We start from the raw sequence: 135,306 nt of genomic DNA, 5'->3' as shown, positions 1-135,306 counted from the left end.
AAAACAGCATGGGAAAAAAAAGCAGCGTGCTCTATCTATGCTCTTGGTGCAGAATCTGTGTTGATTCTCCCATTGAAATGAATGGGAAGCAGAAAAAAACGCGTCAAAAACCGCACAAAAAAATAAGTGCAGATTTTGCACTTATTTTTTTCAGTGTGTTTTCTAAATCCATCATGTGAACATCCCCTAAGGAACAAAATACGCACTAAGACGTCCCCCATGTTAGTCTATGGGGAGGAAAAGTCTCCAATATCTGCGTTGTGTTCCGCTGCAGTGTGTTAGAGGACGCAAAAAAAAGTTTTTGTTGCAGATTTCCTGTAGCTAAATGTCTCCATTTATTTAAATGGAGATGTGATTCGCACAGACATCCGCAACATTATTCACACACATAATCCGCAACCAAGAATGCAACTTGGCAAAATTCGCACCTTCGGATTCTGTTGTAAAAAATTCTGCGCCCATGAGGGGCTGTTTACACTGTGGGTTTTACAGCTCAATTCTGGCGTGGACAGCCACGCCGTACTCAACTATGTCTGGAATTCCCATAGAAATGAATGGTGTGGCCACACGACTGCTCTATTCATTTCAAGGGGTACAGTGGGAGTCCCTCAGATTAAAGAGTTATCCTGTGGATAGGAGATAACGTAAAGGGAGTCTGTCACCTACTTTGAGCGTTATAGTACAGTCGCCCACCATAGAAATAGAACCTTCAGGCCCCCTTCACATGGACCTCGCGGGTGCGTTCAGGGAAAATCGTGCGAGTAGGCACGCAATTTCAGTCAGTTTTGACTGCGATTGCACTCTGTTCAGTTTTTTCCACACGAGTGCAATGCGTTTTGCACGCACGTGAGAAAAAACTTAATGTGGTACCTGAACCCGAACCTGGACTTCTTCACTGAAGTTTGGGTTTGGTGTTCTGTATAGAAACATAGAATGTGTCGGCAGATAAGAACCATTTGGCCCATCTAGTCTGCCCAATATACTGAATACTATGAATAGCCCCTGGCCCTATCTTATATATTTTTATTATTTTCCATTATAACATGCTTATAAATATAATAGAAAATAATAGCATTCTTTAATACAGAAGGACCTTCTATCTTCATTCAGCAGGACCTGCGCTGATGTCACCGCGCTCACCACATGGTGAGCACGATGACGTCAGCCAAGTTCCTTTTGCAGGTCCTTCAAGAAGAACAAAGAAGAGGATCCCGACTGCGCAATCAAGTGGATGGGGTGAGTAATGTTTTTATTATTTTTTAACCCTCAATTGACATTATACTTAGCATTCTGTATTAAAGAATGCTATTATTTTCCATTATAACCATGTTATAATGGAAACTAATAAAGTAAATGGGGTCCCGGGTCATACATCCCTCGTCTCCTTAGCAACCTTGCGTAAAAAAAATCGCACTTGCTTGCGGACGCTATGCGATTTTCACGCAGCCCCATTCATTTCTACGGGGGCCTGCGTTGCGTGAAAAATGCAGAATATAGAACATGCTGGGATTTTCACGCAACACACAAGTGATGCGTGAAAAACATCGCTCATGTACACAGCCCCATAGAAATTAAGGGGTCAGGATTCAGTGCGGGTGCAATGCGTTCACCTCACACATTGCACCCGCGCGGAATACTCTCCCGTGTGAAAGGGGCCTTATTGTGTCTGTCCCATGTCCAAAAGCTGAAAAAAACACTTTCTAAAGATATGCAAATTAGGTCCTGCAAGTGCCCAGGCCCCTTTCCGATATGTCCACATAACCGCTCCCCTTGCAGTCCTCTAGTCTGTACTAGTCTCATAGAAACATAGAATGTGTCGGCAGATAAGAACCATTTAGCCCATCTAGTCTGCCCAATATACTGAATACTATGGATAGCCCCTGGCCCTATCTTATATGAAGGATGGCCTTATGCCTATCCCATGCATGCTTAAACTCCTTCACTGTATTTGCAGCTACCACTTCTGCAGGAAGGCTATTCCATGCATCCACTACTCTCTCAGTAAAGTAATACTTCCTGATATTACTTTTAAACCTTTGCCCCTCTAATTTAAAACTATGTCCTCTTGTAGCAGTTTTTCTTCTTTTAAATATTCTCTCCTCTTTTACCTTGTTGATTCCCTTTATGTATTTAAAAGTTTCTATCATATCCCCTCTGTCTCGTCTTTCTTCCAAGCTATACAGGGAGTGCAGAATTATTAGGCAAGTTGTATTTTTGAGGATTAATTTTATTATTGAACAACAACCATGTTCTCAATGAACCCAAAAAACTCATTAATATCAAAGCTGAATATTTTTGGAAGTAGTTTTTAGTTTGTTTTTAGTTTTAGCTATTTTAGGGGGATATCTGTGTGTGCAGGTGACTATTACTGTGCATAATTATTAGGCAACTTAACAAAAAACAAATATATACCCATTTCAATTATTTATTTTTACCAGTGAAACCAATATAACATCTCAACATTCACAAATATACATTTCTGACATTCAAAAACAAAACAAAAACAAATCAGTGACCAATATAGCCACCTTTCTTTGCAAGGACACTCAAAAGCCTGCCATCCATGGATTCTGTCAGTGTTTTGATCTGTTCACCATCAACATTGCGTGCAGCAGCAACCACAGCCTCCCAGACACTGTTCAGAGAGGTGTACTGTTTTCCCTACTTGTAAATCTCACATTTGATGATGGACCACAGGTTCTCAATGGGGTTCAGATCAGGTGAACAAGGAGGCCATGTCATTAGATTTTCTTCTTTTATACCCTTTCTTGCCAGCCACGCTGTGGAGTACTTGGACGCGTGTGATGGAGCATTGTCCTGCATGAAAATCATGTTTTTCTTGAAGGATGCAGACTTCTTCCTGTACCACTGCTTGAAGAAGGTGTCTTCCAGAAACTGGCAGTAGGACTGGGAGTTGAGCTTGACTCCATCCTCAACCCGAAAAGGCCCCACAAGCTCATCTTTGATGATACCAGTACTCCACCTCCACCTTGCTGGCGTCTGAGTCGGACTGGAGCTCTCTGCCCTTTACCAATCCAGCTACGGGCCCATCCATCTGGCCCATCAAGACTCACTCTCATTTCATCAGTCCATAAAACCTTAGAAAAATCAGTCTTGAGATATTTCTTGGCCCAGTCTTGACGTTTCAGCTTGTGTGTCTTGTTCAGTGGTGGTCGTCTTTCAGCCTTTCTTACCTTGGCCATGTCTCTGAGTATTGCACACCTTGTGCTTTTGGGCACTCCAGTGATGTTGCAGCTCTGAAATATGGCCAAACTGGTGGCAGCTTGGCAGCTGCACGCTTGACTTTTCTCAGTTCATGGGCAGTTATTTTGCGCCTTGGTTTTTCCACACGCTTCTTGCGACCCTGTTGACTATTTTGAATGAAACGCTTGATTGTTCGATGATCACGCTTCAGAAGCTTTGCAATTTTAAGAGTGGTGCATCCCTCTGCAAGATATCTCACTATTTTTGACTTTTCTGAGCCTGTCAAGTCCTTCTTTTGACCCATTTTGCCAAAGGAAAGGAAGTTGCCTAATAATTATGCACACCTGATATAGGGTGTTGATGTCATTAGACCACACCCCTTCTCATTACAGAGATGCACATCACCTAATATGCTTAATTGGTAGTAGGGTTTCGAGCCTATACAGCTTGGAGTAAGACAACATGCATAAAGAGGATGATGTGGTCAAAATACTCATTTGCCTAATAATTCTGTACAGGGTGTACATGTTAAGGTCCTTTAACCGCCTCCGGACCGCCTAACGCAGGATTGCGTTCCGGACGCGGTCGATTCATTCCTCCTGGACGCGCCGGCGCGTCATCTCGCGAGAGGCGAGATTTCCTGTGAACGCTCGCACACAGGAGCGCGCGTTCACAAGAACCGAAGGTAAACGAGTGGATCTGCAGCCTGCCAGCAGCGATCGTTCGCTGGCAGGCTGTAAATGCGATTTTTTTAACCCCTTAAAGGTATATTAGACGCTGTTTTGATAACAGCGTCTAATATACCTGCTACCTGGTCCTCTGGTGGTCCCTTTTGCTTGGATCGACCACCAGAGGACACAGGCAGCTCTGTAAGTAGCACCAATCACCACTACACTACACCCCCCCCGTCACTTATTAACCCCCTGATCACCCCATATTAGACTCCCTGATCACCCCGTGTCATTGAACACCCCCCTGTAAGGCTCCATTCAGACGTCAGTATGTGTTTTGCGGACCCACGGATCCGCAAAACACATACGGACGTCTGAATGGAGCCTTACAGGGGGGGTGATCACCCCATATAGACTCCCTGATCACCCCCCTGTCATTGATCACCCCCCTGTAAGGCTCCATTCAGACGTCCGTATGTGTTTTGCGAATCCGCAAAACACGGACACCGCGGATCCACAAAACACGGACACCGGCAATATGCTTTCCGCATTTTGCGGATCCGCACATTGCCAGAACTATATAGAAAATGCCTTTTCTTGTCCGGAATTGCGGACAAGAATAGGACATGTTCTATAGGCTCTACAAAAAATGCAGTGTTCGCCTGATCTTGTGCGCACACTTGCGTTCAGTCCGCCCCACCGCAGTGACAGAATTATTTTTTTTTCTGATCACTGCAAAAACACCGTAAAATCACTGTGGCGCTATAAAAAGATCACTTTTGAGGGGCATGGCGAGTTCATAGAAGAATTTTTTTTTTTTTGTCACATGTTAGCGGAAATAGAATTTTTTATATTTTTTTCTTACAAAGTCTCATATTCCACTAACTTGTGACAAAAAATAAAATCTCACATGAACTCACCATACCCCTCACGGAATCCAAATGCGTAAAAATTTTTAGACATTTATATTCCAGACTTCTTCTCACGCTTTAGGGCCCCTAAAATGCCAGGGCAGTATAAATACCCCACAAGTGACCCCATTTCGGAAAGAAGGCACCCCAAGGTATTTCGTGAGGGGCATGGCGAGTTCATGTAAAATTTTATTTTTTTGTCACAAGTTAGTGGAATATGAGACTTTGTAAGAGAAAAAAATATATATATATAAATAAAAAATCATTTCGCCATGCCCCTCACGAAATACCTTGGGGTGTCTTCTTTCCAAAATGGGGTCACTTGTGGAGTATTTATACTGCCCTGGCACTTTAGGGGACCTAAAGTGTCAGAAGTAGTTTGGAATCCAAATGCGTAAAAAATGCCCTGTGAAATCGTAAAGATTCTCATTGGAATTTGGGCCCCTTTGCGCACTTAGGCTGCAAAAAAGTGTCACACATGTGGTATCGCCGTACTCAGGAGAAGTAGGGCAATGTGTTTTGGGGTGTATTTTTACATATACCCATGCTGGGTGAGAGGAATATCTCTGTAAATTGACAACTTTGTATAATTTTTTTTAAAAAGTTGTCATTTACAGAGATATTTCTCTCACCCAGCATGGGTATATGTAAAAATACACCCCAAAACACATTGCCCTACTTCTCCTGAGTACGGCGATACCACATGTGTGACACTTTTTTGCAGCCTAGGTATGTAAAGGGGCCGAAAGTCCAACGAGTACCTTTAGGCTTTACAGGGTTGCTCACAATTTAGCCTTGCCCAAAATGCCAGAACAGTAAACACACCCCACAAATGACCCCATTTCGGAAAGAAGACACCCCAAGGTATTCACTGAGGGGCATATTGAGTCCATGAAAGATTGAACTTTTTGTCACAAGTTAGCAGAAAGGGAGACTTTGTGAGAAAAAACAAAAAAAAATCTCTGCTAACTTGTGCCAAAAAAAAAAACTTCTATGAACTCGCCATTCCCCTCACGGAATACCTTGGGGTGTCTTCTTTACAAAATGGGGTCACATGTGGGGTATTTATACTGCCCTGGCATTTTAGCGGCCCTAAAGCGTGAGAAGAAGTCTGGAATCCAAATGTCTAAAAATGCCCTCCTAAAAGGAATTTGGGCCCCTTTGCGCACCTAGGCTGCAAAAAAGTGTCACACGTGGTATCGCCGTACTCAGGAGAAGTAGGGCAATGCGTTTTGGGGTGTCTTTTTACATATACCTATGCTGGGTGAGAGAAATATCTCTCTATAATGACAACTTAGTATAAAAAAATGGGAAAAGTTGACTTTTAGAGAGATATTTCTCTCACCCAGCATGGGTATACAGTTGCAAGAAAAAGTATGTGAACCCTTTACTTTTTTTTTTTTTTTTCTTATATAAGCAATAATATTTCCTGACTATACACAAATATTTACTATCCCATTATCATTACTCATCCGGAATCTGTCCGTTATCCTGTTTCCTTTTTCATGTCATACAAATTTAAATACAAATTATAAATTCATTTGGGTGGTAAGTTGTATGACCGAGCAATAAAGTAGTGTAGTGCAGAATTGTAAAAAGTGGTCTGGTCATTAAGGGTGTTTAAGCTAGGGGAGCTGAGGTGGTTAATCTTTCCTGGTAAGTTTTATCCTGCAATCCATATACTAGTTTAGTAGCTCTTCTCTGAACTCTCTCCAAAGTATCAATATCCTTCTGGAGATATGGTCTCCAGTACTGAGCACAATACTCCAAATGAGGTCTCACTAGTGCTCTGTAGAGCGGCATGAGCACCTCCCTCTTTCTACTGGTAATTCCTCTTCCTATACACCCAAGCATTCTGCTAGCATTTCCTGCTGCTTTATGACATTGTCTGCCTACCTTTAAGTCTTCTGAAATAATGACCCCTAAATCCCTTTCCTCAGATACTAAGGTTAGGACTGTATCACTGATTTTATATTCTGCTCTTGGGTTTTTACGCCCCAGGTGCATTATCTTGCACTTAACATTACATTTTAGTTGCCAGATTTTTGACCATTCCTCTAGTTTTCCTAAATCCTTTTCCATTTGGTGTATCCCTCCAGGAACATCAACCCTGTTACAAATCTTTGTGTCATCAGCAAAAAGACACACCTTACCATCGAGGCCTTCTGCAATTTCGCTGATAAAGATATTAAACAATATGGGTCCCAGAACAGATCCCTGAGGTACCCCACTGGTAACAAGACCATGGTCTGAATATACTCCATTGACTACGACCCTCTGTTGTCTGTCCCTCAGCCACTGCCTAATCCATTCAACAATATGGGAGTCCAAGCACAAAGACTGCAATTTATTGATAAGCCTTCTATGTGGGACAGTATCAAAAGCCTTACTAAAGTCTAGATAAGCAATGTCTACTGCACCTCCTGCCATCTATTATTTTAGTCACCCAATCAAAAAAATCAATAAGATTAGTTTGACATAATCTCCCTGAAGTAAACCCATGCTGTTTTTCATCTTTCAATCCATGGGATTTTAGATGTTCCACAATCCTCTCCTTAAGTATGGTTTCCATTAATTTCCCTACTATTGATGTCAGGCTTACTGGCCTATAGTTGCCCTATTCCTCCCTACTACCTTTCTTGTGAATGGCCACAACATTTGCTAATTTCCAATCTTTTGGGACGACTCCTGTTACCAGTGATTGGTTCAATAAATCTGTTAATGGTTTTGCTAGTTCACCGCTAAGCTCTTTTAATAGCTTTGGGTGTATCCCATCAGGCCCCTGTGACTTATTTGTATTATTTTAGACAGACATAAATATATTTATTTTTTATTTATTTTTTTCAGAAGGAGCAAGCGGCGGGCAAAGGGAGGGGGGATGGGATCCTGCATACAATGTAATATAAAACTTACTGTTGACATTTTTGTAATGGTTGTAAAAATGTAATAAAGATTTATTAAAAAAAAATTTTTAGACAGCTGACCTCTTCCTCTGTAAAAACATATGCATCTTTTCCCTTATAACCTTTTCGAGGGTGATTTCAGAGGTCCGAATCGAGATTGCAACAGGGGTGTACAAGTAGGTATTGCGATCGCTATACTCCGTAGTCCACGACCATATAATGTTTTTCTCTCACCCCACTTTTTTTTTCCATTTTTCCTTTCTTTCCCTCCTTGTTACCCTCTATTAACGTGTTATTTCTTCCTCTCTCCAGAGGCACTCCGATGGAACAAACAATTCCCACCTATACGTGGTTTGTTAAAATAAATTTTACTTTCCACAATACTACTCCTTTTATCCTGCTGTCGTTTTTGTACTCCCCTTATCCTTCCTCCTCCCTGCGCCCCCTCTCCTCACAGTTCCTCCTACTGCTTCTCTATCCCCCTAGCCCCCTCTCTTTTTTTTTTTGTTATTTATAGCTTTATTATACAACAAAAAGAGGGGGACATCTCCCTAGGGATAGAGTCCAAGTTATTTCCAGTAAGGGGGGGGGGGGGCGCCGCGGGGCAAGCAACAGTCTCCTCTGTTCCTCCGAACAGACAACTCACCACCCCTGGCCCGACAGTCTGAGTATGAAACCGGTCCTCAGCAAGTCTATGGAATTCGTCCAAGATGCAGGCAATAGTGAGTGCAAGCAGTAGTAAGCGCCAGACCATCCACCTCGTGCAGCGCAGGACACTGAACACAGCGCAGGCAACGCAGGACACCACAGCGGGACACGACAGGCCAGCAGGAATCACCGACACACCGTCTGGGGGGGAGACAGTACCAGCCTAACGATGTCTAGATCCTCATTGGCGCCCCTCGACAGGCACCTCATACCGGAGCAGGCGGGCGGGCATGGCGTCGGGTGGCCAGGTAGGGGGGGCGGAGCCTAGCGTCTTTTGGGGACGTGAGGGGGGGAGGTGGAGGAGATAGGGAGGAAGGCGAGGTTTGAAATTGGAAGGAAGGAAATAACAGTAATAAGGGAGGAAAGAAGAAAGATGTCTCCTAAGAAAAAGGAGGAACAACGTGCCCCTACAGGTGCCAGTAGTAGGAGGTCAGTGACAGGACTAGAGACTGGCCCGAAACAACTGGGACTAAGTAAATTTCTGGTTCCAAGCTCCCCAGGTCCTAGCCCCCTACAGAAAGAAAAAAATATAGTGGTAGAGTCTCAAGTTTTGACACAGGAAAATGGATCTTCTGGTGTGGTAAGCGATCGGGGATCCTCTGTACTATTTACAGAAATAGATACAAAAATGATGAAGGACATATTTTGCACTGTCTCGAGGATGGAAAAATTAATGGGGAATATGGTGATACAGATCGGGGCAGTGCAAACTGATGTCAGTGTAATAAGGGATGAGATGGAGAAAATAAGGCAGAGATTGCATGAGATGGAAAAAAGGATCCCCGCCCTGGAGCTCTCGGTTCAGGACTTAGAAAAGCAGGTTGTATCCCTAAAACAGATGAATAGTAAGATGGAACAAAAACTTATAAATCAAGAAGATAGAACAAGGAGAATGAATATAAGATGTGTCGGGATCCCAGAACAGGTAGAAGGGGACAACTGTACAGAATTTATGGAGAGATGGATAAAGGATAACTCTAGAGAGGGCACCCTTTCCCCCTTGTTCGCTATTGAGAGAGCACATCGGGTTCCCACTAAAAAAGGGCCACCAGGGGGATACCCTAGACACATGTTGATCAAATGTTTACTGGCTAAGGACCGGGAAAGAATTCTGTCGGATGCTCGAACTTCCGAAAAATACCAGATACACGGTGAAAAGATAAGACTGTTCCCGGATTACTCAGTCGAGACGAACGCCCATAGAAAAGAGTATATAAATGTTAAAAAGAGACTAAGGGAGGCAGGCCTGAAGTACAGTTTATTCTTTCCGGCAAAATTAAGGGTCGAATATAAAGGAAGGCTGGAATTTTTTCAGATGCCATTGGAAGCTAGTGAATGGGCGGATGGGTTGGGTCTTCGGGGGTAGGGTGTGAGGGGGGGGACAAGGAGTAATATGCAAAGTAATGGAGTCGCCCCGACCAATGAAGAGCGATCAGGGGGGCTATCTAAGGGAGGGGGGAGGGGGGTTGGAGAGGAGGGAGAGAGAGGACGGGAAAAATTAATTAATTTATTTTTTGCTCTTCCCTCTCTGCTAGATGGTTAGGATCCTTTCATTAAATGTGAGAGGTTTAAGAGATAGAGTAAAGAGATATGCTATCCTTGAGTGGATGAAGAGGTTCTTGCCAGCCATTGTCTGCCTCCAAGAAACACACCTGGATAAAGAATCTCTAAGGTGGTTAGAGAAGAGATGAATAGTGGTAGGGTACCATTCGGTGCATACCGAGGGGTTTCAATATTGGTTCATCATGGGATTATATTTCAGTGTGTCGCACACGAGGCAGACGACTGTGGTAGGTACCTCTTTTTGCAGTGTAATATAGAAGGGGTTAAAACAGTAATCGCAAATATATATATTTCACCACCATATAAGCCAGATGTTTTGTATGAATTACATAGATTTATGGTGAATAGACAAGAATGTATAATGGTAGCGATAGGAGACTATAACGCTGTAATGGACCCACTTAAGGATGTATTCTTCCCCCTCTGCTAGAGAACCTAAAATGTGGATTTGTTTAAATTGGCCTTGGAATTTAACTGGATAGATGTGTGGCGCTATCAGAACCCGGAGGAAACTATGTATTCCTGCTATTCTAAAACCCATCAAACTTGGTCAAGAATATATATGGTTTTGGGGAATAAAAATCTAATGTTTCAAAACAGGATTAAGATAAAGTATGCACCTATGGTCCTATCGGATCATAGTGCAGTGGTAATGGAACTAGATTTGAATAGAAAGAACAACCTCCCACTGTTCAAGTTCAATGCCCATTGGTTGGCATTTATTTCAGATACAGAAAGTATAACGGAGGAAATAAAACTTTTTTTCCAGGAGAACAACAATTCTGCCAATAGACTGATAGTCTGCGACACTGCCAAAGCAGTCCTGAGAGGACTTTTGTTTAAAAAGGTAAATTTCTGGAAAAAAAGTAATAAGGAAAGTGGCAATCTATTGGAAAATAAATTAGAAGAAGTAATAAGGGCATGCATGATTAATCCTACTGAACGTAATAGGAAGGAATGGGAGGAAGAACAGGAAAAACTAAAAAATACATCAGCTTGAGAAAAGTAGGAAAGAATTGCTCTTCCAAGGGTTCCGACTGGCTTCAAGGGGAGAAAAAGTTGGAAACATTTTGGCAGGTATTGTAAAATATCAAAGAGGTAAATCTTGGTTGGGGGTAATCAGAGATAACAGGGATAAAATAATTAGCTCACCGGAAGGAGTTAAAAAGGTTTTCAGGGAGTACTTCCAGGAACTCTATAAAACTAGGGTACGATATACAAGATTAGAGTTGGACTCATATCTAGTTCAGATTGCATGGAGAAAGATATCCCAGGCCCAAAAGGAATATTTGGATAGAGAAATATCAACCGTTGAAATTAATGAAGTTTTGGGTAAAGTAAAACCCGCAAAAACACCAGGTTGTGATGGCCTTCCCTTTGAAATATATAAGGTCTTTGCCCGGGTTTTGATACCTTAATTAACAACAACATTGAAGGAGGCACAAAAGATGGGGGATTTACCAGATTCTATGAAAGAGGCAATTATTACATTAATCCCAAAAAAGGATAAAGAACAACTAGATCCTGGATCATACAGACCAATATCTTTGTTGAACACGGATGTTAAAATTCTGGCAAAGGTTTTGGCAGGGAGGCTCTCCAAAGTGATTAAGGGTATAATCCACAAAGATTAGACCGGTTTTATACCTGGTAGAACTATATACTCAAATATAAGAAGGCTGTACTTAAATATTGAAGCTAACAGAACAGAACCAGGTGATAAAGCAATACTTTCACTGGATGCTCAAAAGGCATTTGACTGTATTGAATGGGAGTATCTATGGGCAGTCTTAAAAAGGGTCGGTATAGGCGAGGGGTTCATAAAATGGATTCAGCTTATATATTCTAACCCAAGGGCTAGAGTGATGGTGGACGGGAGCTTGTCCCTGCCTCTTGCCCTTTACCGGGGCACTAGGCAGGGATTCCCTCTCTCCCCACTATTATTTGCTATAGCAATTGAACCTCTCGCAAGTATAATAAGAAACGACAGGGAGATAAAAGGTTTTCAATATGAGGAAGGAGATGAAAAATTATTAATGTATGCCGATGATATTTTGTTATTTATGCACAACACAGGGGATCAGTTTAGTAGAGTATTAGATAAAATAGATAAGTTTTGTTCTTTTTCTGGACTAAATATTAATTGGGGGAAATCCCATATGATGGTATTGGGCAGTGGTCGGCAAGCCGCGGCTCGCAAGCCACATGCGGCTCTTTACACACTTTAATGCGGCTCTTCTGTGTGCCGGGCACCCGCTCCCCTCCCTCCTCTCGGGCGGCCGCCCCAAAAGTCAGGACTCTGCAGCTAGCCTCTGTCAGTGCGCGCCCTGTGTGCAGCCCCGGCGGCCGGCTCCACACAGCTCCAGTCGGGTCATGTGGTATAGGGGGGGCGTGACTTTCTGTGTAGCGCCGCGGCGGCGAGGCAGCATCCTCTCTCTGTCTGCCGCCCTCAGAAGAAGACTGTGCCTCCCAAATCAGCAGCGTGTCATCCGGTAGGTGTAGCAATGGCCTGGCCTGCCTGCCTCTGGGGACTCAATTTCTGTGACAGAAAAAGGAAGGGTTGGGGGGGAATGGAGGGGAGGAGGGGATGAATATGAACTATATGCCTCTGGAACTTGGAAATGAGAGATGTGGGCAGAGCCAGGGAGAGACAAATGAAAGGGGTGACTGATGGCCATCATGGAGGGGGGGGGGGATGATTATGAATTATGTACTCATATGAGAGATGTGAACTGTGAACAGGGCAAAAAGAAAGGGGTGACTGATGGCCATCATGGGAGGGGGGGTGGTGATTATGAATTAAGTGTGCCTAACTATGGAAATGAGAGATGTGAACAGGGCAGGGTAAAAAGAAAGGCGTGATGGCCATCATGGAGGGGGGGGGGGGGATGTGACATGAGGGGGGAGAAATGTGACATGAGGGGGAGAAATGTGACATGAGGGGAGAAATGTGACATGAGGGGGGAGAAATGTGACATGAGGGGGAGAAATGTGACATGAGGGGAGAAATGTGACATGGAGGGGGAGAAATGTGACATGGAGGGGCAGAAATGTGACATTGTGGGATTGACATAAAAAGGGTTGATGTGAAAAGGGGGGTGTGGACATAAAATTGCGGAATATCGTAATAAGTTAGTGGCCAGGTTCTGAGGTCAATATATAACAGTACCAGTGAGGACTATTTGAGTGTGTTTTCACATACTTTTATATGTACTTTTTTAGTTGTATCTTGATTTTTATTTCATTTTATGTTGTCATTTTTTACTTTTATTCAACTTGACTGCAGAGCCAGTGCAATGTGTGTATGCCTGTTTTGTTACTTTTACTTCTTGCCTACTGTTTGGGTGTATCCATCAAGGTGGAGAACCCTGCTTAAAATATCCATGATGAGCCCCACTAATTTTATAATACTATTTACACACACATAAGATGCCATATATGCGTCATCCACAGATAAATACCAGTGCGTCATCCACAGATCCCTCATAACAGTGCGTCATCCACAGATAAATACCAGTGCGTCATCCAATATTCTCAATAAAAACTTATTGAAACTAAAAACAGAGTACCATCCTATGTATTTTCGGTTTTAAAAATGTGGCTCTCAAAATAAATTTCAATCGTGGTTTTGGCGAGATTAGGCTCAGTTGAAAAAAAAGGTTGCCCACCACTGGTATTGGGTGATGGGCAGTTAGGGCGGGATTTAAGGTTCCATGTACTTGAGAAACACGAGAGTTTTAAATATTTAGGCATACAAATCTCCGGCAATATAGAAGACTATGAAAAATTAAATGTACTTCCCGTAATAAAAGAACATAGAACTAAAATACATATTTGGAAAAGATTACCACTCTCTATTCAAGGTCGGGTAAATCTAATAAAAATGATATTTCTCCCAAAGTTACTTTATGTGTTACAAAATGCCCCAATAAGACTCCCGCAGAAGATATTTAGATTACTTGATCGCCTAATGGGGGAATTCATATGGAAAGGCTCTATCCCTAGGATAAAAAAAGAAGTGCTTCAGCTCCCAGTAAGAGAGGGTGGTTTGGCGGTTCCTAATTGGTTTATGTATTACTTGATAACACAATATAGTCAGATAAGAGATAGTTTGAATAGTTTGGGGGGAAGACAGGAACTAAATAAAATGGGTTGGAGAGGGGAACTCAATCACCTAGAGATAATGGAATCGGGTACACTAGATAAAAATACTACAGGAAATAGAATTATGAACTCAATGGATCACATATGGGTGCAGATTAAAAAATTACTGGGGATAAAAGGTTTTCTCCAATATACACCTATCTGAAAAAAATTTTAACTTGAAGGAACTCCAAACGATTAATTGACTGGGAAAAAAAGGGGCTAAAATATTTAGCTCAAGTATTTGAAGATGATAAACTGAAGGATTTTAATACACTTGCTAGGGAGTTTGGGATCCCCCAAAAGGATATCTATAAATACCTCCAGTTCAGGAACGCCTTGAGGACAGGGGTAAAACTAGACAAATATAGAAAGGAACAATCAGATCGAATATATAAATTCACTGACGGAGGAGAAAAAAGAGGTACAACAAAAAAAAAGATACGGGATATTGATGGAAGGAAAGAAAGAACGATTTACAATACTATCTAAAAAAAAATGGGAAAAAGAACTTCAGCCTCTTTTTTCGAATGAGAAATGGAAAGATGCCCTTAGAAGTTATCCAACGGTGTCGGATAGGGGTTCACATAAAATAACACAGTTCTTTATAGTACATAGATTACATCGATCTCCTAAGATGCTAAAGAAAATGGGTGTTAGAACCCTGGATAATTGCCCAAGATGTAGGGAAGGGGGTTCAGATTTAATACATTGTTTTTGGAGATGTCCCAGACTTTTTAGCTATTGGAAGGAGATAGCAGAGATTGTATTTGTATTCTTGGATGTTCAGGTGTTTGAAGATCCAGTAGTCTGTATATTGGGAGCAACGGAACATTTGAAATTAAAGAAGGAAGTACGACTGGTTTTGGGTAAAATATTGTTTCAAGCTAGACTCCTTATACTTAGGAAATGGATAAAAGAAGATCCGCCCACAGTGGGACAATGGCGTGAAGCAGTAGTTAACCTTATTAAGGGGGTGCGGGCGGGCACCCTGTATAAACGGACCTCCTCTTGGGCACCTTAAGTAAAATCTGATGACAGAATCCCTTTAAGGGCTCATGCACACGCCCGAGCAATTTGCGGTCCCCAATGCATGAGCACCATCAGTGTGCCTGCCGCAGACTGATGCAGACCCATTCAACTTGAATGGGTCCGTAAACCATCCGCACCGCAAATAAAATAGAACATGCTCTATTTTTTTGCAGTGCGGGGGCACGGAGAGGAACCGCATGGATGCACTCCATAGCCTCCGTTTCGCACCGACCTTCTGGATTGCAGACCCATTCAAGTGCATGGGTCCGCATCCGTGATGCGGGGTGCACGCGGCCGGTGCCCGTATATTGCGAGCCGCCATACGGGCATAGCTGAGCGACGGTCTTGTGCATGAGCCATAACTGGGACTTGCTTGCTGAGCTGCGCCCTGGGAATCTCCACTTTTTCGAAGGGCCGATGTAAATCCAGCCTGAATTTTCTCTAAAAATTGGGAACAATCCCTGCAATTTTGGTACCGTTGCCAAAGTATAAACTTTAGTTCTAGAATAGTTTCCTGACAGCAAGTTGTGGCCTGATCGCACACATTTTATGGTCACCCTAGCCTTGCGTGGACAGATATCGTATTAATTTGCTTCACTTTTTCAGTAAATTGCAGGAACATGAAACAACATGCGCACAGCTGACTAATGCAAGCCCACTTATGCATTTAAAACAGTAACTTGGTAGAATCCAGCGCCTTTACATATAAAACATGACTTTTGCAGCGTACTCAAGTTGTGTGTAATAGGTGTTTCTGGGTGATGTAGTGCAATAGACACTGACCTGGTACGGCTGACTCTCTGCAAGGGCAGGTATAGGTAGAAATAGTTCGTGACGCCAGTGCCAAGTAAACGGTGGCACGCCGTTTGCGGATGCAGGAATAAATTGAGGAAACTTAGTCTTAAAACAGAACTCCAACTTTAGTAGTTTTTCAAGCAGAGACAATAATGGAAATGCAGTTCCTTAGCATACAGTCGATTTTGCAATTCGGTCGATGCAGGCAATTCAGTTACAGCAAGGTAATTACAGAGTGTTGAACACAGGACTTGCAACACAGGAGCTTGCACTCTAATTCTGTCTGATCCTGGAATACAGCAATTCTTCACCAAGGCCCATTAACCTAATTCTGGCTTTATATCCTTGGCTATGGCTTTAATCAGTACCTCCTCTGTCTTTCTGAGTACCTCTTGCTTTCCTCATCTTTGCCTCTGTCTCTCTCAGCTTCTGAATGGTTCCTCAGGCTCTTAGTCTAAGGTATTCCTGCTTCTGCATATGGGAATTCAGGAGGGAATCTTCTCCTGAACAACAGGCTTCAGGCCTGGACTTGTCTCGGACATTGTCTAATCTCCAACTGTAGATTACAGATACTAGACTCCGTCTGCCTTGTACTTCCCTGTCTGGCCTTATATAAACTAGGGCTCCCTAGCTCCCTCCAGCGACTAGAAGCTGGAATGACACCCCTGCAGGCCTGTACATGCAAGTTTCACAGTAACAGGGAAACACATAACATTACATTACATTTTATAAAACTGACATATAACCACTTCCCCATAACTAAGGAGGGACGACAGCACACCAAGTGACACTTTGGTAGTGACGGGTATTACAGTTCCCGTACACTACACTTTTAATTCAAAAGATTAAAAACTTCATGCCGTCCTCCGACAACACTTCATCACAGCCTAAAGGAGGACTCAAAGTTATCAACCAGTGAAGTGTGGGTAAAAATAACGTAATAAAAGCGGCTGTTGTCAATCACCTGCATGTGTGACGGCTCACAAGCCTAATGGCTCAGTGCAGACCGTAAACGGCGGGTCCACAATATACAGGCACTGGCCGTGTACACTCATCGACTTGAATGGCTCCGCAATCTGCAAGATATGACCAAAGATAGGACTTCACCCATCTTTTGCAGAGCAGAGGCACGGATCGGAAGCACTACGAAACGTTTCAGTGGGCTTTCAGGTCCTTGCCTTCACACCGCAAAAAGGTAGAACATGTTCTATCTTTGGCCATACGTTGCGGATTGAAAGCCCATTCAGTGTCAATGGGTCCGCATCCGCAAAGGGAGTGCGCACGGCCATTGCCCGTATGTTGCGGACTGCTATTTGTGGTCCGCAGCATGGACACTCGTGTGCATGAGCCCTTAGACCTCAGTAAAAATCTAAATATACTGTATAAATCAATGTTGAATTGTGATTTTGTTACAAAGTTACAAGATATTATTCAGTAAACATCAAAGAAACTGTCGATAAAGGCAGATATGTAGAATAAGTGATTACTCATTCGTATGTGTACGGAGCCCATAAAGGGAAGATTCTTAAAGGGGTTGTCTCACTTTAGTAAGTGGCATTTATCATGTAGAGAAAGTTAATACAAGGCACTTACTAATGTACTGTGATTGTCCATATTGCTTCCTTTGCTCGCTGGATTCATTTTTTTCATCACATTATACACTGCTCGTTTCCATGGTTCCAGTGGTGGTCGTGCTTGCACACTATAGGAAAAAGCATCAGCCTCTCTGGTGGTTGGGACCATGGGAGCGCACATAGGCTACTGTTTTTTCCTATATTGTGCAGTCATGACCACCACTGATAGATTGCAGGGTGGTCTGTAACCATGGAAACGAGCAAAGAAGGCAATATGGACAATCACAATACATTAGTAAGTGTGTTGTATTAACTTTCTCTACATGATAAATGCCATTTACTGAAGTGAGACAACCCCTTTAATATTTATATCCATGAATGTAACTGCGGTTGTAGATGCGTTACCACAGGGAATGTAAATAATATATCAGTTAAAACTCGTCGGTGTAATATAAAAATGTTGTCAACTCATCAAAAATAGATTTTTAGATAAAACTGAATATACAGTATAACAGAAGTATACTTCTGTTATATATTCAGTTTTATCTAACAATCTATTTTTGATGAGTTGACAACATTTTTATATTACACCGACGAGTTTTAACTGATAAATATATTATTTACATTCATACAATACATTGTGAACTACTTTGGACCGAATGACTTACGAATGCCCTTTTTTGCATAATGTTGCTTACTGTTATAGATGAAGGGTAAGTATGATCATCAAACTACAGGTATGTAACCCTAGAGACACCAACAGAAACATAGGTGATAAATGATCCTCATAGACAGTGTTCATGTGTCTGTAACAAAAAAGGCCATGGGTGCATAATATAGCCTCAGAAGTCGGCAGGTGAATATAATCATTAGCTATCATATGTTCTAAACCTTACAGGTATTGGAACAAGTAATGAGACCTAGAACAGGTGGTAGTATTAAAGATCTTCTATTATGTAGTGAGGCATATTGAATACACACCTTAGGTGTAACCGGGTGCCGAAGGCGCACTCAGTCTCCCATCAGCCGCAGACCTGCTGCTTAACTTCTGGAGCGAGGATCTGTGTTTGGCCTCGTTCCCAGGGTGGCTTTGTTAGCTGGGAGGCTCCCTGCTCCTAGGTCTGCCTTGAGCGCCGAGCTGATCACTCGGTGCTCGACTTGTCTGTCTGTCGGTCATGTGACGCTGGCCACGTCACATGACCCTCACTCCCCTTTATAAATACAGATGGCCTGCTGGCTACAGGTTGCCTGTGATTTTTGTCCTATAGGCTGTGTACTTTATTGTTATTAAGCTACCTCTGGAATTGAACCTCGATCCGCCTCTTGACACCTCTTCTGCCTGCTCCCTGTACCTTGATGCTACCTCTCGGATTTTGACCTCGGCTTGTTTACGGATTTGTCTTTGCCTCTTCCCTTGTTCTGACGTGACCTTCTGGACTGACCTCGGCTAGTTGACCCGCCTCGCCTTCCGTTTTTGTTCTACCTCTTGTCCGCTTATTGTAACTTCTCAGTGGCTGTCCTCTTAAATGTTGATGCGGATATTGTCTTAGCTATTACCGCCTCCTTTTCTCGTGGGCGTCTGACGTCACCACACGTGATGTGTAAATTGTGATTTAAGCGTGTGAACTATACATTGAGGTGAGCTGATGAAGGCTGGACGGGCCAAAACGCGTCTATTGCTATATGTTCTGATGTATGGATAAAATAAAGAGCATTTGACATATACAGGTCTAAAAAAGTGGGTGTGGCGCTTCTACATAACTCCGGCGGATCCACCGCCTGCACAGAGCCTTATTAAGACCGACGTCTAAAACACTGATCTTAATAAATCTGCCCCTAAGTGTCTATAATATGTCTGACCAAATAGTCTCAGTACGATGTCAAAGAATATGAAAGTTGTATAGTCAACTCAATGTGTGTCACTAGGGTCTGTCCATGAAAGCATACATGGCATAGATGATGTTGGCATATGTAGGGCCTGCAGAGAGAAAATCCTAGCTAAGCACATAAATAGTTTAGCTGCGGTTGCACATGCGTTTTATGCATATAACGTGAATAATACAGTAAGGGCTCATGCACACGAACGAAATACATAAATATTACTTTATTATAAATATATTCCAAAGTACCTTTAAATAGTTAAAATGGCTCGTTTTTGTCTGGGGAGCAATCATTAGGAGAAATAAAATGGCCGCCGTCCTATTAGTACACACAAAACCTGTCCTAATCACACAGCAGGATAAGTTACTTCAAAACACTGAGGTAAAGAGCTGCCTCATCCTCCTCTCTGGTCTACCTGTCGGGGATTATTATCCTGAATACAGTTTAATATAATATTTAGCTGAATCTTTGTGGGAATGGAGATCACGAGGAGACATGAAGTACAGAGAGGAGGGACAGGAGTGGGACACAAGTGCTGCTGCTCATTATCCAAATCTACTCATGAACTCAATTCCAACAGAGATTCAGCTAAAGTTCTTATCATCTGTATTCAGGATAATAGTCCCTGACAAGCAGAGAAGAGGATGAGGCAGCTCTTTAGTTCAGTGTTGTGAATTAACTTGTCCTTCTGTGTGATTAGTACAGGTTTTGTGTGCACTAATAGGACGGCGGCCATTTTCTTTCTCCTAATGATTGCTCCCCAGACAAAATAAGCCATTATAACTAATGTAAGGTATTTGGGAATATATTTATAATGAAGCAGTATTTAAGTATTTTCATTTTCTTCATTCCCCGAGAACCCCTTTATTAAAAAGCATAAATACACAAGGAATAGCAAAACACTGGATGTATGTAGAAAAATTTGTAACTGCAACTCGACAGCAAAAATCCAAACACTAGGTGCATGAGAATAAATATGCAGATAACCATAATGGAAAAAATAGAATACAAGGAAATCTACATAACGAACCATGTGTAATCATGACATATTTTTTTTAAATAAAAGTAAAGAATAAAGCAACATATCCGATTCATATTAAAAGTAGTGGTACATTAAGTCAGATTTATAATTTAGGCCTAGTGGGAATCTACTATTGAGTTGGAAAATCCAATAGGCCTCAGGATGAAGTAATTTTTTTCGCCAATCCCCTCTCCTTGGTGGTTTAGGCACCTTCTCTATACATTAAAAACACAGATGTTATGTTGCCTTTGTGCTATAAAATAAAATGTTTACTTGCTCCTTACATGCCATTTAGTGATGAAGAAGATGTTTTAGATAAATGTATGTGTTTTTAGCTTCCTGATAGTACATCTCACATACTTCAAGTTGCAAGAAATGCTTTCTATGATATAGATTACATGACGACTGTCAGATGTTATAGCGGAATTAACTGTCACTGGATGAAAAAGATTTTTTACGGTGGGAATATTGGCAAACATTGCATCTCGGAAGTCCACACTGGGCAAATCCTTTGTAGTGTAGCCAGGAATTCTGATTGCCTATTTGGCTTGATGAAAAAAGGCTGGGTGAAAGCCGATCCCCCAATGTTTTGCACCTTCTGGCTACAAAACTACAACCACCGCCAGAATATCGTCCTGATATCATCAGCAGATTTTTCTGCATAATATTGATGACTTGCTTGCATTACTTACTAAAGGTAGTAGAAAAAGTAATAGCATGGTTATTTCTTGTAGTGTGTTTTTTGAGGTTTCAGATATATCATGTTATTTCTGTTTTTTCTTTGAACAAGATTTTGAGCTTTCTGAATAGACCAATCCGGGTAACCCCTCTGTTTGAGTCTATTGTACATTTTCTGTATATATGAGTGGTTGGACAAACAGAATTTTCTGACCCGGGTCAGTTCACCAACAGGAATGGCTTTCAGGGTATGTGCTGGATGATTGCTTGTTGCATGCAAGACTCATTACCAGCAGATTTTTTGAGAACAAGGGAAGTTTGAACTTTGCCCTGTAGACCATCGCTATTTAGTTTGAGATCTAAGAAAGATGTATTTATACTCTCATTTTTGCATGTGAATTGAAGATTAGATTGATTGTTATTAATATAATCCAAGAAAGCTGGCATAAACGCCACATCGCCAGACCAAATGATCAGATTGTTGTCAATGTAGCATCCATACCAGCATATGTCACTACCAAAAGGATTGTTGATTGACTATACTACTCACAAAAAGTTAGGGATATTTGGCATGAACTTAAAATGCACTCTAATCTTTACAGGTGAACTTAATGTGACCTTCTCTAAGCTTTTGAATGCACATGTCCAACTGTTCAATGTTTCAGTACTTTCAGCACAAAAAGGTATAGAAAAGGACATCCTTTGACCACATCCCACACTGATGACCGCCTCATTGTGAACAATGCCCTGCGGAACAGGATGATAAATGCTACACAACTCCAGGCACATTTAAGGGAGGTGAGAGGCGCCCAAGTGTCACGTCAGACAATTCAAAACCGTTTACATCAGCGTGGTCTGCGTACTAGATGATCTGCAAGCGTACCTGACCATACCACCAGGCACAAGCATCATCGTCTTTCATGGGCCAGGGAGCATCTACGCTAGACGAGGGACCAGTGGGCCTCAGTGCTGTTCACAGATGAAAGTCAATTTACGCTGACAAGAAATGATGGCCACCAGCGATGTTGGAGACGTCAAGGAGAGCGCTATGCATCAGCCACTGTTGTCACCAAACGAGCCTTTGGTGGTGGTGGTGTTACAGTGTGGGCAGGTGTGTTTAGTCAATACAGAACTGCCCAAAACTTTGTGAACGGTATAGTAACAAGCCCATACTACTTAACATAATTAATCCACTCATTGTGCCTCTGCATGAACAACACAGGCCTAATTTCATCTTCATGGACAACAATGCGCCAGCTCATTGAGGTCGCATAATTAGGGAACGGCTTCTGGAGACTGGGGAACCTCAAATGAAGTGGCCTGCACTTTCTCCAGACCTGAATCCCATTGAAAACCTATTGGATTAGCTGAGTCGCAGTGTAGACACTCATAACTGTACTCTGAGGGCTGCCCTTCAAGAAGAGTGGGATGCCATGCCTCAGAAGACAATAAGTCGACTTGTGAACAGCATGAGATATCGTTGTCAAGCTGTGATTGATGCTCAAGACCAGATGCCAAGTTTTTGAGACATTGACATTTTTTGTGGGGGTATACCCACCACTGTTGTTGGCATTTGTTTAAATAAATTGTTTGAGATGAAGAAATCACCATTGCATGCTTCTACTTAAATGCCCTACTTTCATGATATAATATTACTGTAGTATGAACTTATACTTTCCATAAATTTCAGCCAAAAGCCAAATATCTCTAATTCTTTGTGAGTAGTGTATATAAAGGTTTCCTCCCACCACAACATAAACAAGTTGGCTAGTGATGGTGAGAATTTCGCCCCCATTGGTGCTCCTTAAATTTGTAAGAAACATATCTGATCAAAAGAAAAATAGTTAGGAGTTAGCAGATAGTTTAACACATCAATGATATGTTCACAGTGATAAGACACTGCTGTGATGGCCAGCTCATGGGGGATACATGAATATAGGGAACAAACATCACACATTATCCATGAATATGAGGAGTCCCAAGCAAAATGATGAAAGATCCTAAATATTTCTTTGCTGTCTCTAATATATCCAGATGTTCTAAGGACCAGGGGTTGTAAGCTCTCGTCTAGCCACTCACATAATCTTTCATTGAAGGTCCCAATGCGAGATATAATAGGTCGAAGTGGAGGTTGATATTTTTGTTTGTGAATCTTAAGTAAGCCATGAAAAATTTACCAACAGGATATTCCACCAACAGGTAAGGCTACTTTCACACTGGCGTTTCTGGGTCCGCTTGTGAGATCCGTTTCAGGGATCTTACAAGCGGCCCAAAACTGATCAGTTCAGCCCCAATGCATTCTGAATGGATAAGGATCCGTTCAGAATGCATCAGTTTGGCTGTGTTTGGTCTCCGTTCCGCTTTTGAGGCGGACACCAAAACGCAGTTTGCAGCGTTTTGGTGTCCGCCTGACGATGCGGAGCCAAACGGATCCGTCCTGACTTACAATACAAGTCAATGGGGACGGGTCCGTTTTCACTGACACAATATGTTCTGAACGGATACAAGCGTTTGCATTATCGGTGCGGATCCGTCTGTGCAGACACAAGACGGATCCGCACCGAACGCAGGTGTGAAAGTAGCCTTAGATGTTTGCTTGTCAGATAGGATACCTAAATTTACACATTCCATTATGATGTTTTTAATAACTCCTGAGATGGGGATGTTGGGTATATAGTAAGTCTCCTAAAGGTGCTCTCAAGATTAGGAATAGACATGGCCATTTTTCTGTAAATGTTTTTGTCAAGTATGATGACCCCCTGTCTGCCATGAGCATCACAATGCTGTGGTGCTGTGGTTCTGGTTGAGCTCATTGATGGTTGTGATTTTTTTCCCTCGTGACATTAAAGCCCCCGCTACTCAATCTGGGGGCTTTTCTTGAAATCTCTTTCAACAGTCTGCTTGGACTCTAGGATAGGAAATAGGATAAAATGAAGGTTTGAATCCTTTCATGTCAATCATATGGGTAGTTCTGTGTGGAGTAGAAGAAATATCCTCTTGTAAATCCATTAGATTGAACATAGTGCATTGTTCTTTAAAGTCCAAGTCAGAGAACTCATTACATATGCCTGCCACTTCAGAGAGTAAAAGTGTATGAGATGGATCATTTGGATTGGTGGAGTGTTGGAAAAAGTGGCTCTTTAATGTCTACTAGGTTTGAGCGAATCGACCTTTGGATCATACTTTGATGTTAATGCTGTTTCTGTACAGCATTAAAATGTATTGGCTCTATGGAGCCAAACTGCGTCTCGCCGAAGTCACTTACTGTATTCATATCTGCGCATTTAAAAACAATGTACAGTAAAATAGAAATCCAAAGTGGTCTTTGGTACCGAAGTACCAGCCAGTACCAAAGCGCACTTCGGATTCCTATTTTAAATTGTTTTTAAATACGCAGAAATGCATTGTAACAGCGGCTGCTGTGCGCCACTGTTCCCCTGCTTACCGCGGCAGTCCCGGGTGCGGTGATCTGCTGCCAGTGCTTCTGCAATGGGCTGCCTCCCTTTGGCCCTCTACACCACTCGGCTGGAATGCCGAGTGGTGTAGTGCGGTCTAAATTTCTCTTTATGTGTCACGGTGCTCCTTCCTGGATACTGCTGGACCCCAGGCTTTGGCTCCGAAGCAATAAAAAGGGAGCGTAATTGAGGGATTTGAAGAAATAACTTGAGTTCAGACCTTGAGATGAAGTTCAACAGCAGCTTTACTTTGAACAAATGTTTCTTCCAACCGCTTACAGGCTTTGTCTTGGTTCCAGCAGGCTTTAGCATTAAAACTGGCAGGCAAACTCAACTCTGCTATATCTTTCTCTCACTCTGCTGTACTCACAAGCTGACTGAATAACTTGGTTGATTCTTTATTCAGCACTTCTCTCTTTAATCGGACTTAGCTTCAGCCGAGGAACTAATCTCCTGGCTCCTGAGGCTTCTATGCTTCAGCCTCCCTGGCCAGCAGCGCTTAAGGTGCTCTGTCTGGCATGGGCATGTCCAGCAGAGCTGTGCCCCTGCACACCCTTCCCCTTGCAGGGGGTAAACGACCATCTAACGCTAACTGGTCCCCACCCTTCTTTCAGGAAATAGGGCTACCCCACTTCCCTAGGGCTTCCCCACCTACGTACAGCTCTGCCATGTTTGCTGCCACCTGCTGGTGAACCAGGCACATTACATGAACAGTTACATAACATTAATATAAATGCACACTGTTGAAAGAACTGGAAATAAATACAGTTGCAAGAAAAAGTATGTGAACCATTTGGAATGATATTGATTTCTGCACAAATTGGTCATAAAATGTGATCTGGTCTTCATACTTAGATGAAGATCAGATCACATTTTATGACGAAATTGTGCAGAAATCTATATCATTCCAAAGGGTTCACATACTTTTTCTTGCAACTGTATATAGGTGACATACAGGTTAGACCATAAAAGATAGTAGCAAGGTGCAGAAGTGGTAACACCACTCTGGGGTGTTACACTTCATCATTCACCGCTGAAGTCCTGGGCTCTGTCCATGTAGGTACGGTTTGTTCTGGGATCCGCTCCTCAGCCCCCTTCCCAGATGCCTTGAGTCCTGCAAAGGTTGCTGATATCTCTGCTTGTGTTCCTGTTTACCTAGGCTGTGCTTGTGTTCCTGGACTCTGTTACCTGCTTGCCTTGACTTTCCTGTTGCCGACCCGGATTACCTGACCTGTGCCGTCTGCCCTGACCTATTGCTTGTTTGACTTCGCCACTGCCTCATCGTTCGGTCCTGCACTGTTGCTCCTGGTTGCAACTCAGCCTGCTGACTATGTCGGTACCTCTGGTACCTCCTGGTCCGTCTGGACCAGCTGCCTCGTGTACCAATCGTCCTCAAGAGGTAGCGACCTGGTGTACCCCTCGGGAAAGTCTATCTCCACCATCAGGGATACTGTGAAGACCGTAGGACACGTGGCAAAGTGGGTTCACACCTGTTGGTTTGTGATATGAATACAGTAGTACAGTCGTGGCCAAAAGTTTTGAGAATTACATAAATATTGGAAAAGTTGCTGCTTAAGTTTTTATAATAGCAATTTGCATATACTCCAGAATGTTATGAAGAGTGATCAGATGAATTGCATAGTCCTTCTTTGCCATGAAAATTGACTTAATCCCAAAAAATACTTTCCACTGCATTTCATTGCTGTCATTAAAGGACCTGCTGAGATCATTTCAGTAATCGTCTTGTTAACTCAGGTGAGAATGTTGACGAGCACAAGGCTGGAGATCATTATGTCAGGCTGATTGGGTTAAAATGGCAGACTTGACATGTTAAAAGGAGGGTGATGCTTGAAATCATTGTTCTTCCATTGTTAACCACGGTGACCTGCAAAGAAACGTGTGCAGCCATCATTGCGTTGCATAAAAATGGCTTCACAGGCAAGGATATTGTGGCTACTAAGATTGCACCTCAATCAACAATTTATAGGATCATCAAGAACTTCAAGGAAAGAGGTTCAATTCTTGTTAAGAAGGCTTCAGGGCGTCCAAGAAAGTCCAGCAAGTGCCAGGATCGTCTCCTAAAGGGGATTCAGCTGCGGGATCGGAGTGCCACCAGTGCAGAGCTTGCTTAGGAATGGCAGCAGGCAGGTGTGAGTGCATCTGCATGCACAGTGAGGCGAAGACTTTTGGAAGATGGCCTGGTGTCAAGAAGGCCAGCAAAGAAGCCACTTCTCTCCAAAAAAAACATCAGGGACAGATTGATCTTCTGCAGAAAGTATGGTGAATGGACTGCTGAGGACTGGGGCAAAGTCATATTCTCCAATGAAGCCTCTTTCCGATTGTTTGGGGCATCTGGAAAAAGGCTTGTCCGGAGAAGAAAAGGTGAGCGCTACCATCAGTCCTGTGTCATGCCAACAGTAAAGCATCCTGAGACCATTCATGTGTGGGGTTGCTTCTCATCCAAGGGAGTGGGCTCACTCACAATTTTGCCCAAAAACACAGCCATGAATAAAGAATGGTACCAAAACACCCTCCAACAGTAACTTCTTCCAACAATAGTTTGGTGAAGAACAATGCATTTTCCAGCACGATGGAGCACCGTGCCATAAGGCAAAAGTGATAACTAAGTGGCTCGGGGACCAAAACGTTGACATTTTGGGTCCATGGCCTGGAAACTCCCCAGATCTTAATCCCATTGAGAACTTGTGGTCAATCCTCAAGAGGCGGGTGGACAAACAAAAACCCACTAATTCTGACAAACTCCAAGAAGTGATTATGAAAGAATGGGTTGCTATCAGTCATGAATTGGCCCAGAAGTTGATTGAGAGCATGCCCAGTCAAATTGCAGAGGTCCTGAAAAAGAAGGGCCAACACTGCAAATACTGACTCTTTGCATAAATGTCATGTTATTGTCAATAAAAGCCTTTGAAACGTATGAAGTGCGTGTAATTATATTTCACTACATCACAGAAACAACTGAAACAAAGATCTAAAAGCAGTTTAGCAGCAAACTTTGTGAAAACTAATATTTTGGGCATTCTCAAAACTTTTGGCCACGACTGTACATAAGAAGTCACTTTTCCTTGTAGGTTATGAAGGATACAGAAACATCCAAGTTCACTGTAATAGAGAAAAAGCTTGTGCGACCACCTCTCTGCTGATAACCATGTTCTCAAGATTTGGGGGGCATTCCAGTAATCAAACTACCACCAGTCAAACTTTTTTTGGCAGATCCTTTCAATATGCCAAAATATATGTAAAAGGTAATAACCCCTCCAATAGTAGTGGATTCAGGATTAGCAGAGTGAGTACCATGGCTGCTGGTTGATCACCTTTGTTGTAGATGGTAAACTGACCTCCATAAAAATATTGCAATAGACAGAAATCTGGGTTCATTCTTTTTGCTATCCACCACCCATTGACCTTAAAGAGATTCCAGGAGAATAGTATTGATGGCATATTCTCAGGCTAGGTCAATATCAGATTGTTGGGATTCTGACTCTCGGCACCTTCACTGATCAGCTTTGTTGAGTGCTGTGGTCTCTTCCTAGACCAAGGATATCATGTTTGTTTGTCAACATTACCAAGCACAGCTGCTATGTAATGTAAAGCACCGTGCTTGGTATTCTGTGAGGACGCAGCACTCACCGGAGTGCTGCAGCCTTATTAAATAGGTGATCAATGGCTATGCCTGATGTCAGACCCCCACAAATCAGATATTGATGACCTATCCAATAGGGCTGATGTAAACTGCCAAATTTGTTATGCACAGAAATCTATGTTAGGCTGGGTTCACATTGGCATTTTTATTTTGTTTGTTCTGCTGCAATATATGAACAGAATAATGAACATAATGGAAGCGGTGTTTGCCATCTGACAATCCCATTCACTATAATTGGATCTGGTTTCCATCAGAAGACCTTGTATTTAGAAAAAAAAGGCAACGTGGTATTTTGACCGTATTTTTGACTAAATTTGCAATAGGGACTCCTGATGGATCCTCCAATGCAGATGTAAATGAAAACCTTCTCTGGAACCATGTAGAGATACAAGGAACAGGAGGATCTATCTATAGCTTTAGAATAAGACCAGGTGGTAGCCTCCATACAGCCAGGGCCGGTGCAAGGATTTTTGCACACACAAGCAAAGCTACATTTCGGCGCCCCCCTTCCCCCCCACAACTCGGTGGGGGTGATGTAAAAAGGAGGGTGTGATGTGACATGGAGGGGGTTGAAATGTGACATGGAGGGGGGAGAAATGTGACATAGGGGGGTGATGTGACATGGAGGGGGAGAAATGTGACATTTCTCCCCCTCCATGTCACATCACCCCCTTTGTGTCACATTTCAACCCCCTCCATGTCACATTTCTCCCCCTCCATGGCACATTTATCCCCCCCATGTCACATCACCCCCTTTGTGTCACATTTCCCCCCCATGTCACATTTCAACCCCCTCCATGGCACATTTATCCCCCCCATGTCACATCACCCCCCCCAACATGGCACATTTCCCCCTCTATTAATGTTGTGTAAAAGATTATGCTCCTCACCTGGGCCTGTTCCCGTCTGCAGCAGCTCCCCTTCTCCTCTGTGTCCTGGTATCTTCTCTCTGTGCTCCCGACAAGACTTTGAGGACCTTTCCCACTCAGCCAATCAGTGGCTGCAGCTGTGTCATGTGTCAGAACAGTGATTGGCTCAGCGGGAAATCACTGCCCTGACACGTGACACAGCTGCGGCCACTGATTGGCAGAGTGGGAAAGGTCCTGAAACAACTTGTCAGGATTTGGGAGCCCAGACAGAAGATATGAGGACCACCACACAGAGGCGAACAGCCGCAGAAGGCCGGCGGCATGCAAGTGATTAATGAAAAAAAATTAAAAAAAATTCTTTTTACGCCCTTCCCCTTCTCAGCGCCCTAAGGCGGCCGCTTGGTCTGCCTTATTATAGCACCGGGCCTGCATACAGCCCAAGATATAGACTCATAGAAAATGGTTTAGGACTGATAAGCATTACCTGCAGATCTCAGTCCAGACCTGAGAAGTGGTCCAGGACCAGTGATCGCTCTGATTGGCTAATCTGTACAGACTAGCCAATCAGAAGATCGAATCGCCAGCTAAAGGTTCTGATCCCCACATTTTGTGGGGATCAGAAACCTGTCAAAAGTATGAATGACCCTTGAGGAACCGTCCACCCAAAGTGCTAAATGTGGTACCCCCCTCCCTCTTCGTTCAGGATGGCCAGTGGCAGACACTGCTCCCCCCCTGCCGCAATTATCAGGATGGTCGAGCGGTAGAAGCAGAATGTCAGCTGTAACATACAGCTGACACTCTGCTGCTGGCACCAATGTCGGCCATTTAACCCCTTCCATTCCGTGGTCCGTACAGACCGATGTATGGAAGGGGATAAAAGAGGGAGGTAGCTCCCTCCCTCTCCAGAAGGCTGCTGCGCTGCTGTGGCAGCATCCTGATGGTTGTAATGGTTAACAGAGGGAGGAAGGCCCCTCCCCCATCGGGCCGCTGCTCTGCAGTGGCAGTGTCCCAATGGTTAGCATCGCAACCGAACGCCTTCACAGACATCCAGGCTTGCCATGGTATCTAAGCCTGAAAGGTCCTGCCAGAGGAGTACAGCCATCAGACCCACAGGATCTTCAAGAACCAAGTGGGTCTGGGTACAAAAAGTGTTTAAAACTTTTTCCTATCTCCACACATTTATAATTGGTTAAAAATGGAAAAAGAAAATACACTACACATGTTTGGTAACAATTGCAATTTTGCCTACCCCACTTCTCAAAAAATGGTATAAAAAGTGATCAAAAAGTCATATGTACCCCAAAATAGTACCAATCAAACCTTCCCCTAACCCCACAAAAAATGAGCCCCTACATGAGACATTCGCCCAAAAATAAATAAATATGGATTTCAGAAAATGGAGATGATTTTATTTTTCAAAAATGCTTTTATTGTGTAAAATAAAAAAAAAAATAAAAAAACACATCCGTAACAACCTGCTCTATAAATATATCACCTGTCAGGTGAATATTGTAAAAAACAAAACATAAAAACTGCCAGAACAGCCATTTTTTTGTTACCTTGCTTCACAAAAAGCATAATATCGAGCGTTCAAAAATCATATGTACCCCAAAGTAGCACCAATAAAACCTTCACATTTATCCCGTGGTTTGCAAAATGGGGTTACTTTTTGGGAGTTTATACTGTAGGGGTGCATAAGGGGGACTTCAACCCTCTCCAGAAGGCTGCTGCGCTGCTGTGGCAGCATCCTGATGGTTGTAATGGTTAACAGAGGGAGGAAGGCCCCTCCCCCATCGGGCCGCTGCTCTGCAGTGGCAGTGTCCCAATGGTTAGCATCGCAACCGAACGCCTTCACAGACATCCAGGCTTGCCATGGTATCTAAGCCTGAAAGGTCCTGCCAGAGGAGTACAGCCATCAGACCCACAGGATCTTCAAGAACCAAGTGGGTCTGGGTACAAAAAGTGTTTAAAACTTTTTCCTATCTCCACACATTTATAATTGGTTAAAAATGGAAAAAGAAAATACACTACACATGTTTGGTAACAATTGCAATTTTGCCTACCCCACTTCTCAAAAAATGGTATAAAAAGTGATCAAAAAGTCATATGTACCCCAAAATAGTACCAATCAAACCTTCCCCTAACCCCACAAAAAATGAGCCCCTACATGAGACATTCGCCCAAAAATAAATAAATATGGATTTCAGAAAATGGAGATGATTTTATTTTTCAAAAATGCTTTTATTGTGTAAAATCAAAAAAAAAAAAAAAAAACACATCCGTAACAACCTGCTCTATAAATATATCACCTGTCAGGTGAATATTGTAAAAAACAAAACATAAAAACTGCCAGAACAGCCATTTTTTTGTTACCTTGCTTCACAAAAAGCATAATATCGAGCGTTCAAAAATCATATGTACCCCAAAGTAGCACCAATAAAACCTTCACATTTATCCCGTGGTTTGCAAAATGGGGTTACTTTTTGGGAGTTTATACTGTAGGGGTGCATAAGGGGGACTTCAACCCTCTCCAGAAGGCTGCTGCGCTGCTGTGGCAGCATCCTGATGGTTGTAATGGTTAACAGAGGGAGGAAGGCCCCTCCCCCATCGGGCCGCTGCTCTGCAGTGGCAGTGTCCCAATGGTTAGCATCGCAACCGAACGCCTTCACAGACATCCAGGCTTGCCATGGTATCTAAGCCTGAAAGGTCCTGCCAGAGGAGTACAGCCATCAGACCCACAGGATCTTCAAGAACCAAGTGGGTCTGGGTACAAAAAGTGTTTAAAACTTTTTCCTATCTCCACACATTTATAATTGGTTAAAAATGGAAAAAGAAAATACACTACACATGTTTGGTAACAATTGCAATTTTGCCTACCCCACTTCTCAAAAAATGGTATAAAAAGTGATCAAAAAGTCATATGTACCCCAAAATAGTACCAATCAAACCTTCCCCTAACCCCACAAAAAATGAGCCCCTACATGAGACATTCGCCCAAAAATAAATAAATATGGATTTCAGAAAATGGAGATGATTTTATTTTTCAAAAATGCTTTTATTGTGTAAAATCAAAAAAAAAAAAAAAAACACATCCGTAACAACCTGCTCTATAAATATATCACCTGTCAGGTGAATATTGTAAAAAACAAAACATAAAAAACTGCCAGAACAGCCATTTTTTTGTTACCTTGCTTCACAAAAAGCATAATATCGAGCGTTCAAAAATCATATGTACCCCAAAGTAGCACCAATAAAACCTTCACATTTATCCCGTGGTTTGCAAAATGGGGTTACTTTTTGGGAGTTTATACTGTAGGGGTGCATAAGGGGGACTTCAACCCTCTCCAGAAGGCTGCTGCGCTGCTGTGGCAGCATCCTGATGGTTGTAATGGTTAACAGAGGGAGGAAGGCCCCTCCCCCATCGGGCCGCTGCTCTGCAGTGGCAGTGTCCCAATGGTTAGCATCGCAACCGAACGCCTTCACAGACATCCAGGCTTGCCATGGTATCTAAGCCTGAAAGGTCCTGCCAGAGGAGTACAGCCATCAGACCCACAGGATCTTCAAGAACCAAGTGGGTCTGGGTACAAAAAGTGTTTAAAACTTTTTCCTATCTCCACACATTTATAATTGGTTAAAAATGGAAAAAGAAAATACACTACACATGTTTGGTAACAATTGCAATTTTGCCTACCCCACTTCTCAAAAAATGGTATAAAAAGTGATCAAAAAGTCATATGTACCCCAAAATAGTACCAATCAAACCTTCCCCTAACCCCACAAAAAATGAGCCCCTACATGAGACATTCGCCCAAAAATAAATAAATATGGATTTCAGAAAATGGAGATGATTTTATTTTTCAAAAATGCTTTTATTGTGTAAAATAAAAATAAAAAATAAAAAACACATCCGTAACAACCTGCTCTATAAATATATCACCTGTCAGGTGAATATTGTAAAAAACAAAACATAAAAACTGCCAGAACAGCCATTTTTTTGTTACCTTGCTTCACAAAAAGCATAATATCGAGCGTTCAAAAATCATATGTACCCCAAAGTAGCACCAATAAAACCTTCACATTTATCCCGTGGTTTGCAAAATGGGGTTACTTTTTGGGAGTTTATACTGTAGGGGTGCATAAGGGGGACTTCAAATTGAACATGGTGTCTAAAAACCAGTCCACCAAAATCTGTCCTCCAAAAACCATATGGCACTCCTTTCCTTCTGAGTCCTGCTGTGTACCCATTAAGCAGTTTACATATGGGGTGTTTTTGTAAACTGCAAAATCATGGTAATAGATATTGAGTTTTGTTTGGCTGTTAACCCATGCTGTGTTACAGAAAATAATGGATTAAAATGGAATATCTGCAAAAAAAGGAAAAGGCTCGGTACTGAAGGGGTTAAAAACAGCTCTAAGTGCTATACAGCCTGAGATATAGCTTTTAGTAACAAGGAGGTAGCTCATAACTTTTTTGCCACTGAAAATTACTGGTGCATCTATGAACCCGTAAAAATCAAATACCTGCAATGGCATATGGCATCCTGCTGGTAATACTGGCAAGGCTGGTCGTTTAGTGGCCACATGGCAATCCTAGTGCCCCCAATCAATAACAATTCTGGACCATCTTTTGATAGAGCTCTATGTTGTGCCATTGTTCTTTTATTCCTACTAGAAGTCTGTGGAGGGAGGGGGGTGCACAGTGATACTGGCAACACTGATTGAATATTGTCAGACTGTGCAGAGACACATCCATAACTGGTAACACCCAGTTGGCAATTCAGAGAAATGGCATAGGAATAGATGCTCCAGAATGGTAATTTAATGTGGAATACAATTGCTTACTAAAACAGATATGTTATGAGAGGAGACAGGTCCCCTTTAAGTCATCCAGTGGTCTGCAAGGATTTAAAAACATGACTGCTTTCTTCAAGAACCAGTACCACTCTTGTCCATGTCCTGTGGTGGGTTTTTGCAGATCAGTCCTAATGAAGTGAATGAAGCAGAACTGAAGTACTAGACACAGTCCATGCATAAGAGTGGCACTGTTTATGAAAGGATCCATCTCTTAGAACTCCCAGTTTAATAAGAGAGACTAAGAGGAAGATTTATCAAAAGTGTTGCTAAGAAAAACTAGCTTAAGCAACCATTCAGATAATAAGCTCCGAAAAAAGTGGAAGCTGACTGGTTGCTATGGGCAACTAAGCCAGTTTTCCTTTAAACCGCTTTTGGTAAATCTGTCCCTAAGTTCTGGAATGACATAACTGGACATCTATAGTATCCTTGCTCTATCCTTGCATGGCATCACTGAATGGCACATCGAAAACCAGGCAATTGATAAGAATTGCAATTTCTTAATAAACTCTATAAAGTGGCTTCCATTACAGCAGAAAACTGGTAAACTGACATATACCACCTGGGCAGCGACACTTGCCTATGGGTATATTTAACGTATGTGCCAAGAGCTTTCCTGGCGCATACAGCATGCAGACGTTGCCAAACACAGTGTGAGAAGAGGCTTTCATTCTCATTGATGAAGGTAATTCACGTCCTACTGTAAATGAAAGATATCATTTATACCATTTGCAGGAAAGCCTTTCGGCATCGTGCTTCTATAAATACTACTGGCAGCATGGAATAATACGGATTAAGGGGATCTGATACTGTCCTGTAAGACAGGGTTAAGTTATTACAGTTGGCGCTCAGGAGCCACAGAGTGATTATGGTGAATCTGGAACGCTTCCATTGTGCGAGCAGTGAATTGTTTTCAGATGTTCGAGTGATAAATGCAGGTTCCAAAATAGCCTGCAGTAGGAGTGCTTTCATATCTGGCATTATTAAGAGGCCCGTCACGTGATCCCGGGGGATAATAGACAGCTGCCTAGCCAGAGCTTCACTGGGATAGCAGGCACAGGGGTGTCCAGGACAGAGGCTGATGAGGCTGAGCTCAGCGTGAAGGTTAACAAAGGTCATCGTTCTAACTCCAGCAGCATCGCGGCTTCCTCCAGTAACAGCTGTCCGCCGGAAAAAAGAAGAACTACTCGGGTTCTCCTTAACAAATTCGTTTACCAGGAGTATGACCCAAGTGATGACCAACGACATGTACAGCTATACCTACGAAGAGCAAGAATACATGAACCAAGAAGATGAATGGGACCGAGACATGCTCCTAGACCCAGCATGGGAAAAGCAACAACGAAAGGTCAGGCTATAGAGTGCAAAAGTGTTCTTAAAGGGGTTGTCTCACTTCAGCAAATGGCATTTATCATGTAGAGGAAGTTAATACAAGGCACTTACTAATGTATTGTGATTGTCCATATTGTCTCCTTTATTGGCTTGATTCATTTTTCCATCGCAATTATACACTGTTCATATTCAGGGGTTATGGCCTTCGTTGCAGCACTGATACAAGGTGGCTAGGACGGGAGCTGCTGCGCTCCCACAGTCCCAGCCACCAGAGAGAGCGGTGCTTTTTTCTATAGTGTGCGTGCACCTCTGCTGGTTCGCAGAGTGGTCGTAACACAAGCAGTGTTTAAAGCCCCATGCACACGACCATACACATTTTTTGCAGCCCCATTCAGTCCATGTGCTATCCGCATTTTATTTGTTGACCCATTGAGTTAAATGGGTCAGTGGTCCTCATTTTGTTGACATTGTGCTTTCTGCATCTATATGTCCATTCCGCAAAAAGATTGAACATGTCCTATACTTGTCCACAAAATGTGGACCACGGACTTGTTGAAGCCAATCGGTCCCCAAAAAATGCGATGTAACACGGACCGCATCCATATTTTGCGGATCCACAGTTTGTGGACTGCAAAATGGATACGCTTGTGTGCATGGGGCCTGATGTGATGTAAAAATGAATCAAGACAGCAAAGGATGCAATATGGACAATCACAATACATTAGTAAGTGCCTCGTATTAACTTTCTCTACATGATAAATGCCACTTGCTGAAGTGAGACAACCCCTTTAACAGCCAGATGAGTAAAACCTCTTTTTATGAACCTTATGATATGATATACACATTATTATTTATTTGTTAACCCCACTGCCAATAGTATGTTAGTATAGTTGCAAGGATGGAATATGCAGAACAGGCATTTATTATAAGTCATCACCAAGTAAATTGCCACACAAGACACAACTCTACTAACATGTCCACCGAGGTCAGAGGACTTGTATCGCCCCAGCTCATGTAGAAGAACAAGTCTACTTCTAAGTGTCTTCTGTTACACAGGCAGGTGTACTCGTGAGAGATAATATCAGTGAGATATATTCAGGTCCGACACTGTTCTAGGCTATGGGGCAGATGTATAAATCCTATAGATGGTGTAAGCTTAGACTGTCTGTCTAGATATGCACAAGGTTTATCACAGGGGCTCAGGCTGGATGATAAATCTGGTGCGGGACTAGATACTTTTGTCTATACCAACTATTGGCTGGCTTTAGGTTTTCTTTATGCAGTTTTCAAAGCCAAAACCAGGAGTGGATTGAAAAAGACTAGTATCTGTCCTTAATAATTTCTCTCATTCTATGGTCCTCACCTGATTTTGGCTTCCAAAACGGCATCACAAAACCTGAATGTTTGGCCGTACCCTCACACAGACCGTTAATCAGCCTAAGGGTCCATTCACACGTCCGTTTTTTCTTTCCTGATCTGTTCCGTTTTTTCTGGAACAGATCTGGACCATTCTGGACCCATTCATTTTCAATGGGTCCTGGAAAAAAACGGACAGCACAATGTGTGCTGTCCGTTTCCGTTGTTCCGTTCCGCATGTCCGTTTAAATATAAAACATGTCCTATTCTTTTCCTGAAAAATCGGATCCTGGTACAATACAAAGTCAATGGATCCGCAAAAAACGGAAGACATACGGATGTCATTCCGTATGTCATCCGTTTTATACGGAATCCGTTCCTGGAAATTACATTTAAAATTTTTTTTTTTTTTTTTTTTTTTTTTTAAGAGATCCAAACAACATTATTTGCTTATTGAAATTTATACATGCTTCCGTTTTTTGCGGATCCGCAAAAAACGGATGACATACGGATGACATACGGAAACATTTTCAGGAACAACGGATCCGCAAAAAACGGACAGAAAATCGGATTATAGAAAAATACTGACGTGTGAATGTAGCCTAATTGTTGGGATGAGTGTTTGTGGAAACACTTGTTTCCGATAGGTGCCAGCAATCACCAGAGCAAACAGTTGTTCTTCGGGTGATCATGTCTTTTGGCCAATACCTAAAATTATATGTGTAAACAGGGATCTGTTGCCCAGAAACAATGGTTCTCTATGGGGCCGAGCGATTGCTTGTAGCATTTGCCCATCCCAATACAGTGGAGATGATTGCTGCATGTAAATGCATCTTTTAGCTCCTCTGACAATCAGGTAAGTATTGGGAAGAAAAGGTTCATTCCTGATGATTGCCATATAAAAGGACCTTTAATTTAAGACAGAATTTTACCCCAGAATTGTGCCACAAAATGGTGCATTTTATGTTCCGCCCCCTTGCCATGAACCCATGCCTCTTTTCCATTAAGTCACACCCTTTTTTAGACTAGATGCAGAAACTCTCTGAACCTAGATTCACCGAATTGTGCCACTGCTAAAACGTGGATCCATCGGTGTCATCCTCCAGATGTGGTCTCAGACCCATATATAGCTGGCTTGCTAAAGTGGCAAAGAATTCCTTAGAGAGTTTAGAAGAAATTCAGAGCAAAAAGATGTTATAAAAGAAAATGTACCGTGAGGTCTCAGTGAATTATAGGTACCACTAGTTCCTTTCAGACTTCAAAATTAATTTTTTAAACCCATTTTTAAAAACAGTAATAGGGAATTTATTGTTTATTGGAAGGGTTGTTCCATCCAGATCTCTCATCTGTTATGGCAGTAGCATCTATGAAAAAAAGTTTCTCTTGCCCAGGAGGACCCATTACGTGCATGTGTTACATGAACAGCCCAATGATTTCAGTGGTATAGTAGTGTAATGCTTTGCTTTGCCTGTGGTGACGCTGTAGTGAAATTGAACGCTTTTATTGAGAATTCTCCACATACTACCGCTGATCACATGGAGAAACCTTCTACTAAAAACGTGTTTCCAAAGGTGTTAGGTGGTAGGCTCTCTTACAGATTTTGTAGGTTGCCCCTGTTGGACTCCTGAAGCAGATTCTTGAGACAATTCTTATTGGGAAAGAATTAACATGTTTAGGCCTCGTGCACACAACCGTTGTTCTGGTCCGCATCCGAGCCGCAGTTTTTGCGGCTCGGGTGCGGACCCATTCACTTCAATGGGGCTGCAAAAGATGCGGACAGCACTCCGTGTGTTGTCCACATCCGTTGCTCCTTTACGTAGCACCGAATAGGCATTTCTACAATGGGCCGCCTGTTCCGTTCAGCAAATTGCGTAAGGCACACAGGCGGCTTCCGTGTTTTGCGGATCCGTAATTTACGGACCGCAAAAAACGGAACGGTCGTGTACATGGGGCCTTATTGAGATAAATGACAGGGCAGATTAAAGAGTAAATTGAAAAGTCAGGCAGACTCCAGAAAGTAAGGTACAGAATTTAAGCATTAGAAAATGCCCAAAAATAGTAATGTCTTTCTCAAACTATAGATTTTTATACCTAGGATGAAACAGGCATATCATTAAGATGTAGTACGTAGACATCAATAGCTCTCATACATGAACTCATCGATACATTATTATTCATTTACATGATGACATTAGAACATTGCTATACATTACTAGGGAAATTTACACATTCTCTGCACATTCTTGATTTGCTAAAAGTTTTCTTATAAATATCTATTATAGTCTCTTAGGAGGTGGTGATGGTGAGCACAATAAAGGAATTCAAGAGGGGCCTGGATGTATTTCTGGAGCGTAATAATATTACAGGCTATAGCTACTAGAGAGGGGTCGTTGATCCAGGGAGTTATTCTGATTGCCTGATTGGAGTCGGGAAGGAATTTTTTATTCCCCTAAAGTAGGGAAAATTGGCTTCTACCTCAAAGTTTTTTTTTTGCCTTCCTCTGGATCAACTTGCAGGATGACAGGCCGAACTGGATGGACAAATGTCTTTTTTCGGCCTTGTTACTATGCACACAAACTTATTTTCTTTCCGCTTTTTTTTTCCATTCCGTTTTTTTTTGCAGACCGTATGCTGAACCATTCATTTTAATAGGTCCGCAAAAACAGCGGAAGGCACTCCGTGTGCATTCCGTTTCCGTATTTCCATGTTTCCATTCCGCAAAAAAGTAGTGCATGTCCTATTAATGTCCACAAATCACGGTCCAAGGCTCTATTCAAGTCAATGGGTCCGCAAAAAATATGTAACGCACACAAAACACATCCGTATGTCATCCGTATTTCATCCGTATTTTGCAGATCCATACTGTAGAAATGCAATGCAAGCCCATATTGCTCATGTGTTTGGTGATTAATAAGTTACAGTTTCCGTTTCTGATCCGAAAAAAAAAAAAACGGATTAAATACGGAAACCATACGGATATGTTTTGTGCAATAACGGAACGGAAGAGGACTTAAGTCAGAGAAAAAAAACACTCAGATACGGAACAACGGATCCGTAAAAAACGGACCGCAAAACAACGGTCGTGTGCATGAGCCCTAACACTAACCTTTAGTCTTTCTTTTTTCACTGTCCATATTCGTTAAAAGAATACATTGGCCATAAAGTATCAAAACTCGATACTTGCACCAATTAAGCACACTCATAAATAGTACACTCATAAAGAGTGCATTAATCTGTCACTGAACATCATGACCACATAGTTAGTCCTATTAGAAGACAAATCTTTTAATTAATTACTTGAAGCTCTAACCACAATGCATGACCTTAGAATTTTACACTAATTACCAAGTCATTTCTTCGCTAAACTTTTTGAGGTAGAAATGTAAGATATCTGACTTGAGACAATATGGCCAACTCTACAATAAAACTTTATTCACCTACAGCGCCTCTGGTAAAAATATTTGCAGTTGCAGTGAACCTGAATATGTTTTTGATTGTCAGATATTTCCCTATTTTTCTGCAGGCATAGATTTTTAGGTATCCACTCGAAGCAAAGCAAAGGATTGTCTGTAAAAAAATTTTTTTTAACTATATTTGAATAATGGTCACTAGTTGAAACAGATTTTACATTTTTGTACTATATGAGGCAATTTCAGAAGAGCACAGTTCCTTTATGAAATACATTAAAATATCCCAGCATGCCTCCATGCTATTGCTTTCAGCAGGGCACTGTGAAAAAAAAAGGTATATAACACAAAAGGGCCATCATTGGATGGCTAGATGTGTTTGGGTGTCCCAACCAAAATGTCAATTCTGTGTCTCGCAATGTACAGGGTGGGCCATTTATATGGATACACCTTAAAAAAATGGGAATGGTTGGTGATATTAACTTCCTGTTTGTGGCACATTAGTATATGTGAGGGGGGAAACTTTTCAAGATGGGTGGTGACCATGGCGGCCATTTTGAAGTCGGCCATTTTGAATCCAACTTTTGTTTTTTCAATAGGAAGAGGGTCATTTGACACATCAAACTTATTGGGAATTTCACAAGAAAAACAATGGTGTGCTTGGTTTTAACGTAACTTTATTCTTTCATGAGTTATTTACAAGTTCCTGACCACTTATAAAATGTGTTCAATGTGCTGCCCATTGTGTTGGATTGTCAATGCAACCCTCTTCTCCCACTCTTCACACACTGATAGCAACACCGCAGGAGAAATGCTAGCACAGGCTTCCAGTATCCGTAGTTTCAGGTGCTGCACATCTCGTATCTTCACAGCATAGACGATTGCCTTCAGATGATACGAGATGTGCAGCACCTGAAACTACGGATACTGGAAGCCTGTGCTAGCATTTCTCCTGCGGTGTTGCTATCAGTGTGTGAAGAGTGGGAGAAAAGGGTTGCATTGACAATCCAACACAATGGGCAGCACATTGAACACATTTTATAAGTGGTCAGGAACTTGTAAATAACTCATGAAAGAATAAAGTTATGTTAAAACCAAGCACACCATTGTTTTTCTTGTGAAATTCCCAATAAGTTTGATGTGTCAAATGACCCTCTTCCTATTGAAAAAACAAAAGTTGGATTCAAAATGGCAGACTTCAAAATGGCCGCCATGGTCACCACCCATCTTGAAAAGTTTCCCCCCTCACATATACTAATGTGCCACAAACAGGAAGTTAATATCACCAACCATTCCCATTTTATTAAGGTGTATCCATATAAATGGCCCACCCTGTAGATTGAAACAGAGCATGAGCGTACAACAAGAATGCTGATTTCCCCGCCAATATGCTCAAGTTAGAAGATACAGAAACTTATCACTAGAGATGGCCTTGCGGTTCGCCCGGCGGTCGTTTCGCGGCGAACTTTGCACGTTCGCGATTCGCAGAACATGCAAACATATGGTGATGTCCGCTGGCGCCATATTCTTTTGCATTGCGCCGAACTTTGACTCATGACACATCCATCAGGTGAGACAGAACAGCCAATTGAGATGTTTCAGCACATGGACACACCCCCACCCTATAACAGAACCCGATCTGGCAGCCATTTTACATTCTGTGTTTTGCCACTGTAGGGAGAGGTTGCTTTGTGGAGCAGGGACAGGCTGTTCGGGACGCTAGCTAATAGGGCCATAAAAGTCCTTTTAAGGACTGGTATAGGTGTGCTATCGATAGGTGTGATATACTGAGGGGTGTGATATACTTATAATATACTTTCTAACATAGAAAGTATATTATAGTGCATTTGTATTGTGCAGAAGTTGTGTGCGGTTCTGTTGCGATACCGCAGCTATATAGAGGGACAAGCACTATTGTAACAACTATTTGCAACGAGTGTGATATACCTGTTGCCCCCTAAAAAATGGAGGGGTGTGATATACCTGCTTCCACAAAATACTGATTAAGGGGTTCGATATACCTGTTTCCACCAAATATTGATTGAGGCCTGCGATATACCTGCTTCCACAAAATACTGATTAAGGGGTTTGATATACCTGCTTCCACAAAATACTGATTGAGGCCTGCAATATACCTGCTTCCACAAAATGCTGATTAAGGGGTTCGATATTCCTGTTTTCACCAAATATTGATTGAGGACTGCGATATACAGCCAGGTCCATGGGACATCGACGCAATTCTAAAATTTTTGGCTCTATACACCACCACAATGGATTTGAAATGAAACGAAAAAGATGTGCTTTAACTGCAGACTGTCAGCTATAGTTTTAGGGTATTTACATCCAAATCAGGTGAACGGTGTAGAAATTACAACAGTTTGCATATGTGCCTCCCACTTGTTAAGAGACCAAAAGTAATAGGACAATTGGCTTCTCAGCTGTTCCATGGCCAGGTGTGTGTTATTCCCTCATTATCCCAATTACAATGAGCAGATAAAAGGTCCAGAGTTCATTTCAAGTGTGCTATTTGCATTTGGAATCTGTTGCTGTCAACTCTCAAGATGAGATCCAAAGAGCTTTCACTATCAGTGAAGCAAGCCATCATTAGGCTGAAAAAACAAAACAAACCCATCAGAGAGATAGCAAAAACATGGCCAACTGTTTGGAACATTCCTAAAAAGAAGGAACGCACCGGTGAGCTTAGCAACACCAAAAGACCCGGAAGACCACTGTGGTGGATGACCGAAGAATTCTTTCCCTGGTGAAGAAAACACCCTTCACAACAGTTGGCCAGATCAAGAACACTCTCCAGGAGGTAGGTGTATGTGTGTCAAAGTCAAAAATCAAGAGAATACTTCACCAGAGTGAATACAGAGGGTTCACCACAAGATGTAAACCATTGGTGAGCCTCAAAAACTGGAAGGCCAGATTAGAGTTTGCCAAACAACATCTAAAAAAGCCTTCACAGTTTTGGAACAACATCCTATGGACAGATGAGACCAAGATTAACTTGTACCAGAGTGATGGGAAGAGAAGAGTATGGAGAAGGAAAGGAACTGCTCATGATCCTAAGCATACCACCTCAGTGAAGCATGGAGGTAGTAGTGTCATGGCGTGGGCATGTATGGCTGTCAATGGAACTGGTTCTCTTGTATTTATTGATGATGTGACTGCTGACAAAAGCAGCAGGATGAATTCTGAAGTGTTTCGGGCAATATTATTTGCTCATATTCAGCCAAATGCTTAAGAACTCATTGGACGGCGCTTCACAGTGCAGATGGACAATGACCCAAAGCATACTGCAAAAGCAACCAAAGAGTTTTTTAAGGGAAAGAAGTGGAATGTTATGCAATGGCCAGGAGTTGGTTGAGTGGCTCATTCAGCCTTCCGCCTCTGCACCCTCCTCACTCTCTGCTGTGTGCACCCACAAAGACACCACCATAGCCCCTCCACTCGAGTCAGAGGAATTATTTTCCCATCCATTCCCAGACCTTACCGATGCACAGGCATGCTTGACATCAGATGAGGAGGTAGCAACGGCCACCACTCAGCGGTCTGACGACAGTACCCAGATCAGCCTAAGAAGGGAGTTCCCCGCTGTTGATGCCTACTCCGAGATCTCAAATGTCAGTGGTGGTGAAGGTGACGATAATGACGTGTCGATGGACGTCACGTGGGTGCCCACAAGAGAGGAAGAGGAGGGGATTTCAAAGGGAGAGATGGAACAGCAGAGAGGGAGGAGAAGCAGGCAGAGCTCGCAGGGCACAGGAGGCAAAAAGCAGACTGAAAATTTATCGGGAGCGAGCCATCCACCATGCATGGTCACTTCTAGCGCTCCCAGGACCTCGGCACATGGCTCCGAAGTGTGAGCTTTTTCTAATGTGTCAGCTACTGACAGTAGTGTTGCCATCTGAAGCCTGTGCTGTCAACGCATAAGTCGTGGTAAGCCCAACACTCACCTAGGGACAACCGCCTTAAGAAGGCACCTGGTCTCCCATCACCGAGTCCAGTGAGAGCAACGCCGTCAGAACCCACAAAGCCACACTTCCGGCGCTCCACGTCCTGCCTCTTCTTCTTCTCTCTCCTCCCATTTGTCCTCCACTCCACCTTCCACCGTGCCGTCGTCGCATTTATCTGGCAGAAGGCAGGCTTCCGTGTCCCAAATGTTTGAGCGTAAAAAGTTTATGACGCCGGATAACCCTCTTGCCCAACAGCTGACCGCTGGCTTGTCGGAACTGCTAGCCCGCCAACTACTTCCATATAAACTTGTGGACTTTGAGGCCTTTAGAAAATTTGTGGCCATTTGCACACCGCAATGGAAGGTCCCCGGAAGGAAATATTTCTCCCAGAAGGGCATCCCAGAGCTATATGGCCACGTTCAGCGGCAAGTGAATATATCTCTGGCACACAGTGTCGGTGCCAAGATACGTCTGACCACAGACACGAGGTCTAGCAAACACGGGCAGGGAAGGTACATAACTTTTAATGCTCACTTGGTGAACCTACTGACAGCCGTCAAGCATGTAACCAGTGGCTCCCGTGTGGATTTGGTGTTACCGCCATGGATTGCATGCAGGCCTGCCTCTTCTTCTCCTACTCCTACTCCATCCTCCATCTCCTCCTCGGCTGACTCCTCCTTTTTCACTGCTACCGCCTCTTCCACTGCGCCCCCCAAGCTCCCCAGAACCTATTCGACGTGCCAGGTGAGACGTTGCCATGCTGTGCTGCGGCTGTTGTGCCTGGAAGCCAAGAGCCACACTGGTCCTGCACTGCTTTCAGCTCTGCAGTCACAGGCCGATCAGTGGCTAACCCCGCTCAATTTGACAATTGGAAAGTGGTGTGCGACAACGGTGCCAATCTGCTGAGCCTTCTGAAACAGGGCAAAATGACACACGTGCCATGCATGGCACATGTCCTGAAGTCAGTCATGCAGCAATTCGTTGCCAAATACCCCGGGGTCCAGGACGTCTTGCGGAAGGCCAGGAAAATTTCTGGCCATTTTAGAAGATCTTACACGGCCATGGCTCGCCTGCCCATCAGACGTCTGATTTGTGACAGCCCGATGCGCTGGAACTTCAACTTGTATATGCTTGATAGGCTGCTCCAGCAGCAACGTGCCATTAACGACTACCTGTACGAACTCTGCAGCGGGACAGGTACTGAGGAGTTTGGTTTCTTTTCACCTTGCTTTAGTGGCTTCTGATGCGCGACACATGCAGACTTCTGCATGAGATCACCAAACTGGTCAGTCACAGCCAGGGCACCATCAGTGACATCGTACCTTACGCCTTCTTTCTGGAGCGTGCATTGCGTCGTGTCATCAAGCCGTCGAGCTGAATGAATTCCCAGGGGGGGCTACTCCATCTGAGACAAGTCAGCAGGAGTCTGAAGAGGCATCAGATGAGGATGGTGGCTGGGGGGAGGAGGAGGAGCAAGAAGAGCAGGCTTTGAGGGGGACTTTAAACTTTTTGGGGATCCCTGGTGTTGTCCGTGGCTGGGGGGAGGAGACCGAGGACAACATTCTCCTGGGCGATTGTCACGGAACCATGAACCAGACGTACAACAAGAGATAAGTGAAAATAAGAAGGCTTTATTGAAAATAAAGCTGTAAAGCAAAAGTCCAAACGGATGGTGAAACCGAGCAGAGTCTTTGCGAAGCCAGAGGTCAGGAACCAGAAGGGTAGTCAGACGAAGCCAGGATCAGGAACCAGCAGGGTAGTCAGACGAAGCCAGGATCAGGAACCAGCAGGGTAGTCAGACGAAGCCAGGATCAGGAACCAGCAGGGTAGTCAGACGAAGCCAGGATCAGGAACCAGAAGCAGCAGCAGTCTTAGAAGCATGTGAACACAAGAGGACCAAGCAAGGAACTGAAGCCACAGACCTCCTATATATATGAGCTAGGCATCCAGCTCCTCCCAGGGGAAGGAGGAGCCGCAGGGTGGAAGGCTACAAGAAACCCAGAAACCAAGATGGCCGCCAGCACATGTCAAACGAAGGAGAGCAGCAAGCAGGTAAGACCATGACAGTACCTCCCCCTCAAGGGCCCCTCCTCCGCGGAGCACAAAACGGTTTCTGAGGGAAGCGTGCGTGGAAGGCTCGGAGCAAGGCAGGAGCATGGACATCTGCGGAGGGAACCCAGGAACGCTCCTCTGGACCATAACCACGCAAATGGACCAAAAACTGCAACCGACCGCGGACCAGGCGTGAGTCCAGGATATTGCTCACCTCATATTCCTCACGATTGCCCACTTGGACCGGACGAGGCCGAGGAACCGAGGAAGTGAAACGATTACACACCAGTGGCTTCAACAGGGAGACATGAAACACGTTGGAGATCCGCATGCCAGGAGGAAGCGCAAGGGCATAGGCTACCGGGTTTACCCTGCGAAGCACTCGGAAGGGACCAACAAAGCGAGGCGCCAGCTTGGGAGTGGGCACTCGAAGGTTGAGGTTGCGGGTGGACAACCATACACGGTCTCCGACCTGGTAGGAAGGAGCAGGCGCTCGTCTGCGATCAGCCTGGAGTCTCTGGCGCTGCGCAGAGACCTCAAGGGACTTCTGGATCTGTACCCAAGAAGCACGTAGGACGGAAAGGTGATCCTCCACAGCCGGAATATCCTGGGGAGAGAATACCTCCGGTAACACGGCAGGATGGAACCCATAATTGGCCATGAAGGGAGACGTCCCAGAGGAAGAGTTCACCGCCGTGTTCCTGGCAAACTCAGCCCAAGGCAGGAGGTCAACCCAATTGTCTTGGTGATCGGAGACATAGCAACGAAGGAATTGCTCCAAGGCCTGATTGGATCGTTCTGCGGCCCCATTGGACTGAGGGTGGTAGGCCGAGGAGAAGGAGAGATGAATCCCCAACTGGGAGCAAAAGGCGCGCCAGAACCTGGACACAAACTGACTCCCCCGATCCGACACAATCTCCTTAGGCAAACCGTGCAACCGGAAGACCTCCCTGGCAAAAATCGTGGCCAACTCTTGTGCAGAGGGTAACTTCTTGAGAGGAACACAGTGGCACATTTTGGAAAACCGATCCACAATCATGAGAATGACCGTATGGCCTCGGGATGCAGGGAGGTCCACAATGAAATCCATCCCCAGGTGTGACCATGGGCGCTCCCCGGTGGCTATGGGTTGCAGAAGGCCCAACGGAAGGTGCCGAGGGGACTTACTCTGGGCACAAACGGAGCATGCCGCTACATATGCGGCGATGTCGGAACGTAGGGAAGGCCACCAGAACAGACGTGAAACAGCCCAGGACAGCTGATTCTTTCCAGGATGCCCCGCGGTCTTGGAGTTATGGTAGGTTCGCAACAACCGAGTGCGCAACTCCTCAGGCACAAAACATCTGCCGTTGGGTCTCCCAGAGGGAGCACCAGATTGAGCCGCCAAAATCTGCTCACCCAGGGGAGAGGTCAGGCTGGTGCGAATGGCGGCCAGGATCTGATTCGGAGGTATGACCGAAGTCGGAATCGACTCCTCCCTGGACAGCTCGGAGTACTGCCGTGATAAGGCATCCGCCCTGATGTTCTTGGAACCGGGTAGGTAGGAGACCACGTAATTAAAACGTGACAAGAACAGAGCCCATCTGGCCTGACGTGCTGTCAATCTCTTGGCCTCAGAAAGGTAGGTCAGATTCTTGTGGTCCGTCAGGATGAGAACCGGAACCACCGAACCCTCGAGCAAGTGCCTCCATTCTTTAAGGGCCTGCACGATGGCCAATAACTCCCTGTCACCAATCTGATAGTTGCACTCCGCGGAAGACAGTTTCCGGGAGTAAAACCCACAAGGAAGCAGAGGACCCTCTGGTGTTCTACGCTGAGACAGAAGGGCGCCTACTCCCGTCTCAGACGCGTCCACCTCGAGGACAAAGGGCAACCCAGGGTTGGGATGCGACAGAATCGGAGCCGACACAAAGGCGGACTTTAGGGCCTCAAAAGTTCGGATGGCCTCGAGCGGCCAGACCTGGGAATTACTGCCCTTCCTGGTCAGATCCGTGAGAGGCTTGGCCAGCATGGAAAAGTCCCTGATGAACTTCCGATAATAATTGGCGAAGCCCAAAAAGCGCTGCAGGGAACGAAGACCACTGGGCTGGGGCCACTGTAAGACAGCCGAAACCTTCTCAGGATCCATGGAGAACCCCTCAGCGGAAATGATGTAACCTAAGAAGGTTACCTGGGATCGGTGAAATTCGCATTTCTCAAGCTTACCGAACAGCTTGTTCTCTCGTAACCGTTGCAACACTCGTCTGACATCCAGAATGTGGGCCTCCATGGATTCAGAATATACCAAGATGTCATCCAAATAGACTACCACACACTGCTGCAACAGGTCACGGAAAACATCGTTGATGAATTCCTGAAAGACTGCGGGCGCATTGCACAACCCAAAGGGCATAACCAAGGATTCGTAATGACCGGTCCTGGTGTTAAACGCGGTCTTCCACTCATCGCCCGCCTTGATCCTTACCAGGTTATATGCCGCCCTCAGGTCGAGTTTGGTAAAGACCGTGGCCCCTTTAAGGCGATCGAACAGCTCGGAAATCAAGGGTATCGGGTAAGCGTTCTTGATCGTGATGCGATTGAGACCCCTGTAATCGATGCAAGGCCTCAACTCACCGCCCTTCTTTTTCACAAAGAAAAATCCAGCCCCTGCCGGGGACGAAGATTTGCGAATGTGTCCGCGTGAAAGCGCCTCCCTCACGTACTCCTCCATGGCCTCATTCTCCGCTACCGACAGTGGATAGACTTTGCCACGAGGAGGAACGGCACCAGATTGTAACTCTATGGCACAATCGTATGGGCGGTGCGGAGGTAGGGCAACCGCGCGCACCTTATCGAATACATCCCGGTACTCCTCGTATTCAGGAGGCAACAGAGAGTCCGAGGAAGTACACAGCAACTTGACAGACCCATGGATGCAACTAGCCCCACACTGCGGTGACCACGAGAGGATCTCGACCGATCTCCAATCGAAAGTCGGATTATGCTTCTGGAGCCAGGGGTACCCCAAGACCACCGAGTAGTGTGGAGACGAAATAACCTGGAGGCAGACCGACTCTCTGTGAACGGCACCAATGGCTATCCCCACTGGAAGGGTCTCATGAGTCACGTGTGGCGGCAGAAGGGGTCTGCCGTCTATTGCCTCAAGAGCCAGTGGGGAACCTCGAGCCTGCAGAGGAATGGAATTGGCGGCAGCGAACACACTATCAATGAACAAACCACCAACGCCTGGGTCGTCACCGAGCCCCCGACGCAGGAGAGGACAACAGTGATCAGTGGTTTGTCAACACGGGAAACCGGGGACGAGGAGACTCCACCCAAGATCTGCCCCCGACAGGATCTCAGGGTACGAGCGTTTCCCGGACGGTTCGGACATGCCAACCGAAAATGCCCACCGAGACCACAGTACATGCATCGGCCCTCGCGTCTCCGGAGTGCCCTCTCCCCCTCGGACAGGCAAGCAAACCCCAGCTGCATGGGTTCACCCCCAGACAAGTCATCCCCAGGAGGCGTGGGAGGAGAGGGAGGCACGGGTGGGACAGCAAACGTAGGCACCAATCTGTTAGAAGACCTCCGCAGGTTCTCCTTAAAGGAAGGTCTCTCCCTGAGTCTGGTGTCAATCAAAATCAGGAAAGAAATAAGAGACTCGAGCTCAACTGGTAGGTCCTTAGCTGCAACCTCATCCTTCAAGGCATCCGAGAGACCATGAGAGAAAGCAGCGACCAGAGCCTCATTATTCCAGCCCACCTCTGCTGCCAGGGTACGAAACTCAATGGCGTATTCAGCTACGGATCGTGAACCCTGTCTGATGGACATAAGGAGCTTCGCAGCAGAGGCAGCACGAGCCGGCACATCGAATACCTTCCGAAGAGAAGCAACAAAACCGGAAAACTCGGCAACCACCGGATTGTTGTTCTCCCATAAAGGGCTGGCCCAGGCCAAGGCCTTGTCCGAGAGCAGCGAGATCAAGAAGCCCACCTTTGATCTCTCAGTAGGAAAGGCATGTGGCAGCAACTCGAAATAAATGCCCACCTGGTTAAGGAAACCTCGGCACTGGGTTGGCTCTCCCCCAAAGCGCTGTGGAAGAGGGGCAGAACCGGTCATACCCCGAAACACCGCAGGCGCAACAACAGGTGTCGGGGTAGACTCTGGCGCAACAACCGGAGCGGCAGTAGGAGCGAGCCCAGGAGCGACAACCGACCCATCGGCAACGGGAGCGAAATGAGCCGTGCGTTCAAGCAGGGTTTGCAACGCCACAGCGAACCGACCCAACAGGTGATCCTGCTGATCAAGTCTGGCAACCAGCGTGGGTAGCGAGGATGGCCCTGTACCGTCAGAATTCATGGCTTGGTCCTAATGTCACGGAACCATGAACCAGACGTACAACAAGAGATAAGTGAAAATAAGAAGGCTTTATTGAAAATAAAGCTGTAAAGCAAAAGTCCAAACGGATGGTGAAACCGAGCAGAGTCTTTGCGAAGCCAGAGGTCAGGAACCAGAAGGGTAGTCAGACGAAGCCAGGATCAGGAACCAGCAGGGTAGTCAGACGAAGCCAGGATCAGGAACCAGCAGGGTAGTCAGACGAAGCCAGGATCAGGAACCAGCAGGGTAGTCAGACGAAGCCAGGATCAGGAACCAGAAGCAGCAGCAGTCTTAGAAGCATGTGAACACAAGAGGACCAAGCAAGGAACTGAAGCCACAGACCTCCTATATATATGAGCTAGGCATCCAGCTCCTCCCAGGGGAAGGAGGAGCCGCAGGGTGGAAGGCTACAAGAAACCCAGAAACCAAGATGGCCGCCAGCACATGTCAAACGAAGGAGAGCAGCAAGCAGGTAAGACCATGACAGCGATGAGCAGAAGCCAGGGCTCTCCACCGCTTTCAATTTAGTGCAAATGGGGGCCTTGATGCTCCAGGTTTTGAAGAGAGACCCCCGTATAAAAAGCATAAAGGGCAAGGACCAGTACTGGATGGCAACATACTTAGACTCCAGGTACAAACACAAAATGGCGGACATGTTACCAGCATCACAGAGGCCTGTCAGAATGCAGCATTTCCAGGCCTTGGTGCGAGAGATGCTGCCATTTGCTGTTGCGGGCTCTGGCAGAGGAATTTCCACCCACATCGAAACAGGTGTGGGTACCAATCCTACCCCGCCTGCAAGAAGAGGGCGGTATGAAGATGTGATGGTCACTTCGGATATGAGATCATTCTTGCAGCCAACCCATCGACAGCCGTTCTCCGTATCCAGCCTCAGGGAACGCCTAGACCGACAGGTGTCCGACTACATCGGGTTAACGGCCGATGTGGACGCTCTGAGAAGCGAGGAACCCCTGGACTACTAGGTGTGCAGACTTGACCTATGGCACAATTTGCCATGGAACTCTTGACCGATAAGCGCACTCGCCTAGCTCACGACAGTGTGGACTACCTCACATTTCTAAAAATTAATGCGGCATGGATCTCTGAGGAATTTAACACCTGTGATGACCACGTGTAATTGAATTTCCTCATGCAAGCCCACACATATCCGCCACCACCCAGAACAAAGAATGGTCCTTGTCTTATGTATATACAGCATCATAAAAGTAATTTTCTGTCAGATGAAAGCCTAATTTTTGGGGCCTGTTGTCAGGGACCCAGGGGGGCCGTTCCTCATCGGGTTCGCAGGCGCGGGCATCGGATGCAGGTAGCTCCTCCTCCTCCTGGCAGGGCATCTGGCGCTGGTGTGGCCAGTGCGCATGCGCGGGTCGAGCGCTGGGTGCACGGTACGCAAGCCGCGCGTGCGCGGTGATACGAGCGTAGTGCGCACGCACCATTACAAGCCACAGGTGCTACTCAAGCTGGGGGAGGACTTCAGCCTTCGTCACCTGCCCTCAGCCTGATGATTGGCCTCTGACTAGGAAGCTTCCTGGTTGCCCTGGCAGCCAGGGGGCGGTCCTGGTTTCCCTGTGTATTTAAAGCTAGTCAGAGCCTTGACTTATTGCTGAGTTATTCTACCCTATGGTGAACACCCAGCTCCTTCCTGTGAATCTGTTGTTTCATCTGATTTCCCGGCTACCGAACCTTTGCTTAACCCTTCGACTACGATTCCTGCTGCCTGCCACGACCCGGAATTGGACCTGACTACCCAATTGGATTATCCTCTTGTACTACGCTATTTATGGACCTATTTCGTCCCTGCCAAGGGGTTCCACACCTGGTTCACTACTCCAACCCTGACATATGTACTGGCCTACAGTAAAATTTTTATCCGGTGACCGCCTAATGTACCTCCAGCCACATAATCACAAGTTCTTTTCTGTCAGGTGAATGCCTGTACTGGCCTACAGTAAAAATTTTATCCAGTGACTGCCTAATGTACCTCCAGCCACATAATTACAAGTTCTTTTCTGTCAGGTGAATGCCTAATTTTTGCGGCCTGTACTAGCCTACAGTAAAATTTTTAGCCAGTGACCGCCTAATGTACCTCCAGCCACATAATCACAAGTTCTTTTCTGTCAGGTGAATGCCTGTACTGGCCTACAGTAAAATTTTTATCCAGTGACCGCCTAATGTACCTCCAGCCACATAATTACAAGTTCTTTTCTGTCAGGTGAATGCCTAATTTTTGGGGCCTGTACTGGTCTACAGTAAAATTTTTAGCCAGTGATTGCCTAATGTACCTCCAGCCACATAATCACAAGTTCTTTTCTGTCAGGTTAATGCCTAATTTTTGGGGCCTGTACTGGCTTACAGTAAAATTTTTATCCAGTGATTGCCTAATGTACCTCCAGCCACATAATCACAAGTTCTTTTCTGTCAGGTTAATGCCTAATTTTTGGGGCCTGTACTGGCTTACAGTAAAATTTTTATCCAGTGACCGCCTAATGTACCTCCAGCCACATCATCACGTTCTTTTCTGTCAGGTTAATGCCTAATTTTTGTGGCCTGTACTCCCATGGGCTAAAATAAAAAATTTCTAGGCTCCAGCAGGGCACATTTTTGAGAGTTTCCCTTTAAGACGCATAAAAATGGCCCCTGATTAAAATACATATTTTTTGTGGGAATTTTTGCCAATGATCCCCCTCTGGTATGTCACTGTCCCTGTTGTGGGACTATTTGTGCACTTCTAGTAAGTATTTGGTGGCTGCACATATGACCTGAAGGTTTTTCAGGTTCACCTGCCATTAAAGTCAATGGGGCCTACCGCGAACATTTGATCGCGAACGCATGTCCATCACTACTTATCACTATTACTTTGGGACTTCCCCATCGGGTTACCTAAGATTTAAAGAGGACCTGTCACCAATGCAATCTGAAAGCACCGTGTTATAGAGCAGGAGAAGCTGAGCAGATAGATATATAGTTTTATGCAAAAATATTCAGTAAATCCTGTAATTTTATACATTTATATCTTTTTTTTTTCACTTCCTATGAACAATTATCCGTACAGGAGGGAGGGGTTATCAGTGACTGACAGCTATCGCTGTATACACACAATGCTATCAATTACTGGTAACCCCTCCCCCTGTACCGATGGTGCTCACAGGAGGTGAAAAAAACAAAGATAATGTAAACATGACAGAATCTTTCCCGACAAAACTATACATCAATCTGCTTAGCTCCTCCGGCTCTATAACATGATGCTGTCAAATTGTATTGCATTTTGTGGTGACAGATTCCCTTTAAGCTTCCACTGCACATTTTGTCCACTCCATGTTATTTAAAGCATTCATTACCAGTTTTTAACTATATGGTCTTCAAAACATCTCCAAATAATCACATGGAGAACTTTCAACTTTTTTTCCCCAACATATACAGTACACATACGGCAAAAACTTCATGTGGATCCAGGCTAAACTGTTTGTACCAATTATAAAGGAATGTAACTATTGAGCGTGAGCTTCTATTTCTAAGCTGTAAATTGACTTGTGTGCAGTCTTGTGCACTACAGGCTGTTACAGAACAGGCTGCTTTCACACAACAGTGAAAAAAAAACACCATTAAAAACGGATACACTGTCAGTTTTTTTATGGCCATTTTGCATCCATGTGCACATCCATATTCCGGCCGTCTATCCACTTTTAACGGCCATTTTGCTTCAGTTTCTAATAGCCGCCAAAAACGGATGAATTTTTTTTTTATCCCAACCCCTGCAGTGCCCTCAGTATACATAATACCCCCATAGTACTCTCTAGACATCAAATGGCCCCCTTTGTAGCCCCAAAAATGAATAATGCCCCCTTTAGTGTCCCCCAGTATGCATAATAATAATGCCCCTTAGTAGGAATAATGACCCCCTTTGTTCATCCCAGTAGAAATAATGACCTACTTAGTGCCCCCCTGCTGGTGTCACAAAAAAATACCTCACCATTACTGCACATGTGGAAACACTCGCTCCAACCTGGAACACGCAGGACCTGGCATTCCCAGCATAATCATGTGACATCATCACACAGTAAACGTCAGGTCCTGCTGCCTCCAGTGCAGATTAAGTGTTCCATCACGTGCGAGTGGTGAGGTATCTCATTTTTTATTTTATCCTCTAATAGGCCATTTTTTAAAAGAAGTGTAACAGTTAACAGCTTGCACACCTGTATAGACGGCCATTAAAAGCAGGCCCAGTTATTTCAATGGGGTCCTAAAAAAACTGCCATGCGAATAGCCCCGTAGACTTTAATGGTACCTACACATGGGTGCAGGACAACGTTCAGAAGATCAGCACGAATTTCTGCATCCAAACCGCACAAAAACCCCCAATTTCTAACAACAGTTTTTGGTGCGGATTTGATGCGGTTTTGCAGCAGATCTCACCTTTCAGTAGAAAAGGGTGAAATCCGAATCTTAAACTGCAACATAATTGACATGCTGAAGATTTCTAAATCTGCACAGCAGGTCAGTTTCTGCATGGAAAACATTTGAAAAGTGTACATGAGAATTGTATCTCATACACTTTGCTGGTACTGTACTACGCTGCAGTTTTTCTGCATGGTAATCTGCTCGTATTCCGCTAAGTGTGCAGGCGCCCTAGTTCTGAAAACAGCCGTCACACATACATTTTTCACTGTCATGTGAACGCAGCCTTAAAATCAAAAGTCATGCAAAAAGTCTATGTGTAGTCCCAGCCTAAGATCCATGGCAGTCCTTCTGCTGGGACCCCCACTAATCACGAGAATGCAGACCAGGTATCCCTTGTGGCCCACAAAATAGTCGGAGTAGCAGGTCGAGCATGCACAATGCAGCTCCTGCTGCTCCATTTATTTCTACAGAAGTTCTGTAGACCGCCGAGAACAGCAGCTCCTATAGAGATGAATGTTTTTAGGGAAGAGGGGGCTCCGAGAGGTATGGGTTCTGTGAGGCAGTGACAGTCCTCATATAAGAAGGAAGGTATGTGTCTCCAAGAATGGTGCAGGAAACATATTAGAGGGGATGCACCTGAGATGTGCCAACAAGGTACCCGGCCTTGGTTGAGTGGAAGCCACTAGCTAGAGTGTCCACTAAGATAGATAGTGGACACTGTTGCTACCTAGTATAGCTGGTATCAGCTAATCCGGGCCTGGCTTTTACTGGGAGTAAGCAAAGAGCTGGGTGGGTGCTTACTCCCCACGATCCACTCTGGGGCTTATACATGGCTCATGTCCACAATTGTGTTTTAAAAGTGAGCAGCAGGAAGCAGGGTGTGTCTGTAGAGTGAGAGGCTGAAGATCACACACTACAAGGCAAGTGTGAAGCAACACTGGCCTGTGGACTGATTACTTGACCCGGCTGTGACTGAACTGTAAGTTTGCTGGAACAAGTAATTAACCATGTTGATGAGACTTTGTTGTGTCCCTGCCTTTCTTCAAAACTGGTCATAGGAGCCCACAGCATTACAGTTCCCAATTCTCATGATAGCTGTGATTTCCAGTGGTAGGACACCCACCAATCTAACAGTTATCCCCTATCCTGTGGGGGATAACTTGTAATAACCAGGATAGCCCTTAGGCTGGGTTCACACTTGAGCGTTTTACAGCGCGTTCAAACGCGCTGTAAAACGCTCAACACATGAAAACCAATGCTTCCCTATGGCCCTGGTTCTCACTTGAGCGTTTTACAGCGCGTTTGAACGCGCTGAAAAACGCCCTACGCTCAAACAAGTTCTTGAGCTTCTTTGGGGCGTTTTGACGCGCGTTTGTGGCCATAGGACACTGCAGTCAATCACACAAACGCGCGTCAAACGCGCGTTTACTATTGCAAAAAACGCGCGACAAAAACGCGCATATCAAATACGCTCAGGTCTGAACCCAGCCTTAAAGTACCCATACTGCTCCTGATTTCTGCCTTCAAAAACTGCATAAAAAAGCTGAACCGTATTGCTAAACTTTTTGTAGCACTTTTCATTGATTTTATTGAGTGACATTTGCAGTGCACACGATTGCATAAAAGAGAATTTACTGAAGTGGACTACAGCTATAGTTCAATAATGAAAATCGATTAAAAGTGCTGCAAAAAGTCTAGTTGTAGATGTTCACTGTATCCAGCATAGACGGATAATGCCAAGAACCACTGGATCTCCATTCACTTATGGGATCTGACAGGGATCCAGCCAGTTTCTGGCATCAATGTCCATCCAAAATCAGGCATTTCTGCTGGAAAGCATTCAGATCCCCGTCAGATCCCATTATAAAATGGGGATTCGGCGGTTCATGGCATTATCCGGCTATGCTGGTGAACTCTGGCCGGCTGTTCCTCTGCCAAATCAGCCTGACGGAGATGTGAATGTACCCCAACTTTGACTGCTCCCCTCGTTCTCAGGATTTGGGGAAGCTCCAGCAGCTTGACCCCACTGGTGACACTCTTATACTGTGTTTGATTGTTTCAACTTTACTCCAATAAGACAAAAGTCTGTGTGTAAAGTGTATAAAACATTATTATAGCTGTATTACTTCAACCGGTATATCACTACAGGTTAAACAAAAATATGTCTTGCTGGTATTTATAACATAGGTTATTAAATCTGTAGGACTGCACACTGGTAGATCTGCTGTCAGCAGGGGATTAATGACATGACAAGATGTAACGGTCACGTACACACACACAGGGGGGAGGGAAGTGACCACTGCGCTCCACCCTCAACCCTGGCCCTGCCTACTTGCCTCGCGAGTCCTAATGACAGGGGACAACTGGATGGCAATCCCTAGCTTGGAATACGTGCAGGGAGGACAGACCAGACAAACAACAGAATGTGAACGAACCGAGTCTATACCAGGAAAGCTACGAAATACAAATGGAGCAAGCAGAGAATAGTCAGGAGAAGCCAGGGTCAGAATACAAGGAGAGCAGCAAAGTACACAAGGAGCAGGCAGAGGATCGTCAGGAATTCAGCAGGAGGTCAGTACGCCAGAAAATACAAAGTCACAGGTGGAACCTAAATAACAGGCAATCTGTGACCAGCAGACTGCCTGTTTAAATAGGGAGCCAGAGGGGTCATGTGACGTGGCCAGCGTCACATGACTCCACACAGACTACACAGCCGAGCGCCGAGTGATCAGCTCAGCGCTCAGCCCTAAAACCATTCTCATGAATGCGCATAGACGCACGGGGAGCGTGCATAGTATTATTAGGAGCGCGGGCGACGCTGGACGCGCTGATGATGCGTGCGCGCTCCGGACGTGCCCGCCTCCTAGACCGCGCCGTGACAGTACCCCCCCTTTTACGTGGGGCCACCGGACCCAAGGTCTCAGGTGACAGCTCCTCGGGATGATCCTCATGAAATTTCTTAACCAGTCTAGGGGCATGAACCTCCCTAGCTGGTACCCAAGACTTTCCTCGGGTCCATAGCCCTTCCAGTGCACCGGATACTGCAAGGAATTACGCACTCTTATGACATCCACAATTTTAGATACCACATACTCCACAGAATCCTTAACCAGAACAGGCAGAGGCGCGGCTTGTGACGGTACAACAGGTTTGAGGTATTTTTTTAGTAGGGACTTGTGAAATACATGGTGAATGTGGAACGAGTCAGGCAATTCTAACCTAAATGATACAGGATTAATCACCTCTATGATTTCGTATGGCCCTATAAAGGGAGGAGCAAACTTTTTTGAAGCAACTTTGAGTGAAAGATTTTTAGAGGACAACCACACCTTATCCCCCACCTGAAAGTTCACCCCCGTGGAACGTTTCCTATTGGCCTGGACTCTTTGAGTATTTTGAGATTTTTCCAGGTTCGATTGAACCCGAGCCCATACTGTGCACAGTTTTGAGGAGATCTCATCCGCCTCGGGATTACACAAGGAGACGGATGACCCAGAAAGAAAATGAGGACGAAAGCCATAGTTACAAAAAAAAGGAGAGACCCCAGCAGAGGAATTAACACGGTTATTCAGAGCAAACTCGGCTAATGGAAGGTATTTCACCCACAACTGTTGATCATCTGCAACATATGCCCTAAGAAATTGTTCCACCGACTGATTGAGGCGCTCAGTCTGTCTATTACTTTCAGGGTGATAAGCAGATGAAAAGGACAGAGAAATCTGGCATCTCAGACAGAAGGCCCTCCAAAACTTGGACACAAACTGCACACCCCTGTCAGATACAATATTTTCTGCAATGCCATGTAAACGTACAATTTGTTCCACAAACAAAGATGCTAGGGTCTTCGCACTCGGGAGTTTAGGCAGGGGAATAAAGTGAGCCATCTTGCTGAATCTATCAACCACTACCCAAACCACAGTCTTACCCTCCGCAGGTGGCAGATCAGTGATAAAATCCATCGAGATATGAGACCAGGGTCTACTGGGAATGGGTAAGGATCGTAGGTCCCCAGCCGGGCGAGTCCTAGGGGTCTTAGACCTCGCACAAACCTCGCAGGCCAACACATAAGACTTGACGTCGCTAGTTAAAGTAGGCCACCAGAATGATCTGGAAACCAGCTCTTTAGTGCCCTCAATGCCCGGATGTCCACAAAAAACAAGTCATGACTCTCACCCAGCAGTTGGAGACGAAGCTGTACGGGAACAAACAACTTATCTGTAGGAGTGGACGATGGAGCTAGGTGTTGTTCAGCCTTGATGAGAGTCGTGATGTCCTGAGACAAGGCTGCTAGGAAGACCTTAGCTGGTAAAATGGTTTCAGGTGGAGTCTCTGTAGGCTGGTACGCACAGAAACTCTGAGAGAGTGCGTCGGCCTTCACGTTTCTACTTCCTGGTCTGAAAGTGATGGAAAAATGAAAGCGAGTGAAAAACAATGCCCATCTAACCTGACGGGGTTTTAACCTTTTAGCCGACTCGAGAAACATTAGGTTCTTATGATCGGTAACAACAGTAACACAATGTTTTGCCGCCTCAAGAAAATGTCTCCATTCTTCAAATGCCCACTTAATGGCCAGTAACTCCCTATTTCCTATGTCATAATTTCTCTCAGAAGGGGGAAACTTTCTGGAAAAAAAGGCGCAAGGTCTCAGGTTAGTGAGGGTAGCAGGACCTTGCGAGAGGACTGCTCCTGCCCCGTCCTCAGAAGCATCCACCTCCACTATAAAAGTATTTTCCTGATCTGGCTAAGTTAGAACAGGAGCGCTACTGAAAGCCTCCTTTAGGGTTTCAAATGAATCTAAGGCCTCAGTAGACCAATTTTCCAGATCCGCCCCTTTCTTAGTGAGGTCGGTCAGTGGTCTAGCGATTACAAAGAAATTCTTTATGAACTTACAGTAGTACCAAGGAAACGTTGTAAGGCCTTTAAGGATGAAGGTCTTACCCATCCCTTAATCGCTAAAACCTTGCTAGGATCCATCTTTATGGCGTGGGGAGTCAGAACATGTCCGAGAAATATAATCTCCTGCACCCCAAAGACACATTTTTCCTGTTTAGCAGATAATTGGTTCTCTCTCAACACCTCCAACACCTGTCTAACATGAAACACATGACTCTTAAAATCAGGGGAAAATATCAAAATGTCGTCAAGATATACAATAACAAATTTTCCCAAGAACTCCCTAAGAATATCGTTCATGAAATTTTGGAACACAGCCGGGGCATTGCTGAGTCCAAAAGGCATAACGAGATATATTCAAAGTGACCAGCCGGGTTATTGAACGCTGTCTTCCACTCGTTCCCCTCCTTGATTCGGATTAATTTGTATGCTCCTCTTAAATCAATCTTAGAAAACCAGGCCACCCCTAATACCTGGTTAAATAAATCCGGAATCAATGGTAGGGAGTAAGTATTCCGGATAGTGATCTTATTTAATTTCCGGTAATCTATACAGGGTCTAAGACCACCATCCTTCTTCTTAACAAAGAAAAACCCCGCCCCCATAGGAGAAACCGAGGGTCTAATGTGCCCCTTAATGAGACTCTCCTTAATGTAATCTTCCATGGCCTTACGTTCAGGTTTGGAAAGATTGTAAATACGCCCCTTAGGAAACCTTGCCCCCTTCTCCAGGACTATGGCACAATCATAAGTTCTATGGGGAGGAAGAGCCTCCGGGAACGATGAACACATCAGCATACTCCTTTATGACTGCGGGTAATACCTCAGACTCCACAGAGAACCCAACCCGTATTCTAGACAAACACGAACCGCACTCAGATCCCCAACTCACCAGTTCCCCTCTGGTCCAATCAATCGTAGGATTGTGTAATTGGAGCCACAGCATCCCCAATACCACCTCGACAGGTAAGTTCTCCAGGATTAACAGGGAACATTTGGCACACTCCCACAGCTAAGGAAATCTCTGAGATACATGACCTCACAGTACCCCCTACCAGGGGAAGGGAGTCGATGGCCATGATATGGATGGGCGTAGGTAAAACAAAAATTGGAATACCCTGTCTAGTAGCATACCCATGGTCAATAAAGCTGGCCGCTGAGCCCGAATCTATAAAGGCCTGACCCGACCACTTATTAGAACCCAGAGAAATGGTTATAGGAACTAAGAGCTTACTCTTAGTAATAACAGGGAGTACCTGGTCCCTTGGTGGTCTTGTCTTGGAAGCCTTATCAGAAAGGATCCTCTTTGGACACTGATTGATCCAATGGTCAGGATCTCCGCAGTAGAAACAGATCCCACGTCTGCGGCGCTGATCCCCCTCTGGTCATTCCAATTTGCATAGGTTCTTCTGAGGAGACCTCAACACCACTCCTGGTACAAACCTCAGACTGAACCAGCACCTGAGAAGAGAACTGTCATTCCTGTCGTCTTTCTCTCACACGTCGTTCGAGTCGGACTGCTAGGGTCATAGTCTCCTCAAGAGTCTCTGGGAGCTGATAACTCACTAGTAGGTCTTTTAGATTATCAGATAGGCCTGACACTTGACACTTAAGAGCTGGCTCGTTCCACCCTGAGGGAACACACCACCTTCTAAATTGGGTGCAATACTCCTCCGCAGAGAGGTTACCTTGAACCAATGCTTTCAGCGCGGTTTCGGCTACCAGGGCCCTGTCTGGTTCATCATACAGGGTACCCAGAGCCTGAAAAAAACCCTCTACTGTGGTTAAACAACTAGCATCAGGGGGTAAAGAAAAGGCCCACTCCTGGGGATCCCTCTGTAAGCGGGAAATAACAATGCCCACCCGTTGGCTTTCCGATCCGGAAGACAAGGGGTGTAAACTAAAATACAATTTACAGCTCTCCTTAAAGGAGTGAAACTTTCTCCGATCTCCAGAGAAGGGTTCTGGAAGCTTGATCGGTGGCTCCATATAAGGGCTCAAGTTCGGACCAGAGGCCTGAGGAGCAGCGGCGTCTTGTCCTATTTCTAGGGAATGAATCTTCTCCCCTAGCTCCTGCACCATCTGCGTCAGGTTTGACACATGCTCAGTCAGGGTCACTAGAGGATTCATGGTACAGTGGTTTCAGTAGGCCTGTTATTCTGTAACGGTCGCGTACACACACACAGGGGGAGGGAAGTGACCACTGCGCTCCACCCTCACCCCTGGCCCTGCCTACTTGCCTCGCGAGTCCTAATGACAGAGGACAACTGGACGGCAATCCCTAGATTGGAATAAGTGCAGGGAGGACAGACTAGACAAACAACAGAATGTGAACGGACCGAGTCTATACCAGGAAAGCTACGAAATACTAATGGAGCAAGCAGAGATTAGTCAGGAGGAAGCCGGGGTCAGAATACCAGGAGAGCAGCAAAGTACACAAGGCAGAGGATCGTAAGGAATTCAGCAGGAGGTCAGTACGCCAGAAAATACAAAGTCACAGGTGGAACCTAAATAACAGGCAATCTGTGACCAGCAGACTGCCTGTTTAAATAAGGAGCCAGAGGGGTCATGTGACGTGGCCAGCGTCACATGACTCCACACAGACTACACAGCCGAGCGCCGAGTGATCAGCTCGGCGCTCAGCCCTTAAACCATTCTCATGAATGCGCATAGACGCACGGGGGGCGTGCATAGTATTATTAGGAGCACGGGCGATGCTGGACGCGCTGATGATGCGTGCGCGCTCCGGACGTGCCCGCCTCCTAGACCGTGCCGTCACACATGAGCTATTGCTTAAAGTAAGGCCTCATGCACGCGACCGTTGTGTGCATCCGCGGCCGTTGTTCTGTTTTCCGGTTTTTTTCGCGGACCCATTGACTTTCAATGGGTCCGTGGAAAAATCTGAAAATGCACCGTTTTGCAGCCGCATCCATGATCCGTGTTTCCTGTCCGTCAAAAAAATATGACCTGTTTTGACGGACAACGGTTCACGGACCCATTCAAGGCAATGGGTCAGTGAAAAAACACGGATGCACACAAGATTGCCATCTGCGTCTGTCATCCTTGTCCGTAGGCTACTTTCACACAGACGGATCCGCTGATCCGTCTGCATAAAAGCTTTTTAGATCTGATTTTTCACTTCATGAAAACTCAGATCCGACAGTATATTCTAACACAGAGGCGTTCCCATGGTGATGGGGACGCTTCAGGTTAGAATATACTAAAAGAACTGTGTACATGACTGTGTACATGACTGTGTACATGGGGGGGGAGGGAGGGGGGGGCGGCCGCACTGGCCACCAATGTGTTAAATACAAGGGAGGGAGGGAGGGGGGGCTGGCCACACTGGCCACCAATGTGTTAAATACAAGGGAGGGAGGGGGGGCGGCCACACTGGCCACCAATGTGTTAAATACAAGGGAGGGAGGGGGGGCCGGCCGCACTGGCCACCAATGTGTTAAATACAAGGGAGGGAGGGGGGGGCCGGCCGCACTGGCCACCAATGTGTTAAATACAAGGGAGGGAGGGGGGGCCGGCCACACTGGCCACCAATGTGTTAAATACAAGGGAGGGAGGGGGGGGGGCAGCCGCACTGGCCACCAATGTGTTAAATACAAGGGAGGGAGGGGGGCCGGCCGCACTGGCCACCAATGTGTTAAATACAAGGGAGGGAGGGGGGGGAGGCCGCACTGGCCACCAATGTGTTAAATACAAGGGAGGGAGGGGGGCCGGCCGCACTGGCAGCAGGGGGCAGTCATGTACACAGTTCTTTTAGTACAGTATATTCTAACCTGAAGCGTCCCCATCACCATGGGAACGCCTCTGTGTTAGAATATACTGTCGGATCTGAGTTTCACGATCTAACTCAAATCCGATGGTATATTCTAACATAGAGGCGTTCCCATGGTGATGGGGACGCTTCAAGTTAAAATATACCATTGGATTGGAGAAAACTCCGATCTGATGGTATATTAATAGGGACTCCTGACTTTACATTGAAAATCAATGGGGGACGGATCCGTTTGCAATTGCACTATATTGTGTCAACGTCAAACGGATCCGTCCCCATTGACTTGCATTGTAAGTCAGGACGGATCCGTTTGGCTCCGCACGGCCAGGCGGACACCAAAACGACTTTTTTTTCATGTCCGTGGATCCTCCAAAAATCAAGGAAGACCCACGGAAGAAAAAACGGTCACGGAACAACGGAAATCCGTTTTGCGGACCGCAAAAAAAAACGGTCGTGTGCATGAGGCCTAATACTGAGTAATCCATAACTAGAAACTATGGCCCACTGGATATGCCTCCTTATATTAATTTATTTTCATTCATAGCTTACATTTCATATAATGGCCATAGAGTGCACATGTAGTAGCACTGATACATTGTATGTCTAGCTAGTCAAGGATATAAATGTATTTTCTCGACAAATTCAAAGCAAAGCATCACCATGGAACCGCTAAATTATTTTAATACTTCTACATGAAAGAAGGATACTCCTTGACTCACCATATACTTTGGAGTCTGCCATAGTGCTCAAAGGAATTGCTCAAATTGCTATTGTTATTGGAAAAGCTCTCAGTAAAGGGTTCTATAATTTTGAATATTGGTCATATTTAGGAATTGCAAGTCAGCCCCATGAAAACCCTTTTGATCTCATGATTCTCATGATTTACAACAAACACGCACTGACGGCAGAAAAGCTGTCCCTGCCTTGTCCTGACGGGGTCCAATCCCATTTTTAGCACTTACTACTATATTTTGCAGCTGTCTAAATTTGTCACAACCCCTGTATACAACTACATTTGGGTTCTGAATGTGACCTTTCAAATGTATATGTGTTCCTCCAGTTTTACACTGAGGCATGCAGAGCTGTTTTGCAGTGGTTAGGTTGGGGGTAATCCCAAAGCTACTGTGGGTCCCCTGGACACTGTTGAGGTGTCACAACATGTTGCTGCACTACGAAAGGGATGGTAAGGCATGCTGCACCACAATTTGTAATAAGTCCATAGAGTCGAGGGTTTGCAGTAAACCAGTGTATTTCTTTTACTGGAGTAAGTCAAGTGCCAACAATACAAGCAAGGCACTGAGATGGCTTCTTTGGTCTCCGAAGCTCAGAAGTCCTGCTGTCTCCCTGGCCAAAGGGCTGGTGACCCAGGGTCTGTGGCTCAGTATCCCCTTCTCAGCGTCTTCTTCTGGTCACTCATTCAGTCTAGCATAGTATCTTCTACCACACACTGGTCCCTATCTGCAGACAACTATGGCTTCTGATTGCTTTATTTTTATATAGTTTTTTGCTGAACTAGAACCTTCTATTGGGAGGGTGTCACGTGTGACAGAGGTTAGAAGATCTGAGAGACTTGCATCACGTGAGGTTATCTGACAGTCTCTCGGTTTGGATTTTGCAGTGTTGTTGGTATGACCACACCTCTTGTTTCAGGTGTAGCTTGTGGTCATTACTGCTCCTCTATTTAGTCTGGACTCACACTTCTTCCCATTTGGTTGATATTATCTGCCTGGAGTTGGAAGAGCTGGTGTGTTTTCCTCTTCTGAGTTCCTGCTCATCCATTTTCTATTGAAGATAAGTGTACTCCCCTTTGTATTTTGTTGTCCCCTTTTGCTCATTGTTTCCTAGGCCTCAGGGAGACGCTGGTTTGTTCATCTGGGAAGAAACCAGGGGTCTCAGACCCTGTCACTACGCCTAGGGCTTTTCAGCGTTTCTAGGGCCTAGGTTTCCGGAGTATGAATATTCCCACCTTCAGGGTCTATTATTACTGACAGGACTCAGGGCTAGATTTAGGGTTTCCTAGGTGGTGACCTTTTTCCTTTCCCTAGCCGTAAAGGCCTAGTTTCGGGTCATTTTCCTTCTTTGGTCATTCTGGTGTTCCTCCTCTCTCCCTACATTGTGACAGAGGGGTGAAGTGGAGAAGCACAGCCAAACAGAAACATTGTTGCAATTTCAGTCTGCAAAAGATTTGTATAGAGTTTCAATACAAGTCTATGAGAATGACCAAGCAGTTTTTTTCAGATATAAATTGTTTCTCCTAGAAAATTTTGCATAGTTCATTATAGAAACTGTGTTAGATTCATAACTTCTCAGTGCATAAATAGAAAATCCCAAAGTCTCTCAGTATTAGCTGTCTGTGCATTAACCCTTTCCACTGTGCAGTGCAGATATAGTGCAATAACAGTGCAAATGAAAAGGATATATTACAATAAACATATGAATGCAGTTCAACAATATAAAACAGTATAAGTGTACAGTCGTGGCCAAAAGTTTTGAGAATTACATAAATATTGGAAATTGGAAAAGTTGCTGCTTAAGTTTTTATAATAGCAATTTGCATATACTCCAGAATGTTATGAAGAGTGATCAGATGAATTGCATAGTCCTTCTTTGCCATGAAAATTAACTTAATCCCAAAAAAAACTTTCCACTGCATTTCATTGCTGTCATTAAAGGACCTGCTGAGATCATTTCAGTAATCGTCTTGTTAACTCAGGTGAGAATGTTGACGAGCACAAGACTGGAGATCATTATGTCAGGCTGATTGGGTTAAAATGGCAGACTTGACATGTTAAAAGGAGGGTGATGCTTGAAATCATTGTTCTTCCATTGTTAACCATAGTGACCTGCAAAGAAACACGTGCAGCCATCATTGCGTTGCATAAAAATGGCTTCACAGGCAAGGATATTGTGGCTACTAAGATTGCACCTCAATCAACAATTTATAGGATCATCAAGAACTTCAAGGAAAGAGGTTCAATTCTTGTTAAGAAGGTTTCAGGGCGTTCAAGAAAGTCCAGCAAGCGCCAGGATCGTCTTCTAAAGAGGATTCAGCTGCGGGATCGGAGTGCCACCAGTGCAGAGCTTGCTCAGGAATGGCAGCAGGCAGGTGTGAATGCATCTGCACGCACAGTAAGGTGAAGACTTTTGGAAGATGGCCTGGTGTCAAGAAGGCCAGCAAAGAAGCCACTTCTCTCCAAAAAAAACATCAGGGACAGATTGATCTTCTGCAGAAAGTATGGTGAATGGACTGCTGAGGACTGGGGCAAAGTGATATTCTCAGATGAAGCCTCTTTCCGATTGTTTGAGGCATCTGGAAAAAGGCTTGTCTGGAGAAGAAAAGGTGAGCGCTACCATCAGTCCTGTGTCATGCCAACAGTAAAGCATCCTGAGAACATTCATGTGTGGGGTTGCTTCTCATCCAAGGGAGTGGGCTCACTCACAATTTTGCCCAAAAACACAGCCATGAATAAAGAATGGTACCAAAACACCCTCCAACAGCAACTTCTTCCAACAATCCAACAACAGTTTGGTGAAGATCAATGCATTTTCCAGCACGATGGAGCACCGTGCCATAAGGCAAAAGTGATAACTAAGTGGCTCGGGGACCAAAACATTGACATTTTGGGTCCATGGCCTGGAAACTCCCCAGATCTTAATCCCATTGAGAACTTGTGGTCAATCCTCAAGAGGCGGGTGGACAAATAAAAACCCACTAATTCTGACAAACTCCAAGAAGTGATTATGAAAGAATGGGTTGCCATCAGTCAGGAATTGGCCCAGAAGTTGATTGAGAGCATGCCCAGTCGAATTGCAGAGGTCCTGAAAAAGAAGGGCCAACACTACAAATCCTGACTCTTTGCAGAAATGCCATGTAATTGTCGATAAAAGCCTTTGAAACGTATGAAGTGCGTGTAATTATATTTCACTACATCACAGAAACAACTGAAACAAAGATCTGAAAGCAGTTTAGCTGCAAACTTTGTGAAAACTAATATTTTTGTCATTCTCAAAACTTTTGGCCACGACTGTACACAATGACATAAATCACAGTGCAAGTTAGCCCTTCAAACTTAATTACAGTAAAGTAGTGAGTTGATAGCTTTGCATAGTAGCATTAAGGGCAAATATCCATAGAAGTTCATAAGTCCAAATTACCCTTGCTCCAGGGCACTACATTTTCTCATGAATTCTGTAAGAAAGCAAAATAATTTTTTTTCCCAACACGCACGCCTGCGCAGCCAGCCCCAGCACAACCAGCGGGAAAATGCACCAAATCTATGAGACGCCTGGACTTCTACATAAATTTGGCGCATCCTCCGGCTGCACAGGGGGAATCAAGACCGGCAAAGAAAATGCTGGTCTTGATAAATGTTCCCCTATGAAAGTATCTAAATATAGAAGTAGATAGATTTCAAAAGCAACGTGCGCATGTTTGAAATGGATTCTGCTGGCAGTCCCCATTTATCACATTGAACAGCTCCATGGTCAGCCTTTCCTGGCAGCCTGCAGACATGTATGTCCTATGAGAAAATCTCTTGGAAGCGGAGAGACGTCAGACTGCCTTTGCAGCTATTGTGGGCAGCAGACTCTAGACTGTTGCCGTTCAGCTGATATGCACGGCATGAAATCTGTCAACAGATGCTACTAGCAAATGATGAAGTCTGCAGGATTACAATGGATGAGATTGCTAATCATAGCTGCAGTTTGTAAGGTCTGGGGTAATCCAGCCATCTTTCTATCAAATTCTTTGTTCCATAGCTATCAGATGTTAACTGACCTCTATGGAGAACATATTGTTGGTGTAACCCTTTTATTAAAAGGAACTTGTCAGGTTGAACATGTTGTTTGAGCTGCAGGCAACACGGTATAGAGCAGGAGGAGCTGAGCAGATTGATATATACTTTTATGGGAAAAGATTCAGTAAAACTTGTCTTTCATTCTTTTAATTTCCTGCTCATTCTGGGTTTTGAAGTCAAGGAGGCGGTCCTTTCAGTGATTGACAGCTTTCTCTGTATACACAGTCATAGAGGGAAGGCTGTCAATCACTGATAGGACCGCCTCCTTGACTTCAAAGCTCAGAATGAGCAAGAAATTAAATGAATGAAATACAAGTTTTACTGAATCTTTTCCCATAAAGTTATATACCAATCCGTTCCATTTCTCCTACTCTATGACATGCTACCTTTATCTTACATTGCATATTCATGGTAACAAGTTCCCTTTAAGAATAAAATGGTTTGTCCATGCAGTGAAACTCCAGTCTGAACATGGCCACGTATTGTACAGGTGTCACAAAGGTCACAGAGTGTGTAATTCTCTCTATGCAATGTACAAGTGTCCCATATATTGCAGGGAGTACCATGTACTGTATGAAATGAACACTGCTGCAACATTTACATGCAATGGCACTTAGTTCAGTGGTGCCTTAGGAAGGAAGGGGATTTTTACCTACATGAAATAGAAATCCCTCTTGGGGTACGGCTACATGGGATGACTTCACTGCTGATTTGCTGTGATTGCAATTCAGCGGTGGGTTATTCTAGTCTGATGCTACAAAAAACTCTACAAATGGGCTGTTTTTGCCGCAGCATTGCTGCCCGAATAGCAGCCAGTCTTCTGCTGTTTTCAGCCTTCACTTTAATGGGATCTGCGTTGCGCTAATCAGCTGTGTAGTTTCAGAGATACCGCAGAACAGCTGATCGGCAAGAGTGTGAGGTGTCGGACCCCTGTCGATCAGATTGTGATGGATAGTGTTATACTGGGTAGGGACACACCCATCTGAACCTTGACCACTGTTGGTCTCATTATGACAAGCTCCTTGTAATAGGCCGTAGACCTCTCTGTAGACCCTTTTATTGGTCATGGAAGAAAAATGCTGACTCCCTTCTTTGGCAAACACTACCAAACTCTTCCTGTGCCAGTAGTTGGTTTAGTAAACAAAAGTCTATTGACATTTCTCTATTGAAAGGGTTGTGCCAAGTGCCAGCTTGGCTGTTTTCAGAAGTCCCATAGCTTTGAATGGACAGCGCACCTTTAAGTGTAGCCACTGCATCATGCACTGCTATGGGACTGGCAGAAATAGCGCTATATTCGGAACTTCCATAGTGGTGAATGAAGGGAGGCCGCGCATGCGCACCTGCTCGCCGTTCACTTTGGGGGCCTAGCAATATGCCACCAATGTACCAGATGGGCCAAACTTTAAATCACTAACACAGGAGTATCCTACCCAGTTCAGTTTTATCAGAATATTTGCATCAACTCATAGATATAATAGGATTTCAACCAAAAAATTTCAAATCAGCCATATATTAATGAATTTAATGGTATTCTGAGTACCAACATTAGTTAAAGGAGTTGTTTCATCTGATTTATAGCATATCGATAGGATATGTCATAAATATCCGATAGGTGTGGGTTCCACCTCTGGGACCTGCCTCTATCTCAAGAATGGGGCCCCGCCATGAACGGAGATCACACTGTTCATAGTGCTGGGGCGCAAGCAGCAAATTTGTGGCCACACTCTCATTCACTCTGAAATCAGCCGACCCAGTGTTTGGCCATTTTCATAAGTTCCACAGAGGTGAATGGTGGGGTGCCCAAACATGTGCTGCTTGCTCTCCATTCACTGCTATGGGACTTCGTATAATAGTGTAGTGCCCTGACTTGCCCCTTTCTTGACATAGGAGTGGATTCCAGAAGTGGGACCCATATCTTTCAGACATTCATGGCATATTCTATCGATATGCCATATATGTCCCAGATGGGACAATTCTCAGAAACTGGTGCTCAACTCTCACTTTGTCAGTATGTTCAATCAAAATGACAGTCTTACCATCAGTTTCTGAGAAGCTAATTCAAAGTTGACAACTAACACAGAGGCTTAGCTAAAAATATCTAAGGCCTGAGAGAGTCTCCCAACCCTGGTAACGCCACACCATGGCCACTACCAATAGCACTAAATTGTAACAGAATAATATAACCATACCACTACTGAACAAAACACACTATACAAAGACCAATATTACAACCATACAGTGACCATATAGAGGTAGGTATTTGGGTTTACACAGGCTCTTTGAAGACAGTATAAGTTAATGCAGTACAATAAAGTACAAAGATTTAATATTTGACACACATGTTCTCTGTTTGTAGTCATTCACTTTCTCCACTTTTTTCTTCTGATCCAGACCACCATGACAACTTCTTTCATTCACAACTTGCATCTGATGAGTTTACAACAGACACATCTTTGTCTCCTCACTTTTCCAGCAGCCTCCCTCCCCAACCTATACAAATTTGTGCTTGTTGCGGGCCCTATTACTGTGCCTACCATGGGGTATGATGCCGCAAATACTGTACTTCATGAACAGCGTCATAACTATAATTACCCCCTCAAAAAAATAATGTCTTGTAGACAGCACCCCTAATAATTTCCTGAGTCCCCCTTTAAAAAGCAATAATGTCTCATGTGCCCACTTAATAACTAATAATAATAACCCCTCATTGCCTCACACACAATTGTACCCCCCTCCAAAAGATTAAAAGTTGTCCTCAGCTCAACAAGATCCGCCAACGGGTGCAACAACTGAGCCCCTGCACAGTTAGTGTCCTGGCAAAAGCAGCAACATGCAGTGCCATCATTGCACCACCTGCGCCAGGACACTTACATCCTCTGCTTGGTCCCAGTGTACTGCAGGCCACATGCCCAAAGAATCCTTCGGCCTATAAAACAGCTAATCGTAGGGCAAGGAGCATATGGCTCTCCCCCATACTACAGTGTTTAACTGTATTGGCGTCGTGTGGATGCCTTTAATGGAGGCACATACAGGTGTGAACTGTAAATATATTCTGACAACCAAAAGTGAAGGGCCTGATACTTGTTTTCCCCCTAAAAAATCATTTCTATGACACATGAGCCAATTACCCTTCCTCATCTTGAGTGAAATATAGTTTCTCTGCAGAAGAGAGTTTATCACAAGCTCTCACCACCCTAAGAAACTAGTGGAACAGCCAGGGGTGGACAGTGTCAGACTGTGTAGTGACACACCTCTAACTTATAACATCCAGTTGTCAATTTATTCATACATATCTTTGAGGAATAATAAAGGAACTAAACAACCTAGAGCTCTAAGAATCTAAAAATCAAATACTTTAGAAATGACGATGGGGAATACAAGCATTACTGAAGTAGACATATCAGGAAATATGACGGGTCCTCTTTAAAGAGGACCAATCTGGGAATGTTATCAACATGGCCTCGAGCAACCCATACTAGAATGTGACTAGAGGTTGTCTCCTCTTCTGCAGCTGCTTGGAGAGGAAAGTGAGGGGGCCTCACTATACTACACTCCAGGACCAGCACTGCAGTCACTTCAAACTGATGAGATTTGCTGTCAGGCTGCTCAGGAATATGATTGCCACCCTCTGTCATTGCTGAACAGCTTGACAGAAACAGGTGGGTGGGACAGGATCGCATCTCTCCTCCCTGTTCCTGTCAGGCTGCTCAGCCATGACAGAGGATCAAATCAGTACCAACTATTGTAGAGTAGGGTTCCTGGTTTAGCAATTCAGCCCCTTTGCTTGCATTCAAATGCCACTTGCTTGTCGGCTTGATGCAACCCTTGATGCATGCCCTAACCCCTGAAGACTCCGGTACATGGCAAAACATGTCGGGGGGGGGGGGGGGGCAGCGTGGATCTCACGTTTTAATACAGCACTATTCTGCCACTAATAGTCATAAGGGACAAGTGATACATAGTGCCGATAAAAGACTGGCAGCGCGCAGCCAGAAAGGCAACAAAATATCATCCTAGATAGCTGATCACTAATAGGAAGACTAGTTTAATACTTAGGTGGTGGAGATGTACTGGAAATTTTAATAATAGTTATTATACAGTAGAAGGTATTACAAGCATTACCAATTAAAGGTTAAGTTTTAGGAATAGGAAGTGTAGGACAATAGGTGTAAGGCAGTCCTATTAATAGACAGTATATTTGATAAAACACCACATCCTAACACTATAAGGGAAAACTTAAGCATTTGAAATCCCTGGTGAGAAGCACCCATCCCTGGTACGCATTACTGGAAAAGATTCTGTAACTAAGTACACAGTACAGTAAATCCTGCTGGAAGCACTGTGTGCAGTCCTGTAGTTTTAGCATTGTGAGTAATGCTCTTGGTTTGGACTCTCATATCTATTTATAAGACTTTATGGGCCTCTTTAGCGCACAGGAGACTTACAGTTCTAATTTTCATGAAAGTAAATATAGATATTATATGGATTTATTATGGTATTAGGTAAATAAAAATATTGTAAATATTCAGGACATCGTCGTTTGTGGAAGATTGTACTGGCATTATTAGTTCACTTCTAACAGTATGACATGAAGAAAAATACAAGTAGAGAATGAGCACATGCAAAGCATTTCATTATTATTATTATTATTATTATTATTTGGGGATACTATATCTCCTTATTGAGAGTGCCCAGGCCAGGCAACACTCTGGAATTCTGGTTAGAGGGTATGCAAATTAGCTCTTAGCAAGTTCTGCCTATGATGCCACCAGATGTAAGGCAGCTAGCCTTTAAGTCAATGTTCGACCTTTTAAACAGGCCTTGAGACATGACTTGGATAATAATTAAGCCAGCACCTCATCTGCAGACAGCTTTCAGGGTGATTGCTCCTCATTAGTGCAGAGCAGAGAGTACTGGCTTAACTGGATGAGAGACCTAGGTTGGGATTCGAGGGATACCATAATTCCTTATGGAGAGTGCCTACCTTCTTCCCAGAATTCCCAGAGGAGCATTGCCTGGTCTATAAGACTCCTCATACAGTTTAGACACTCTCCAAAAGGATATAAAATATCCCAAAAATCCTGACCTAGGCCTCTCTCCCCAGTTAAGTGAGTACCCCCTGCTCTGCACTGATGAGGAGCAATCACCCTGAAATTTTTATCCAAGTCATGTCTCAAGACCTGTTTAAAATGTTGAACTCTGACTTATAGGATAGCTACCTAACATCTGGTGGCATTAGAGGCAGAGCTTTCTAAGACCTCATTGGCATACCTTCTTCCCATTATTATAATTAGAAATCCATTAAAAACTGTGCTGTGTGAACACAGGCCTCCCTAAGATATGCCAGAAATTTAAGAATATGACAAATGACTGATGAACACTAAAACAGTTGACACTCAACTCAGCCCATAGGATATACTAGGGACTACAAATTATAGGGAATCCCTTTTTTTTATGCAGTCACATATATAGTATGTTGCATCATGTGTCTTCAAGATTGAAGTCAATTCTTGGATTGGATGCAAAAAAGTGAGTTAGCCCAAGGGCATTATCGCACGATCAGGTTTTCTAATGCAGTTTTGGAAGCCAAAATCAGGAGTAGATCATAAAAGGAGAGAAAATATAAAGGACAGATACTAATTCTCTTTTTTCAGTTCAATCCTGGTTTTGGCTTCCAAAACGGCACCAGTAAATCTGATTGTGTTGCCGTACCCTTAGATTGAATGACATCCTGTGAAGGATGTCCAAGTGTCCTCAATGGTTAGACTCGCTCATGTAGTCATCCAAAGATAGCCATACACTCATGCAGACATCCCTGGCAAAATATACTCCTGTTCATACATACACCCAGTGCCAGTGTATGCCTGCGTATCCAGACAATAGCAGTGGTCCACTAGCTGTTCCACCCACAGAACTAGAGTCAGGCATACACATGCTTATCTAAACTTTCAAAATCTGGTGTACAGTCTTCAGTCCAGACATTCAGGATCAAGTATTCCTTCCCTCAATCACACAGCGTGGGACAGATGTAGGCTAATTCATTTAGACATCTAGGGTCAGATATATGCCTACTCATCTGTACAACTATGGCTAGACATGCTTGATCACACAACTTGAGTAACATGTCACATGTACACTTAGTTTCAGACATACTTTTTTGTGTGTGTGAACCTAATCTAAACTACAGTGTTGTTTTATGTTTGTACAGACATTTACAGCTTGGTGCAATTCACATTTACGAAAAGCTGGCACAGAGATTGAGAACATTGAAGAAGATTTCAGAAATGGACTGAAATTAATGCTCCTACTTGAAGTCATCTCAGGTTTGCTGTCTTTCTTCTCAGGACTGTGGCCACCTAACAGATAAGATGGACTATCCATGTCTTGCTCACAAATAAAAGATTTAACTCATCTGACATAGCTCTTACTGCTGTCACTTTATTGCTTTAGTTCTGAATTGGTTTAATCATGACTGCAGTGCAACAGATTGCACCAAGAATATGTCACATGAGATCGTTGATAAGAAGTACCCATGTAATCCCCGGTCTAGATGTTGCCAACTATAATCTCCTAGTTACTGAACACAAAATTAAACTGCAAAAATATGGCTGTAAATTAATTTATATAATAATACTTATTTATTCTCATTTCATCATTTATGGCATATCCTATGGATATGCCATAAATATGCAATAGGTGTGGGTCCCACCATAGAAGTGAATGCAGAGAGCCATGCATGTGCAACCACCTCTCTGGACCCACGTTCTTGAGACAAATGCGGGTCCCAGAGATGGGGTCTACACTTATTGGACATTTATATCCTGTGCATATTGAATACCCTGAATGTGGGTCGTGTCTGGTATTACAGCTTAACTCCATTGAAGTGAAGGGACCTGTGGACAGATGTAGTACTATATTTTGGAAGAAATGAGCCATGTTTCTAACCCTAGACAAACCTGATAGGTGCAGGGCCCACTTCTGGGACCTCCTGCTATCTCGAAAATGGGAGACCATCACGCGCTGCTGTGAATGAAGAAATGACACACATGCGTGGTACTGTACAGGCTCGGACTGGCCCACAGGGGCACAGGGGAATCCCCCGGTGGGCCCCTGAGCAAGGTGGGCCCCTAGTCTCCCACCCCCTGCACACGTGGCACATAACACAGTAGACTTACTGCACTACATACATATATTCAGTGTACAGCACCTCAACCAGCCTATGTTCATATAAAAAAGAAAATGTTAAATTATTTATTATATTCAAATGTATCCGGACGGTGGGACCCCAAAATAAATTTTACTGGTGGGCCCTAGGTACCCCAGTCCGACACTGGTACTGTACCTTCTATTCACTGCTGTGGGACAAACAAAAATAGCCAGGCTTGCTTACTCAGCTATTTTTGAAAGTCCATTTACAGTGACTGGAGAGAGCTGTGCTTGCGTGACCATCTCTTCATTGGCTGAGATTGGAGTGGATCTCTCTCGCACATTTATGGCATTTGCTGTGAATATGCCACAAGTGTCCAGATGGGACATTTTTATTGACAGCATGGTGTAACATATCAACATGTCCGCATAACTGTGTCTTCAGCTGCATATTTTTTTTTTATCTCTAAATGCCTATGATTCACTTTCTTCTGGCAGGGGAGAGGCTGCCAAAGCCAGACCGAGGCAAAATGCGTTTCCACAAAATTGCCAATGTCAACAAAGCTTTGGACTATATTGCCAGCAAAGGAGTGAAGTTGGTTTCAATAGGAGCAGAAGGTAATTGCACCTCTTTTTTAAAAACTGTAATCAAATTAAGGGGAGGAATGCAAATTGTCCAGAGAATAAAGGTTGATTTACACGGCCCAAATATTGGGCAGATTATCAGAAACTAACGACAGAATGCTCGTTCATTGGGTGATCCTGTTGGTCATGCAGGCACATCAATATTGTTTCTGGGCAGCCGATCGTGCTGTCTAAACAGCAATCTGCTGCCCAGAAACAGTGCGGCTGTATGGGGACGAGCGTTCATAATAGCGGTCCCTCGTCCTCATAATGTGAAGGAGATTGCTGCATGTAAATGCATCGGTCTCCTTCATTGAATGAGCAGCCCACTGTCGGGAAGGAACGCTGTTCATTGCAGCGTCTAAACCCGCCTTAAGGGAGCCCCTTATCATTCATGATAGTGGTTTTTTTTTATACTTGCTTTACTTTATTTCTAATACCGCAGACATCAAATCTGTGATATTCTTAAAGTAGTTTGTAGCTGGGTCAGGGCAGCCTAAAAACATAAAAGAAGATACACTCAGCTACACTCATCACCTGCTTCTGCCATTCCAACACTGCATGGCTCCCCTTTGATCTCTACTTCCGACTTCTAACTCAATACGCTGAACAGTCCCTTGAGGTACCTGCACACATTGAAGAACGCAAGGATTTGCATGCAGAAAAACCACATCATAATACTGTACAATCAAAGTGCATGAGATTTGACAAATCTTATGTACATTTTCCTTTCCACCGGTCAGTCAGATTGGTAACCATGATCAGGTCTGGGAGGTCGGGTTGGTTAACATTATGCAATTTCTTATTTTAAATTGTTTTGTTTCCTTTTCAGCTAAGACAGATAAATACACAGATATTGAATTCTTTAATTTACTTATTTGTATAGTTACCTTTGATTGTAGGATCTTAATAGTCACTCGAAGGGTAGGACCACACGCAGTTGGAGGAGGCTGTGAGGCAGATTATCTTGCAGGTTTTTCAGCCAAAGCTAGAAATGGATTGAAAGAAATTAAAAATATAACGGAAGGACTTCTACTTCTTCCTGCTGAATCCACTTTTGGCTTTGACTGAAAAACCTGCAGGAAAATCTGCTTAAAAACCTCCTCCCAAAAAACTCAGCGTGAACCCATCCTAAGGCCTCATGTTTTGCATCAGTGATTCTGAGCCAAAACCAGATGTGGGTCAAAAACACAGAAGAAGTACAAATCTTTCCATTATACCTTGTCTCTGTGTAGACTGCACTGCTGATTTTAACTCGCAACCACTGATAGAACGTTCTTTAAAAGAAAGATCTGTTGTCCAACCATACGAAGTTCAAACACTGCCAACTTCTTTTCAGGTGACGGCGTGGTCTGTCATTGGTCGGCTAAGACAATTGTTCATTGTTAAATTTAACCCGATGAACGATCGTTTTGGGTGAAATCTTTCATTTTGGCTAAGTTTAGACCACACATTCAATCATTCAGCTGTCGGCTATCTTTCCTGACTTCCCATATTGATACATGTTTGGTTTGTCTGGGCATGTATGTGTTATCAATGAGAAGAGCAGAGAAAGCTGCTACCATATAGTTATACCATATAGTTATGGAGACGGCTTATCTCCTAGGAGAATAAAAAGATCAGGCATCATCTGTTGGGGGAGAGTCATAAGCTCTCCATACACATTAGACTGTCAGCAGAATCTGCTGTTCTTGGTGGGATTGGCTGACTAATGTGTATGGGTACCTTAAAGGAGTGCTCTTTTGGATTTTTTTGCCAAACCAACCCTATTAGACAGACCTGCGAAGGGAAGCCTACTTACCTGCTTCCTGGTCCTGGCTCCCTGCTCCTTCCCTCCCCAGCCTTGGCTGCTCTGCCATGCTCCGAGGATGTCAACTTCCATTTTGACACCACTGTAGCCAATTGCTGGCCACAGCAGTTAAATGGTCACATGGCGCAAGGGAACAGGTTATAGTTGGGGCCAGCGACTGGCTTCAGCGACATCAAGACATAAGTTGACATCCTGGCAGCCAAGGCTGGGGAGAGAAGGAGAAGGAAGCCAGGAAGCAGGTAAATAGGCTTCCCTTTGCAGGTCTGCCCAAGAGGAGGGGGGGGGGGGGTTGCCAACCTTCCCCTTCACCAAAGATGCACAACCCCTTTAAGGTGTTCTCTGTTACTAATCCCTAGGTAACATAGTAACATAGTTTGTAAGGCTGAAAAAAAGACATCTGTCCATCCAGTTCAGCCTGTTGTCCTGCAAGTTGATCCAGAGGAAGGCAAAAAAAAATGTGAGGTAGAAGACAATTTTCTTCATTTTAGGGGGAAAAATGCCTTCCCAACTCTGGTTCGGTAATCAGAATAACTCCCTGGATCAACCACCCATCTCCAGAAATCTAATAACTATAACCTATAATATTATTACACTCTAGAAATACATCCAGGCCCCTCTAGAACTTGGTTACTCTAGACATGGGGTCCAAAGAAATGTACACCACATGCTAACTGGGGACAGATTTCATAGGGGCAGACTGGGAAATTAAAGTGGCCCTGGAAAAAAAAACTGGCCCCATTTTGTAGTCAGGTCCAAATGGACAAACGGCCAGGCAACACAAGTAGGTGGGCCAGCAATATCAGCCCAACAGAGCCAAGTAGCACAGTGCATCACAAAATACTGCCCCAGCAGCGCAAAATACATCCCCAAAAACTGCCACTGGCCGGCGGTGAGGAGGCCTCAGGCGAACCCTTGGGCATCAGCCCACGGGGAAGTTTCCCTATATTGTCTATGGACAGTCATACCCTGAATTATTATACTGTACGTCCATCTTCAGACATTGATTATTGGACCTCCATGACCAATTACCTATATGTTCTGGTTTACCCTTTAGAAATTGTTTATGGAAATGTGAAAATGACACTTGGTATGATCTGGACAATCATCCTGCGTTTTGCTATTCAGGACATATCAGTAGAAGGTAAGTTGTTTGTCTCTTGCTCTTACCAAACTATTAGATTTATTTCTTTTCCATCTCTACTATGCAGTTGGATGCATCCATTTCTAGTGACAGTATGCGTCACCCATTCTACAGTGCAACACATTCAGTGGGAGAGATGAAAAATATCAAATTTATTTCCAGTGCTGTCTACTGAAATACTTGTAGAATTAAAGAGAACTTATATTTGTCAGAACCGGGGTTAAACTATGAAATTGTACTCTTAAAGGCTATGTACACCTGATTGCATTTTACTAATTTTGGGCTAAAAAGAATTTCTTTTAAATTCTTTCAAATGGTCTTTATTATAACAAAAAATATTGAGCCATTCTGTCACAAAGGCTTAAAGGCTATGTACACCTTTTGGGGCAATTTTTTTATTATTATTGCATTGTTCTTATTTTGAGCTAAAATATATTTTTTTTAATTGGTCTTTATTAAAAATATGGAATCCTTTTTTTGTACAGAGCTGAGATGCTGTAGTAGCAGCCTGTGGATTTTCTGTCTCTTCCGTCAGATGGACTCCTTATCTCTGCTCTCTGACCTTATAAACATTCATTATAGCTAATTTTTTATCTTACTGATAATAATGTGGCTTAAATAAGTGTTTATGACCTTGTAGTGGATTATGGCGGGTTCGCACTCGCGTTAGAATATTCCGTTATACGTACCATTTATAATGGAATTCATAGACAGAATGCAAAGCGGAAGCCTTTGAGAGGCATTCCGTTTTGATCCATCATAATAGAAGTCTATTGGCAAGCATAACGGATCCAACTGGTTTCCGTTATGCAGGATGGAAAACAATGTCCTGTTGACAGGACTTTCATGTTCCCATGGAATAGGTAGTTGTCTCTGAGAGACAATACAATTGTATTAAAGGGGTTTTCTTGGGCTTTGATCAACATAGGTTAGCAATATCAAACTGCCGGGGGTCTGACTTCAGGCGCTCCCACCAATTAGCTAACAGGAGTTGCTGTGTGCTCGGTTAAGTGAACAGGAGTAGTGTTACAGTAACCAACCTTTGCACAAAAACCCCTTTAAAGGGTTTTGCTGTTTGTATAAACATCCTGTAAAACAATCATATTTGAAGGTAGCTGTAATTTTGTAATGTTTTTCTTCCACCTATATAACTTATTGCATTTCCATGCAGCTCTTATTTCCTGTGATGTCATATCCATGGGCATGTCAAAGCAGCAACAGGGGCAGTGATAGGGGAGTGTCTATGTAACTAGCTGGGTGGGAGGAGCTATAAACTAGCTGGGGGTTAGGGGCAGTGTGTCACAGCTGTCTCATGGTCTGGTGTCTGTAGCCCGTGACACTTTTGCCACGTATGCTTGTTGCTAGTGGCAACATGTTGTTTGTTATGCATGCGTGGACATTTTCCCTTTAAGTCTGGTTCTCTTCCCATTTCTGGTGTATAGGGTTAAGGTGTGAGCAAGGTGGAGCTGGGTGTGGTCTCTTGGCTCTTATAGTACTGGTGTTTGGAGCTGGGGTCAGTGTTGCTTCAAGTTCTGGTGGAGCTGGAGTTATGCTGCCATCCTGGACCTTTCCATCTGTCTAGCTTGAGGGCCACCTTGTTGAACATGGCTTGTCATACCTTTTGTATCCTCTATGTTCCCTACCTTATCTGTGTTGATGTTTGGTGTGGGATTATGTTCAGGGTGTGGTGTATGGCTTGTTGTTGTTTCATGTCTGGTCGTTTAGTGTTGTTTGTCCAGCATGAATGCAAGGTGTTTCCCTGTGTGTTGTACCTCCGAAGGGGTTCTCAGGGTTCCCCAGAGGGGGAACCAAAAGTCAAGTCAGTGAGCTGTTGCTGGAGTGCTGGTTCCTATGTTTGTCAGTACATACTAAGTCCGGGATGGTGTTTGGATTGCAGTCCGCTTGCATGGGTTCTATTTCACATCTCCAGTTGTTGTGGCAGGTCAATGCTGTTGTTCCAGTGTGTGTTGTTTGCGCTGGTGCTTACCTGCCCATCTGGTTTTTGCTTGCTGGCTTTCCCTTTGTTGCCAGGCCTGTGGGAGACTCTGGTTCATCCGTATCATGGATGAACCGGTTGTCTCTCATTCCTGTCTCCTATTTCAGGGATCATTAGGTTCAGAAGGGCCCAGGTTCCGGAATATGAGCCCCTCTACCTTCGAGGCTGGCTCATACAGTTAGGAGGTCAGGGATTGGATTAGGGTGGCGTTAGGAGGTGACCTGCTTCCCTTATCCCGGTTTCCAGGCCTAGTGTCATTCTTCATTGTACGGTGGGGGGGGTTCCCCCCTACTCCCCATCGTGACAAAGTGATAGGGGAGTGTCTATGTAACAAGCTGGGTGTGAGGAGCTATAAACTAGATGGGCGTTGCTAGGGGCGGTTCTGGAGGTGTGGCAGAGAAAGGAGAAGTGCATCATAGGTAGAAATCACCTCAAAGGATGGAAACAAATCAGAGTGATTAGTTCACAGAGTAAAAATGGGTCAGGAGAGTCCAAATAAAAATAAAAAACACAGGGAAGATGTACATGAGGTGAACAAATACATGAGCATATCTGTTAAAAACCATAGTAATCCCAGAAAACCCCATTTCAGATTGATAGGTTATCAATATTAAAGTCTTTTTTTTTTCTATGCATGAGGGTACGCCCACACATACCGGAAATTGCAACAGGAAAGCCCACACCGGTTTTGTGGCAGTTCCGCTGCAAAAACCGCAACAAGAATCACATGTATTACATTCAGTTTTTGCTCAGGAACAGCCTGCGGACTTCACTCTCTCCATTGCAAAGGGTGAACTCTGATGGGGAGAACCACATTATAAATTCACATGCATCAGATTTCAAATCCACACTGCAGGCCAATATACGCAGCGTGTGGATGAGATTTCCTAAAATTTCATCCACTTTGCTGGCACTGTACAGTGCTGCTTATTTACTGCACGGAAATCTGTGGCAACAAATCCGCAGCTTTTCAGTCACATGTGACCCCAGTCTAAAGATTTATTGACTGATCTTAGTAAAAACAGAAAACCTCCCAATCACTACTTGATGTTGCTGTTTGATTTTTAATAATATACATTGTATTTTCTAGAAACCTCTGCAAAAGAAGGATTACTTCTATGGTGCCAGCGGAAGACTGCCCCCTACCGTAATGTGAACATCCAGAATTTCCATACCAGGTACACTCTAAAACCATATGAAGTGCTCGGCACTATGATGTAAAGCACCCTTAAAGGGGTTGGCCAGTTTGCAATGTAAGTGATTAAAATGCTGTATACAGTCCTCCGTACATGCTCCATACAAGCCATCATGACTGTATACTGTCTCCAGCTGTCCTGACTGTATATTGCATTTTGACCAATTACATTGGAAACCGGTCAAACTTTTTAAAAAGATTCTGTCACCAGCTTTATGTTGCCCTTCAAAACAGCTCTCCCTGCCCCCTTCGCAGCTTTGCATACTCTTTCTATTGAAATCAATAGCTGGGGGGATAAGAGTTCATGAATATAAGGACTTACATTGTCTACTACTGAATAGATCCAGCGCAGGAGCTGTTTGATACAAAATCTTAGCAAAATAGCTCGGGGAATTAAATGTGACCATTTTGGTAAGGTGATCTGTCACCTTTATGTTGGTCTTAGGGCAGAATGGTGACTTATTTTTTTTAATACAGGAAATCACCTAGAATCCACATAATCAATTTTGGTCGCAATGTTTAACTCTTTAGATGTTCTCATATCACTGAACACAGTTGCAGGCAGAGCAGCGATGTGAAACGGGAGCTCCTGCCCTGCTTTTGCTCTGCTAATAGCCGGAACCAGCGTGGTCTGTAGGCTAAAAGCAGAGAGGAGCAAGAGCAAGGAAGGAGCTTCCATATCACATTGCGGCTCTGCCTGAGCCCGCTCTGCTAAAGCCTCACATGCTATAGATTTTACCAGGGAGCTGTCAGAGGTGGCAGTTCAAACACCTCAAGAGGTTCCAGTCACAGACTAAAATACATGTGAGGCTGGGTTGACATCACCGTTTCATTTTCCGTTCTTCTGATCCTTCAGAAGAGCAGAAAAAATGGATCCTGTACAAAAAACGGTTCCTTTTCTTTTTTCTGACCAATCACAAGAATGGAAAATGAAATGGTGATATGAAACCAGCCTTAGATGTTTGGTCTGAAAAACTGTTTCAGACCCATGTATGCCAGCCAGGCTTTAGAAGAGCAGCGCTGGTACAGGCAGGAGGAATGATGCTCCAGCCAGTGAGGAATCCATACTCCAGTACACAGCAGAGTACAAGAGTACGGATTCTAAAGCCCAATAGGCACCGGAACGTCAGGCAACTATTTCGCTAGGAAAAGTAAAAAAAAATATTAAAATACATTAGAAAATAATTTCCATCTCATTTAGAGCAAGTTTTAATAGAGGGTGTGTGAGGGTACACTTTAAATGAAAATACAAGTTAAGTTACATGCACACGACCGCGCCGTGTTTTGCGGTCCGCAAATTGTGGAACAGGCCGCCCATTATATTACAGCCTATTCTTGTCCGCAATCCGCCGATTATACAACTGCCTATTCCTGTCTGCAAAACAGACAAGAATAGGACGTGTTCCGTTTCCCCACAAAAAAATAGAACGGAGCAACGGATGTGGAGAGCGCTGTCCAACTCTTTTGCGGCCCCATTGAAGTGAATGGGTCCGCATCCGAGCCGAAAAAAATGTGGCTCGGATGCGGACCCAAACAATGGTCGTGTGCAAGAGGCCTTATACTGAATCATTTCCCATTAAGGTACAGTATATCTATCAATCTACTCAGCTCCTTCTGCTCTATAACATGCTGTCTACAGATCAGACACTGCAGGAGATTTATCAAAACTGGTGTAAAGGAAAACAGGCTTAGTTGCCAGTAGCAACCAATCAGATTCCACCTTTTAATTTTTCAGAGCCCCTTTGGAATCTGATTGGTTGCTATGGACAAGTAAGCCAGTTTTTCTTTCCACCATTTTCGATAAATCTCCTCCACTGTGTTCAATGCAATCTATTCCCTTCAAACAATGCATTAATTTGGCTTAGAAACGGAAATATTTGCATGTTTCTTTTAAGTTTATTTTAGTTACTTTTACCATCTGAAATGTGGTATTTGCAGATGTTTGAGCGTAGAATATTTTTAAACCATATTAAATCCAATAAATTTGTCTTGAACCATGATCATATCCACATTGCACACATGAACTCCAGCAGCAATATACAAATGTCCCTGAAATCTGAGCTTTGTTTTGGCTGCCTGTCTCTAAGAGGGATTCAGACGTGGGTGATATTTCCTAGACAGGCAACTGCGGTGATGAAAGAAATGTCAAAGTACTCCCTATAGCGGCCAGGTGAAATCATGTACTCCAGCTGCCTCAGAGCACAGGTCCCGAAGGTTTTCTAGGTTGAAGACCACAAATAAAACTACTAAAGTATCAAATGTTCAACCAATTAATAATAAGAATACAGAAACAGCCAAACTGAGAACGAGCGGACAGTTGCCAAGAGGACGCATATTAGGATGCATAATTAAGTTAGGCTACTTTCACACTGGCGTTTTGGCTTTCCGTTTCTGAGATCCATCATGGGCTCTCAGAAGCGGTCCAAACGGATCAGTTTTGCCCAAATGCATTCTGAATGGAAAAGGATCCGCTCCGAATGCATGTTTGCGTCCGTTCAGTCACCATTCCGCCCTGGAGGCGGACACCAAAAGCTGCCTGCTGCGTTTTTCTGCCCGCGATGTAGTGCAAAGCAAGACGTCCTGGCACGCAATGTAAGTCAATGGGGACGGATCCGTTTTGTCTGACACAATAGAAAACGGATCCGTTCCCCGTTGACTTTCAATGTTGTTCAAGACTGATCCGTCATGGCTATAGAAGACATGATACAACCGGATCCGTTCATGATGGATGCATGCGGTTGTATTATTGTAACGGAAGCATTTTTGCAGATCCATAAGGGATCCGCAAAAAAGTAGCCTTATTCCATCAATGGATTTTGTATTCCCTGATGGCACGGGCATATGCCAAGATGAAGAGTGGGTCAGGAAGAAGGAGACATCAGTTTCACACATGGATTGGCCACCACAGAGTCCAGACCTGAACCCCATTGAGAATCTTTGGGATGTGCTGGAGAAGGCTTTGCGCAGTGGTTCAAATCTCCAAACACAAGATCTTGGGGAAAGATTAATGCAACGCTGGAGAGACATAAATCTTGTGACATTGCAGAAGCTTGTGGAAACGATGCCACAGCGAGTGCGTGCCGTAATTAAAAGCTAAAGGTGGTCTAATGAAATATTAGAGTGTGTGACCTTTTTTTTTTGCAAGGCAGTTTAGGTTAATGAACACACAATAGATCAGGAATTGTTTCTCTAGCACCTATATTACCCACTGCATCCTTCTCCAATATACAGTACATATAAAGAAGTTAGATCATATAGTAAAAAAATAAAATAAAATTTCCAATTCCATGCTACACGAAACAAGCCCCAGGTCACATCTATATGGTGAATGCAGCTCATATGCTAACTGACGCACAGATTTTTTTGTTAATATGGGAGTGAGTTTTATGTACTTTTTAGAATATCTCACCATTTGGACTCTATCAGGTCGCATTGATGCCAGATTAGTACTGGCACACTACTGTAAGTGGAGTCTGTGTGCGGACGTTTTGTTGTGGATCTGGCTGTGGATTCACCACTGGTTTCTACTGCATCGCAGAGCGTGAAATCCTCAGCAAAATCTGTGGCTTTTCTGCACAAGAATCATCATGTTGCAGATTTGAGAATCTGAAGCATGCTATGATTTATATGCAAGTAGATATTTTTCCATTACAACAGAATGGGTTTTTGTAAAACCCATCCACACCGCCAGTCCACAGCAAATCTGTCACATGTGAATGTAGCCTAACCCTACAAGTTACTGAAATAGGGGCTCGTCTTTGTGAATACTCTGTATATTTCTTTGAACAGAACATGTAACTGTTTTCTTTTTCTTGCATTGTATATGATAAAGCTGGAAAGATGGCCTAGGCCTATGTGCCCTGATCCACAGACACCGGCCTGATCTCATTGACTACTCCAAGCTAAATAAGGTCAACATCATACTGGGATGAGATCCCTTTTGGTGTCTACTTACACTGACTAACACTGCATGTGCAGATTTGAGTTTGATCCTTCACATTGTATTTTTATAACATAGCACAGATTTACTTCTGAACACCATTTTACAATTAATATACAGAATTGAAGGGGTTGTCTTATCTCAGACTTTGATGACATATCTCTAGGATATGCCATCAAAGTCAGCTAGGCACGGGTCACTATCTCCAGAAGAGGGCCCCCCTGAAGTAAAGGAGAACACACCGCAAGCCCATAGAGGTAAATGCAGAGGTGGGGGTGGATGTGCTTGCTCAGCTATTTTCGGAACTTCTGTAGCAGTGAAGGAGAGCACCCGCACATTTCACTCTAGGGGTCCCAGTCTAGAGATAGGTGTGGGTCCCAGAGGTGAGACCTATGTGACTGTGATGGCATATCCTAGCGATGTCCCATCAAAGTCTGAGATGAGAAAACCCCTTTAAGTTGCATAAAATAATAAATCTTTTTATTGCATTACCAGAGCAAGCTCAGTACAGACAGGAACCCAGCAGAAAATTTTTGGGGATTTCAGCTCTAAAGGCTTCAGAATTGTGAAAGGAGCTCTGGGGTATAACACATGTTGTAACTCAAGATCAATATCAGTGAAATATATTTTCAAAGTTAGTCAGGTTTTATGTAGACATTTTCTATGTATGGGCATAACTAGTGCTTTAGTTTAAAGAGCTTCACTATCTCAATAGAAAAAATATTGGGGAGATTTATCAAACTGGTGTAAAGTAGAACTGGCCTAGTTGCCAATAACAACCAATTGGATTCCACCTTTCATTTTCCAAAGAGCTGTGAAAAATTGGTTGCTATGGGCAACTAAGCCAGTTCTACTCTACACCAGTTTGATAAATTTCCCCCATCATGTCTTTCTTAGAGCATTGCTGTCACGTTCTGGTGTGGGAGGAAAACACCACACCGAACATAGGAGGGAAAGGGGTGAGGGAATAAGGCCTGGAAACTAGGGTAAGGAGATGGACACCTCCTAGTAAAACCCTAATCAAAGTCCTGACTAACTACCAGTATGAACAGACCCCAGAGGTAGGTGAGTTCATACACAGGAATACCTAGTATCCTAACTCACCCTATATGACCCTGGTACTAATGGTAGGAATGAGACAACCTGTTCCTCCAAAGGAAGGACGAAAAGGAGTCTCCCTCAGGCCTTAATACAAATGACAGGGAAATGCAACACACAAAATAACCCAAACAAAATACAAAATACAAAAGGGAAAGAAAACACTTAAATGCTAATGTCTGTAAAGCACTGCGGAATATAGTAGCACTATAAAAGTGCATAAAATAAATAAATAAATTCAAGTGGTTATGGCAGCACCATAACCGAGATCCACACACCAGCTATCCACAATTCTAATAGAAGCTGTAAACCGCATAGCATAGTGGGAGAAACATCAATTAATAGAGAAGGTAAAATGACCATAATAGCCACACCTGGGGAAAGAAGGTGTGGCAAGCACCAGAAACAACACAGACATCATTTGATCCAAACGGAAAACATGTCAGATCAAACCACGTGTTGCCAGTCTCACCGATCTCCTGCCACCTGTCGCGGGAAAGTCTGTGATGTCCGCAATGTAAAAGCAAACAAGGACTACAAGTAGCAGCACACTTTCATGCACAAAGACACATTCAAACACACTGGAAACATGAATAAATGTAAATCGCATTACCACTATACTTACTATATTAAAATTAAAAAGCTCTTTGCCCACATTTTTGTATCAGGCCCATCTACCAGCGACAAAGTGGCTTACAACTGACGAAACCTACACTCTCAGTGGTTTTGCCTTTTCCGATGTAAGTTATTAACACCAGAAACAGCGTTCCTGGATACCATAATGAAGGAGGATGAGGAGCTGGTGCAAGCAGGGCCATTGTTTTGTTGTCTACACCAAGTTAGTGGTGGATGTTGTGGCCCAGAAGCAGTGTGCTGTAGGGCTGGTAGGTCAGGCTGGGCACGTCCTTTAAAGTATGTGTTTAGCACCTTCAGTGTGAGTGTCTATTCAGCAGAGGGCACGAGCAGTAGTAAAACCTTCTGAAAGTGGGAGCAGAAGTCTGGTACTAGTAAGCCACCAAGGAATGCACCGGTGGTCTGAGAGTAGAGATGGACAAGTGATTGAAGCCTGAGAAGAGTGTGACACATGTGGCTGCCCTAGAAGAACGTGAGAGAACTAGAGATCGGAAAACCTTAGAGGGGTCAATGCCGAGAGAGACAGAGAGCCTTTGAGGGTGGTGAGGCTGATAGACTGGTGTCCATTAGACTGGAAGAAGTACAGGAACCCCTCTGCAGGCAGCCATGCAAGTGAGTTACTGTGGTGCAAAACTGAGTCTATAGTGCACCCTTCTTGCAAGTAGGAACAGTACTAGTAGCACCAATTTGTTGATCAGGATGACAAAAGTATAATTAAAGGGCTTGTCTGGTTTCTTTCAATCTTTTCTGTTGTATAACAGTATCTCCAATCACTCGTTTGCCTGCATTGCTTCTATTTCCAGATCTGGGTTTTATTCATGTGCCCTTCTTCCCATGATGTAGCATCCTCTGGCTAGCTTTTGTGTCTTTCAGTTTCTTCCTAATCCTGGCTGTGTCCCCTCTAATTTACATGGGCTGGGAGTAGGTGACATCACCAGTTCTCCTGCATACTCCGGCGCCTGCACTGGTGCAGGAGATCTGATTGGTACTGCTTGCTCCTTGCTCATGTAAATTAGACGAGGGGGACACGGTCAGGACCAGGAGGAGACCGGAAGACATAGGAGCCAGACAGTGGACACAACATCACTAGAAGGGGCACATAAGGATCACATGAATGGAATCCACATCTGGAGATAGGGGCTGTATCAGCAATGAAATTATATTAGGAAATTAGGTCCAGGTGCAACTGATACCTCTGCCCCCCCTATAAATACGCCCCAACCATTGATCAAATATACCCCAATAATTTTATTCCCCTACCCCCAGCTTCTGTACATTGCACTGCATTTCCTCTAATATTTATAATTGAAATCGACAAGAATAATATAAACTATATAGAAACAAATATTTCAGCTGTAATCTATTGGTTTTAGCTGCTTTCTTTTATTTTTACTGGAATCAGAAATGAACATAATAAATAGCTAGGCCTCTCTCCCCCCATCCAGCCTTCCTGCCTAATATATTACTTCATTGTATTCTGACCTGCCAGGCTTCACTTCACATCACTACACTATTTTAAGAAACTAAAGTGTGTTGGCAGGCCTGATATCATAGCCTGTCTATACAGCGTAATCCCTATGAATGCTTCTTAATCTTTCTCTCTCCCTTGTACGAGAAGCCTCAGATAATGCTAAAAGTGGAATCATCAAGCGTACGTACAAGCCAGATACAGAATTAGACTGCATCCAATAGCCTAGCCGTCCAGGGGGACACATTTTATGCATTGATTTCAACTTAAAGGACTTGTCCACGTTTATAAGTTTTTGCTGATCTTTTTGGCCTCTCCGCAAATTATAGAACATGTCCTATTCTTGTCTGTGTTGCTGTTGAGAATAGCTCTTTCTATTGATGGGAGTGTAAAATGTAAAATCCACACAGAAGATATAAATATTTTGCAGATCTCTTTTTTTTTTTGCAGACTGAAATACAGATACAGCTGTGTGCATGAAGCTTTAGACTTATTCAGACAAAAGTTGTAAATTTAGACTCACTTCACACTGAAAAATAAACCACAAGGGAATTTTGTCAAAAAGTAGGGAATAGATATACTTCAATCTGCAGCATGACATCTGTACCTGGTACATCATCTGGAAGGGACATTTTAAAGGGTTCTTCCCACTATAGGAAGCAACTTCCTCATCAGTAGTGCTGAGCTACAGTGAATCCCAACAAACTGCAAAATGATAGGACTGATTTACTTATTTTCTCTGCATCTTGACAATCCCATCTACCTACTCTGCAGGGAACTATAGCATCGTCCCATTAAATGGAATTGGATGCTTCTAGACCTCTGTTCCATATTTTTTATATTTTTGGGGGGCCGGATTCCTCTGATTAGAATGTTATGGCATACCCTAGTGAGAGCATGCTCAGATGGGAACAGTGCTCCGACATTATAAGGTTACGGCTTAGTACTAGAATATTCAATAACTCATGGTTCGATTGGGGGTGGAAACACTGGCTAGAACGCTAGCTTATGCTAAATACATCTGTATGTAGAGTAATTGCGATACACTATATAGTATAAACTACTTGTAACAGTTAGGCAGAGTTATAGCTAGGCTTTCCTTCAATGTATGAAAATTGAAATAGCACACCAATCGAAAGCTGAGGGGACTAGAGGGGTCTTTAACCAGAGAGGACAGTGCATGAAGGCTGCTCACAAACTAAAGGATCCCTGGATTCAGTTTTGGCCAACCTAGTTGTGGAGCCTGAGGAGATCAAGTGATCACCTTCCTCCCAAGGACAGGTGTATGCAAAAAGACTTGACAAAGGTCATTTCTACCAAAATTTCATTATTTTAGTCCTCTGAAATTCATAATTCCACACTGCTGGTATAAGTACATTGGAGACTTAAAGTGTAACGGTCATGTTTTCATAAAAAAAAAAAAACAATTTTACTATGTTACTGCTGCTGCAGCATTATGCATAAAACAATCTTTAGTTTCTTCACTTACCACTGTTTTTCTTGAGTTACGGCTGTTTTAACCCCTACAATATGAGGATCTTCTCAATATGGCTTCTCTGCCAGTTCTCCGAGGCCAAAACTTCCCTTACTTCACATACACACTTGCTGTAGCCAGCAGCTTCTAGCCAATCAAATAGGATTACTGAGAGACACGCCTCCTCACTCTGAAGCCTAATGCAGGAATGTAGTGTGGGGGACCGCCCCTTTGTCTTCTGTTTACAATGAGCCGGAGACAGACAAGTCATAGCAACGGTCTTTTAAGGGACTGGTGCAAAGGGACAGGGGAAATTAATTAAAGCTGTTATTATAAGGTAATTACAGATCTTTTGACAATCATTGACAGACTAACTCAGGTATATATGCCTAGCTCTAATAAACTAGCGAACAAAAAATATGACAGTTACACTTTAATTAAATGTAAATGCTGTAAAAGTACATTAATAAACATGAATACTCATTGTTAATCTTGAGAGTGTGCACTGAACTTTCTTCAACCCAGGTTAAGATTTAGTTTCCTGCCCTTGCCCTAGGTATCTAAATATGCTGGCTAAGGGCAAAGTGGATTGTTGTCTCCCACCAGCATCCGGATATCCCAAACCAAATTTGGATGACTAATATTTTCAGGACTTGCACACTGAAAACAATAGAAAAAAATGTGTTCTTGTTAGAGAAACTAGTGTTACATAGGGTTCTCTTACAAAAATGTGTTAGCTTGAGGTTACATCAACGTAATTTGTAGAAATGCTGTAGATTTTTCAAAACAGATTTCTGTTGCATTTTACCGAAGCAGAAAAGTGGATGAGAATTTTACAAAAATGACATTTACACTAATCCACACGTGACGTACACTCACTCACATGAGGTACAGATATCATAGAGTTGTTGAGTTATCATAAAACTTTTGATATGTCATAAAGACATTTTGAAGGTTTTGATCGGTGGGAGTCTGAGCACTGAGACCTCCACCGATTACTAAAATGAGGAGAGAGAAATTTTGGCATATCATGGTCTCTCTCCTCACTGCAGGAGAGGAAGCCAGACGGACTTGAATAGAAAGTCTATGGACACTTCTCGATTCTGTCCCCTACAGTGAAAGGGGAGAGTGTGCTATGCGCGCACTTCTCTCTCCTCCTTCTGGCGGTCGGTGGGAGTCTCAGCACAGACCTTTAAAATGTCTCTATGACATAAAAAAATTTGATGAAAACTTAGTGACCCTCTAAAACAGCAGTATGTCAATTGATGCTGCAGAGTTCAAACGCGGATTTCCCCATTTGCAAAGCAGAGGGTGAAATCAACAGCACATCTACAGCAAAATCTGCACACAGCATGGTCCGGATGCGGTTGTGACGCGGCTGCTTGGTGATCGAGTATTGCATGGACATGCAAGGAACACAATGTTTAGTCGGTCTGTATTGTTAATGGCTGCGCCGTATTGTGGGTTCCAAGCGACCATTAACAATGCAGACTGACTAAACAGCGCAGTCTAAATTAGTTAATTGGCGCTTGTACACCCTTCACTCAGTAGCCATACCCCAACCCAGGAGGATTTTGCTACAGATTCGTTATAGATTTTCTGCGATGTAACACATCCCCTTATTGTAGACACAGACACACCATGTACTGTATTCTATGCACAATCCTAATGCAGCAAACAAATCGACCATGTAATAGATCCCTATTAACCAACTAAATATTGTGTTACTTCCAGAATGGTTTGCAAGAAATTAACCAAAAACTCAATAACAGCACTTGAATCTGGCTAATCCTGGTAATTTTGAAGGTAAATATAAAATAATGGTGGTATATGCACAATATTTCAGTTTATAATATTTTTTTTTTTAATCAAACAGGATGACCCTGTCGGAAACCTTAACCTAGCCATGGAGGTTGCAGAAAAATATTTAGATATACCAAAGATGTTAGACGCTGAAGGTAGGAATCCATCTCTCTTTCCCTTGTACTGTGTTTCCTAATCCCGTTCTCAAGGAAGACGTATATATGTCATGTATTGAGGATTTCCTTAATATTGCACATTTAATTTTATTAGTTTCAGTAAATCAATATTGGCTGTCGATGGGAGACCCTCAAGACCACGTGCAGTCCACATCCCTATGTCCGTTCTGTTACACCCGCAAAAATATAGAACATGTCCTATTCTTGTCCGCATTAGGCTACTTTCACACTAGCGTTTTGGCTTTCCGTTTGTGAGATCCATTCAGGGCTCTCACAAGCAGTCCAAAATGGATCAGTTTGGCCTAATGCATTCTGAATGGAAAAGGATCTGCTCAGAATGCATCAGTTTGCCTCCGTTCAGTCGCCATTCTGCTCTGGAGGCGGACACCAAAACACTGCCTCTAGCGTTTTGCCGTCCACCTGACGAAGCGGAGCCAAACGGATCTGTCCTGGCAAAAAAATGTAAGTCAATGGGGATGGATCCGTTTTCTCTGACACAATCTGGCAGAATAGAAAACGGATCCGTCACTTATTGACTTTCAATGGTGTTCAAGACGGAACCGTCATGGCTATAGAAGACATAGTACAACCGGATGCATGCGGTTGTAGTATTGTAACGGAAGCGTTTTTGCATATCCATAACGGATCCACAAAAAACGCTAGTGTGAAAGTAGCCTTACAGGCAAGGATAGGACAGTACTATTATGGGTCGGCCGTGAATGCACACGGCTAGTCTCCGTGTTTTGCAGACCGCAAAACAGGCAACGGTTGTGTGCATGAGCCCTGAGGAGTATATGATGGTAACTTTTCCACATATAAAGGATTACTTGCATCTTTCTGGTCTACTTGCACACTTGCTGGATTTTTGACGAAAAACTACTCATTATTACACAGCGTCCGTGGCAGCTTGGTAGGAATTTGTAGATAATCTAGAAGTTTGTGGTAATTCATAATAAGTGATTATTCTTCCATTTTCTTCCAGATATTGTAAACACTCCAAAACCTGATGAGAGAGCTATTATGACCTATGTATCCTGTTTTTACCATGCATTTGCTGGAGCAGAACAGGTATATTGGATTTTTTGTTTCAAATTATGCGCTACAAGAAGGCCAAGCATTCTGCTATATGTTAATATTGTGGGGGATTAGCTCTTTTTCGGGGGTCATTCTCACAAGCTTCGCCACAGCCGGATTGCAGGTCCAAATGTGAGATTTAGTACAAAATAAAAGCCTGCCCGTCTGGGCTCTACCTAAATATAGCATACCCTACCTCACTTATAGCACCGTTCACACACGGTACCAACATGTGGCTTTCTTAGCCAATACTCCAGCACTTCCAGGCTGTAACAAAGTCCAGTATCTTTGGGGGAGTGTGGCCCCGAAGTCCGCCTGACTCTGGCCTAGCAACCGCCGATTCCCAGACCTCGCGGAGTCCCTCAAAGCTCAGGCTAACACCTAGCTCCGTGGCCCCTCCGCCAGCCCAGCTGAGACCACCCTTCCAGAGCCTCCAGCAGGCCTCTATTGCACCAAGACTCTCTCTCCTTGACTGACAGTCTGGGCTCTTTTCTCAGACTGATTGTGTAACCTGGTGCTGCCTCAGACCTGATGACTGTTGGGGAAGACACAGAAAGTCCTGTCATGAATCTCCCCTAGCAGCTATGAGGCCTGTCACTGCCTCATATATATAAAATTCCACATAATTCTATGACCGTGTGCCAATTCTTAGATCCCACAGAGATCGTTGTTTCTTTAGGCATATTCCCTCTGATTGGTAGAATGCTTGACTTGGGGTTATCCACTGATTGCTCCCCTTCTTCCAGTTGCTGGTGTCAACAGATATTTTCAATGGGTGAACCTATCAACAAGAGCTATGTTTGTTGACTTGTCCCTGAAGTTTTAGACCCCGTCCAAGGTGGAAATAGGTCAGAAATTGATTGAAATCTGAAAACTGTTCATTTTGGGTCGAATCCACTTTTGAGCAACTTTCCACGATCCATAACAGAGAATGACATATGGTGTGTTAAAAAAAGGTCTGTTGCCATAGTGTGCTTTCTTATTTAAGGGCAGCATATTTCAGGTATAGATGAATCATTAGGGCTTGTTCACATCTGATTTGGAGGCTTCATGGCAAAACAACAGAGAGAAAAGTCCTGCATGCAAGACTTTTCTCTGCTAAAAAAAGGGGACTCCTAAACGGAAACCGAACTGGCCCCATTACAATTAAAGTGATCTGTTTGGCTTCGTTCGGATCAGTAATGTGCTGAATCCAGCGCTTCCGTTATTTTTGTTGGACTTCTTAACAAATGGAGCAGAGCAAGGGGAATCATTAGTGAAAGTGTGAAAGAGGCCTTGGTGAAAAGCAGAGTCCACTATTCCTATATATACACTAAAATGGACTCTGTCTACTCAATAAAGGTTATCATTGGAAGATAAAGAGGGTATAATTAAAGATGATCAAATCGATTTTAAGGAATCAGTTCATCTCATCAGCATGGCTTCTTAACCTGTGCCATGCCTGCACAGACAATGCTCCAAAGCAGAGCCGCGGGGCAGGTAGGAAATTGTCAGGGCTGGACTTAATGTCCAGGCCTGTCAATCTTGCTACAGATGGGTGCTCCTTCACCTGCAGGGACAGCCCCCACACAGGTGAATAAGCCCTGCTGATGAGACAAATCAATTCACTCATCTCTAGTTATAATATAACTTTGAATAATAAATGGTTAAAAGTCCAGACTCAGCCAAAAGCCAAGAAGGTATTTCCTCAAACCACAGACCTGTCTCTGGTGTTACCCCTATTGTACCCTGTTCTCTCAGCACATTTCTCTTTGAGACGTTCCAGATGTCTTCAGGGAAGAAGATTGACAGGGGCCACAGATTCAACACATTTAACTCAGGCACAAAACACCTGATTACTTAGGCCCTTATCAGTCTTCTCCCCTGAGGACATTTGGAGCACCCCAGAAAGAGGATAGGGATATTAGGGGTATCAACAAGGACAGGCTCCTGCACAGGGTGACCATTTGAGAGCAATAGCAAATTAGGGGAAAAAATATGGACATCCCACATTGGTGATAGTCCCCTGAAAATGTCTAAACTATACCTACAATGCTTTATTTTATGTTCACTGGAGTTCACATTTTATTGGCTTGAAGTGACCATGACAGCTAAGGCGACTTTACCCTGGAGCGCCTCTGGGGCCCTAATGGCTTCCCCGGGATGAGATCGGGAAAGCGGTAGTACCATGGTGCCTGCTCGAGGCTATCATGCCTACAACAGGTACAGTATATTCCTCAGGAGGCCTGCAGGTGGAAGTGCTCCATAGGAATATATTAAATCTCCCATAGGCTGCATTCTTAAATAGATGCAGTCTATGGGAAAAGCAATTATAATGATCAAATTTTAAAATCCCCTATGGGTGAGCGCCATACAGTACCTAAATAAAAATCAAAAGTTCATTAAAAAGTGATCAAAAAGTCATACACACTCCTTATTGGTATCAATAAAAACTACAGATTGCCCCACAAAAAATGAGCCTTCACACAGGTATAAAAAAAAAAGTTATGGGGTTCAGAATATTTGTCTTTTTTCAGTATTAAAACACAAGAAAAACTACAGTATATAAATCCGGTATACACTGTAATTGTACTGACCTGCAGAATGAAGGTAACAGATCATTTTTACTGCATGGGGCATGTTGTGAAAATAATACCCATAAAACAGTGGCAGAATTGCATTTTTTTCCAATTCTATCCCATTTGCAATTGTTTTCCAGCTTCCGACTACATCGTATTCAGTATTAAATGGTGCCATTAGAAAGTCCTGAAGGGGTTAAAAGGCATGTGCTTCTTAAAGGGGTTATTCCATGATTAATGTAAAAAAAATTTAAACCAGACATCATATAGTACATAACAATCTTTTTCTAACAAAGCTAGAACCAGCCCTTTACCTCACATTGATCCAGAGGTCTACCCATTCATTGCTCCAATTACTCTGCTAGATTTATATCAAGTTTGCAGCGCAGGTGGTGTGTCCTTTCTGCTGCAGATCTCTCCCTCTAACATCGGCAGTTAAAGGATGGAACCGAGCATGTGCGTCCATCTCAGTGATGTGGACAGAGAAATAAGAAAAAGAACAAACAGCAGGTGGCGCTATACAGATACATTTTATTGAATAGTTCAGTGGCTATAGTAAATATTTAATTACATGCAATTACAAAAGTATTCAGATCCTGGTGCTGGTTTGAAAACTGTAGACTATTTTTTGTGGGACAAACTCCAGCGCTCAGGATACGCCAGTCTTGATAGATCTCCCCTAGACCTTAATGTTAGATATGCATAAATCCTCCATGGCCGGTTTTCTGTGACCCGAAGAGTCGTGGGGGGATTGCGGTTGGGTATCTGTAACTGTCATCATTAGTGCATCATGGTGGGGCAATCGCCTTTGACATAATACTATGTCAGGGTACGGAAAGCTGGAGGTAGGACTTTTATATGAACCATGAATTATTTGCTTCCATGGAAATTTGGGGTTTGCTGCCTGACCTGCTCATACACCCCCAGTCTGTAACAGGACTAAAATCTCAGTGAAAATAAATACAAAGCCTATCATTTAGAAGAAAGGAACGTTCATACTGGAAACTTAAATTATACCTAATGATCTGGAAATCTTTACAGGCGGAGACCGCGGCTAATCGTATCTGCAAAGTGCTTGCTGTGAACCAGGAAAATGAGAAAATGATGGAAGAGTACGAGAGACTGGCAAGTGAGGTAATATCCCATTTGTTCATAAGATATATTTCATGGAGGGTAACCCATTAACACATTCCTGCTCACCTTCTGTGCTTTGTTTCCCATAGCAACCAATTAGATTCCACCTTTCATTTTTTCAGAGCCCCTTTGGAAAATGAAAGGTGGAATCTGATTGGTTCCTATGGGCAACTAAGCCAGTTTTCCTTTACACCACTTTTGATAAATCTGTCTGTCCATCGTGTCTGACAGAAATGTCAAAGGAGGGAACAAGGGGCATCACAATAGTTTTTTTTTTTATGATAAAATCCGATCACCTTCCTGATATACTGTATGTGAATGCACTAGGAATATCACTAGGATCACCGCTCAACTGTAGGGTTCAACCATTGGGATCCACATTGATCACAGCTCTTGAAAAAACAAAGCAATTTTTTCTCAGCACTGATGCCAGAAGCTGAGCATTACATATAATGTACAGCATTTCTGCTCCAATACCAGCTAATGCCAGATCAGAACAGCCACATTGACTGATGTTATGGCAAACGGTAACACACAGGGGGAGATTTATCAAAACGGGTGTAAAGGGAAACTGGCTTACTTACCTATAGCCAATCAGATTCCACCTTTCATTTTCTAAAGGAGCTGTGAAAAATGAAAGGCAGAATCTGATTGGGAAGGAAGCCTAAAAGTGGAGCTATATTTGAATAAAATAAGTAACTTATTTTAGGCGTTCTAATCTTACATGTCTGTCTACAGAACCTCTGTGTCTTTCATCACCCTGGAAACTAAAGGTCCCTTTACACGGGACAATTTAGCAGGTGTTTCTTCCCAACAAGCGCCTGCTCATCAGTGAAGGAGACCTCTGCATTTACCTGCAGCTATCTCCTCCACAGTATTGGGAGGAATGATCACCATTGCTCCTTCCGATACATAATCATTGCTGGCAGCAGAGGTTGTTTAGATGGCATGATCTGCTGCCGGCAAACGATAATTTAGATGTATGCACAAACGAGTATATTACCCAATGAATGAGTTTCTCGCTTGTTCATCTGGTAATTGGCGAATTCTTGGCCTGTGTAAATGGTGTAAACTGGACATGTAGTATCCTTTTGGCAATATACAGGGTGAATAAAAGTAACTCCGTTCCTGTGGTCTACAGATGAGGCATCACTCAGTGATGGGATCACTGTTTTAACATGTCCAGATTTAGGCCTCTTTCACACAACCGTTTTTTGCGTTCCGTATACAGAACCATTCATTTCAATGGTTCCGCAAAAAAAGACCTGAATGTACTCCGTATGCATTCCGTTTCCATATTTCCGTTTTTCCGTTCTGTTGAAAGATAGAACATGTCCTATTATTGCCCGCAAATCACGTTCCGTGGCTCCATTCAAGTCGCAAAAAAAACGGAACACATACGGAAATGCATCCATATGTCTTCCGTATCCGTTCCGTTTTTTGTGGAACCATCTATTGAAAATGTTATGCCCAGCCCAATTTTTTCTATGTAATTACTGTAAACTGTATATGCCATACGGAATAACGGAACAGAAACGGAAACAAAAAACGGAACAACGGATCCGTGAAAAACGGACCGCAAAACACTGAAAAAGCCATACGGTCATGTAAAAGAGGCCTTACACAGATTGCTATTTGGAAATGCATACATTGATAGCAATACCTGTAGCGCATACATATAGTAGTCTTTATGGTCATATGGACATGATGGGGGAGATTTATCAAAACTGGTGTACAGGAAAACCTGACCTTCTTTTTGTTACTTCACATGAATCAGCTCTTGGAATGGATCAGACGCACAATACCATGGCTGGAAAACCGCACTCCTGAGAAGAGTTTGCAAGCCATGATGAAAAAACTGGACGATTTCCGAGACTACCGTCGGAGGCACAAACCCCCCAGAGTGCAGGAGAAATGTCAACTGGAGATTAACTTCAATACCTTACAGACAAAGCTGAGAATAAGCAATAGACCTGCATTTATGCCATCTGAAGGCAAGATGGTTTCAGTAAGTAGAGCCGGGCATGTTCTAAAGAAACTGTTCCAAAGTACTGTATTTTGGAACTACATATCAAGACATATTTGAGTATATTGTCTGCTATGCCTTACTTTTACTTAGCATAATCACCTGTTTGTCCTGCAGGATATTGCAAACGCTTGGCAGAGGTTGGAGCAGGGTGAAAAGGGCTATGAAGAGTGGCTGCTTAATGAGCTGAGGAGGCTTCAAAGACTTGATCATTTGGCTGAGAAATTTAGGCAGAAGTCAACCACACATGAAACATGGTCTTCTGGTAAGGACTGATATAAGAACTTGGTAATACAAATGTGGAGGTTACATTATACATACCATAAAAGCATAACTCCACCTGTAAACTACTGTAAACCCATGACCTTGTAGAGTAGGGTTAGGCTTTAATAGACACTAGTATAGGAAGAGGCCTCTTAAAATTGTTGATCGGTGGCGTTGCTGAGGATCGGACCCCCACTGACCTGATATTTATGACCTATCCTGAGGATATAATCAATATTGCAGTCCCAGAAAACCCTATTAAATCCCCAGATGGTTTGCTAGTAAGTATTTTCTTGTCAGTCTTACCTTGTTGTCGGTGTTGGGTTACGTTCACATCATTTTGAAGCTGTAATATACAGAGCTTATTTAGAGACCTCCAATCGGCCTCTGAAATCCAGGCACCTTTTGGTGTATTACTTATTTCAGAAGCATTTTTAGCTCTGTAAAGGCCTGCAACTAGGGGCAGACTGGTCATAGACCCTAAAGGGAAAGTTCCCAGTGGGCCAATGCCCAGGGGGCCGCCCAAGCCCTCCTTACACCACCAGCCAGATTTATAACGATCTAATGCTCTCAGCATTAATTAATGCTAGGAGCATCAGGTACTCATGCATCTCATCAGCGGCCACAGATGCCCTCTTGAATTTGAATTTGCCACTATGTGAATACCGGATTTTATTTCACATGGAACAATAAGGAAAGCGTATTACCTGCGCATTAACAGCATATTACGGTGCGTAAAACCCAAAATACGCTACCATTTGCACACTGCCTTACTTACGGCTCAAGCTATGCTTGGTACACACCTGTAATAGGGCTCCCATAGAGGTGTATAATATCGTATGCATGAATATGGAGTTTTTTTTCTGACGTGGCATGATCCATAATATGCCATACGTATGGAGGTGCTCTTCCCTGTGAGCATTGCTTCTGGGAGAGAGTATCTCTGTATAAACTGCAAGCAGCAGAGCCTGTACAGAAGGAAATGGAAATTGTGTATCTCTGTACTTGGGAGCCATACACCCTCTGTACACAGCAATACAGGCTCTCTGCACGCTGCTCTGCCATAACTTAAAGGTAATCGGTTATCAGGACATTGTCTGTTAAACCTGGCACAATGCCTTGCAGGTCTAGATCAGATCAATGTAATGATGCCTTTCACTTAGCGATCAGATGCTTCATTCTGGAGAAAAAGTACTTTTAATCCATATGGAAGTGAGCAGTTAAGTGCAATGAGGGCGGTCCTTCTGTTTCTTCTGCCAGCCCCTTCCCCTCCTTCTTAACTGACAGGGCCAGGCAAGATGACTATGCAGGAACACTGACCTCAGTGCATTTAACTGCTAATTTGCATATGAATTAAACTTACTTCTTCAGAATGAAGCAACGGTTGGCTAGGTGAGGCTATCTTTTAGCGAGCTATCCTAGCTAGTGAACTTCCCAGCAAGCCCTAACTTAAGACCATTATTCTACTTTACATTTTAATGTTATTTCTTGATTTCTATTTCCAGGAAAGGAGCAAATGCTAACTCAGAAAGACTATGAGGGCTCATCTTTGACAGAAGTGCGCGCACTACTGAGGAAACATGAGGCCTTTGAAAGCGAACTGGCCTCCCGCCAAGACCGAGTGGAGCAGATTGCTGCCATCGCCCAGGAGCTGAAGTATGTTCCGCTCAGACTCACAGCTGCTGACATTTAGCTGATAAAACTATTTCCGTGGCATTCAATAGTGTCATAGGTACTGTGTAAAAGAATTCCTGGCATAGTTGGGTTAGAATATTATCTTGAGCTTTTGAAAACCCTCTTCTTTTAATGGCTAAATTTAGTCCTTACTCGGAATCCTTCGATCTATACAAATAACTCGACGGCCATTTGGTTTTATTACTCTGCAGCATAATTACCAGCGGCTGCTGAATAGGTTTTCAAATAACTTCTAATTTTCTTAATAGTAATAGGAAAATCTTTGTTAATTATTTAAAAAGTAGTTCCACTCAGAGGCAGAATGGAAAGCTTTTGAGCCCCAGAGCAAAATCTGGAACAGGACCTTGGGCTACTTCAAGCTCCAGGGCATTGGTCCATCTCCTACATCTGCACCAACTACAGTTGCATCCCTGAGCTTTAAGGGGTTATCCTATGATTAATGTAAATAATTGAAATCAGACATTATATAGTACATGGCCATCTCTTTCTAACCAACTTAGAACCTGCCCTGTACCTCACATGGATCCAGAGATCTCCTCAGTCATTGCTCCAATAGCTGTGCCTGTTTTGTCAGTGGGGTAGACGCATGTTAATACATTACCCCCTTAGACTAGCCAGTCTCAAGGCCCCTTTACACTCACAGATAAGGCTAACGATTGTTCCTTCCTGACAATCGCTTAATCCTCAGTGGAGGAAATGCAGTGATCTCCTCCACATTATGAGAAAGGAGAAATCACTAATGCCATCGTTCCTTCCCATACAGAATCATTGTTCTGATTAGACAGAACGATCTGTAGCCGGCAAAAGGCGATTTAGATGACAACACAAACTATCATGTTACTTGATGAACAGGCATTTTGCTCGTTCATCAGGTAATCGGCGGCACCTTTACATCGATAGATAATCGCTAACGAGCATTCGTACAAGTTCGGCAGCACATTTGCACAGGCCTATTACCGGGAACGAGCGTTCATAGTAATAATCGGCCCGACAATTGTGCGGTGTAAATCCGCTATAGCTTTACACAACTTATTAGTTGGCTTGTTTTACACCAAAATCATGTGTCACAATTTCGGCACATTTTTGGTGCATGTTTTTCCATGTCCATTTCCCACATAGATCAGTTGTGTCCGGCCAACTATTTTATGCCGGGAACTGGAGACAACTAACATATGTGCGCTGCACTTCAGTGCACAGAAAAACTGAGCATGCAGCATTTTTCTGTCTGGTGCTATTTGACATCCGGCATCACAGCGGATGCAGACTATGGGATCATTTCTCATACATTCGGCACATCTGTTCGCTTTAGGCTTCAGGCCGGGGGGTATCTGAGCCAGATCACCAGTCATAAGCCACACAACTATGTCATACAAGTTGGAAAAATACTCCAAAAATGAAGCACTTAATAAATGTGGTGCACACTATGTATAAAAGCCATTTTGGCTAACAGGAGTGTGGTTCTTTTGGCACTGCCCTAACATAAGACAGCTTAGCCTAATTATAGATCTGGTTTAAAATGATTTCCATGTTGTGGGATAACTAGATCTAAAGTTGCCCAGTAAGCCTTTTAGATGCAGTCTTCACATCATCAATTGTTTTGGTCTAGTTTTGGAGTCTCATAATGTTCTTGTCCTTTTCTCCACCCAGTGAGCTGGACTATCATGATGCAGCCAGAATTAATGAACGATGCCAAAAGATTTGTGAACAATGGGACAAACTTGGAACATTAACTCAAAAACGGAGGGAAGCTCTTGAGGTGGGCCTTATAAAGTAGCTGTTTTTGTACACCACTTAGAAAATACAGGCAACTTTGAAGGAAGTGTTTATATATACTTATATATCATTCTAATCAGATCCACTTAATCCAAGTCTCCAAAATAAGTCACCAGGTCAGAATACATCTCATAACTTTATAGGAATCTTGTAGACATAGGACTGCAGGATTTATGGCAACTGATAGGACTGCTAATAATCGGTGACAAAGGACAGCACAGTTGTCATAGCTGTGAAGCCTTTCATAGCTAGAATAGGAAGTGATATGCAAATGGTCTTTCACAACTTTAATGAATGCAACTCATAAATTATCCTCTGAATTTGGCTCTGGAACAGAAGATGAAAGATCTGCTCGCAGTCAAAAGAAGCTCTGCTTTAATTTCATTCCGACCATTTGATTTTGAAGATCTTTGTTAAGTGTGTGGTCACTACCAAAAATACAAATATAAAAAAAACTTGTAATAGTTTCATAACTTTTCTATAAGGGGGCAGCTCTGTTCATCTGCTCCATTGCTTCAAGGAACATTCATTTGTAGGAGCTCTTGTTACCAAGGACCAGTTCTGCTTTAGGCAGGGGTCATACGCCAAAGGCCACATGTTTTTGAAAGGAATAACTAAAGTTTAGCCATAAAATTGTGCGGCCGTTGGCTGCCATGGGTGCGGAGTCTCGACTGTATGTGGCTAGGGCTAGAAAGAAATACCGTGATCCATAACTAACATCTTGCATAGGATCCATCAGTCAATAGTTTCAATGTAATTCACCATAATATCTGGGACAGGAAGATTTAGTGCTTCTGTGCTCCATATGCTTTCATGATCCTTACATTAATCTACCACAATTAACAACCTCTACTTCTGAGGACAATCCAGAATAATATTAGCTGCTCTTTTTGTAAGTTGCACTTTTATTAGTTGCTGCCTTTTACATTGAATGTTCCTTTAAAGGGATTCTCTGGGAATAATGAGCTTTGGCAAGTGCCTTCAGCCTGCCTGCTTAAACAGAAGATTCCTACTTACCTGCTCCACACCGCTTCGGTTCTCCACACTGCCTCTACTGTGTCCATGTTCTGGTCCCGCTATTGTTTACACTTGATTCAGCAGTGTGGCCAGAAGCAGCACGTCACCACTGAATCAAGTAATTGGCTGCAGCAGTGCATGTGGCCATGCCCATACTGTGCCAGATGTCAACAGTGTGGAGACCATAACATGGACAGAGCGGAGGTAGTGTGGAGGACTGGAGTGGTAGGGAGCAGGTAAGTATGAATCTTCTGTTTAGAGAGGCAGGCTGTGGGCACTTACTAAAAACGGATTATTTGGGGAGAACCCCTTTAAGGCCTGATTTCAATAATTACACCCACATAGCAAACAGACCCAATAAAGGGCATCTGTCACCACATACCTATAGGTAAAATGGTTTCCACTGTAGATCAGCGCTTGTCAGCAAATTCTTATATCTGTGGCATCTCCATATATTCCGGAAATACGGAGAAAAATAACTTTTATGGTATGCAAATTACCCCCTAGGTGCAACAAGGGTGGTGCTGTTGTACCTTGTTGCACTTAGAGGCTCTTTTCCCTATCTGCTCTCTGTGCTCCCACCGTTTTGAAGGACAGGCCAGACAGTGAAAACATGGCCCTGAAGTCTTGCAGTTATCACTGTCAGTCTAAGTGGTGGGGGCATGGCAGGGAGCATAGCCTCTGGATGCAATGGGTTGCAGCAGCACCGCCCTCATTGCACCTAGGAGGTAATTTGCATGCCATAAAAAGTAATTTTTTCTCCAGATTGCCAGCATATAGGATAGATATGAGATGCCACAGATATTATGAGAATCTGCTGACAAGCGCTGATCTACAGCGGCCGACCATTTTACCTATTGGTATGTGGTGACAGATGCCCTTTAAAGAAGAACTCCTGCAAAAATCTTTATTCTCTGAGCTGCTAGAAAGGTACATGATGTAATCAGTAGTGAAGGTAATCTTCTCATCGGTGACTGTATTTGTGAGCTATCCCCTCCCTTCTGATTCTCAGCTGTGTCATGTGACCAACTCTTTGCCATAGGAATACATAGAGAAACTGACTGCCTGTCCACACATAAGATGCTCTGTTATCTGGAAGGTCTGATTGCTTGTCACATGACATAGCTGAGGTTCAGAAAGGAGGGGATAACGCACAAATACAGCCACTGGCAAGAAGATTACCTTCACTACAGATTACATCATGTACCCTTCTAGCAGGTCAGAGGATACAAATTTTTTAAGTAAAACATGCAATTCACACTTCAGTTTTCCATTCGTCTGTGCAGAAAAACTCACAGCATGCACCATTGCTGTTCGTTTTCCACCCAAAACTCATTCAAGTGAATTGGTCCAGGAAAAAAATGTACCCACTCGGACGCTATACAGACGTCCACATATGTCCGCGTTTTGTGGACAGAGGGTGGAAAAACCTGTTACCTTGGATGGCTGGTAGTATCTATTGACCCTGGAGAGAATGAAAACTGTCTCATGATACAGCAGTACAAGCTACAATGTTATGAATGAAAAAATACTAGAATAACATGAAGTAGGTTTCCAAAAATTACTAATTTCACCTTTTACCTCAACACATATGAAATTGCAGCGCTAAAGGAGCCCTGAACAACATGAAGCCTGACATCCCCTCTCTACAGATCAGCAATGTAGCTCTCCGTGGAATCCTACTTTACCCTATTGATTGTTTTAGATCGGGTTTGTCTGTTTCTCTCTATACAGCGAGCTGAGAAGCTACTGGAAACTGTTGATCATCTTCACCTGGAGTTTATCAAGAGGGCAGCACCTTTCAACATCTGGATGGAGGGAGCCATGGAGGATCTCCAGGACATGTTCATTGTCCACAGTGTGGAGGAAATTCAGGTGAGCCAATGGACAAAGTATGGCCATATCTATGACATATACATAGTAAATAATATACAACAGAACATAAATAGTAAATACCAATACAGCAGATCTAATAATTCACAAACTCAAAGACGTTGGAGCAGTTGCCTTCTCGTCCGTTGGGTAAACAGCTACAGTCTGGTTTTCTGCCTTGTCATTTTTTTTTCTTTATAATGATTTTAGAGGTATAAAATGGTCTGTATTTACTTTCTTTTTTTCCCCAGAAATTAATTACCGCTCATGAGCAATTTAAAGCCACACTGCCGGAAGCGGACGGCGAAAGACAAGCAATTATAGGCATCCAGAGTGAGGTGGAGAAAGTGATTCAGAGCTATAACATTAGAGTGTCTTCAGTTAATCCATATAGCACTATTACCCTGGAAGAACTCCGCACCAAGTGGGAGAAGGTATTAAGAGAACAAGAAATCATCTTTCGGTACTATAATACCTGGGTTTGTTATGCAATGGTGTAAATGCTTTCTGTCATTCAATAGGAACAGTCATTGTTGACTCCAGTGGATAAAACTCTGACCTGTTCATGTGATGGACACACAGATTCTCGGCTCCTTAGAAGGCAGAGCCGTGATAACCGGACCGCTAGGAGCCGTGCACCTATATGTCCATCACATGACCAGGACTGAAACTTATCCACGGGAGTAAACATTGAAGGTTTCTACTGATTGACTTCAAGAATGCCTTGAGGAATTGATAAAGGTAGTATATTGGAAAACTATAAACTGATCAACCATAGCCGTAAAGGGGTTGTGTGTGCAACGTGCCGCCCCCCCAGGAACGATCGCATCCCAGTTTTATAGGAATGCCGAGTGGTGTGGTGCGGCCCCAACAGTTTTCTATGTGTGTCACGGTGCTCCTACCTGGTACCGTCGCTCCCCAGGGTTTGGCTCCGAAGCAATAAAGGGGGAATAGTAATGGTAGAGATGGAGAATAAATCGAGTCCAGACTTTTATAAAGTTCAACAGCTTTAATTGCATCAACTTGTATCCGGACAATATTCAGGCTTTCTCTTGGGTCCAGCAGATAAAATATAAAAGTTAAAATAAAAATAAAAACACACACACTTGAAATACCAATGCCCCTCTATTAGCTGTATATGAGGTAGATCTGTTTGATCTCTCTTCATCTCCACTTAGGCATCCAATAGGGGACTGTACATATAGTCCTTATCTACTGCATATCATTCTTATAATCTGATTGGATGTCAATATTGGTATTTAGCTGATTTTATAGTTCAAAAATATATAATTCAATCGTATATTCCAAATATAGTAGTATTGTCTCTCTTTCTTTTCAAACTAATGCACACTTGTCAGCAATATGTTCCAGAAGATATTTTGTATTATTGTGCACATATATAATTCATCTATGTTCCCAATGCATTAGTTTTCCGGTTCACCTTTATATTAATAATGATATTATGTTTTGCAATATATATCCAGCAGTGATCAGGAGTTTGCAAATATTTTGATGCTATCCACCGCGGCGTCCCACGTGGTAGCAATAGCGCTCACCTCAGGCCCAGCGTCTCTGTCTCCAGTACGGACAACAGTACCTGTATCACGATTGCAGTTGCTGGATCCCGGCGTCCCACGTGGTGCAGCGCGCTATGTCTTAGCTGCCTGGATCTTCACAGGGTAACTCACATGATGTCTGTGGAGCGCTGTCATGGTGCGGAGTGGGGGAAAACTCCCCACCGAACACTGTATGGAAAACGGAACAGAAACTAGGCCTAGTGAAAAAATTATACTCCCCACTGCTCTGCTCCAGCACCCTGGCTCCATTCTACAATCTATGATCAAAAATCACTGATCAAACACTGACCAAACACTGTCTGTGTAAAAAAGGCCTTGCAACCTCTCCTGACATGTTTGTTTTGGTAACTACTTGCATTCCCCATATAATAACAATTCTTGAGTATCTTTTTATATAACGCTGTGTTGCGCCATTCCTCTATTAGTCCTACTAGAGGTTTATGAATAAACTGCCAGCGGTCTTCAGTAAAGGTACAATTGAATGTTACCAGCTAGGGATATGTCCTTGCAAAGTCTGGCTCAGCACTTATTGTAATAGAAAAACAAACCAAAAGAAAAAAAGCCACAGGAAAAGGCGCCAACCCAATATTGGTAGCTGTGATCGGTAGTTTGGAAGGGAAGTATGTGTATATGTGTAAACATAAAATACAAAATATATTCCCACCTCAAATAAATGGGATAATTCACAGGATAAAAATCAATATAATAAAAATGTTGTAAGAACTGAAATTGTGAACAAATAACTCACTTCACCGGGGGGGTGGAATAAGCTCAAGACTCGACCCCCCTCGCCTGGATCGCTTGTAGTATCTTAGGAAGAACGGCAGTCCCACAGATGGCACTTCTGGCAAATTCCTTTATTGATATCACGTCAGGTCAGCTCAACGCGTTTCAGGGTTACCTCATACCCCCTTCATCAGCACTTATTGGATAGTATCAGACTGTGCAGGGACAACCCCCAACCGGTCTGGGAATGAGATGTCCCATACGTTACCACGTGCACCGCTGCAACCATTCACTGGCCCCAGCAGTGATGTATCTCTAAACCAGGCTTTGAAAAGCCGCAGCAGCACACGTGATAACAGATGGGACACTTTGGGTCCACAAGGGACCAGAAGCAGAAATCATGTATTGGTGAATAGGTCAGTGGCTTTTTTCTAAAGGTGCTTTAGATTTTTTATTTTATTCTAGTTCTTTACTGATACAGGATCGTAAAATAATGTACAAATTGGATGCTTCTGATAAAAAAAAATCTTATTTTTCCATGAAGGTGAAAAGGCTTGTGCCCACTAGAGACCAGTCTTTGCAAGAAGAACTTGCACGTCAACAAGCTAATGAGCGCTTTCGCCGACAGTTTGCTGCTCAGGCAAATGTCATAGGACCATGGATTCAGAGCAAGATGGAGGTTAGAAAATCAACATTTACTTTATACCTATCCTATAGAAAAAAAATAAAGAATATAGCATCCGCATGCCATGCATTGTTCCATTGCTTCTCAGCATAATTTATAAATATCCCCATTGAGGCTCTTAGTATACGTTTTCATCAAAATGCACAGGCCCACTCACCACGTCAAGCTGGCCTCTTATGAGTGGGCAACCGCTGCCACTACACAGCCCTTGCAGGTGACGAGACCCAGCAGCCTAACAGCACCCCTGCTATCAGTGCCCCGCGGCACTGGGTCACCCCAACCCACAGGCACAGCACCACAACAGCGACATCCATCATGCAGCACCACACAATGTGAACACATCAAGATTTACTTATCATCCTTAGGGTACATTCACACGTCCGCAATTTCGTTCCGCATTTTGCGGAACGGAATTGTAGACCCATTCATTTCTACGGGGCAGCTACGATGTGCTGCCCGGATCCGGAATTGCGGATCCGCACTTCCGGGTCCGCAATTCCTTTCCCGAAAAAAATAGAACATGTCCTATTCTTGTCCGCAAATGCGGACAGGAATAGGCATTTTCTATTAAGTGCCGGCGATGTGCGGTCCGCAAAATGTGGAACGCACATCGCCGATGTTCGTGTTTTGCGGATCCACGGATCCGCAAAACACACACGGACGTGTGAATGGACCCTAAGGGCTCATTCAGATGGCCGTATGCTATCCGCAAAAATGCGGATCCGTTTTTTTGAGGATTAGATGCTGACCCACTCACTTCTATGGGGCCCTTTTCTATTCCACGGTTCCGCAAAACAAATGAAACATGTCCTATACTTGTCCGTGAAAATCAGGACATGGCCCCATTGAAGTCTATGGGTCCGCAAAAATACTGAATGCTATCCGTTCTTTTGCGGATCCGTTTTTTTTTGCTGGTATCGAGCTCTTTACAGTCAAAACCTATACTTGGCTTATTTTACTGGAATTTCATCATCCTGAACACTCAGATTTTCAGAATAAGGATGAATTTTACAAGAATATTGTATAATACTAATATGCTTTCATGGATAATCTGATGAAATTGAAAATTTTTGCTAAATTCTTGATACGATGTTATCTTTGTTGTACAGGAGATTGCTCGCGGCTCCATTGATCTAACTACAACACTTGAAGATCAGATGAATAATCTCAAGCAGCAAGAACATAACATTATCAATTACAAGCATAACATTGACAAACTGGAAGGCGATCACCAGATTATTCAGGAGTCGCTCATCTTTGATAACAAGCACACTAATTACACTATGGAGGTAAGCATAATTGGGATCCTTCAAATAAGCTATGTAAGGGCGGGTTCACATCAGCGGTACGAATTCCGTTATTGCTTTCCGTTATGACATGGTTATAACAGAAAATAACGGAATTGTAAGACGGAATTTAAAATGGAAACCTTTGGAGGCATTCCATTTTGATCCATTATAATAGAAGTCTAGGGGCAAGTATAACGGATCCGTCTGGTTTCCGTTATCTAGGACGGAAAAGAAAGTTCAGGCGGATCCGTTGTGCTTGCCCATAGACCTCTATTGTGACGGATCAAAACGGAATGCCTCTAAAGGTTTCCGTTTTGAATTCCGTCATTTTCCATTATAACCAAGTTATAACAGAAAGCAATAACGGAATTTGTGATGCTGATATGAACCCACCCTAGTCTGTACTTGTGAACAGTCACCATTAGGTTTTTATTTTATTATTTCGTATGTCCTTTTAAATACATAGATATTTGCCTGATAGTCTAAGAAGGTGAGAGCTTCATTCACATTCATCTCCTCTGTATGGGGACTAATCATCATTACTGCAATCACTTTTCCACATAAAGAATCATTTTCTTCTGGGTTGCAGATCCCTGTTTACCCAGGGAGATGTGCTGCACAGAAATGATTTTTGGTGCTGGCTGAAAGACGCTATCACAGAGTGTTTGCTTGTCCATAGGGTGATTGCTGGCACCTTTACACAGACCAATTATCTGGAACAGGTCTTTCTACAAACGCTCATCCCTGATAATTAGGGTACTTTCACACTTGCGGCAGAGGATTCCGCCAGGCAGTTCCATCGCCGGAACTGCCTGCCGGATCCGTCAAAACGTATGCAAACTGATGGCATTTGTCAGACGGATCAGGATCCTGATCTGTATGACAAATGCATTGGCATGCCGGATCCATCTCTCCGTAAAAACGGATACGGCATTTATTTTTTTCACATTTTTTTTGCGATCTGAGCATGCGCAGACCGCAATGCCGGATCCATTTTGCCGGAACACTCAGGGCCGGATCCGGCATTTATTTTTTTCACATTTTTTTGCGATCTGAGCATGCGCAGACCGCAATGCCGGATCCATTTTGCCGGAACACTCAGGGCCGGATCCGGCATTAACCTCCCTGGCGGTATGATTATGTCAGGAATTTTGTACCAAAAGGGGTACAATTTTTTTCATGGAAATTTGTTGTTATGTATTGTAGGCCTGCAATTCTTAGTAATTACTTACTAAACTAATTACTTACTTACTAAAGTTTGAAACACAAAATCATGAATTATAATCTAATTAATATAATTTTATTCAATAATGTAATAAAGAATAATGAAATTTGTCAAACAAATAAAATTCAATAAACATCCTGAGTGTGATAAATTTTAAAACATGGGACTGCACAAAGTCCGACGTCACAATCAGGACAATGGAACCTGGTTTCTTTTCGGACTTTCTTTCCATTGCCATCTCTCTTTGAGCAGCAAACCACGCACATCCTGGTAGGTGCTGCCTTTTTTGGAGTTGGCGGGATGTAGTCCATAAAGTGGCGACCAGTCAGGTGTTCTGGGTTGACAACGTCAACAGCACGACGTCCAGGTCTGTTCACAGATACTGATGGCGTCTGGTGGTTGACAAAAATCCGCTCAACCACCTTATAAAGTCAGAATGAACAAGAGGCTTGTCACTCTTTGCTCTGTACAGGATATATGCATTCCAAAGGCATTGTTCCAGAAGATGCCTGAAGATCTTCTTATAATATTTTTTTTGCTGTTTGCGCATAGCCGGATAAAATGTCATTGCCTGATCGGCTCTGTCGACACCTCCCATGGTGTAATTATAGTCTATCACCTTTTGTGTGGACCATGGCAGTAGAGGTATTGTGCACAGTACTCATGAGACACACGTCCTTCTTGTCTCGCCATCGCATTGCCATCATCTTATGCTTCTGCCAGGCAACCATTTCTCTGATTTTGAGTTTATTCTTGGCAAACATAGATGGCATATCACATCGGTTAGGCCTAACGGTACCATATGCATCAGTCTTGTTTTGTAGCAAATCCTCATACAGTTCCGGAGACGTGTAGAAATTGTCCGTGGTCACACAATATCCCTGGTTCAGCAATGGCTCTAGCAGTGTAAGGACAGATGATGTGGCCATCCCATAGCCGCTGTACCTGGGGTTGAACTTCGTGCCTTTACCGGTGTAAATTACCGAATTCCAGATGTACCCAGTGGATGACTCGCAGAGCATGTAGGATTTGATGCCAAACCGCGCTCTTTTGGATGCAATGTACTGTATCCAGCTTAGGCGTCCCTTGTAGGCCATCAAACTTTCGTCAACGCTGACATCACTTTCTGGCACGTAGGTCCGCTGGAAATTGGTCACAATCATTTGCCATACCTCCAAGATTTTTTTTTAGTTTGGGCGCAGGATGCTTTGCCTCATCAAATTCTTCGTTGTTCGTGAAGTGGAAATACTTCATGATGAGGGAAAACTGGTATTCTGACATCACGGTGCCAAAAAATGGAGTAGCCAGTAACTTATTGGTGGTCCAGTACCATTTCTGGAGAGGTTTCCCAATCACCCCCTGAAGAATGATGAGTCCCAGAAACTGCCACATGTCCTCTTTGGTCACCGGTTCCCACTTTCTGCTTCTGGAAAACGTGGCATGCTGCGTAGCGGATTGCTGCTGTTGGTAGCGATTTGTCTCCATGACAATTTTTTCAATTACTTCCTCAGTGAGGAATAATTGCAGGTATGCCAGAGGGTTGTCACGCTCAACATCTGCCTTCATCCCAGGTGATCCAGTGAACTGGAATCTTGGGGGCGCTACATGGTCCGTATCGCAGTCAATGGGGCACCAGGTGCGCACATGGCTGAGGTCAGGTGCAGGATCATCGCCGTTGTCACTTTCCAGATCAGTGTCAGTGTCAGACGACAAATTTCCCCACGACTCACTATCGCTCAGTTCTGCGAGCACCTCCGTGTCACTGTCGCTGTCACTCAACTGGTCCAAACACACTTTTGTAGTACAGTGGCGCTTTTTTGAAGCCATGTTATAAATAAGCACAAATGGCAGTAAAATGGCAGGCAAGGGGCACTTTATAGTGATCAACTGTCAGATCTGAGGTGATACAGTGCAATCCTCTCAGATTACAATGTATTACCTCTTTTATGTGTGTGTGTCACTTTATAATTTAGAATTTCCCGCCTAGTTCCGCTCCCATGCGCCGCAGGTGCTCGCAGGGAACGGAACCAGGAAGTCAGATGCCGGCCGGCGCTCTCGCCTGCGATCACAGCGGAGAAGGTAAGGGGACTCCGCTGACAACTTTTCAATGTTACCCCGAGCGTGACTCGGGGTTACCGCTCCTGGCAGCCCCGAGTCACGCTCAGGAATACCGCTAGGAAGGTTAATGCATGTCAATGGGAAAAAAATGCTGGATGTGGCATTCCGGCAAGTGTTCCAGAATTTTGGACGGAGATAAAACCGCAGCATGCTGCGGTATTATCTTCGTCCTGAAAAGGCAAAAAGACTGAACTGAAGACGTCCTGATGCATCCTAAACGGATTGCTCTCCATTCAGAATGCATGGGGATAAAACGAATCAGTTCTTTTCCGGTATTGAGCCCCTAGGACGGAACTCAATGCCAGAAAAGAATAACGCTAGTGTGAAAGTACCCTTAGCCCAATTATTGGTCTGTGCAAAAAAAAACTTTAAAAGGATTGGCCACTTTCTGGTTACTGTTGGCCAAGGAGGTGTATATAAGATAACTATATGGCACTTAGTAATATCATCTTTAGGTTTACCCCCTTGTTTACCAAGTCTTTTGTGCAGTCCACAAAGAGGTCTTATCCATAAAATGGTTGCTGATGGAGGGTCATGTGACTGTCACTCCATGTGATGTCTCCTCCATTCAAGTACATAGGACCTGCCACGGGGAGTTTAGTGCAGGTGCAGTGCATTTGAATAGAGGAGTCATCACACGGTCATATGACCCTCCAACAGCGGCCATGTTATGAACGGGACCTCCATGTGGACAGCACAGAAGATTTGCCAAACAAGGTGGCAAGTTTTATGAAATATTGTAGACGGCACAGAATATCAACAACAGCTATATTAGTATGTGCCATATAGTTATCTTACCTACACATTGGTCACAAGTCGCCAGAAAGTGGTCAAACCCTTTAACATTCTTTTTGAGAGATGGGCTACCTGCTCTCTGAAGGATCCAATTACATCATCCCATAGAAGTCTATGAGGAGGGCAGCAGAGTGAGACAGAGAAACACAACACAGGCATGATTCAACACCTAACAGTAAGTGTTATATCTCACCCAGAGTGCTTTATTCACATCTATACTACTCAGTATGTCTATATAAAGTATATATGGTGCTTCAGGGTGATTCTGTGTTAGATTTAGCAAGATTAGATGGATACAAAAAAAACAGCAGCACTTAAAGGGGTTGGCCACTTTCTGGTTATTGTTGACCAATGTGTTTGTGAGATGATTACATGGCACTTACAAATGTAGTCTTTGTTGAAATTCTGCACCATTTTCTGTATTTTATAAGGTGTGCCCCATTGTTTACATAGTCTTTTCTGCTGTCCGTAAAATGGCTGCTGATGTAGTGTCATGTGACCAGGCAAATCACCTCCATGTGATGTCACCTCCATTCAAACACAATGCATCTGCCATTTGCACTTGTTCTTTTGGGAGTTTAGTGTAGCTGCAGTGTGTTTGAATGGAGGCGACATTGCATGGAGGTGATTTATCTGGTCACATGACCAGACATGACCAGAAAATGGAAATGGGTGCAGTTCCTCCAAAATCCATGGACCAGGATCCAAAAAAGACATCCACAATAATTCTAGACAACACAATGAGGCCTTTGTCAAGCTTGACAAAGGTGTCATTGTGCAAGGCTGAAACTCTGCACGGGTGAATAAAGTAGGTCCACCACACTTTTTCACACCCCCTGGAGTGCTGCCTCTATTTCTGGATTTAGATAGATACAGTAGATAGATAATTCTTTATGGCTTTACATCATTCAAGAAGCAGGACTCTTTTAGTATTCACATATGAACTTAACCAGATTTTGTGTTCTCGTGCAGCACATCCGTGTCGGTTGGGAGCTCCTGCTAACTACAATAGCAAGAACAATCAATGAAATCGAAACTCAGATGCTTACACGGGACGCCAAAGGCATAACACAGGAACAGATTAATGAATTCCGCTCTTCATTCAATCATTTCGACAAGGTAATTTGGAGAACGATAGGACAGTAAAATGGTATAAGGTCAGTACTGATTGAGTTATTTTATTCAAAGAGACACTGATCTCGGCATATGGCCAACACAGCCCTATGGTATTTTTATGCTACTTTTTTTTATACATTTCTATGACTTGTTTATGACCATCTGTATATTTCTTTTACGGATCAGTCCTGTCTAATCAAGTATCAGTGACTGTCCATGCAAAAGTCTCAGGAGACATTTCTTTGTAATTCCCTGGTAATGTCAGACGAACAGAATGCGTTACTTCCATCTGTTGTGCGGTGTAGAATGTGGCCTTATCAGTTTGACATTAGGAGAAATCCTTTCATGGCCAGCTATTTTAAGGATGATACAATAAAGCTGTGTACATTGTGTTTAGTGTTATTTATAGACCGACAATCCATGAGCAGATACTATTATGCCAAGGTTAATTTTTATCAAGCTTCATTGCACAGAATGGAGAAAACGGCTTTATGTATGCTACATTCCAGCTCCCAAATTCAAGGAAAATGTAAAAATAGAAATAGGTTATTTTACTCATCATATAATTCTTTGGTGACTCTAAACCTCTATTTCTTTTATCCAAGGCAAATATTTAACTTGGTCCATTACTCTGGACCCAGCTCCTTGCAACTCTTTGCAAAAAAAATGTTTTTCAGCAGAAAGCGATGGCTAGCCTGGTGTTTCCTGGAAGCCACGGCAGGGAAAGTGTTATATCTTAGGCTACTTTCACACTCGCGTTTTGGGCGGATCCCTCATGGATCTGCAAAAACGGATCCGTTACAATAATACAACCGCATGCATCCGTCATGAACAGATCCGTTTGTATTATCTGTAAGATAGCCAAGATGGATCCGTCATGAACTCCATTGAAAGTCAATGGGAGACTGATCCATTTTCTATTGTGCCAGATTGTGTCAGAGAAAACGGATCCGTCCCCATTGACTTACATTGTGTGCCAGGGCGGATCCGTTTGTCTCAGTTTCGTCAAGTGGACAGCAAAACGCTGCAGGCAGCGTTTTGGTGTCCGCCTCCAGAGCGTAATGGGAGGCAAACCGATGCATTCTGAGCGGATCCTTTTCCATTCAGAATGTATTAAGGCAAAACTGATCCGTTTTGGACCGCTTGTGAGAGCCCTGAACGGATCTTGCAAATGGAAAGCCAAAACGCCAGTGTGAAAGTAGCCTAAGTAATACAAGGACAGCATGACTATGGCAGAACAGACATCGCTTGTACAGGGCACCACCCCATTCTGGCTCATAGGACTTGTTTCTGAGCAGTACCCCTACTCTATGATGTCTATATGTCCTAGAAGAAAGCGCCTTTAACCTGTGGCCAAAGCAATGTCCTAGGTCTCACAGAGTGGTCCTTGTAGCCCCTGTCTTCTCTGGCTAATAGGTGAGCAAATTGAGCAGCCAGCCACTGTTAACTAGGCCCCTATTAAAAGCTGCACTATTTTGTCCATAAAATGGCATTCTCCCTGATGAAAACCTGATGGACTACATTAGTCAATAGAGTCTGTCAGTCTTTTTTTATGTAACAGACCTGGGATTCCATTACTTTCATTGTTTTTCCCCTATAACAGAGCAGAACAAATGAAATATTTAGTGGAGATGTGAACAAAGTCTGAATCGGACAATAGCTTTTGCATAAATGTAATAGTACAGGTGAATATAAGAAACTTTGTAATATATCTTGTCAGAGAAAAATTTAGTGTTCCCAAGTTATTAGCTCCCCCTTTCCTAAACGAATAGTCCTTTCACATGGACCGATGGCAATTGTCAAGTCAATTATCAGGAGCGGACTACATTTACATACAGCAGTGATCTTCTCTGTATGAGAACTGGTGATCACTTCTGCCATACAGATTCATTGTTTCTAGACAGCAGATCCCTGTTTATACAGAAAGATGTGCTGCACAGAAATATTGATATTTGGTACTGGCCAAAAAGCATGATCACCTTATGAACAAGTGTGTGCTTGTTCATTGGGTGATTGCTGGCACTTTTACAAGTTCCATTTATTGAGAATGAGCATTTCTGCAAACACTCCCATTATTGGCCCAATTATTGGTCCGTGTAAAACCTTAACATTTTCTCTGAATTCCATAAACTAAGACAGGCTGCCTGCTCACTGAAGGATCAGATTATATCATCAAATAGAAGTCTATAGAGGGGAGGGGCAGGAGCAGTGAGCAGCAGAGTGAGATAGAGAGAGAAAAACAACACGTGAATGATTTAGCAGATTCTGCAGCTAATAGTAAATGTTGTATCTCAGCCCAAGTGTTTTATTCACATCTATATTGCTCAGTACTTCTCTATAACGAAAGATACAAATCATATAATGGTCAGATATAGTGTTATTAATCTGTTTACTAAAACTACAGCCTTCTGCTTATGACAGTAATAACTCATTCCATGTGTCTTTACTTCACATGATATAAATTGTATTTTTTAATAATAATGATACAACATATGACTGACTTCAGATGTCTCTCAATATGTTCAACCAACAGAGAAAAAAGGGGATGATGGATCATGATGACTTCAGGGCCTGTCTTATTTCAATGGGTTACGATCTGGTAGGTAACGTGTATTTATTAAAGTGTATATATAATTGCTAAAATATTAATGTACAAACACAGTAGTTATGTATCCAATGTGGAATCACACAAAAAATTCACTATGTATATATTCCCTGTACATTTTAGGTAACTGCCATTACACACAGCTAATCAGGGGCGTAGCTAGAAATGCATGGGCCCCATAGCAAAATATTTTCATGGGCCCCCCCCATCTCCCACCCCCACATATCTATCGGGCCTCCCATCACCCCTTCCAGAGCTCCCACCCGAACACCCATCCTAGATCTCCCACCGCCATGAGCTGCGTCGGAGCTCCGCCCCCATCCCCATTATAGTCAATGGGGACGGAGCAGAGGTCCAGCGAAATAGCGGCAGGACGGATCCGACAGGCTGAACAGCCTGCCGGATCCGTCCTGCCGCAAGTGTAAAAGTACCCTTAGTCTGTCATATAAGAAGGGGGGGAGAAACCCCAGAACTAGAGTGTGCCCCCCAAAAGAAGGAAGGGGTGCCCTCCTTATCACTGCTGGCATCTCTTTTTAACTTCAGATCATCAGACTCTCACTTACTAATTACAGCACACACCTCTGTAGTGTCCACCATCAGACAGGGGAGGGAAGAAACCCCAGTTGGGGGGCACACTCTAGTTCTGGGGTTTCTTCCCTCCCCTGTCTGATGGTGGACACTACAGAGGTGTGTGCTGTAATTAGTAAGTGAGAGTCTGATGATCTGAATTCTGAAGTTAAAAAGAGCTGCCTGCAGACCTGCAATGATAAAGAGGGCCGTGGGGGCCCCAAGAGAAGGAAGGGGGCAGGGGCCCCCACACCCTCCTTCACTTCAGGTCTGCAGGCAGCTCTTTTTAACTTCAGAATTCAGATCATTATCAAGTTCAACATCATCACGATACTGTACTGATCATCATAATCTTCTGAACCTTAGTTCTAAGTTCTCACACTTACTTTTAGACTGAGGCACACGGGCACAGTCAGAACAGAATCAGCTGTTACAGCAGGCACTTGGCAGCCGCAGGCACAGGCACAGAGGCAGGACTAGAGACAGTGGAGTGGACGCCGGAGTGGAGTGGAGACCACTGACCAGTTGAGGAGGAGGGAGCAGACTGGAAAAGGGTCAGACTCGGACCGGTCACCGGTCCCACCACAGCGCAGGCAGGCTGAGCTGAGGCACAGGCTGGCAGCAGTGAGACTGACACTCTCAGTCAGTCTCAGACACTGCTGCGGCGGGAATCGAGGCCACTCCCTCTTAGACTCCAGGACCAGGTATAGTACACACCACCGTGACCCTGGCCCGACCCCCTCCACCGCGGCCTAGCTCATCTGCTGCCCGGCCCCGTCGTGCCCTCACTGCCCTGCTCTCTCCTGACTCCTTCTGCCCGTCCCCAGCCAGGCCCGAGCCGCAGACCGCCCACGGACGGGCCGGCAAGTGGATGTAAAAAATAAAATAAAATAAATCAACAGGCCCGGGCGGGCCCCCAGTGGCGTAGGGCCCCATAGCCACTGCTATGGTTGCTATGGCGATCCCTACGCCACTGCAGCTAATATTTCGTTTTTACCAGAACCATAGGATCTCTTAGCTCCTTCCCACATAGGATTACATCCCAACTGAGGTGTTCTTACTGCAATAGGACATCATAGTACATTCAGTAAATGACACTGGGCAGGAGCTGTCAGTTATCTGAGCAGTCAGTCTGGGGCCTTAGAAAGGACAACATGGCCGTTCTGTCAAAGTCCATACTTCAAATAAGGTTGAACCCTTTGAGGAGTTCTCTGACTCTATAAAAGGCTATCATTATCACATCAGTGGTGCTCCAACCCTCAGTACTCGCACTGATCAGATTATTGAAGGGGCTCCTTCATAGTGTACCAGGCACAGTTCTGTACTTTTATAATTGGATGTGCCTGATATTGCAACTCAGAGCAGCTCAATCCCATGCAAGTCAATGGGACTGAACCTCAGTACTCGGCATAGCTGCTACTAAAAGTACAGAGCTATGCCTGCTAATAAATGAAGAGGATGCATCACTTGCTGGAGCACCCAACCCTGCAGTCAACATGGGTGCCGAGGGGTGAACATCCAACAACCTGATATTGATGGCCTATCTTAAAGTTCCCTTCAGTGTGCTGCTACACATTCAGGTTTTTTATGTAGTTTTTGAAGCAAAAACAAGGAGTGGATTCAAAAAACAGGAGAGATAGTATCTGTTAGTTTGGCTTCAGAAACTTCATCCAGAAATCATCAAAAATGTATGGCAGCACCCTTATGCAGGCTGATTATTGGGAATGAATGTTAATGAATAACTGGCCTGTGTAAAGCTGCAGCTGATCCCCAATGAACAAGCAAATGCTAGTTCATCAGGTGAAAGCATTGTTTCTGGACAGCAGATTGTCCTGTCTAAACAAGGGTCTGCTGTCGTTAGCCAATTAGTCTGTATAGGGAGGAGCGATCACAGTACAGATCGCTTCTTTCCATACGGTGGATTTGATTGCTGTATGTAAAGGCAGCTCTTATCTCCACTGACGAGTAGGAAATTGACGGAAACAAATGGTTTGTTCCTAATAATTTCCCCTGACCCCTGAGGAAGCTGGTTGTTACTGGCGATACGCGTGGGGTGATGTCTCTCCATTCAGACCCACCTGAATGATCTTATACCCTTGTATTCTACCCAGGTATCAGGTGCTTTGATGCCACATTACGATTGTTTATTTATCTCATATCCTGGGGTGCTTTCCATGCTTTATACTTTTGGGTATTGTCATGTTTGATCATATATATTGTGTCCATATTTGTGACAATTGGTGTGGTCTGTATATGTGTTTGGTTTTAGCGAAAATCAGCACATGATACATTGTATACAATTTTTTAATTCGTTTGTATGTCTTTGTACTTAAATAAAATTTAAGCATTTTATTATTGGTGTATGTGCGCCTTATCGAAGTTTTCTTGGGCCATGTGGCCTCTTTTTTTGCATATGTATTTGTTGAGCTGCCAGCGCACTCCATTTATCATTGTGTGTGCCCCCCATACGTCATTTAACATATGCCACAAATGTCAGATAGGTGCACGCAAAAATGTAACAAAGTGCATCCCTGCAGTGAGTCAGATGCAGGCTTCCAGGTATGAGGAGACCTGGGGCTGACATACCATGCACATTAAGCGGCTGCACAATTACCTAGAATGTTTAGGGGTCTAATACTACCCTAAGACTACATTTCTCGCCCATTTCCTTGGGGTACACAGGAGACCTTGGGTATAGCTCAGCTCCCTAGGAGGCGTGACACTAAGTGAAAACTGTTAAGCCCCTCCTCCAGCAGCTATACCCTCAGCCGGGAGAGAGAGACAACCAGTTTTTGCTTAGTGTCCAAGGAGGCAAGACACTCCCTGCTCTACAGGGCTGTTTTTTCTCCTTAATTTTTATTTCTTATTTTTTATTACATTTTTAATAGGGATTTTTTATTTTTTCTCAGGGACAACAGACGCCTGGACCTCTCTGTTTCTACCGGGGTCGAGTTGCGCCAGTGCCGGTCATCCGCACTGCTGCCTCCCCCACAGAAGACAAGGTGGACCAGGCAGCCTAGCTCTCCTGCATCCCTCCAGCGTAAGGGTCGCCTGTGGCACTTCAGGGGTAAATTTTGGCACTTCCCAGTAGCGGGGGGCAGGGCCTATTCTTCCCGCGCTCCGCTCTCTTCCCGCCGCTCCTGCTACATCCGCATCTGTGTCCGCATGAGCACACAACCGCTGCTACCTCCATCATCCAGAGCTGCACAAAGAAGGCTCGGTGCTACCGCTCCTGCTGCTCCTAGTTTTTTTCCTCCGACGTCTGGTAGGACTGTTAACCCCCTCCCAGCGCCAGTGGCCCTAGCCTGGGTTCAGGTCTTCCTTCCTGGGTTATATTACCCCTCATCACCAACATGTCAGACCCCACAGGGGCCTCTAAGCCCTGGTACCATGCCTGTACCGCCTGTAAAGAACCCTTTCCACGTGGGCAATCCGATCCGCATTGTTCTGCATGCCAGGCCCCAATGCAAGGTCCGCCACCGGCCGTGCCGCTCCCCGGTCCCTCTGGTCCGCCTGACTGGGCCAGATCCCTGTCCCAGGCCGTGGAAAGTCTCACCCACATAGTAGGTCGCCTGGTAGATAAACCGCCTACCCCGCAGGCTGCCACACCTCCTGTCGCACCCTCTGGCTCTACCGCTTCTGCCGCCCCCACTGATTCACTCGCACACAGCAAATCCTCCAGGGCCCGGCACTCTCAGAAGTGCTCCAGGACAGAGTGCGCATCCTCCTCAGATGCGTCTCTCTGCCCGCTACGCGTGCGGACTAAGTCGGGCCTCTCCTCCCCTCTAGACACGCCCTCTGAGAGAGATCCGGCGGATTCGGATTGGGACATGGACTCGGCACTACCGTCCAAACTAGCCTCCACAGTGGGTCACCTCATCACCAACATTCGTGATACCTTTAAGATACACGATGACCCTCCCAGCACTGATCAGGCCGGCGTGTCTTTTTTCCGCTCCAAACAGGCGTCCAAGGTTTTTCCTCTCCACGCCGACTTCTCTTGAGTGGTCTCTAAAGCTTGGGCTCGCCCTGATTCCCGCTTTACCTCTCCCAAAAAGCTGGACATATGTTATCCATTTCCAGCGGATTGTGTTGCCACATGGGCGTCCCCGCCTAAGGTTGACCCTCCTGTGGCCCGCCTGTCTAAGAGCACGGCCATTCCTGTAGCAGACGGTTCCTCACTTCATTCCACCAAGGACCGTCGTATGGAGTCCCTCTTCAAGGCCATCTTAGCTTCCTCGGGTTCAGCCCTCAGACCGGTCTTTGTCTCCGCCTGGGTGGGGAAAGCGGTCTCCGAATGGGATCTCAGCTTGAACAGGATTTGGGATCGGATGTCCCCATTCAGGACCTCCAATCCTTGGCCCATCTGATAGTTCAGGCAGGAAAATTTATCTGTGAGTCTTCTCTCAATGCAGGTGCCCTTATAGCATGCTCATCTGCCTTAGCCGTTTCCGTCAGAAGGGAACTTTGGCTGAAGGTTTGGGCGACGGACGCCGCCTCCAAACGTTCCCTTACTGGGCTACCATTCACATTTATTCGGGACCCGTTTGGACTAAATTATTTCAGAAGCCACGGGTGGCAAGAGCACCAATCTTCCCCAGTCCAGAACCAAAGGCACCCCTCAGGGTCGCTCTGGCTCATCTCGTTTTCGGTCCTACCGCAGGTCCTCCGGGTATAGATTCACAGCTGGTTCCTCATCTGGCCCCTCTCAGGATAGGCGCAAGAAGCCCTTTTTTCGGGCTCAGCCCACCTGGCGTAAGTCACAAGCTGCCCGTCCCTCCACGGCCAAGCAGCCCCCCGCCTGAAGGTGTGCCCCCACCCACCCGGGTGGGGGGCCGTCTTCTCCTTTTCAGGGACGTCTGGCGGGCTCACATCTCCGATGCCTGGGCACTCTAAATTGTATCCTCCGGATAAAAAATCAAGTTTGCTTCTCTCCCTCTGGATCGTTTCTTTCGGTCCTGTTCTCCACGGGACACCGTGGGTGCGGCCGCCTTCTCCACAGCAATTCTCACCCTACTGGACAAGAGAGTCAGCCTCCGGTGGACCGATTCAAGGGGCTCTACTCGAACCTCTTCGTGGTCCCCAAAACAGAAGGCTCGGTGCGGCCGATCCTAGACTTAAAACGTCTAAACCGGTTTCTCTGCCTTCGGCTATTCCGGATGGAGTCCCTCCGATCCGCGGTGTCCTCCCTGGAGAAGGGGGACTTTATGTCATCAATCGACATTCAGGATGCCTTCCTCCACGTTCCGGTCGCTCTGTGTCACCATCGTTTCCTTCGCTTTGCAGTGGGGAACGATCACTATCAGTTTGTCGCCCTTCCCTTCAGCCTGGTGACGGCCCCTCGGGTGTTCACCAAAGTACTGGCCCCTGTCCTAGCTTTGCTCCGCTTCAGGTTTTTTTTCTGCTGCCTTACTTGGACGACGTCCTCATCAAGGCGCCCTCCTTTCCTCTGACATCCGCCAGCGTAGACCTCACTCTGGAGACCCTGGGACGGTTCGGTTGGCTTCTCAACCTTCCCAAGTCTTCCCTGATTCCCTCCAGACGGTTGATCTTCCTGGGGATGCTGCTGGATACGGAGGCGGCGGAGGTCCGTCTTCCAACGGAAATCCTTCCTTCTAATGACATGGCGGGTGGTTGCAGGGTTGGGGGGGGGTTTCCTCCCCGGTCCGTCCAGGGCACTTGGTCTCCATCAGAGTCCAAGCTTCAGATCAACGTCCTGGAATTGAGGGCGATCTTGTCGCTCCGACACTGGACTCCCCAATCGGACAATGCCACGGCCGTGGCATACATAAACCCTTAGGGGGGCACTCGCAGCGCCGCGGCAATGCGAGAGGTTACCCGCATTCTCCTCTAGGCAGAAGCTCACGTTCCGGCCCTGTCAGCGATTTATATTTCAGGGGTGGAGAACTGGACGGCGGACTTCCTCAGCCAGACCACCATCGACCCGGGCGTGTGGTCGCTACACCCGGACGTGTTCGAGTCAATTTGCCTTCGTTGGGGTCGTCCGGATGTGGACCTCATGGCCTCCAGGTTCAACCACAAGCTTCCCACCTTCCTGGCCAGGGTAAGGGACCCGAGGGCGTACGGCGCCGACGCCCTCGTTCTTACGTGGCAAGAATTTTCACTTAGTGTCACGCCTCCTAGGGAGCTGAGCTATACCCAAGGTCTCCTGTGTCCCCCAAGGAAGAGCGAGAAAGAGATTTTACTGGTAAGTTATACAAAAATCTTGTTTTTATGTCTTTGATGTTAAAACAAAGTTTATATATTTTATTTTTATTTTGTTACTCTGTCTTTTAGTTTTCTTTTAAAATTTTCACTAGGGACTTGAAGCTGCTGTTTTGAGCACACTGACAGGTGATCTATTAGGTCATGCCTCTGTTATGGCGTAATAGTTACTGATGGTCTTTTTAGGCCGCCAACTGTCATAGTAACCCGATGCAATCTGTAATCTAGTTGTAGGGGTGCCTACAGGCTAACAGAGGTAGCTCCCCCTCTGTTTGCCACTGATTGCAGCATCTAATTGGTTAAACAGTTGAGATAGGAGTTATCTCCAATCCCAGCCTTTAGAACGGGATGTCATTTGTACAAAGCGGTTGACACCCATATGTGGTATGGTGAAGTCAGACCTCCTGTGCCCACACTATCACTGTACTGTACTAGTATGACCATTTCCAGGAAAAAGCTGCAATGTACTGTTATGGCTCAGGGAAGGAAGGAGTTAATTAACCAGTAATGATTGTGAAAAGAATACAATACTGTCTTTGTATACTGTCAGTTATCTCAGTATATTCATAACAGGTAATATGTATTCATATGTGATTGCTTGTAGGGTGAAGCAGAGTTTGCTCGGATTATGGTTCTGGTTGATCCCAATAATTCGGGAACAGTGTCTTTCCAGTCATTTATTGACTTTATGACAAGGGAGACAGCTGAAACGGATTCAGCCGAACAAGTTGTTGGTGCGTTCAGAATTCTGGCTGCAGATAAGGTAGGTAAAACATTTATTTTTTTTTCACCTTTTTGATAAATGTGGGAAACTAATTTCATAGACCCAGGACCCACTGTAGAGGTGTGCAACCTGTGTGCAAGACTCATTGGCCACCCGTGCTGAAGATAGCGAGTCTTGTGGCCACCACCGAATGCACAGTTAAACTGTGCACAATGCCTGGTGGGGCTGCCTGGCTGTAGTAATACCCATACCTTTAGCTGCCAGAACCAATCCTGCAAAACATTTTCAAATTCATATGCAAATTAGCTCTCACGTGCATGAAGGGTGGTCCTGAGCTGTGCAGTGCACCGTAGCTCTCAGCTCCTCCCTCTTTTCCTTGATTGCCAGGACCAGGCTTCTCATGCCTGCCCCTGTCAATCAAGCAGGAGGGGAAGGCTTTGAAACAGAAAGGGCTGGAGCTATGGTGCACCTAGATTTTATTTGGTAAGCGAATGGAAGTACATGGGGTCCGTTATTTTTCATTTTTATGAAATCTGAGACAGAGGTCCCTAATGTAGCATCTAACACAGATTTGAACATAGCATTTAAAAAACAATCCAGTGAAAAGTTATGACATATAGTTAAGGCTGCATGCAGCCTGTAATTGTGGGAGGGGCCAGGTCTCCCTTCTTAAACCCCCTCGGCCAGTTCATTACACCACGCTCGGCTACACGTACTTCCGGTGACTCCCGTCACTTCCGGTAAGCACGCCTCCCAGGTAAGCAGCGTCTCACGCCTCTCGACGCGCACCTCGTCTCTCCGGCCGTCCACCCGCGGGTCCGCTCCTTCTCGCCGCCTCCTGGTCCCCTGCACCTGCGAGCCCCCACCGCCGGCCCGGGCCTCTCCTCCATTCCAGCGCATCCATCCTCTCGCGAGAGGTCGTGCGCATGCGCTGCCGGCTCCCGGTTCCGTCTGCCGCCTGCCGCACAGCGTGCTGGCCGCCGGGGGGGGGATGGGGGCGGGGAGAAGTAACGCACACCACCTCCATCCCTCACCCCAAGCAGAGCCACACATCGCTGCCGCCCACGCATCCCCGCTCCCTGCACAGCTGTGCTCCCGGTCAGTGCTGCTGGAAGCAGGAGTTATGTCCCTGCCTTGGTTGCTCAAGTGTTGGGTGAAACTGGGTTACATGTGGCTACCACATAATGGGCTCAGCTTGTCTTCACAGTACCCTTGCATGTCAATGCATGACACCTGCACCGTTTGGCATCACTGTCCGCAGAGTCGTCCGTGCCCCCAGATACCAGGTTCCTAACATCGGTGGGAGGTCAGTCCTCAGTTCACAGTGTTGCATTCAAGAATCGTTTAGTTCCCTTGAACCGGGCTCCTGTGTCTCACCACCTTGCCACCCGCACATAGACAGGTCGGTCCGTGGCGCAGGCTCCACCGGCCTCCGCGCCCACCCAGGTTCGGATCTGTGGCCCTTGGGGCCCTGTCAATGCTCCTGCCAGCCGCACACCATCACGCAGTCCTGCGGCCTCCCAGCCTGGCCTTCGCGGGGGTTCCGGCCCTTGCTGCTCCCATCCTCCGGCGCTCACACCTGGCTACACGGCCCTACTTTTTCCCGGACCCAGCAGGCCCGGCCCTCACTCAGTCAAACTCTCACTTTTGTGTTCCTTTACCAGTTGCCCGTAGCGTTCGTGGTCCCCGCCGTGTCGTGTCTCGACCTCCGGACGTCAGGTTTAGGTATTGGGCAGGTGTCTTACGTTCTTACAAAATAAAAAATAAAAAAATATATATTTTTTTTTTTCAACAGGCTCGGCAGAAGGTCCCTGCCGGGCACTCGAGGGAATTCTCAAGCTTGAGGGTTTTCAGGTAGGTAATTATGGGCTGCACCCTGCAGTTCCTCTTGCCAGCATCCCATGCTACCTCCCCTGAGGCGTTCTGGGGATGTTTCTATCCTGCTCAACCTGAAGCATTCAGGTTGTCTTCTCTGTACGTCTTAGCCTGGAGCGTTCAGGTGTCTTCCCTGTCCATTTACCCTGAAGCGTTCAGGTGTCTTCTCTGTCCATCTTAGCCTGAGGTATTCAGGTGTCTTCTCTGTTCATCTTAGCCTGAGGCGTTCAGGCGTCTTCTCTGTCCATTTTAGCCGGAAGCGTTCAGGTGTCTTCTCTGTCCATTTTAGCCTGAAGCGTTCAGGTGTCTTCTCTGTCCATCTTAGCCTGAGGCTTTCAGGTGTCTTCTCTGTCCATTTTAGCCTGAAGTATTCAGGTGTCTGCTCTGTCCATCTTAGCGTGAGGCGTTCAGGTGTCTGCTCCGTCCATCTTAGCCTGAGGCGTTCAGGTGTCTTCTCTGTCCATCTTAGCCTGAGGCGTTCAGGTGTCTTCTCTGTCCATTTTAGCCTGAAGCATTCAGGTGTCTTCTCTGTCCATGTACCCTGAAGCTTTCAGGTGACTTCTCGGTCCAGCTTAGCCTGAGGCGTTCAGGTGTCTTCTCTGTCCATTTTAGCCTGAAGCGTTCAGGTGTCTTCTCTGTCCATGTACCCTGAAGCGTTCAGGTGACTTCTCTGTCCAGCTTAGCCTGAGGCGTTCAGGTGTCTTCTCTGTCCATCTTAGCCTGAGGCGTTCAGGTGTCTTCCCTGTCTACCGTTGCAGGAAACTTCAGGGTCTCGTTCCTGTTTTCTTCAGCCCACTGCGTGCAGCCGTCATTACTTTCATTAGCCGGTACGTCAGGTGTCTTCCCGGTCCTACGTAGCCTTCAGCGCTCAGGCAACCCTACTCACATCCCCAACCTGAAACGTTCAGGTCGCTCCTCGCCACTCATCCTGGAACGTCCAGGCCTCCTTCTCGCCACAGTCTACGACTCCGCCTCCTGGCTCTCCAGACACCCCTCTGTTCTTTGTTTCCATTCATCCTCGTCTCTCTGTTTCCGTTTTTAGCCGGCACAGCGGTGTGTACGTCCGCGTCATCATTGGTTTTCAGATCCCGCTCCGCAATTCTCTCACGTCGCTCCTAACTTTTCCAGTCCTCAGGGCCAGTCGGGTCGTTTCCGTCGATCCTCAGGCGGTAAGGCAAGGGTATGGAATCCACGCTCTCAGGTACGTTCTCAAATACGTTGCTCACGGCCTTAGTAATTACGGTACACGGTCCTCGTGACCTCTCCAGCTGCCATATTTTGTCTGTAATTCCAGGTCTGGCGCAAGGTCTCTACAATCTTCGGAGCCATGTCACAAGTTTCGGACGTCGACGACGCTTTGTCCCTCCCGGGTACTTCGGTCTCTGGCCAAGGCGGCCCAGAATCCCTCCGAAGATGGACCGTACCAAGGCTCATCGCGGAGTTAAGCAGAAGGGGCATCAGGCACCCAGCGTCAGCCGGAAGGCTGAAGGAAAAAAGAAAGAGAAAGGAAAAAAAAAATATAAAATCAGCGCCCCGGCGGTCATCCACTACCTGGACGACTTTCTCCTCATAGAACCTCCGCTATGTCAGCCATCCGGGCTGCACTCCCTCCTGGAGCTCTTTGCCGCCCTTCACATCCCAATATCGCAGGGCAAGACCTCGGGGCCGGCCACTTCCATCACCTTCCTGGGTATTGTCCTAGATTCCGACAGGATGGAGGCCAGGCTTCCGGAGGCAAAACTGTCCCTAATACGAGAAGTCGTTGCAGGGGCCATCACCTCTTCCCAGGTGACCAAGGTCGAGCTTCAGTCCATTCTGGGTAGATTAAACTTTGCCTTAAGGGTAATGCCCCAGGGCAGGGCCTTTATTTCTCGCCTGCTCTCGCTCCTTCCTGCAGCCTCTGATCCCATCAGCATTGTCCACTTGGACAGGGCTGCTATGGCAGACTTGCGCATGTGGGACAGCTTTCTTTCAGCCTGGAACGGGGTCAGCCTGTTCGTCCCATCATGAACCCAGTCCTCCGCCAGGGTGTTTTCCGATGCCGCGGCGTCCCGGGGGTTCGCTGCCATCTTCGGGTCCCACTGGTTAGCTGGTCCATGGCCGCCTCAGGTCAGTTCTGACCCTCAGGCCCTCAGTCCGTCTCCATTTCTGGAATTTTATCCCATCGTGGCAGCCGCCTCTGTCTGGGGTCACCTCTGGGCTAATTCCAGTGTCATGTTCATTTCAGACAGTCAAGACTTGGTGGACATCATCTCCAAAGGCCGAGCCAAGTCTGCCAAGATCATGTCCCTTTTGCGCAGACTGGTCTGGCTGTCCATGATCAATAACTTCCATTTCTCATGTTCCCATATTCCAGGTGTCAGCAACACGGCAGCCAATGCCTTATCCCGTTTCAACTTTCAAACGTTCTTTCAGGTATGTCCAGAAGCAGACCAGACCGGGGCCCGGATTCCTGGCTTCAGCAACCTGATGTTGGATTGAGGTCTCTGCTGGCAACCGCCAAGGACCTCATGCACCGATCCCTCTCCATCAACACGTCCCGCAATTACAGCACAGGTTGGAACCTCTTTTTAAAATTTTCCAGGGACCATCCCCAACAAGATACAGCCTTCGTTTCCTACATCATGGCTTTCATGGCCATTGCCATGTCAACCTCAAGCTGGCACCCAACACCATCCGTTTGTACCTAGCCGGGGCGCAACATTTCTTAGTTCTGCAGAATCCAGAGGTTCGCTCGGCTTTCACATCTCAAGCCGTCAAGGCCACACTCAGGGGCATTGAGAAAAGCAGTAAGGACTCACCTCCTTCCCGACGGCCGGTCTCCGGCCAACTATTCAGGCTTCTGTCAGCAACCCTAGATGGCAACCCTTTTGGCCCTTCCTTTAGTCTGGTCATCAAGGCCGCAATGTATTTAAGCTTCTACGGCTTCCTACACCCAGGAGAATTCTCAGTTTCTTCCCAAAGGGCGACCTTTCTGAAAAAGAAGCAACTATCCTGGAGCCAGTATCACCTGGTGTTAAGCCTTCCTTCCACCAAGACATCCCAAACCGGTCCTCCCTTACAGATTCGCTTCTTTGAGTCCGAAAACGCCTAGTGTCCGGTTCTGGTGCTCCGACGTCTCCTAGACTCCACTCCATCTCCAGATCCTGAGTCTCCTTTGCTTCCATTCCAGGGGAAACCCCTATCCACGCCACAGTTCATCTCACACATCAGATCCCTGGTCGCAGGGCTGGGGATGGACCCCAAAACAATATCTGGTCATTCCTTCCGCATCGGAGCCGCCTCGGCAGCTTCCAAGCACGGGACGCCTCCGCACGTCATTCGTCACATGGGTAGGTGGAGATCTGCCTGTTTCTCCCGGTACATTCCGGATCCGCTAACTGAAACCCACCAGGTATTCCGTTCCTTGGCTTTGTAAACATGTTCTAAACATGCTTAAACGACAGCACTTTCCCTACCCGGTGTCTTTTTGGCCCTCTTTTAGGCAGGCCCACGTCCCGTGGCTCCAGGCACACACCAGCCACTGTTAGGGCCCCTTCCTGTCACCTTACTGACCGTGGCCGCGACCACAAATCGTTGTAATTGTGGGAGGGGCCAGGTCTCCCTTCTTCAACCCCCTCGGCCAGTTCATTACACCGCGCTCGGCTACACGTGCTTCCCCCCCCTTTATTCCCACCCTTTTTCTCTACTCTTCCTAGGGTTGGCCCTCTTTTAGGCAGGCCCACGTCCCGTGGCTCCAGGCACTCACCAGCCACTGTTAGGGCCCCTTCCTGTCACCTTACTGACCGTGGCCGCGACCACAACTGTTACATAGCATAGTGTCTAGCAATGCATATGTCCATCTATTGAGCTGAGTGCCACTGGTCACACATGCTCAGTCACTGTCCCACAGCTAGATCTTTGCATTGTGATATAATCGACAACTCTCTGTTTTTGGTCAGCCTATAAAGGTATTTGTTATAGCAGTAATTCATTATTTCTCTTTTTGTTCCCTACAGCCGTACATATTAGCTGACGAACTTCGGAGAGAGCTTCCTCCTGATCAAGCCCAGTACTGCATTTCCAAGATGCCTCCGTACACTGGCCGGGGAGCCGTTCCTGGTGCTCTGGATTATTCCTGTTTTTCAACTGCTTTGTATGGAGAAAGTGACCTGTAATTGGATTCCTGTAGGATGCTCGGCTCCAACCCTAAAATGTAGATGGTGTGCTCGCAGCATTGAATGAGCTTAAAAGGAAACGTGCATTAAAAGTATATGTGCTTAAAGTGCAGTGTCACACTGAAACGGGAAATGTTTTTTTTTCTAGACAAATATGAATTTGTGAATGTGTTTCCTTTCTGTGGGAAAATGTTTCAGGTAAAACCCTACATACAGGATTGGTTGGTTACTTGCTGGAATTAGGCCAGTTTCACATGGCTGCAGTATGGTTGGATTTTAATATGGTCACAACATCCAGACCTTTGGTTGTACTGATCACCATAAAGGGTATGGCTAGGTTCACTTTAGTAGAACTGCAGAGGTCTGGGTGTTGTGGCTGTATTTCAGACTGTGTGAAACCAGCTTTAAAGGGGTTGTGCCAAATTTTCAAGCTATCCCCGATATGTAACTGATCAGTGGGGGTCCGACCTCTGGAACCCCCATCGATCCCAAGAACTGGGGTCCTGTATCTCCTGTCCTGATGGAGCGGCAGGTTATTCTCTATAGGACTGCTGGAAATAGCTGAGCGCTGTACTGCATCTCCGGCAGTCCCATAGAGAATGAATGGAGCGCTAGGTTGCATGCTCGACCTGCCACTCCATCAGCATACGGAAACAAGACCCCCATTCTCGGGATCGGCGGGAGTCCTAGCAGTCGGATCCCCACTGATCAACTAGTTATCCCCTATCCTGTGAATGGGGGATAACTTGAAAACTTGGCAAAACCCCTTTAAATTGGTTAGAAAGGCTTAAAGGCAACCTGTCAGCAGAGTATAATGCTTGTAAATACTTTTGTAGATGTGCCTTGTTTTACTAAGATGGAGAAAATTAAGTTATAAAACTTCACGTGCCGCGTACCAAAAGTCATCTGAGTGACTACTCATAGTGTCCTCAGTATTGATATGCCCACTTTGCCTTCTTTAATGTCTCACTTTACATGTGAAGTCAGTATAAGCTATGCAAGAGGACAGAATGGGTGGCTGTGACCACTGCAGCACCGCCCATGGTGAGCACCGCGTGGTGGTTTTATCATTTAGTTTTTAACCTTATAATACAAACAATTTCAACAAGGGCACGGTTAGAAGTGTTTCAGCAGCATGCCGTGATTTAATCATATCTAGTATAAAGTTCCCTTTAAAGGGCATGTGTTAGCAGCTTTGTACCTATGATACTGGCTGGCCTGTTCCATGTGCCATTGGCAGCTGAAGGTATCTGTGTTGGTCCCATGTTCATATGTGCTTATATTGCTGAGAAAAATGATGTTTTTACTATATGCAAATGAGCCTCAAGGAGCAACAGGGGCGTTACTGTTACACCTAGAGACTCCGCTATCTCTGCAACTGCCATGCCCTTTGCACTTTGATTGACAGGGCCAGGCGTGATGACGTTGACACAGCCTGGCCCTGTCAATCAAAGTAGAGGGTGCAGCAGTTGCAAAGAGAGCTGAGCCTCTAGGTGTAATGACAACGCCCCCGTTGCTCCTAGAGGCTCATTTGCATATAATAAAACATCATTTTTTTTCTCAGCAATGCGGGCACATATGAACATGAGACCAACACAGATGCCTTCAGCTGCCAAGTGCACATGTATCAGGTCATCCAGTTTCACAACTACAAATCTGCTGACAGATGGCCTTTAATAACACATTAACTTCAATTTATAATATGCTTTTGATTGTACTTTTTTCAACATTTTTAGGAGTTTGGTGCAGCACACATCAAACCAAAAATGTACATGATGTATGCAACATTAATAAAGATCAATGGAGTCAGTTAAACTAAATATGTGTTGTAAATCGAGCTTTTTTTCTCTGCATTGCTACATATATAGCTAATTCTATATCTAATATTGAGGCAGGTTTACTATTGAAAAGGCACAAAAATTCTGGGCACATACAGTACCTTACTCCACATTAAGGGATTAGACGCTTTTCCTGCAGGTACGCAACAAGGGTGAGTGGGAGGAGCTAAAAACTAGATGGGCGGTGCTGGAGCTGTGGCAGAGAAAGGAGAAGTGCATCATGGGTTTGGTTGTATACAGCAACAGGAATTGCTACATACAGGATTTAACCCCTTCCTGACACATGACGTAATAGTACGTCATGGCGGCAGGTGACTTTCTGCAATTTGACGTACTATTATGTCATAGTGATTTAGAAATTCATCTCAATTTTCCTTTAATTTTTGTGGAACACCTAAAGGATTAACAAAGTTTGTAAAATCTATTTTGAATAACTTGATGGGTGTAAGTTTCTAAAATGGGGTCATTTATGGGGGGTTTCTACTATGTAAGCCCCAAAAAGTGACTTTAGAACTGAACTGTTCCTTAAAAAGTGGGTTTTGGAAATTTTCTTAAAAATTTTAAGAATTGCTTCTAAAATTCCAAGCCTTCTAATGTCCTAAAAAAATTAAATAACATTTACAAAAGGATGCCAACATAAAGTAGACATATGGGGAATGTTAAATAATAAACATTTTATAAGGTATCAATTTCTGTTTTAAAGGCAGAGAAATAAAAATTCAGAAAATTGCAAATTTTCCCCAATTTTTGGTAAATTTTGGATTTTTTCATAAATGAAGGTGAAATATATTGACTCAAATTTATGACTGTCAAGAAGTACAATGTGTCATGAGAAAACAAATTCAGAATTGCCTGGATAAATAAAAGTGTTCCAAAGTTATTACCACATAAAGTGACACATGTCAGATTTGCAAAAAACTGCCTGGGCAGGAGGGTGAAAACTGGCCCGGTTAGAAGGGGTTAAAGAAACCAGACTGATCTATGTACATGGTGAAAATGGGTCAGGAGAGTCGAAACTGAAAAAAAACTGCATGGGGAAGATGTACATGTGAATACATTTGTTAAAAACCCGGACATGCAAACATTCATCATAAAATTCTGGTGAAAAATACGCCAAGTAATAGGTGGTTCAACATTGTCCAGATGCATTAGATTTATCATTCAGCATCTACCACTGTGATAAGGGTACTTTCACACTAGCGTTTTTCTTTTCCGGCATAGAGTTCCGTCCATACAGGGAGTGCAGAATTATTAGGCAAGTTGTATTTTTGAGGATTAATTTTATTATTGAACAACAACCATGTTCTCAATGAACCCAAAAAACTCATTAATATCAAAGCTGAATATTTTTGGAAGTAGTTTTTAGTTTGTTTTTAGTTTTAGCTATTTTAGGGGGATATCTGTGTGTGCAGGTTACTATTACTGTGCATAATTATTAGGCAACTTAACAAAAAACAAATATATACCCATTTCAATTATTTATTTTTACCAGTGAAACCAATATAACATCTCAACATTCACAAATATACATTTCTGACATTCAAAAACAAAACAAAAACAAATCAGTGACCAATATAGCCACCTT

General features: G+C 44.4%; 1 protein-coding gene across 1 annotated transcript; it reads left to right on the top strand.

Annotated features, from left to right (window-relative positions):
- Positions 1 to 34,949: 34,949 nt before the first annotated feature.
- Positions 34,950 to 132,087, top strand: ACTN2 (actinin alpha 2). Its single transcript, XM_040429618.1, has 21 exons — positions 34,950 to 35,268; positions 74,491 to 74,605; positions 75,927 to 76,046; positions 78,917 to 79,003; positions 82,090 to 82,177; positions 86,027 to 86,105; positions 92,684 to 92,765; positions 93,769 to 93,854; positions 97,460 to 97,552; positions 99,330 to 99,560; positions 99,696 to 99,843; positions 101,348 to 101,498; positions 103,185 to 103,293; positions 106,062 to 106,202; positions 106,451 to 106,633; positions 109,047 to 109,181; positions 110,297 to 110,476; positions 115,587 to 115,733; positions 118,264 to 118,329; positions 125,732 to 125,890; positions 131,725 to 132,087. Exons 1-21 carry the CDS (start codon positions 35,143 to 35,145, stop codon positions 131,881 to 131,883), a joined length of 2,685 nt encoding a protein of 894 aa, XP_040285552.1. The 5' UTR covers positions 34,950 to 35,142; the 3' UTR covers positions 131,884 to 132,087.
- Positions 132,088 to 135,306: the final 3,219 nt, after the last annotated feature.

This window comes from Bufo bufo, chromosome 4 (assembly GCF_905171765.1).
Source record: "Bufo bufo chromosome 4, aBufBuf1.1, whole genome shotgun sequence".
In the NCBI taxonomy this organism is placed as follows: Eukaryota; Metazoa; Chordata; class Amphibia; order Anura; family Bufonidae; genus Bufo; species Bufo bufo.
Note: the sequence above shows the minus strand (reverse complement) of the source record. Positions and strands in the feature narration are given on the sequence as shown.

What these genes read in the sequence shown, in the direction of transcription:
- ACTN2 (XM_040429618.1), top strand. Translation starts at nt 35,143, where the DNA reads ATGACCCAAGTGATGACCAACGACATGTACAGCTATACCTACGAAGAG. An exon ending in CCTACTTGAAGTCATCTCAG is followed by an intron (nt 74,606 to 75,926) that starts GTTTGCTGTCTT and finishes TTCTTCTGGCAG; the next exon opens with GGGAGAGGCTGCCAAAGCCA. An exon ending in GCCATCGCCCAGGAGCTGAA is followed by an intron (nt 101,499 to 103,184) that starts GTATGTTCCGCT and finishes TTCTCCACCCAG; the next exon opens with TGAGCTGGACTATCATGATG.